Source organism: Chlorocebus sabaeus, chromosome 21 (genome assembly GCF_047675955.1).
Source record: "Chlorocebus sabaeus isolate Y175 chromosome 21, mChlSab1.0.hap1, whole genome shotgun sequence".
Taxonomy (NCBI): Eukaryota; Metazoa; Chordata; class Mammalia; order Primates; family Cercopithecidae; genus Chlorocebus; species Chlorocebus sabaeus.
In genome coordinates, this window is record NC_132924.1 from 35450577 (window position 1) to 35587511 (window position 136935).

A 136935-nucleotide genomic window follows, 5' to 3' on the forward strand; every position below is an offset into this window, starting at 1 on the left:
ACAACTTTAGATCATACAATCACAACCCCTAATCAAAGTTCTAAAAGTTCTTGAAGTTGGATGTGCTTAAGAATCGCCCAGGGTGCCAGGAGCGGTGGCTCACGCCTGTAATCCCAGCACTTTGGGAGGCCAAGGCGGGCGAATCACGAGGTACGAGGTCAGGAGATAGAGACCATCCTGGCTAACATGGTGAAACCCTGTCTCTACTAAAAATACAAAAAATTAGCCGGGCGTAGTGGCAGGCGCCTGTAGTCCCAGCTACTCTCGAGACTGAGGCAGGAGAATGGTGTGAACCGGGAAGGCAGAGCTTGCAGTGAGGTGAGACAGCCCCATTGCACTCCAGCCTGGGCGACAGAGCGAGACTGGGTCTCAAAAAAAAAAATCTCCCAGGGAGGTTTTACTGCTGATTTCAAGGGTAGAAAACTTTGCCTTTAAAATTGAACAAGCATCTTGATGTATCAAGTCTGCTAACCTCACTTTGAAAATTATTGTAGTTAGTATATTCAATCATGGGACATTTAAACGTGCAAAAAAAAGTACACTGGGAGACTATCTCTGAATTTACCAGATACAGAAATACCCAGTGCTTCTGCAATATACCCATGTAGCAAACCTGCACATGTACTCCCTGAATCTAAATTTTAAAAATAAGAAAGAAAGAAATGCCCCGTGCTTCTTAAAGCAGCTACATTGGCCATTGAAGAATGGCTTTCTCTATCTTATAGTTTTGGGGGTCCCTTAAGATCCGATGCTAAAATGTTGATGCCAAATGAAACTTACTGTCTTGAAATTTCGTCCTCAAGATGTCTTACATTTTGTGTTGGGAAAACAATTATTTGATATGACCCTGAACTCTCTGCAGTTCCATGGTATAAAATATGTGGTTGTGTCTTCCCCGGTTAAGTGACTTTTACAGGAACTCAATCTTCTGTGTGCAGTTTTAATTTCATTTGCTGAAGATTCTATGTGTTTTCTAAGGTAGAAAGAAAATCTGATTCTTTCTTGGAAACTTCCTACTTCACTTCAACAATCTGATTTTTTCATAAACTTGGAATGACCTTTGCAAGTGTCTATTGGGCTCTTCTTCTCCCTCTATGTCCACCTCCATGTTAGGAGCTTTACAGGCTTTAAATATTGAGACACTACTACAGTTCATTATGTATATATGTGACATATTCAAAGCTATCGCTTTAGATTCAAAACTTACGATTTCAAGTTAATTGATGATATCTCCAGAATTAAATGCAGTTTACTTTGAGAGATCTTCCTATGACTGTGTTTCTCAAAGGACATGAAAGAATTAGAAATTGATCATTTTTTTCTTTGTTTTCTCTCTTTTTACAACTTCTGGTGACAAGTAGTTAAATCCTATCACCTACATGTTTGGACTTATAATCATTTCTCTCCTTGTTTACAGGCACCATCAAACTAGATAAAAATAATTCTGGAGCCATTTTATTGTTTATATAATATTAGGTCATTCCTTTCTTCCTTCTTCACTCGTTCATTTGATCAGTCCTCATTGAGCATCTGGATATGGTCAGTTACTTTGCAAGATCATAAGCCTAGAAACACTTTTGGAACTCTAATTCTGATTGATTCAATATTTTCCTAAGTTTTTCCAAGAAGGAACCAAACTCCACAACTGCAGCATAGCTCCAGAAATATCAACTAAACAATTACTGTGATATTAGTTTCAATAATCTTGGTAAATGGCCAGGAAAATGTCTCACCAACTGGGGACTATCAACCATCATTACTTCAATTTGGTGCTCATGGATCCACATGGGTACTTTTGGGTCTCCTGGTCTGTACTGACATAGAAATACTTAAGTTTCCTGACACCCAATGACATGTATGACATACTCTGCCAGTAGCTCTCTTGATACTGGTAGAGGGACATGCTCTTTCACAATGACCATTCTTCCAAAACAATCTTTACTCTGGGAGTAATCTGGGAGTGAATCATGGATGAAGAATTCTGCTCTCTGAACAAAGACTGCAGATCCCTAAAATCCTGACAGTAATTTGGGACTGGCACCTGCTCACCTCTCTTGTTATACTATCAGTAACCCTGTGCTGCCCTTGAATTTCAGAGGAAATCAGAAATTTGTTTTCACCAGCCAGTCCTTGCTCCATGCCAATGAAAATATCAAATTGGGTTCCACCAGGAGTCCCCTTGGAGATGTCTGCCATGGCTTCCACATGTAAGGTGATCTCATAGGAAGCTATTTTGGAAATCCCCAATATCAATGTGGGACAGATGGCTTGACTCTGTGAGGTTTTAGCAGAGCCTTAGACCTCTCTCTTTCCTTTGTAAAATCCAAGACTCTAGTGACTGACAGGGTTGGCAAGGTATCCTTCTTCAATAATTCAATAAATTCAGCAAAATCCCTCATCTTAGGTGAGTCACTGGTCATAAAAGATATTATGATGGCACATGTTTGGTCTTATGGGCTATCTGCTTGTGTTTATTTTGTTTGCTTCTAGATAGCCTCAAATACCACTTGGAAAAGGCTGAGTCTAAAAATTGGGGGAACCATGTATAGTTCATCTGAAAGTCAGCACAAACTTTAAACAAGTCCTTCATTCTTTTGGGCAAGGTGGGCTTGGTAATAATTCTCAAAGAGTACTGGTATCAGCTTGAAGGGAGGTCTGTAATCAATAGGTCCCAGGGTTCTCTCTTTAGACACTGCCTCAGTCAGAATGCTTCCCTTTGCCACAGAGGAGGACATGATGGCAAGCTTATCAAGTCCAATAAAATTCATTCAGTGTGTGAATCCCAAGAAAGAGAACACTTGGCATCCAACTCTGCAATGTACTTCAGAGAAACCATTTAAGCAACATCCGTTCAACTTCCAGAGTGGAGATAGGATTCAGCTGCATATAAAGAGTAATTGCCAGAAGATTCCTATGTCCTGCTTTTCACTTTTCTTCATTTTTACTGGTCTCCTCTTCTTTTCCTTTATTTTCTTGCATTTCTTTCTTTTTCTGTTTTGCCAAAAGGTGTATAAAGTATTTGAGGTCACAGTAAGTGCCCCTGGTTGTTAGTTCCAGCAAATTATAAGCAGCCCCTTACTACCATAGTAAAGGAACACTCTTAGGTATCACACAATGCTCCCCAGTATGCAGATTGGAAGATAAAATCCTTTCAGGCAAGTCAAGTCCTGTGGCTCAAAAGCCATAAGATTTTTGAGCTGATAAAAATATTGGAAATGATCTAGCCATTTTACAAATGAGGCACATTAAAGCTATGGGATGTTCATGGCTTACCAGTGCCCCACTACAATTCAGATATAGAGCCTGAATGGGAACACCCACTCCTTCCCTATATCTCTCCCTTACACTCCTGGCACCTTGTAAGTAGGAAGCACATGCCCTTCTGCTCTCCTTTCTCCCTGACACACAAACCCTGTGCCATTCATATGGGCATTCCCACAAAGCTCCACCCCTTTCATCGTGGTTTCCTCTGTCTAAAAGTCCTTCTTTAATCTGGAAATCATTCCCTACTCATCTTCCAAGACCCAGCTCAAATATTGAACTTTGGGGAAATTTATGTACTCCATGCAAGTCACTTGCTCAATGTTTACTTTGCCTGTACTATGTGACTTTTCAGACTGGTTTACATCCCACTGTCTCTCCTACCCGGAGCTCCTGAGACCAAGAATAACATGTCAGCCATCTTGATTCCCTGGCTTTGTACAGAGCCAGGCACATGGTACACAGGAAGTGACCAATTAAGCAAACAAACAACACCAACAATAAAAACAACTCTCGATCTACAATTCTGTGGAGGCCAAAGCTCCTGCTTTCAAGGGGCTTATTCAGTGGAGGAGTTGCTTATAACCTCACAATAAATATTTGCTGAATCATGAATTAATGTGCTCTAATTCTGATTCTCCCAGGTTGATAGGTTATTACCAAAATCCATCTGCTCTCAGTGTGATCTGTGGCTCAACTATTTTTTTTATCTTGACTAATAGGACTTACTACTCTGTAGTCTGGCTTCTGCACTACACTGCATTTATCACCACCCCTAGTACTGGACTCTCACCATAAAGCTATGCAGAGAAATTGGCGGAAAATTCACTGTCCATGATAGTGGACATGATAAAACGTCATGTTAGCCTGGAGTGGGAAACTAAGCACACATACTGTTAGTCGGTGTGTAAGATGATCAGCTTGGCAATATATATCAACATTTTTAATGTACGTCTTTTTAGCTGCATTTCCACTGCTAAAAATTTATTTTATGAACATACTTGCACAAATTTCCAAATGCGAATTATAAGGATATTCATTGAAGTAATAGTTGAAATAGCGTACATCTAAACATTGTTACATCCATACCCTGGAATTCCATGCAGTTATTTAAAAGGATGCCACAGATATAAATGTGCTAAGAAGGAGTGAAGTTCAATAGTCACGCATCACTTGATGGAGATACTTTCTGAGAGAGGTGTTGTTAGGTGATTTCATCATTGTGCAAACATCATAGAGTGTACTTACACAAACCTAGATCATAGAGCTTACTACACACCTAGGCTAGATGGTGTAGCCTATTGCTCCTAGGCTACAGACCTGTACAGCATGGTACTGTACTGAATACTGTAGCAATTGTAATACAATGGTGAGTATTTGTATATCTAAGCATAGGAAATGTACAGTAAAAATACAGTGTAAAAGATAAAAAATGTACTTTGGGAGGCCGAGGCCGGCAGATCACGAGGTCAGGAGATAGAGACCATCCTGGCTAACATGGTAAAATCCCGTTTCTACTAAAAATCCAAAACATTAGCTGGGCGTGGTTGCACGTGCCTGTAGTCCCAGCTACTCAGGAGTCTGAGGCAGGAGAATTGTTTGAACCTGGGAGGCAGAGGTTACACTGAGCTGAGATCGCACCACTGCACTCCAGCCTGGGCGACAGAGTGAGACTCTGTCTCAAAAAAAAAAAGAAAAGAAAAGATACACCTGTATAGCGCACTTAGCATGAATGGAACTTGCATGACTGAAAGTTGCTCTGAGTGAGTCAGTGGATGAGTAGAGAGTGAATGTGAAGACCTAGGACATTACTGTACATTACTACAGACTTTATGAGCCCTATACTCTAGCCAGGCATGGTGATGCACATCTATAATCCCAGCTACTCAAGAGGCTGAGGCAGGAGGATCACTTGAGCCCAGGAGTTCTAATCCAGCCTATGTAACATAGCAAGATCCCATCTCAAAAAATAAAAAGTGAAAATAATAAATAAACTCTGTATACTTAGGCCACACTAAATTAATTATTTTTTTTCTTCTTCAATGATGAATTAAACTTAGCTTACTATAACTTTTTACTTTAAAAACTTTTTAATTTTTAACCTTTTATTTTGTAATAATACTTACCTTAAAACACAGATTGTATAGCTGTACAAAATTATTTAATTTCTTTATATCCTTATTTATAGCAGCTGTTTTCTATGTTTAAAATTTTTATTTTTATTGTTTTTACTTTTTAAGTTTTTTGTTAAAAACTAAGACACAAACAGGTACATTAACCTAGGCCTATACAGGATCAGGATCATCATCACTGTCTTCCACCTTCACATTTTGTCCCATTGTAAGGTCGTCAGTGCATGGAACTGCCATCTCATTCATATATATATATATATATATATATATATATATATATATATATATTTTTTTTTTTTTTTTTTTTGAGACGGAGTTTCGCTCTTGTCACCCAGGCTGGAGTGTGATGGCATGATCTCCTCTCACTGCAACCTCTGCCTTCTGGGTTCAAGTGGTTTTCCTGCCTCAGCCTCCTAAGTAGCTGTGATTACAAGTGCCTGCCACCACACCCAGCTAATTTTTGCATTTTTAGTAGAGATAGAGTTTCACCATGTTGGCCAGGCTGGTCTCGAACTCCTGACCTCAGGTGATCCACCTGCCTCGGCATCCCAAAGCGCTGGGATTACAGGCATGAGCCACTGCGCCCAGCCTCGTCTCCTCTATTAAAATTCCTTCTCCTAGAATCCTTCTGAAGAACCTGCCTGTGGCTGTTTTATAGTTAACTTTTATACATACATATGTGTGTGTGTGTATATATATGTGTGTGTGTATAAATATGTGTGTATGCATGTGTAGAAAGTACAGTCTAAAATAATAATAAATAGTATAGTAAATGCACAAACTAGTAACAGTTGTTTATTGTTATTATCAAGTATTATGTACTTGATAATGTGGCATACTGTGTTATGTGGTACACTTTTAAATGACTGGCAATTCAGTAGGTTTCTTTACACTGACATCACCACAAGCACGCAACTAATGTGTTGCATTAAGATGTTACAATTTTTCAGCTCCATGGTAATCTTAGAGGGCCACTATCATATATGCGGTCCATTGCTGATCAAAACATCATTATGGGGCACATGACTGTATTATTAATTGAAAATATAAGACGTTGAAGAGTAATGTTCAGCATTAACCCATTCGTGTAAACAAAGAGTAGATATACAGTCATGCACCACATCATGACATTTCGGTCAACAATGGACAGAATATACAACAGTGGACCCATAAGATTAACCTGGAGCCTAGTGGCAACATAGCCATCATAATGTTGTAGAGCAATTACCTTTTTAAAAATAAATTTAGTGTAGCCTAAGTGTACGGTGTTTATAAAGCCTACAGTAGTATACAGAATGTCCTAGACCCTCACATTTACTCACCATTCACTCCACTCACCCGAGCAACTTCTAGACCTGCAAACTCCATTCATGGTAAGTACCCTATACAGGTGTGGGTTTTTTAAAAATCATTTATACTGTATTTTTACTGTACTTTTTCTATGTTTAGATACACAAATACTCACCACTGTGTTACAATTGCCTACAGTGTTCTTTTTTGGGGGGGGGAGGGGAATGGCGTTTTGCTGTGTCACCCAGGCTGGAGTGCAATGGCACAATCTCTGCTCATTGCAAACTTCACCTCCCAGATTCAAGTGATTCTCCTACCTCAGCCCCCCGAGTAGCTGGAACTACAGGTGTGTGCCATCAAGCCAAGCTAATTTTGGGGTTTTTAGTAAAAACGGGTTTTCACCATGTTGGCCAGGCTGTTCTTGAAGGCGGGTCTCAGCCTCCCAAAGTGCGGGGATTTACAGGCATGAGCCACCATGCCTGGCCAATTGCCTTCAGTGTTCTGTTACAGTACCATGGTGTACAGGTTTGTAGCCTAGGAGCAATAGGCTATACCATATAGCCTAGGTGTGTAGTAGGCTACACCATCTAGGTTTGTATAACTACACTTTATGATATTCGTGCAATGATGAAATCGCCTAACGATGCATTTCTCAGAACATATTCCCATCATTAAGAGATGCATGACTGTGTATATTTGTATGTGTTTTTAAGTTACTGGAAGAATATACAAAAATATTAATAGTGCTTGTAACAGTGAATGGTATAGGAGGAAGGGAGGAAGGAAGGAAGGAGTAGGAGGATTCTATTTTTTATTTCATACACTTCTGCAGTGTTTGAATTATTTTTATTGAATATATTACTTTCATTATTTTTAAAAACGTCTTCTTCCCACTTTCTTGTCTTGTCTATTTCAGCCTAGCCAACTAGGTTTTCTCAGGACTGAGGTTATTTATTCCATATTAACTCTGTCTCAAGCTCATATGCATCTCCCAAGATTCTTCTTCCCAAACCACTTTAGGTTTAAGAATGACCTTTCCTAGGTCTTTAGCTTATGATTAAACAAATGAAACCATCAATAGATAGACCCCCTAATTCAGGTGTTGAATTACAAAAATGAATGTTCAGGGGGAAAAATGCTAACTCAATTGTATTAGTTAAAATATCAATAAACATTAGCGATGACACAGTGTCATGAAGCAGAAGGTCAAAGACTTACACACCCTTCACTGGGCGCCATGGTGGTACTTAACTGGGGCAGTTCCGGTTCTGCCATTAGGACCATGAGCACTCCAATCTCAATGAAATTGTATAAGACACTGCCATTATCCCTGGATCATTGCCACGATAGACCCAAACAACTCCAGTCTATCGTGTCAATGGGTATTTGGGGAGTCTTTAACACACGGATCATTGGCAAGCTGTGCCATAAAAACCCTGTAGGAGCCGTGACCGTGTGTGGAATCAATGCACACTCAGGGACTCCCCCATGCCCGGATCATTTGCAGCGCATCGTGTCAATGCATACTCCGGGAGCCCTTACTCTGAAGCCTGTGAGTGCTGAGGAACAGTGTACACCAAAAATACTTATGAAATAGTTGTTACAGTGCGTACACAGTATTCACTTTTCTAAATGGCATGTCAGCAAGTTCAGTGTGCCACAAATAACTCCTAAAAGACACAAAACACTCCTAGAGGCCCACCTTCACACATGAACGGTTGGTCCATGGAATTGCGGCATGGCTGTGGGGGAGTGTAAGTTCTTCTTTACAGTAAAAAAGGGAAAAGGAAGAGACATCTCCTACGCAGTGTTGTCAGGGTTTTCAGCATAATCCCAAACACCTCCTAATTTTTTCCTGGGCATGTGATCCCTAAGATACAAGGACCTTCCCTCCATCCCTGCCTTGTTCCAAAGTACCCGGAGAGCAAGGTGAGAGGGCAGAGTTAGAGGATAGGTGGGGTTGGGTCTTAAATGCGGTCCCACAGAAATATAGTGTGAACCACGTGTGTAAATTTAAATGTTCTTTGTAGCCACATTAAAAAAAAAAATTAATTCATGATACTTTATTTCACCCCATATACCCAAAATATTATCATTTCAATATGCAACCAATGTTTTTAAAGGATGAATGAGCCAGTTCACATTCTTTTTTTCATACAGTCTTCTTTACAATGGAGTGTGTATTTCCCACTTGGAGAACATCCTGGTCTGGCCTGGCCACACTGCAAGCACTCAGCAGCCTCTTGTGGTCAGTGGCTGCCCCAGTGAGCAGCACAGGGGCAGTGGCCCAGGAAAACCAACCCCAGGAGCTTGGATGTTCACTGCCTTCCTTCAACCACTCCAGGCAGGTGCGTCCACCTTTCCGCCTCATTTCCTCAGCAGGGCTGCAACTGCGGAACAGCAGCCTTTTCTCGGCAGCCTGACAGAATAGCTGTGTGTTGGGTTTCTGTAATCATAAAAATGACCACAAATACGCATTCGGAAAGAGGGACGAAAACTTCTCTAGGCCCAAATTGTAATGGCAGCACTAGGTCATCTTTCTTGGAGACGGAGGTGAAGGGAGGGCAAGGGGCCCCTGGGGAAGGAAAGAGGGGGTGGGCGTGGCGTCGAGTGCGGGGGCGGCGGCCTGACTGCACCCCCTAACTTCCCCAAACCTGCCACCAGCTCACCTCGCGGCGTGCGGGGACCCTGGCAGTCGGACGCGGCAGGGTGGCTGGTTTCTGGGGCTGAGTCTGGCCGGACACAAAAGAGGAGGGAAAGGAGGAAACGGAGACAAAGGCGCGGGGGAGGACGACGAGGCGCGCGCGGTCGCGGGGCGAAGCGGGGATGCGGGGCGGGCACGCGCAGCCCCGGGCTCCCGGGACTGAAGGGCGGGAGCAGGCGGAGCGGGCAGGGCGATTTGAATATCAGGCTCTGCCACACTTGGGGCGCCGCTGACAACTTCATTACCTCCGCATATAAAAATGACTGCCGGGGAATGCAAATAGCTCGCGAGTCTCAGCCGCCTGCCCCTGTTCCGCCGCCTGCTGTAGGCGGAGGCCCCGGGAGCCACGGCGGCCCGAGGCGCAGACGCGTCCTGTCCAACATAATGAACTGCCCCGCCGCGGCTCCGCCCACGCCCCCGCCCGCTCCCGCGCCCGCGCCGCCGAGCCCGGCCGGGATGGGGAGCCGGCTGGGTGCGGGAGGAGGAAGGGGTGGGCGGTCGGGCCCTGCTCAGAGGCCGCGCGTTGCTAGTCAGTGTCGGCAAATGCCCTGCCTCTTGACTCTGTCGTCCAATTAATGCCGTGAAAATGCCAGGAAAATAAGAGTGCTCGGTGGGTTCCACTAGTGACCGCGAACTCTGACCGAAAAGCGGGACCCCCGGCCTCCGTCCCGTGAGCCCTCGTGGTTAAATTGGACGCCAGCATCCCGGCGCCCGGCTCTTGCCTCTACTGCAAGCCGGCGGCGGGTGTGCTGCACCCTGCTCCCCAGGCCTGCAGCCCCCGCGGCCACCTGGACGAGGCTGCGTCGCAGTGCAGGACCCGCCTCCCGAACCCTGGGCCTTCCTTGCTGGGCTCCCCAGGTGGCCACCGAGGCCAGCCGCGTGCGGGAGGGAACGCAGGCTTCACGGCGTCTCTCTTCTTGCCCTGGCTTGCTCCCTGGCAAGAAGTCATCTCCTTCCTTCTGATAGTTCTCCCTGTCACATTTGGGCCCCTTGTGAACTTCTCGAGGGGAGGAGCTAGGTCACTTTTACTAATAATAGCAACAACGGCAGTAGTAAACATCTACTGAGGATTATTCTATGCAAGGCACTATGCCAACTGCTTTACCTACATTATGTTTATCACAGCGATCTTACTGCTCTCCTGGAAACCAGGCTTAGCAAAGCCTTGCAAGGTGCCCAGCATAAGCCAGCTAGGGTGGAGGGAGCACAGATGAGAACCCAGGCTCCTCTGCACTCTCTATCACTCTGCAGTATTTTCCCCGTCCTTCTTACAGCTCATACAACTGTCCAGCACTCCTTCCTCCCGCGACCGCATCACCCCCAGCCATTTTAGGCCAGGCCAGCCCCCACCACCCCCATCCCCCCACCCCCTCACCCCCTCCCTCTCCTTGGCCCAGAAGTAAATCCTAAGTAGTCTAAATCGGTTATGACCAACCCCTTCCCTTGCCCAGGCATTGGCTTAGGAAAGAGTATGTGACCAGTCCTGGCCAAGGCCAAGCCAGGGGACATCTGCTGGGATTTTCTGGGAAATGCTTCCTTGTTCTAAGAAAAGACACCCGTAGACGCGATTCCAGTTTCTTCTGTTGTATAATGTGTATCTTCACCACCTGGCAACCACCGAGGAGCCAGGGAACAAAGTTAATCTTTGCAGAGATTTACAGGGTTAAGTGAGCTAACTCCAGTGTTAAAGTTTAGGAGAATCATGTTTTAGTCCTCTCTCTACCTGCGATGTAGTCATCGTGTTTATTCAGGGACATATTTAAACTTATCTCCTTTTTGAAACAAGACAAGATACGAAGATGTAAACAAAGGAAAACTCCAGAAATTTCGTCTTGTCTCCATTAAAGAGTGTGTTTCTAGGCACTTCAGTGGAACCTGTCACTTCCAGCTTCTCTTCCTGGGCTCTCACCTCTTAACTCATTCAGCTTTTTCTCCCAACTCCCTTTTCCCTCAAAATAGCTCTTTGCCTACACAGCCAAGGCATCTGTTCCCTCCAGGAACATCAGAACCCCCCTTCTAACCATCCTGCACCCACACACCCAGGCGTCTGAGCTTGACTGCCTTTGAAATGTTTACTGGCCTTCAAGTAGTCTCTGAAGAATTTGCATCTAATTTTGAACTTAGGGAAAATCAGGCATAACCAGTCACTTACTAGTTTCCTTGGCAACTGCTTTAAAACAGAACCTGAATTGGAATGAAAATGGCTTTTTATGGTTTCACTAAAATCATACACACTTTTCATGAAAATATACCGAAAAAGCTATAAAAAATATGTATCTACTATATGCTTTATTAATTTATCTGGAATCAATACACAGTAACTAACTCAAATATCTCTGTTCCCCACTGCTGAGGAAAGGCACCCCACACTCCCTTAGCAAGACATTTAAGATTCTCCACAATCTGCACCTAACCCAGCTCCACTTTGTCTACTACAGTACACCCCCAAATCATGCTATTGCATTTCCTCTCCCATGACATTCTCTAGAATGCCCTTGAACTTCATGTCCAGCTGTTCAAATACCACCGATCCTTCCAAGTCCAGATTAAATATCACCTCTTCCAAGAAGCTTTTCCCGTTCCTTACATATAATGACACAAATTGAGTTACTTAGTGTTTATTTTCAGCAATATTTAGCATATTTTATTTACTGATACCCAGTATTGTTAAAATAATGCACATTTCCTAACAGTTGGGGGGCTTAAATATAACCATGAAACAATTAAAATGAGTAGTAAATATTATCAGCAGAATTAAACTCCCAACTTAAGGCTGAGCTGTTCTCTCAGATGTGATAAAATAAAGCTTCATATGCTGCTTGTTTTTCTTAGGATAACTTTGATTTCAGTAATAGAAAACCTGTCTGTAGTAGCTTTAAAAATGAAAAAAATGTAGTATCTCATGTAGGAAGTCCCAAGGTAGCAGATGCTAAGTTTGGTTAATTTAGTGGGTCAAAACTGTTTAATGTTGCCAAGTTTTTCTCATCTTTCCGAAACTGCCATCCTCAGTTTGCTGACCTTGTCCTTAGCTAGTTCTCCTCAAGGTCTCAAAATGGCTGCCATAGTTCCAGGCATCACTTTAAGACATGGAAAAGCCAGACAAAAAAGTTGACTGTTCTCTTAAATTTTTTAAGAGTGGAGAAATTATACCAAAGATCCCTCAGATCTTTTCTCATTGGCCAGAACCAGGGCACGCGACTATCTCTAAACTACCACTGGCAAGGGAGGCAAGATTATCAGAATTGATGACTAATCAGGATTTAACCTTGAATTACGTTGAGGGTAAGGGGAGCTGTGCAGGAGAGCAGGGAATTGACAGGACAGGCAATGCCAAAACAAAAGCTGAATTTTAGCCAGTTTCCCAGTCATCAATTTCTGCAACCAAACCATCCCAAAGCTTAGTGACTTAGAAAATTTTTTATTTTTTCTCTAGAATCTGGACAGGGCTCCTAAGGAAAAGGAATAAGGGAGGCTGGCTATTAAGTAGGCACTAAAAGTATCAGGAACCTTTTTTTTTTTTTTTTTTTTTTTTGAGATGGAGTCTTATTCTGTTGCCCAGGCCGAGCTGGAGTGCAGTGGCGCGATCTCAGCTCACTGCAACCTCCGCTTGCCTGGTTCAAGGAATTCTCCTGCCTCAGCCTCCCCAGTAGCTGGGATTAAAGGTGCACACCACCACGCCTGGCTAATTTTTGTATTTTTAGTAGAGACGGGGTTTCACCATGTTGGCCAGGCTGTCTCAAATACCCAACCTCAGGTGATCCTCCCACATTGGCCTCCCAAAGTGCTGGGATTACAGGCGTGAGCCACTGCACCTGGCCAGTATCAGCGACTTATGATGGCTTTTTATTTGAAGATCAAAACCAATCACCCTTTGATTATTCTTATATTGGTTCTTTCTACCAAAAAAAAGTGTTTGAAAAAATGGTGTATATTGAATTAGTCGATAGCAAACTGATTGGCTGAATCCAATTGTTAATTTTCTTAAGGTGCAGTAAAATATTTGCTCTTTTGCTTTGCTTTCTCCCCACTAAATAGCCATGTTATGGATCCCACATAGGATTTTGCCTTTAACAATATAAATGCTTGACTGAATTAAGCCATTTTTGCCCTAAGTTCTTTAGTTTGTAGACATCTGAGAATTAAGTCAGGAGAATAGCAAATAATTATTTTGATTTAGCAAATAATTTGATAACTGGATTATTCACCATTAGAATATTTCTCTTTGAAAACATGTAAATCACAGAAATGTTTGAAGATAAAACTATTAGTCAGTCACTTCTCAAAGGCAGATAGGAAAATTGTAACATGTAGTCTTTGTTTTGTAATGTCACTTCGTTATCCTAAATAGGCCTTCTAGTTCTCTTTTAATTTATATCTATATATAAGGTAAGAAAGTTCTTAAGTAGTGGCTAAGTCATGTCATTTGTCTGGAGTCAATATACAGTAACTAATCAGAATGTCTCTGGTCCCTACTGCTGAGGTAAGGCAGCCCACACTCCCTTAGCAAGACATTTTTAGTCCTGTCATTTACTAAAATACCACATGGACTTCCTTTTGTCATCATATCTTCCATCTTCTAATAAATGTGTAAGTGTCTCTAGGACAATACCTGGTTGGATGATGAATGTTCATACCATCATACTCTCCCTTTCTTTTCAAGACACTCATGGAACTGCTTGCACAAAATCTGATTTATTCCAATACCATCTCTGTGAATCATAGACCTTTAAAGCCAGAATGACAGTCCTCTAATTTGACAGGCAAAGAAACTAAGGACCTAGAATTTAGAGAATTTTCTGGAAGTTACCAGACTTGTTAGTGACACAGTGGGATCTCATTATCTTGTTTTCTGGTTGGTTGCCTCTTAGACCATACGTTGGTATTAATGATTAACATGAAATACAGGCCTAACTCTAACCAGGTTATGAGTCAGATTCTTTAATATGGAGTTGGTGGCACTCACTCAACCAGGTCCCTGTAATCTCCACCCCAGCATACCCAGAGATCCCATCAAGTCTCATTCCCAGGTACCTGAGGTCTCCTCAAATCCCTGTTTCATTACCTGTGCCAGCAGCCCAGGCAAACCCGGGGTTCAAGGAAGGTACTTGACAAGATGCTTCTTCCCGTCCCCATTGAGCTGGGGCAGTCAGGGGAAACAGAGGGGACAGCTGGTGATGCATCGCCTCCTGTCTATGCACCTTCACAGTGAATTTAAGGCTGAATCTTCAGATTCACATCTGACAGCTTAATCATAAAAGAAGGTTTTTGCTTCTCAAATGTTAATTGAATTTTCCCCCTTAAACAATTGTTTGGATTTAGATACCCTGAGGCCTGTATTTTTTCAGTGTGGAATTATTCCATTGGCAGCATGCATTCGAATCCACAACTCATGTTTCAAATCATACATTTCTAAAAAGAGAAACCAATGTGCTCCAATTCACTAATACTTTTAAACGATTGAAAGACAACTAAGAAAATGAAACCTAACCATGACTATTTGTACCCTTCTTTTTCTTCAACCAACAATTGCTATAATCCACACTAATGAGGTAGACTGTGTTAAGAATTTTCTTCACTTAACATTTCTCATTATTAATAAATTCTGCGCTGACAACTATAAAGTGAACACTTTGGATTTATGCACCTAACCTAATTACATATGCTGCATGTACGCATTTCATTATTTATTTGACAGATTCATTCCTTGATATAATAAATAATTAAACAAGAATCAAATATTAACAATCAGATACATGTTAATTCTCCTCAAATCTGTAGAAACAAACTATATTTTTATCTTCAGTTCAACAAGCATTGATTAAAATTTCTTCATTAGGCAAATTTCATAAGCAAAGTTCTTGATCTACTTTTCTTACTTTCACTGAAAATTAAACCTGGAACAAATTATTCCAGGATTACTTCATGGAAAAAAATAAATGTAACAGTATTTGTAGCAAGCCATTGGATTTGTAATCTTCCATGAGCACTGCTGTATCTTATACATGAAACATTAATCTAAGTGTTTGTTAGGAATTCTCAAAGATGGTCTTATTATAAACCAGAAGCCAGTATCAAATTGGTTGCTAGTGGTGTATTACCAGAGATGTCTTGTGGGATAATGGTTTTAACCAAACAATTATTTTATAATTTGTTTAAAGAATAATTCCATGACATTATGGACAATGGTAAAACTCAATTTGGGCTGAAAATTTACACTGAGGTCAAAGTATAGCTGTTGCTTTTTGCACTTTAATGAGCTAGCTTTAAATTTTTTTATTCACGTATATCAACATCTTCATTGATCAAACTATTCTCACATTTTATCAAATTTGCTTTGGTAGAGGATACAATACAATTTCATCATTTAAAAAATATTAAAGATTCATAGATAGCCACATTATTCATAATGCAAGATTAATGCCAGGCTGACAGGTTTTTGTAAAGATCTGACTCTTTTTTTCTAAGTGCATATACCATATCTATGTGAAATGTACCTCTGATGTTGCATATTGATTACTCCCTTCTCTTCTCTTCTAATGCTAAAGAGAGAATATTATGAAATGATTGTCAGAGTTAGTGTGTCTCTGACCTACATGTGTACTATTAATAATTTATGAGCTGATTTGAAATACGGCACCAAGAAATCAACTGAGGACCACAGCCGCTCCCAGGATGACATAGACTCTGGGTTGACAGCATGTGTGCCCAGATATTGAGGTTCTATTTGTTAAAATTCATAGAGAGACACAAATTCTTTGAGTGCCAGAGTTAACCGAATGGAAGGAAGCCACGCTTCTTTGTTAGAAATTTCAAGTAGCTACATTTATCTCTTTTCATCCAATCCTTTCTGCGACATGAAATTTCCTTTTTAAATTATTTAATCAGGTTGTCAAGTTAACTCATAGTGTCCATAAACACTGGAGAAGCTAAATTCAAATAATATGGAGGCATATAAAGCAAAAGATCAGGTCTTCCGTCTTATTTCCCCCATGCCTTCACACTCAAAGGTTGTCCAGTGTGTATCCTTCCAGACTGTTTTCTGTGTTCCTACAAAGACAGAGGAGGTGGGGAGAGAGAGTTCCCACTATTCTCAGAAATGGTCTCACACTCTACACACAGTGCTGCAGGCGGCTTTTTCCACTCAACAACATGTCAAAGACACCGCCCACATCAGCACATACATTTGTAGCTCAACTTTTAAACAACAATGTAGTGTTCCATTTTAAAGATGTCCTTTGACTCATTTATCCATTCCCTTATTAATGTATCGGTAAGCGGTCTCAGATGTTTCATGATTTGCAATGCCGCATATACTGAACATATATACTTATGCCCTTGCTCAACTATTTCTCTAAGATAGAGTCCTAGAAGTGGAGTTGCTAGGCCAGTAACTGATTGTTAAATATCCTGAATCCACTAATTAGGGAAGGATAGATAAATATTCTTACTTAGGATTTAAATAATGTAACATTACACTAACATATATGCTCATAATATTTAAGTTCATTTCTTTAAAAAAGTTGGCTGGGCTTGGCAGCTCACGCCTATAATCCCAGCATTTTGGGAGGTTGAGGTGAAAGGATCACTTGAGCCAAGGAGCTCAAGACCAACCTAGGCAACATAGCAAGACCTGCCTCTATCTTAAAAATACAAAAATTAGCCAGGAGTGGTGACATTCGCCTGTAGTTCCAGCTACTTGGGAGGTTGAGGTGGGAGGACTGCTTAAGCCCAGGAGTCTGAGGCTGCAGTGAACTAAGATAGCACCATCACACTCCAGTCTGGGGAAGAGAGTGAGACCCCATCTGTTTAAAAAAAAAAAAAAAGTACATTTTTTAAACTTTAATAAAACTGAGTAATTTTAAAAATTAGTTATATTAATTTCATGTGTGAGTAGCTTTATACAAAGCAAACTAAAGTCTACGTTTTTTTAATGCTTTAGCAATATGTCATCAAGCCACACATCTATATATGTTATTTTCAAATCATTGTCCAAAGCAGCCAGTCTTCATTATAGCAATACTACAAATAACTAGCACTTGAAAAGTGTGTTTATAGAGATTGACAACTGTTAAACTACTGAATGCTTTTCAAAATATATTCAAAAAATTTTATGTGTGAAAACATTTCATGTAAGAAATCTAATTATAAACAATGCTGTTATGTTTATTTCAAACCATCCCAGGCAAGTATATTTGTAAAATTCTCTTCTTTTCACCTAAATTGTTTCAAGCCTTCTACAAAAAGTATAATGGTTACCCAGTGTGTCTGTCAAGTTCTATTATATGAACTAAAATATGCTTTCAGAAAAGATACCTCGCATCCGATGACAGGCACTTCCTATCTGCTAGGATTCATAAAAATTGGAACACTGATCATTTCTTGTAGAGATTTTCTTTAGCAAGAAGATAAAGGGAAACCTTGTTATGCCAAATGACTTACTAGTCAAAAGTAGCCAGGACACTGAAACCTGGAAACTAGTTAATGGTTTGTAACAAGTCAGAAATAAAGATGTTCAACCAAGAAAATGACATTAAGCAGCACTGGCTACAAGAGAAAAGAGCAGCCTGTCAGAATCATGCAAGGGCTGTGGTGACAGGTAGACAATAAAATGGGATGACACGGGTTCCTCTCAGCAGGGGGTTTTAAACAGCTTTCTCTTGGGAGTTTCCATGCACTTCCTTTATAGGAAACCTTCTCTCTAAAAATGGCAACAGGCCCCTTGGAGGTCTTATTAAAATTCTCCCCCTGTGTTATAAAGTGTGTTGGATAAGGCAGATGACAGTACCTGAACAGTTAATTCTTCATTGTATAAAGGAAAGTAGGGACAACAGTCACACCAGGAAGGTAGCGAGGTGGCCGACATAGCCCAGTAATACTGCACAGTAGGCATTGTGGAACAGGAAATGAGTGAGAGGGGAAAATCCATCCACAATCCCACCTAGAATGGCAGACAGCAGGAATCCAAACAGAAGCAATATCATATATATAAATATTTCATATTTAGATTGCTATCCATTATATCTGTAAATGAATTTCATATACTAGTTTAAATCTCCATAGTGGTCAGTCCTATAGCATCATTAGGATGAATATTGTTTTCATTTTTAAGAGAAATTTTCTTTCACTCACTTTCTGCCACTAAACTGCGGCCATTACAGTGTATCTCTAGCTACCTCATTATGGGTCATAAAGGATATGCCAAGAAAGAATGGAAAGAAAGCAAAGAACCCAGTGATTGCCTGATGAGTTCCTTAATATCCGTAATTTCAAGGGCTTGATCTCTACTTTATCCACAGTAATGCTATTTCAGTTTTTTACTTAACCTTGTTTCAACGCAAAGTTATATCATTTCATATATGTTTATTTAAAGAGTTTTAATGCCACTAAACTAATTTCCAATAAAGTAATAACTGTTAGAACAGTCTTTGTTCTTATAAACCATTTCTCTCTTTTTTATTCTATTTGCAACATATTTTAAGCATCTAACAAAATAAGCATTTCATAACCTTTTTCAGCTAAATTTTTTTTTCTACTAATGTCATTTCAACTAGTGGGAGGTCTACATTTTCCACACTGCACTTCTACATTTAAAATTATTTCTGCTATAGATTAGTTGTCCCTTAGTGAGCGATGCAAAAATCCTAGCCTCTTTAAGCCCATCTTGTTTGACAGCATGTGATATTTGCATGAAATAAAAAACAAATATTTGTTCTTTTTATACAAGCTGTCAGCACAAGCTTAAGTTGTTTAGAAACCTATTCTGACAAACAGAATTGGTGTTTTCCACATGATATATGATGAAAGGTCAACAATAGGTAAAATCAAAATTATTTTAAAAGAAGAAAAGAATTGGCATGCTTTTTTTTAGACAAGGTCTTATTACATTGTCCAGGCTGAATTTGAATTCCTGGGCTCAAGCGATCCTCCTACCTCAGCCTCCCAGGTAGCTGAGACTATAGGCATGCACCAGTGCACTCAGCTGATATGCATTTCTTAAACCAAAGGTGATCCTGTTGTGCCATAAAGTACATAGTACAGTGACAATTAAAACTTCTTTGTTTACTTGTTTAAGAAAGCATGGACTTAATTCAAATTGCTCACTTACCAATGTATTAATGTTAGGTCCACCACAGGGATAGGTATAAGAAAATGTTCTATGTTACCTTAAAAAGTTGCCAATTAAAGTTGCATTTCAGCTCTTTTCTCCAGGGAGCTTTCTGATAGCTAATAGGAATATATTCTGAAGTCAGGCAAGCTGAGCATTCCTGATAGCACTGCCACCTAATCAGAGCCACTGAGCTACCACCTCCAGTTGCCCAACAGAGTCACGCTTCTGCTTATGAAACTGATGACTTCTGAATATGCAGGAGCAGTGATTTACCACAGTATGCTTTCAGGGGCAAATGCACTTTCACTCCACCTCTAGAACTTGCACTGTCAAGGCTGCCCTGGGGAATGCCTCAAGCCTGGGGACAAATTTCACCCACCCCTAGATCCACTCTGTCCTGTAGCCACAAGGACAGAACTTGTTCTGCTTCCTGTGGACGGTGTCCCATCTGGTGAACACACATTTTAATACATAAACTCTATTTCCAGGAATAATACCTATTGATATTAACAAGAAAATAGCATTTCTACAAGATTCCGTGAAAAGAAACCCTGTCAGTGCCACTCATTCTACCTTCAAAGACAAGTCCCTGTAATTACTTTCTCCTTATTTCCTTGTCTGGCTAAAGCAACAAGATCAAAAGAACCTATCCATTTTCCCCAGATACCTTCCAAAATGTGCGTTTGCTTTGCAGTCTGGGATCAGAAATTTCATTATCTGTATTTGTATTAGTAATTCACTGCACAAAGAGAACAGAGGGCAGAGAAAGAGAGCACGAGTGGAAGCAAACATCACAGACAATTGTATATATGCAAATGCTTGCAAATTTCTGCCAGCATCTCCCTATCTACAACCAAGCAACATGGAAGTCTATTCATCCCTCCAGCTTCTTTGCTGCCAAATGTGGTTGTGGTTTTGAGGAAAATATTCAGAAAATGTTGAACTTTCAGTCACCAGGACTAAATCTAACTCAAAACCTACAATATAAACGGCGAATGCTAAATAAAATTAGTGATTTTCTAGAAAGACTTGGGATATGCAACATTCTGACTACAAAGGGTAAAAAATAAGATTGGCTTGCGACGGGGGTGGGGGAAGGAAGGGAATGGTTGCATGCAGCTCTCCAACCCAACTGACAGAGAACTGAAATGTTGCCTCTTGTCTGTCTGGGGTTGTGCATTTGCATAAATAGCCTAAGTAAGAAGGGGTATAAAAAAACCGGGAACCGTCCTGATAAAGAAAATGCCCCAAATTCAAACCCATAAATGCAAGTGCTCATTTTCAAATATATATGCGTAGTGTTTGAAAATGACAGCAAGAATCATTATGTATTTTGTTTTGTCTTGAAATCAATTATTCCCAAACAGTAATGATTTATCAAAATTTTTCATGACTTCCTTTATTTGTAGATATTTATTCTACCCACTGCAAATCAGTGATAATGGTAATAATTCACATATATACATGTCATTCACATATAATCATTCAGTGCATCCTTAAAATTATAAAATTATAATGTTGAGGGTCAGCATTATACCCGTTTTACAGGTAAACAGACCAAGGCTCCGAAGTTTAGAGAGTTACTCAAATTTACATAACTAGTAAATTAGTAAATGGCAGGACTGGAATTCAAACCCTCATGCTTGACTCTGAATCCCAAGAGCCTCCAATGATGCTGTGCAACATTACCAAAGATGTAATGGCCTCGGCCATATTTTGCCCCTCAGCAACATTTGCCCCTGCTGGCTGTGCTGCTCTGGAAGCCCTCTGCTTTCCTTATTCTTGGGAATTGCTCTTTGATTTGTCTTCTGCCTCTTAGATTGTCTCAGTCACTTCCAGGGTCTCCTCTTCCCAGGTCTTCTGTCTACCCTCATCTATCTCTGCCGTCAGTGAGCAATCTCACACACTTCCACTCCTTCATTTATTAATTCAACAAATAGACTTTGAGCACCTCCTATGTGCCAGGCACTAGTCTAGGCATGTGGGACACCACCGTGAACAACAGCCTGTCTCCGTCCTCAGATAAAGCTTATATTGTCATGGGGACGCAGAGGACATAGATAAAAACAAATAGATATCTACTTAGATACAGGTGATTGATGCTATGAGAATACAAAGCAGCGAGGAGAGATGGGGAAGGTAAGGAAAAGGGAATTAAGAAGGAGATTGCAATTTGGGAAGGCCTCACTGAGATAACATTTGTGGAAAGATGTCCTTCATCAATTCTCCTCTCAGAAAATTTCTAAATGTTCCTCTCTACCTCTCGCCCTATTCCAACCTCACATTTTCACCTCTGGGCATATCATCTCTTCCTGTACCCACATCCTGGCTGCACCTGAATTCATCCTCCCCTTCTCTTCCTCCTGCACCTCTTCCTGTGCTGCCCACTCTAAGTAACAGCACCACCATTCTTTATGCCATGAATATGCGCCCAGTCAAGAAATACATAAGAGGCCACTTCTAAGTGAATGCACTACTGTATTCTAGGTGCTAAGAGAATACATTAGTTTTATAACAGCTATTTTCTCCTTGAGAAACCATATAGGGTATTAGAAACAGAACTGATTCTGTGTTCAATCCCACCTTTTCCATTAATTAGCAGCAGGTTCATCTATACAATGAGAATAATGGTACCCACTTTCTATTAATGTTGAAGTAGTCCCCCCCATCCAGTGGGGTATATTCAAGACCCTCAGTGGATGCCTGAAACCTCAGATAGGCTGAACCATGTATACACTATGGTTTTTCCTATATGTGCATACCTATAATAACATTTAATTTATAAATTAGGCACGCTAAGAAATTAACAACAACAATAATAAAATTGAGGGGTTATAATGATATACTGTAATAAAAGTTATGTGAATATGGTCTCTTTCTCAAAATATCTTATTGTACTCCACTCACCGATCTTTAGACTGCAGTGGATGGCCAGTAACTGAGACCTCAGAAAGCAATTTGGGGAACTACTATATAGGGATTAAATGCAACTGCGCAGGTAAAGTCAGCAAGTGAGCAAATGAATGAATAAATCAGTGAATGATATGCTTACTGCAGTGCTTGACATGGGAAATATCCAACAGTCTTAAAGGATGTCATCAGGACCCAGTCAATTCATCTCTCAGCTCTATTACCTTTGACGTGGGCTCCATTTTCAGGCAGTGGCAATATGAGCTTCCCAGAGTTCCAGGCTTTCATCCTATCCAGCCATCCCAGAGGAGGAAAGAGTTTCTTTTCTCAACAGTAGCACAAATGTCATTGGTTTTGACTGGGCATGTGACCACTTATGAACCACTCATCAGTTGGGCCAGGAAAATACAATTGCTCTGATTGACTAGACTTGGGTTACAACTCCCTGTGGGGATGAAGGTTGACTCAGCTCCACTCAAACCACAGGGACTGAGAGTGGAGAGGGGTGGTCCCTGAGAAATATCAAGAGTCTTGCAGAAAGAGAATGGATATTGGGCAGGTGAGACTACCCCCAGTTACGGCACCTGATTCATTCTGTCTTACATTGTAGTTAGATGTTTTCATGTGTGTCTGCCCTCAGATTGAGAGCTTCCAAGAACAGGGGTTGAAGGTTTGCTATCATCTATCTGCTGGAGTACCCAGCTCAATCTTCGGAATATAGTACATGCTCAATAAATGCTTTTAGTATGAACTGATTCATTACACTAATGTAAACTATTTCTTCTTTTGCATATTTTAAGTTCTGTGGTGTCTTGTTCTCTTCTTATTACAGGAAAATACATAAAGTCTAAAATACACATACACCTTATAACACTTTAAAAGACAGGTTTCCAACAGCAGAAGCACATAAACCATCTTCAAAATTTAAATATATATTGACTTTCTCTCCTCTAAAATCATTAACTCAGCTAAGTTTACATAGGTGAGAAAAAGAGCAAGAGCGGTAGTGCCTTTCTAAGCCACTTCATCTTGCTATTCTGTTTTTATTTGGCAAATGCTGCATTTGTTGAAAATGTGAGTGCATAAGATTTTCAAGACTTGCACTGCAGCACTCACAAGGTGTCAGTATGCACTGGGCATCAATTGGATTTGACTACAGTGTAGAAATGTCCTTGATCTTCCTCTGAGCCACGTGATTTCAACCTCTACTGCCTTTTTCAAGGCTACCTCCTCAAATCCTGTAATCCCAAGTGTGGCATTCTCTCCTTCTTCCTGGGTACATGGCTGCCCAGCTAGAGATATGTCCCAGCCTTGCTTGTGTCTGGTGTGATCATGTAACTGAGTTCTCACCAAGTGATGTGGTGATGTGTACAACTTCCAGATCATCTTCTTAAAGATGTCTAAGATTTGCTTTTAAATATAATGCAGCAAAGCTGTGGGGAACCTATCTGGGGGATATAAATGATACAAGTTTGACCATACAAAAGTAACTGTTTAAGCTCAGTGACAGGCACATGGGAATCTCTTATACTGCATTATCCCTACATTTGTGTATGTTTGAAAATTTCTATTGAAAAATAAATTATGCTGCTGGGCACGGTGGCTCACGCCTGTAATCCCAGCACTTTGGGAGGCAAAGGTGAGCTGATCACGAGGTCAGGAGATCGAGATCATCCTGGCTAACACAGTGAAACCTTGTCTCTACTTAAAATACAAAAAATTAGCCAAGCGTGGTGGCGGGCACCTGTAGTCCCAGCTACTCGGGAGGCTGAGGCAGGAGAACAGCATGAACCCAGGAGGCAGAGGTTGCAGTGAGCCAAGATGTGCCACTGCACTCCAGCCTGAGCGACAGAGCGAGACTCCGTCTCAAAAAAAAGAAAAAATAAATGATGCCAGGCATGATTGTCCACACCTGTAATTCCAGCACTTTGAGAGGCTAAGGTGGGAGGAAGGATGCTTGAGCCCAGGAGTTTGAGACCACCCTGGGGAACATAGCAAGACCCCCATCTCTACAACAGATAAAATTAGCTAGGGATGGTGATGTGTACCTATAGTCCAAAGTACTCGGGAGGCTAAGGTGGGAGGACTGCTTGAGCCCAAGAGGTTGAGGCTGCAATGAGCTGATACTGCACCACTGCACTCCTAGGTGACAGAGTGAGACTCTGTCTAAAAAAAAAAAAAAAATTAAAAGGTGCTTTCGCCAGTTATGTTCTCTCCTTTCCTAACGTGGTTAGAAAGAGGGCTGACTGGAGCAATCCTGGAAAGAAAAGCACGTATTGAGGATTGCCGAGCCACTCCTCCAGTCCAGGTCCCTGGGCGGCTTCCTGGAGCAGGGCTTGCTTACCTCCTTTGGAGAGTTACTTGAAAGAGAAATTGATTTCTCCCTCATTGGAGCCATTGCCATCTGGGGTGTCTTTGTTACAGCTACAGTGTTGTCCAGGTGACTCTAGCTCCTTATTTATTTCCATTTTATTTCAAACCATCTCCTCTACTCTAACAGACAGTATAATCTTACCTGCCTTCACCAAACCTTTACTTATTTCTGCCTCTCTTATAGGTCAGAACAATGTTAGAGCTCAAAAAATGTTTACTATGTTTACATTTTTTGTTGTTTTGAGGTCAGGCTGAACCACCAACTACAGAAATAACTAGACTCCACTAAGACAACTTCAATTAAACTGCTCACAATACAACTCACTGTCAAAACCTTTACACCAATTTCACATTTGAGTTTGGAGGTCATTATTTAACATAGCTATGAACAAACCTTTGATTCAGAAAAGAACCATAAATTACAGTAAAACTTAGGATGAAATATTAATGTTGAGAACATTTCAACTAGAAAATAAAAGGTTCAGGAAAACTTAATTTTTTTCAAAAAAAATATAAAATACAGTTGTGTTATAAACCCTGCAAGCTGACTCCAACCCACAGACACGTTTTATCTTCCCCTCTCCAAATGCGGCACAGTTCCACACAGCATTTCAGGAGTTTTGAATGTCAGTGCCCTTAGAGGGCACTAGTGCCTCCTCCCTCCCCGGTGGCCTTGCACAAGGGCCTCCTTCCACATTTACCCTGAGGCCTGTGATCTGCCCATAGATTGGGCTTAATGGGGGCATGAGGCATGTAGACAAAATCGTTTTCTAAAAAGAGTGGTTAATCCTCATCGTGGATTGCCAAAGAAGGTCATAGACATGAGAAATATTCTTAGAAATAAGGTTGGTTTTCACACAGTGGTTTTGGGGTGAGGTCCCCTGAAGGTCAGGGGATAAACTTGGTAGGTAGACCAACAAACAGGAAAACAAAAATTGGGTGCAAGCTGGTGTTCATGACTACTAAACAAAATTAGGAGTTTCAGGAAAAACCTTTTACAGGGTTAGACTGCAGGCTTGTCTCTGATCACCACTGTGACAGCCAGTGTGCCCACCTGCTCCCACCCTCCACTCTCCCTCCCCTCCTCCACTCCCCTACCTCTCCCTCCCCCTACCTCCCCTCTCTCTGCCCTCATACCCCCCACCCCAGACTCCTCAGGTGAATCCCATCTTTGTCAGACTAGTTCCTAAGCTATGGCTGCAAAGATTGGAATTAGAGTGGGGAGGAGCCGAGAGGGCCAGGGACTGCTGTGTCATATTTACTCTGAGAGCTACCGGGAGAACAGCGAGGAATAGATCTGGAGGGTTAAAGAAAAGGATGAGAGAGACAAGAGCCAGTGTGGGCTGGGTCTGGATAATCAGAAAGAGGCTAAAGTCAGGAGTTTGAAAAGAAGCCGAAGAGGAATGGGATAGAGATACGTTGTTATGTGCTGCATAGTTAACATCTCAGTCAACAACAGACTGCATGTGCGACTGTTGTCCCATGAGTATCATGGAGCTGCCCTCTACAGGTGTACCATTTTTTATCTTTTATACAGTATTTTAACTGTACCTTTTCTATGTTTAGACCACATATATTCACCATTGTGTTACAGCTGCCTACAGTGTTCAGTACAGTTACCTGCTGTACAGGTTTGCAGCCTAGGAGCACTAGGCTGTGGCCAGAGTGTTTAGTAGGCTATGCCATCTAGGTTTGTGTAAGTAAACTCTGTGATGTTCACACAACAAAATTGCTTAACGACACATTTCTCAGAACGTGTCCCCATTGTTAAGCAATGCATGACTGCATATGGTCCCCAACCTAGGGTGGTTTGACTCACGACTTTTTGACTTACAATGACATGATAGCAATATACATTCAGTAGAAATTGTACTTCAAGTTCACATACAACCATGCTCTTTCTCACTTTCAATATCGTATTCAATAAATTACATGAGGTATTCAACACTAGATTATAAAATAGACTTTGTGTTAGATGTTCTTGCCCAACTGTAGGCTAAAGTAAATGTTCTGAATATGTTTAAGGTAAGTTAAGTTAGGATGTTCAGTAGGTTAGATATATCAAATGCATTTTGATTTACAATATGTTCAACTTACCATAGGTTTACTATTACATGATAGTATGACATACTGTCATAAGTCAAGGAGCATCTGGTGAGGTGAGAAGAGAGACAGAAAGAAACAGAGGCTTTTAAGTTTGAGAGGCCAGGCAAGGTGGCTCACGCCTGTAATCCCAGCATGATCGCCTGAGCTCAGGAGTTTGAGACCAGCCTTGGCAACATGGCAAAACCCTGTCTCTACCAAAAATATTTTCAAAATTAGCCAGGCATGGTGGTGTACACCTGCAGTCCCAGCTACTCGGGAGGCTGAAGTGGGAGGATGGCTTGAGACTGGGAGGTGGAGGCTGCAGTGAACCATGATTGTGCCACCGCACTCCAGCCTGGGCAACAGAGCAAGACCCTGTCTCAAAAATAAACAAACAAACAAACAAACTTAGTACCATACTCCCTGCCTCTCTGTAGAACCTGTTCTCTGAAGGGGAATTGTTCTCATTTAGTGATATCCACATGTTCCTTGCACCCTGGCTTCAAGAACACCTAGGGTGAATGCAAGTGCCCCTTAATCCTTTTCAGAAGGAATCCAAAGTACTATAGATTCAAGGGATCACTGTTCACCCTTTTTTTTTTAAACCAGTTTAGGAAAACTGTGCACAGTACCCCTACACACAGACGCATACACACACACACACACACACACACACAAACGCACACTTAAAAGATTCACAGTGAATTTTTTTTTCTTGAGGGTCTTGCTCTGTTGCCCAGGCGAGTGTGCAGTGCCATAATCACAGCTCATTGCAGCCTTGACCTCCCAGGCTCTGGCGATCCTCCCACCTCAGCCCTCCAAGTAGCTGGGACCATAGGCATGTGCCACCACACCCGGCTAATTTATTTATTTATTTATTTTTTTGTAGAGATGGGTTTTTGCCACCTTACCCAGGCTGGTCTCAAACTCCTAGCCTCCAGTGATCCGCCTGCCTCGGCCTCCCAGAGTGCTAGGATTACAGGTGTGAGCCACTGCCCTGGCCTCACAGTGAATATTACCATATGAAAGTCACTGAGAAGTCCTGCAGAAAAATTAATATTAAACTTTATTTAGCCCAACGTGTCCAAAACGTAACTGGCCATGGAAACCTCCATCCTGCTTTTTTTTTTTTAAACTTATTAGCATTCTTCAGAACTAGCGCTATACGGAACACCTTTAGAAAGTTCTGTATCCAATCTTTTTATTGTACTGAGGAGAAAATTGAGGTCCAGAGAGGTTGGGAACTGCCTTTGGGTATGTGCCAGCCTCAGAGCCAGAACCTGATTCACCAGACATCCTTCCAAATCAACACTCTCTCCGGTAAATCACACTTCAGTATGTCTATTCTATACCTCTAATATATAAACAGTACACACAGCACATGAGTTGATAGCCTTGTAACTGCCAACTTACAAATCACCCTTTAAAAAAATACTAAGAAATCGCTAGGTGAGAGCTGAGATCATGTATACAAACTTGAAGTGTGTTTATATACACTATTAATTGCCCTTGTCATGGTTTATACTAGTTAGCCAAGTCTTGCTGGTATCAATTGTTTATCCTCATTGCCTTCTCACTGAAATACTACTACCAATAACAAATACTGGCTCCCTTTTTGCTCTCAGTGTGAAGTATAGCATTAATATAGTGATGCAAATTTCTAGCATTTATCTTTATGCATTCATTTAAATGGAGCCAAAACTAAAGAAATCACTTGTTAACAAGATAATCAAAAACAAATCCTTATACTGAGCACTTCATTGATAGATCAAATCCCGTTATCACTAACTAAAAGGAAAATTCTTTACTTTGGAATTTGGTTGAAATTAAGACAATTTTCAAAACAGAAAAATAAGAATGAAGAGAGGGGCATGGAAATCTTTGTTTTTGCAAGTTATAACTATTTGTCATATTAAAAAGTAAATTATGTTTGATTGTAAATTTTAAAAGGTAGGTAACATACAAATTTTTTAAAATCATATTTTGAGAGCAGTCAGTACCCAACTTTAAAAAGTATTTATGAATAATAACATATTAGGAAAGATCAATTGAAATTTCTGTCTAAAAAGTTAAATATTCAGTGCCTGTGATCTGTATTTGTTACCGAAGGCTTCTTTATCAGCAGAAAAGGCAAATGATACCCTGCAAATGTTTCCAGCATGCAACTTTGCTTATCTCCCTGTATTAATGAAACTTATGGCAGTTGTTATATTAACCTTATCACATAGTACAGCAGTAAGGGAAGACTATTGTGAAGGAAAAAAAAAAAAACCATTTTGTTTAATCTCTGGGACCTTTTTTGAACCTAGCAATTTTCTGATTGTCAAGGATGGAAAAAAAATGAAAGTTAAACTTTTACTGAGTTTATTTACAATCTCAAAGAAGAAACTGGACATTTCCAAATGAGTGATTCAGTAAACATCATAAAATTTGAAGAGGACACAGATTAAATTATCAACTAAATGCTCATTATATGAGTTCTGGGTTTCATGGGGTCCACTAGGGCGCTCCCACCAGGAGTCAGGAAGTGGCTCCTGAGAAAGGCAGCCTCTCCTTCAGGGCTCTGAACTGCTCATTTGTGAATATGACATTACCAAAAAAACTCCCATTTGCCCCTTGTAAGACTTCTATCTCCTTCTTCATACAGTCTCTATGTGCACACAGATGAAATTCAGAGGCTCTGTCTTTTAATCCCTCTTTAACTTGGATAATATCAAACCTGACCCTGACACCATTCTACCTTCTCTTCTCTCAAGGTATTGAGAAATCACCTAACTCTATGATTGCAATTAATGTTTGGTTTAGCTACAAATGCTTGAGCTCAACCCACATACTAGCAGAATGAACACAAGTCCCTTGCACTCCCCCACCTAGGTAACATGCTTTTTCCTTTTTTTTTTTTTTTTTCTTTCATTATCCCTTTAACACAGAGCAGGGCTACTGATTAGCAAGAGGCAGTTTGACTCCGGCAATAGGTCTTCTTCACTAAGCCTCACTGTCATGGAAATTCCAGCTGCTACAAGAATAAGAGGCTCAATCCATATTTGCCAGCTCTAATATGAAATCTGTCAGAGCCCAAATTAATGAGTTCCAAATTCCTTACATCACGATAACAGGTTAAGACTGGTCAATTAATTACATAAATCCTTCCCGATTCATTGTGCGTTTGCAGCCCAGATTGTGTCTTACATTACTCCATGACACAAGGCCTTTTGGCTCCTGTTGTTCTGCAGAAAGGCCCCATTTAAGTGGAGGCTGCCTGCCACGGCAAAATGTTAAATGTCACACGTTAAATTTGCACTTTTCTGTAATTGCTTTTGTTTAAAAAAAAATTAAACGAAAGCACAGGGCTCCCAGTACACTGCTATGCAGAGAGCTGGGATTGTACTGCACGGATCCCAGGGCAGGTCAGCACCTGTGTTTTACCTCTAATAGCACATGCTCCCAGCACCGGGTCCTCTATAAGCAGTGGAACCCAGAATGTGCATATTTGTGAAAATAAGCCAAGTTTCCCTAAGATCTAAGATTCTTATCTTTATGAAAGGATTAAAATAGGATTTTCTACATAGCCAGCTTCCCTTGTCTACCAGTAAAAATATTGGATATCTTAAACACTGTCGATCTAGTCACCTTTCAGAAGCGTGTGCATATTATATTTGCATAGGCCTTTGCCTCCAAAAAAAAAAAAAAAAAAGATATTCCAGATGGCTTTGCTATTTGGATTTGTCACTGTAACCCACCTACAGAGAGTGGTCTAATTGAGGACCTCATAATCATCCAGGTCAAATCTTTTCCTTTTTATAACATCACAATGTACCTGGAATCACAGCTAGTTAAAACTTGACCTGGATGTGTGACCTCCAGATTCCTAGCGTAGTCCCTCCACCCCACTACATGCCTCTGTGGACTTGTATGCATGTAGTTGCTGGGTACCGAATGGAACCGGTTCTGGTTGCGTTTCCTGAACCACCTTATTGTGGGCTAGGGGTTCTGCGAATACACCAGCGACCAAATGATGCTCTTAAGTACAACCGACACCTACGTAGGGAGCAGGTTCTTTATAGTATACTTGGGAGCCCTAACGCTACTCCACTACGCGGGCAGCTCGCCAGACCCAACCAAGGGTGCATTCTGCAGAGGGCGGCTGCAGACTCCGCACTGGCCCGGTAGCGCCCCCTTCTGTCCTCCGGCGACCTGGCACCTGATGTGTCACAGGCCGCGCGCTTTTTCCGGGGACTAGAACACAGTCCCGCTTACAGGGCCTCAGCCTAAAGCGGGTGGAAAACTTGTGTCACCCCCCAACCCCACCCCACACACACACACACACACAGAGCACCCTGACCCAGGCGCGTTTCTGGACCTGGAGACACGCACTCCTTCCCCAGTAGCCCAGTCTTACCACCAGGCGCGACTGTCCCCTCCCTCTCCAGACGGGAGGGGGCAGGTTAACGCAGCCGCGCGCCCGCCGGGCAGGTTAGGCTTTTGGGGACCTAGAAGGGAAAGGGGTTAACTAATGTGTGCGATGCGTGTGCAGATGACAAAATTTAGGGCGCGTAGAGTTTGCCCGGCGCCACCGCGTCCGCTCACGGGGGCCCTCGGGGGCTGGGCCCCACAGGGCCGGGGCAGCACGGCATCGCCCCTCCTCCAGCTGGGCGCGAGCGTCTGCAGAACAAAGCCTGGGGTCCAGCCCCGGACCCGGCGCGGCCGCCCCTCACCCAGTCCCCGGGCTGCAGGGCCCGCTCCACGCGCGCTCTCCAGCCTGGCGGGGCCCTGGAAGCCAGGACACGCGGAGGCCCGGAGGGTCATCGGCGTTCAAGGCAGCCTCCCACACCAAGCGCACCGCCCGGAGCCCCTCTGCACGAGCGCTTTCTGCTTATTGCTCTTTTCCCCAGAAGCCAGAGTCATCACGGTAGCGCGGGAAGGGGCCTCGCGGGCCGGTCTGCAGCAGGTGCGGTCGGGAGCCGCAGGCCCGCGCGGTAAATCGCTGTCTCTTTGCGGTCGTTGTTCCCATTCACCGCCCGCCGCCCCCCCTCCACCAGGGTTCTTTTTTTTCCTTTCCGCCGCGCAGTTGCCATGGGTTACCAGGGCGGTTGCCATGGGTTACCGGACCGAGGCCGGCTGGCTCGCTACCTGCCGCCAGTCGCCGCCGCCGGCGGAGTGGCCCGGGCGGGAGGTGGCGGGAGCGCGCGTGTGTGGGACGCAGCGCGGGGGATGCGCGCGGGCCGCGGAGGCGCCGCAGCCAACAGGCGGCCGAGGGTGCAGCCGCGGGAGCGCCATCGCCAGTGGGGTGGGGGGCAAAGCTATAAAGAAGGCCCAGAGGTAAGAAACTAGCAAAAACACAACCACAAGTTATGCCCGTGCTGTGCCTCTAGCAGCAAAGACAAGCGGTGTGGGGTTTTGGATGAATCTACACTTCTCGTCGGGGGAGAAAGGGTATTTTCCTCTTTAGCATAAGCCATTTGCATAGTGTCTTTAGACCAGAGTTTAAATTCAGCAGGAAATTGTAGCTTAATGTTTTGGGGTTTTTTTCTCTCTTTTCCTCTATATCTTTTGAAAAGAAGTCTTTGGAATTTTGGAGAAAGAGAAAGGGTCATTAACTACCAGAGTTTGCGCAGCTAAAATAAATTAAGTGTCCAATGCACTGCTCATGATCTAGAAAAGTTTCCAGTTAAGACAGTTAAGAGTGAAGCGCAATTGTGTCTGCTAAAAAGGGACAATGGTGACTCGTTTGTAAGATGCATATGGCAAAGAATAGAACCAAAGTCCTTTGTATATATAGCAAATGTTAAAGAATGTTGCTTATTTACATCCTTCTGAAATTTTTGAACTCCACTCTATTAAAATTAATTTCTTATGACCTTTATTTGCAAAGAAAGTTCTATGCTTTGAATGTCAAATTGCAGTAACTAATTTCCGACAGTATTTTGTATTTGAAAATGTGTTTATATATAATAAACTAAGAAAAGGTCTATATTCCAAACAGAAACACAAAATTGTACTGAAATAAATTGTTTCCTTCATTGAAAAGATGTTGTTTTGTATTCATAGGATACCAGCTAAATAATTTAAATATTAAAAGGAAGACTATTTAGAAACAGAATAAGCTTTGTTATTTTTGTTTTAAAATGTTAAGAGGCTTCCAATGAAAAGGGGTCGTCTTTTATAGCTCAAATACTGAAAACCTTTTTTGTACCACAGTAGCTCAATAATAATGAATCCTTAAGGCATCCAAAAAATACAAACCAAATTCAAAACAGCATCTAGTTTACTGTTGGATATAACGGTGATTGTAGCCAGGCTAAATGAATTTGTTTAACTTCTTAGTTGTCATAAAAGAAATTTTGTTCTTTTACTTTATACTGCATATCACTTGTTTGTATTTAATTATTCAATGAAATGTGGACTAGGTTTGAAAAACTGGCAAGATACTTAACATCTTAAGGAATAGTATCTGCTTAAGAATAAATACTTGTCCCTAGTAATTTTTAAAACTTGAAATTTTAACTAGAATTAAGTAACTTTCTTCTAAGTGAGACTTTATAAGAAGCCTCAGTAACAGGTTGTTGACGTTCACTGTTGACACCTTTGGGTTATATATAAATCCAGTTCTACAACAAAACACGTAAGTTGGCTTTATAGGTGAATAGTTTACCCTTTCAGGATTAGCCAGGGAAAATGCAGTTTTGCTGTATTGTAACCATAAAGAATCCAGGATTAGAATTATTTCTATTTAAGTCACATTAAAAATAGTGTTAAATAAACATCTATTCAAGTTAGTTACATCAGTAATTATTTTCTTTTTCCTAAAGAAAGCTTTATAAAAAATATGCCAGGGAAAAATAAGAGACAAAGCAAGAAAACCACTGGAAACTGAAGTTCATCTAAATATCTCGGCTGCAAGAAATCAGTTTTAAGAAGCCAGTGTGTGGACACTGAAACAACTGAACCAAAGCTAAAAGCCTCAAATATGTACAACTATAGTTAATATTAAACCATGTTTTACCAAATTTCCTCATAAAAAATAAAAAACACTGAGTTTTGGTCTAAGGCAGAATATAGTCTCTTGTATAAAATAAGTGATCCGGCAAAGTTGATTTTTTTTCCCGTTTAATGTAAAAATGATCTCATGACATTTACATACTAAATATTAGGCATTAATATTAATTTTGATGGCTATGTTACATCATCTAAAAATAATATGACAATTGGTGGCATAGTATGTGTTTTTCAAAACCGCTGTAAAACAGAAATAGTGTGAACTCAAATACATATTGCTGAAGGGATGAGGATCGCTCTTAAATGCCTGGATGGCATAAACTTTACATATTAGCATGGTAAGAAATTACTAAATCTTGTGAACATGTACCCTAGAACATAAAGTATAATTTAAAAAAAAAGAAATTACTAAATCTTTTTCTTTTCCTGTATTAAAATAATGAGGATCTAAGACACATTAAATCAAAATATTTACAAAAATTTAATAATGTTTTAGACCAAAGAAAAAAAGGACAAATTAAATCATTCTAAATTTAATTTTTTAAATGTTAGTTCTTAGTTTTGTTAGCTTTTTTTTCTGTTGGTTCTTTGAAACAAGCATTGTAAAGACTTTTTAATAATACAATAGCTTTTAAACTCCTAGTGAAAATGAAAAGGTTGCTTTTTGTAGTAGCTTCTGCCACTCTTCAATTAGGCTGGGTGACAAAGCAACAAGTTATCCTAGTTATCTGAAAATATCTTCCTGTTAGTTTCACAGAAATATTTTGTACCATTCAACATGGAAGAAACTTGGGTAATTATCTCAAGAAAATGTTGCCTCATCTGAAATCTGAAGTTCAAAATAGTTTACCTAAGATATCTTTGGGACACTAAAAAAAAAGACATTTTATGAAAATTATACCAATCTTCAAGTAGATGCTTTAAAAGAAGGTGTTTTTAAAAAATGAATAATTATTTCTGAAATTAGCAAGTTGACATCCTTTTCTAAATTATGGGAATATTTATTGGTAAAATTAAATTTATTTTTATAAAATCCTTCCTCTGATTTAAGTAGTAAGTAACCACCACTGATACTGAAAGTTATCTAGTGATAAGAAATTGCACATTTAGTCAAAAAATAAATCATTAACCTGTAGTTCTAATTATGCAATGATAATGAAAAAAATGATTTGTCTCCAGAAACCATTTGTTGAAGCTGATTTTGGACAATGAAAATGTATTTCTGAATCTATATACTGGAATTATAAGTAATACTACTAGCACTATCTATGTTTTTTCTAAGATGTAAACATTATTTTAATATGCCTCTATTCATAAGATACATTTCCATCTAAGCGTGAAACAGAATACTGGAAAGGTTAGATACTCTTAAAATATTTCAGTCAAACACCCAAAAGCGTATAGTGTTTTGCCAGTGCACAGGAGGTATCCACAAAATATCAGCCACATGTCTGAGAGAGGCAGTCTGGTCTACACTGTTACTCTTCATCGGGGTTAACAACATATACACCGTGTTTACTGTTTACGGTAACACTGCCCCACTGATACAAGAAGGAATGCTCTATCTTGATTTTAAATGCTACTTAGTTGCCTATCTTTTTAAATTCAATAAAACCAACTAGGTTTTTTAAAGCATGTAAGTCATTTCATTTGAGGGCAAGATCTTGTTTACCAATAATGCCTGCCTGTAAAGGATAGTATTGCATTCACAGGATTTTTAGCTTTACACAGAAGCCTACCTAAAATAAGACAACATAAAAATACCACTAATAAACAACCCAACAGCTTTAAGAATTTAAATACCTAACATCATGACAGTGAGCTTTAGGTAAGAATGTATTATGACGAAGCTTTCTTCTCTATGACTGGACATAATTTGCTATTCCTAAGATAGTAACATTAGAATTATTTTTCAGGATTCCTGCGGAGCTGTATTTACTTTACATCCATGTGAACTGCTGTCATCACTACTGTGTCCAAGCCCAGAGGATGAACTGGAAAAGAAGAGAGGGGGAAAATAATAAAAAGAGGAAATTGGTTTTCACAACACACTCAAAGCCTGAGTAACAGAGGAGAACTTTAATTATCTCCAGTCACAAAGAGAGACAGGAAATTTGGACTTTTAATTAGCCATTTGGAGTGCAGTTGGATATTTTTTTAGCTAGATAATTTAAACGCGAATAATTCAAGTCTGACTAAATGAAAGTCACATAATCAGAATGCAAATAATTGAATTTCTACTGCATTCATTAATTCAGTGTGGAGGTGTGTGTGAAGACTACTATGATGAGCTGTCACAGCTCAATAAAATCTCAGTCAATTAATTTTTTCATTATCTTAGTATTACATCAACAAAAAAGTGAAGTGTGTATATATATCTATACACATGCATATGTGCACTATGTGTTACATAAATACATATACATTAAATCAAAATGCAAGGAAATACCTTTCTGAATCATAATCTATATCATTTTCTTTTTTTCCTTCTTCATCTTCTTCAGGGAAACGTCTGTTCATCAAGGCAAACTTGTGAATTGCTTCTTCCACAGAATACTTAGTCTGCCCAGAAACACACGCCTCAATGTCTTCTGAATTCAGATGGCTCTGTAAGAAGAGGTGAAGGCTGCTATCTGAAAGCAAAAGTGCATTCTGTAGGACTCTGTATTAAAATAGAAAAAAAGGAAAAATAATTGGTGAACAGGATGGTCAGTGATAGGGTAGAAGAAAGAAAAACATTAGAAAATGTACCACTGAAGGTAATTTCTCTCCTGTGGTAAACTTTGTATCAATTATGGGCTCTGCCCATTAAGGGGAGGAAAGCATATGTTAACTTTTATTCAATTATTTGGAAATTTAGGTGGGTAAAAACATGAAGCTAATAGTTAAGAACATCTGTTAAAAGAATAACTTCAAGGACATTTCTTCAATTTACCCATCTGTTATTACCATGTGGATTAATTATGGAAATAGTTTGCTTAAATAGTCATAGAAATTTATTCTACTTTAAAAAATTTACTGCCAACAGCATGTCAACTCAGTGATCTTTATGGGATAGGCTGTCATGAAACATCAAAACTTTCAACTACTATTAAAAATTATATGAAGAAGTCGATACAATTCTCAGCATATTTTACATTTTAAAACTTTACAAGTATAGTTATATACTTAAGTGCATGTTTACAACAGCTCATGAGAGAGATGGCTTTTTTTTAATACTTAAGGTTATCTATAAATTTCTCCAAAACCTTTAGGAGCACTGAATCTGTGTGTTGTCAAAATGAGCAACCAAATAAAATTGATCCCAGCCAACTTTACCGTATATATAATTAAAATATGATAATGTTGTGATGAGTACATACTGCTCTTCCCACATTCAAGATCAAAGTTTACAAAGACAGAACAGATTTCAACCAGGGCATCAGAACTACATGGAAGATTTAAAACTATCCTGTAGCAAAATCTATAGATGCACAAATTCATATCAGTGAATGTGTGTTCTCTGAAATGCACATCTTAGAATATGAAATCAAATCAAAGTATACCTTTATATTTAAATAAAAAGTGATTTATCTTTTAGCAAAGATGTTGACATATGATAATTTAGTCTCTACGAATAATAGTTCAATAATTATGTAAGAAGAGACACTAAGACCAGATATAGGGGACAAAACTAAAACACTAAAACCAAGTAGAGTTTTGTTCAACATAAGATATTTCCAGTATAACGAGCTGTGAAAAATAGATCATGTGTTTCAGACCAAATGAACCTTACCTTATATTCTGCTTGTTTAAACAAGTAATAAGGAAAGTAAATCTCTTTTGGCCATTAATATCAGTTTAGTGAAAATCCAAGGCCATTATAATAAGTCCTTTTCTACAAAATAAAACAATTATTTCTCAACAAAGGCAAAAATGCCTAAAAATGCACAGTATTAAAACCAAAATCTAGCTGTCCCCTTTGCTTCAGCAGGTTTACAGTTTGAGAAAATATTCTTTACTGGTCTATTAGAAGGAAAAGTAAAACCTTTGTGCTTTTTAAAAGGCAAAACCTCAAGCAAAACAGCTAAATCCTTCCTTTTCCCTGTGTCCTCAGCCCTGGGTCCTCCCAGAAGATGACCATGTCACAGGATGATGATTAATTCACCAAGTACAAGTAGCTAAGTAGTAAATCCCTCTGTACTCTTTGAGATTTATTTTCTACATTTACAAATGTTTACCATTCTGGTTTTAAATACTTCAGATTAAGAGAAGAGTTATAGACAACAATCCATTAATATGAACTTGGATCGTGGAGTCTGCGAAGTGAGCAGAGTGTTTCCTGTGGCCTCTGTCAGCGGTTTCCTGCCTGCCATCAGTCCAAGGAACTGTTCATGGGATTGTACTCACAGCTTTGTTTCTGTTAGAAATGTGTTTCATTTTCTTTATAAAATAATGGGTAATCTTTAAAATTGATTTTAGATGGTTTGAGGCATTACACCACAAAAGTAATGAGCACTAATGCCAATGATACTGGACACAAATTCATTTTAGCTTTATTTCATGTCTGAAGCAATTCTACTGAGCCTTGAACCGCTCACGTGTTGTTATTAACTTGCTAGTAACTTAACACATGGGTACAGCAAACAAAAGTGATCAGAGTCTAGGTTGATCGGGACCTCAAGGCTACTGTCCTTTTTCTTGAGCTATAATTCAATTTCCAATTTTACTGTACATTAGACTCATTATTTCCCAGTGTTTTCTTTTTCTGCTCAATACTGCCATCTGGAGGACACACAGATGAAAAGAGAAGGAGCCAGGCTCACCCAGCTCACAATTCCAAAGGGAGAAAGATGTGGCTGAGGAGGGGACATCTGAACACTTCCCCAGGCCTAGAGTTCAAACCAGTCAGTCGGCTAGACCGTTTTGGTCTTTGGAATCTCCTCTGTTTCTCTGGCTAAATTCATGCCACCATACTCCATGAGTATGAGTTTTAAATAAGCAAAAATAATTTTAAATAAAAATTAATTTTATTTTATAGTCAGTTCATTCTGAAATTTAAAATGAAAATTTTTGAGAGTGTTTTCCCATCTGGTTAGGTGAGCATAATTAATTTATTCTGAGTACTATTTGGCTTACTATCAGAGAGGGCTGTGACTGCCACCATCATAATATTAAATCATCTTTTTTTCTTAGTCATGTTTGTGCCATATTTTCCACAAACAAATCTAATAGCAGAAAATCAATTTCAAACCTAATATAAAGAGTACTTTGTAAAACAGTCAATAAAATGTCATTTGTAGAAACCTCCATTTAAAAAGTATATGATTTTCAAATCTTTATAAAAGGAATGAAAAATAGCCTCTAGGATTTTAAAATAATTTCTAAAAAGATATTTATAGTGCAAATCAGAATTTATTCCTTTCCCCATAACAATTTTAGACTAAACAAAGAAAAATCTGTTTTTTCCCCTAAATTGGACACAGTTGAAAAGCACAGTTTTCCTCAACATGATTTTATTAGATATATGATGGTTTAGCTAAGAACAATATATAGCTATGCAAAATCATTTCATCCTAACTAAGGATGTCCTGGGTCTACTGAACCCAATACAATGATATATATACACATCTGTATAGTACATGGAAGATTAGCAGTTTGATGTAGGAAAAAAAATTAACTCAGCCTGTTTAGCTCTTACTATAAGAAAAAATAAAACCTACAAATCTTCATTGAAGACATTCATGATCTGTGCTGTGGTGCCCTCTATTGAATACAAAGACATAAAAATCGTGTGCGTGTAAAACTAGCTGTCATGGTTCAACACTAGCCTTTTGTAAAAAAAACTTTAATATTCCTTAATATTTGAAGAAATACAAAACCATGATACTAAAGTCTAAACTGTAGGGTAAATGTAGTTGTATTAATGGGATGAATTCAGTAAAGAAGGAAAGCAGCTCCCACTCATGAATAAATCTGTTCAAACCTAAACTGAAAATCCCATTCAAACCTAAAAATTAGTAGGAATTCCATTTTCCATAGTTGGAGACTTACTGAGTTTATATTTTTTAGCCTATAACTTACTTTTCGTAACTATTAGAAGTTCCTTTACGTTTATAATTACTCAGGGGCAAGAATACAAAAGGGAGATTATATTTAAGACTGAAAAAAATGAGTATATTTGAAAAATCTCACAATCATACCAAATTTAGCCAGCATTTAAGAGTACTGCTAATTTTAAATTTGCCAGGTCCTGGGATTCATATAGTACATCTACCTTTCCTATAATTTCTTTATCTATAAAACTGAGATAATATCCAACTCCTAAGATTTTTGTAAATACTGAGACTAAAACATGTAAAATGCCAAACACATAGAAAGTGTTCAATAAATGGTAGAAATTATTCTTATTTGGCACCTAGTCAAAGAAACAATTTTCTAACTCCTCTACAAAGATCAGTACTTTCTTATTAAATATGTATCATTTCACAAATGACCTTAAAGAAAAATAGGTATATATATACACATATACAAAGACATTGTGGTTTCAAAAGGTTTGAACACATTTAGTGCTTCTGGTTCATAACTTCAAAACTTACATGAAAACCAGGCTTTAAAAATACATGCTAAAAACCTACAATACAAGCATGTTTCCATGTTTTAATGCTGTGGTTTCTAAAATTCCTCTACGAACAAGGTACAGGCTATTGATGGCTGGCCCTACTTAACAGGTAACCAGTGGGGGTTCAGAGGATGTCAGACTGGGGCCAAGACACAGTGCCGAGGTATACATCACATCCAGTTTCCTAAAGTGGACCTGGGTTGGGTGAGGGTAGAACGCACCAGGGGCAAAGACGTCGAGGGTGCTGCCTTACACAACCCAGGCAAGCACAGATCTGAAGGACACAGAAGGGAGGCTGGGGAGGGTCAGCAGGGGCCGCAGAGCTCAGGTCAGGCCTGAAGCCAGCCCTGTGGTATTTGACTCCTCACTTCCTTCAGGTTTAGGCTGTGTAGAAGCACCAGCTTTCATTTTTAAAGTGAAATATTAACTTGTAGGCAAATGTTCACATACCACAGTGGAACAAATGGTATCACAAGAGAACCCCCTGCCAACTCCATGATTTGACAACCCAATCGGATGACAATCCAGATTCAGCATTAATGAATCTAGCCGTAGCCCTGGATATGTACACAGTGCTCCCCACTAGAATGGAGGTGTCAGGAGGACAAGGACTTGTTCATTCTGTGCAGTCCTATGTCCGCAGCACACAGGATTAAGCATTCACTTAATAAACCTCTGTTGAATGAAGGATCGCTGCATGGTGTTTGGAGGTTTTTTCAAGTCCTTTTCATCTGTAGGACACAACCACTCAGTGAGGTTGGCTATGGGTGGGTAATATTACCCCACTCTATAGCAAACAAAGGCTTAAAAGGAATGAAGTGACTGCTCCAAGGCTCATATACAGCTACAAAAAAAACCAGGAATCATGATTATGGGAGACCTAGAACTCAGCTCCTTGAGTTCCTGAACCAGGACACTTTCTACTATGACATCTGCATCAAATACAACCAGCAAACAGTCAAACGATGCACTACACAAAAATAACCTGGCACAAGCATAACCCCACTATGGCTGAATGACACTCACAAGGTCATTAATTTGGGTAGATCAACTGTGGATAGAAAGGTTGTGTTCAAAACAACGAAGTAATTTCTCGTCAAAAACATATACCCTGCACTTAACTAGCTATATAATTCAGAGGCATGTGCTGTCTTCTGACCTGAAATAAGACTTCCCTATAGAAGACAAGCTGCCACAGCTCCCCCAGGACAACATCTACACTAGAGTGACAGGCAACTCTGTAGAATTGTGTGGCGGGGACCACATCTCAAGGGAGAGGCCATCAGCCACCTTGGCCTCATAGAGACAACAATTAAAATCAGAGGCCTCCTCTAGGGGAAAGGGCAGGAAAAACTTGGCCAGGTCTCTGTTCTGCCATGCCTGTGATATCCCCCAAAAATACAATGAAATGTTTTTGGAGGACTTGGCTCTGCTAATCTGTTCTTTTGGTCTCTTGCCATGTTTAATCCTCTGGCTTCTCTTCATTTGCCCACTCTCCCTCAATTTATAATCTTGGATCTTTCTGTATGTCTCTAGGACACCTTCAAAGGAAAGGCACTAAGTCAATCTAATAGAAATAAATATTAATATTAATGTGCATACTTAATATCCAAACCCTTTATGAGAGAGCCAAATGGGGAGGAGGCAATATATTATTTCAGGCTAGCTCTAAGGTCCTATTTAGTGAACCCCAAAGGAGATGACTTCAGATCCTGAAACTACTAGAAAAAGAAACAGTTCAGGAGATTGGGTCCTGTCACTAACTAGCAGTCACATGACTCAGCCTATTTCCTTATCTACAAAATTGGAAATTAAAAAGCACAAGTTGTCTCATGTCTAAGTACATTAAGATACTAACAGCCAACATGAAGACAGCACACACTGCATGCCAGACACTGTCATGAGTGCTTTACAGTCACTAACTCGTCTATCTTCTCAACAACCCTATGAGGTAGGTACTATGATTACCCCATTTTATAGATGGGAAGACAGACACAGGCAGAGAAGGTAAATGATCTGCCCAAGCCCCCAGCTAGTAAGTGGCAGAGTGAGGATCTGAAACCAGGTAACCTGGCCTCGGAGTCTGGGTGTAAATCAGTGTGCTATATGGCCTCTAGCATTCTGGGTATTCCAGAATTCCAAAGAGTAGCCGGGGAGGGGCAGGGGGGAATCACTGGTAGTGTGAACTCAGGCAGCTTTAACTGCAATGCCCACCATCACAGAGTAATCCAGAGTTAATAACTCACTGAGACTGTTCACACGCCACCAAATACTCCTTTATAAACATTCCCTTCAAAGATCGGCATTAAACCATTAGAGGAACCCAGAAGGATATTAGCAGCCCATTACTGAACTGATTTTGGTCTGTAAATTCTAAGCATTATAAACAAAGACAGTTTTTAAGAAGCGCCTTTTGATAAGTAGGCATATTTGTTTCCTGGCAAATTTTTACTTTTGTCAGCTAAACTCCCATGTAATTTGGATCTGCCTGACAGCTAAAAGGACCATGTATTTGTTATCTAATTGAATTCGTTCATTGTTTTCTTCCTGGAAGACTTGGTCCCAAATATGTACCAGATGATGTGAGCCACAAGATGGTGCTCTAATATAGGAAATGGACCAGTGGGTTTCGCTCTAGTGCAGATTATTCGCATTTCAGAAACAGGAACATTCTTCCCCACGCCACCATGCAGCTCTTGCAAAGCGCTTGCTCACACCCCTTGTCTGGCCACAGAAGTGTCTGGACACTCACTTTCTGAGGAAATCTTCCAGACCCTGGCGACGCTGATCCACATGCTGGCGATTGTTCATGTTGAAAAATAGGTTTTTAGATGGAAGTTCTGGAAGTTGTCTTAGTAGAAAGAAAAAAAGAATATTTTTAGATGATTAATTCAAGGTGTTTCTGTTACAGAAATCCCTCAAAGTGAAGGCAAATTATGTATGATGATTATTATCACACAATTATTCTATAATTATGATTACACATTATATAGTTATCTAATAAGGGTATGAGGAAGTTAGCTTAAAGAAAAACCCGTCTTTAAACATTTCTGAGGCCTTTCATGGCCTGTACCTATCAAAGTTGGTAAAATTTAAGTGATAAATTTTAAATTCAGATGCAGTAGCTAAAAAACTAAACCTACCTATTGTAATCAAGGCAAAAGCCTATAAAAATCCTTCATATCTTATATATCTTAATGAACATCGATTTCAAATATTCAATATAATGACAAAGTCTCCCCAGTATACTCTAAATCACTTACACCAGCAACGCATTACTTTGGAGTCTCTGCCTCAGCCACACGAATTCTCTGTATCTTCTTCGTACACAGGATGTTTTCATTGTAAAACACATGCTATTAGTCTGTACAGAAAAAGTAGAAAAATGAGTCTCACCTGAGGAAAAAAAAAATGCATTTCTTGTATCTATAATTCACAATATGATCCCAATATTCATTCTAAATAGGATTTAAACCACCAAACATATATTTATATTTATGCCAGTACTCTGAAATCTTGCACATAACCCAGGAACATAACAGCCCTGAAGACAGCTGGGATGACGGAAATAAGCAGGGTTGCCCCACAAGGCGAGGTATGACCTGGCCACTCCCTGCATCCTGAAGGAGCCTCCTACTCACCTATGAGCACTGCTTTCAAGAATAAATAATAAAACATAAATCCTAACATATAAATGACAGGTAGGAGCTCAGGTTCATCCATTGCATTTTACCACCATCCACGTAAGCTGGAGGAACCTCTGGGGCTTAGAGACACCTCTTCACAACCCTTTATGAGACATTGCAGAAATCTTCATCTCCTTGACATGGCCACCCTGCAGATCACACAAATCACCAGGAATCCTGAAATCACTTTTAAACTAGAGAACAGCCTTCCCTTCTCTACTGTATGTGAGAGACAGTATGTCCATCCAAGCCAGAGAACGGCTGTAGCGCGTGGGGGATAAGCATCTGGCATGGAGGACAGGCCGACCGGATTTCCAGTCCTGGTTCTGCTACAGGGCAAGTCACTCAAACTTCAGTTTCCTGAGTGCTAAAATGGGATGAACTAGTACATATCTAATTCACAGGGTGGTTGTGAGGATTGATAATAAGCACTTGGCCAATATTATCTATTAATATTACCATTAGTTACTAAGTGTTGTTTTCCTTCCAGCTACCCTAAGGCAGACTTGGAAAAAGCCACCGATGGTGTCCCCATGCTAAGCTCAGCCACAATGCTTCTCCTTTGGGTAAACGTAAGACGAGAGTAAATATTCTCCTTTGAGTAAAACCTAGCAAAATATTTGTTTCTCCTGGTTTTTGAAAATATGAGTATCTCTATTCTCTGTATTTCAAAATCCGATTTTCTAATCTAAATGAGAAACATTTTTTTACCCCCAAGATGAGCACTATTTCAAAAATTATTATTCTATCGCTTCATATGCCCAGTGATTGTTTTCTTGGGAAATCTAAGTAATTATGTGCATTAGCTCTTAAACTGTTCTCATGAAACATATGACATGGTTCCTGGTATTCTTACACTTTGTAAAGTTCAGAAAACTTCAGAATGTAGACAGGTTAAGAGGCTCACCTCCAAGGTAGCCACTGGTCTAAATCTCATTATCTTTAACGATATGGCAGCAAAACCCGCTGGAAGGAGTTTGTGGCAAATAACATTCTGTGGGTGGACTTAGAGCACACCAGGGCCTCACTCTAATGTGCTCTTTGGGGACTAGGTCTGCAGACCATGTTATACCAGAACTAGTGCCCTAATGAGGCTTGAGCAGGTATCTTCCCAGTACCCACTCCCTAAAGAATCCCTGACCACTACAGGGATTCCTGACATCTCAGACACAGGCTGGGTCCATTTAAACTCCCTTTAATTTCTCTGCTCACAACCACCATGGCTGTCAATATCTAAAAATCCACCTGGTACCTACACCAGACTGAGGTCCACCCATAAGTCCTTCATTTGCAGGGCAGGTTCAGGGGAGTATTTATGATGGCTACCCAGCTCTAGGGTCTACTAGTTTAAAATTCCAAGTAAACGTTAAGATCCCAGAGTTGCGTGACATCATCTTCCTTGAGGTTAATTTAAACAAGTTGTAAGACCAGCTTCTCTACCTCAACGCTCTATGGGTTAACAACTAAGAGAAGCCAACCAGAACTCCCTAGCTCTGCCATCCACTTTTAATTGTATGACAGGTGGAAGCTTCTTCAAGATTAGAGGATACTGAGATCACTAACTGATTAAGTTCCTCTAAATCTATTTGCTTGTTTTTGCTGTCCACCAAGCCAAGGCTTATCCATTGTCAATTTGTTAGCGTTTCAGAGACGTGCCAGGACACCATCAAATACTATTTGTGGAACCCATCATTTCTGGCTCCAGATGGAGATGTCTGAATTTACATCAGGCTATTTATAGAGCAGAGAAAAATCTATACTTTCATTCACTCCTGGGAATAATTAAATTTCATGCCTATCATGAAGTGTGTGATAAGGACACACAATTTTTTTAGAGAAAGTTAGAAGGCAACTAAAAATATTTCATTTTACTTCAAATGCTTATTCTTATATAGTCATAATTTTCCACACAGAATGCAACTCCAGTGTGAGCTTATGAATAAAACCAAAACAGAATCAAAATCCATGGCATATCCTGGAATGGCTTTACAACACAATAAAAAAAGCAATTCTGGGTTTTTCTTTTATTTTTTGAAGTTGGGGAAACTTCAGAGAAAAAAGGGAAGAAAAGAGAATTTAAAAAAAGAAAAGTTCTATGGCAGGTGTTTGGGTGTCCAATATACCAAGTTAGCTATTTACAATGGGAAGATTAAATAATGGTTACATTTTACTTCACTTGTGCTATGAAGTCACGGATACAATCTGGGTCAGCTTCTGTGCTCCCCAATTGAACTAATTCAGTTGGCATCTGATATGCATCTGATTTAGAGGCAAAAAGTATTATCCTCAAAATTGGGGCCAATAAACTATAGCCTGAGGGCCAAATCTAGTCTGAGACCTGTCTTTGCACATAAAGTTTTATTGGAATACAATTATGCTCATTCATTTATGCACTGTTTGTGGCTGCTTTTCACCTGCAACAGCAGAAATAAGTAGTCTCGGTAGAAACTGTATGGCCCACAAACTGAAGATATTTACTACCTTTACAGAAAAAGTTTGCGTACCCTTATTTAAGATGGTCACAGAAGGCCACACACCACACAACATTGTTCAAGAGATTGTAACACAGTAAGATCCACGCAAGGCACATCATTTCTAGTTGCTTACTCATTACATTAATTACTCAGATTCTTGACAAATTAATCACAGTAATTGCACATATCCATTTCCCACCTTCTGATTCTATGTATAAAACACCACACATCTCTTTTCCAAAGAACTCTATATCCTCTCAAACTTGAAGGTTATCAGGCATTATATGATCCAGAAATATGCTATAGCAAATCATAAGTGCCATTAATGAGCTATAAGTACTCTTTACCCATGCATTTTAGATGCATACGCATCTTCGTATGTGAAGGCAATAAACATTAAAATATTAATATTAACAAAGGAACAATAAGGGATTCAAATAAGTAACTTTAGGAACCATCTTACTAGTTCATGTAAGGTAAAAGCCTTAGATGTAATCATTCAAATTCAGTACTTTGAATCAGAAAAACTTTTATAAGTGTCAACTTTAGCCCATAAAATGTATCCCATAAAAGTCCCTCAAAATTACTATTTCTCCTGACTTCATACTTACATGAATACATATCTCATAGTCAATGTAAGAATGCCAGAAGTCCTCCTTCTGAATCCTAGGATCTCGAACCCAGACACTTACAAATTCCTGTAATGGCATCATAAACAAAGAATTATCCTTCAGAAGTGCAAGTAGGACTGGAAAGAACTGAGCAAATGACTGCACTAAAACAAAACTGAAATGAGCTTTAACCAATGTGATACTTGTAATACTTTAAAAAACAAGAAGTAAAGTTAATGAATCAGGCACCACGAGCAAATCCAGAAAACACTTTTGCCACATAATGGAATTTTTTAAATAATGCAAAACTGAAGTGGGAGCACTTCTGGATAGTTTTACTGGTTATCTGAAGACAAAGTATACTGTAAAACTGACTTTTAATTTTTAATCATAAAAAATTGGTTCAGGTTTTTTTCGAATTTAAAAAGTGATCATTTCTTACTTTCTTCATCTCTCCAAACTGAAACAATGCGCCCTTCTGGGTAAGTTGCTTATTAGGACACAAATAAGAAAGGGCACCAGGCCAAGCATGGTAGCTCACACCTGTAATCCCAGCACTTTGGAAGGATCTCTTGAGCCCAGGAGTTTGAGACCAGCCTGGGCAACATGGCGAAACCCCATCTTTACAAAAAATACAAAATTAGTCAGGCACGCTGGTGCATGCCTGTGGTCCCAGCTACTCAGGAGGCTGAGGAGGGTGGATCACTTGAGCCTAGGAGGTCAAGGCTGCAGTGAGCCTTGATTGTGCCCCTGCACCCCAGTCTGGGCAAAAGAGCAAGACCCTGTCTCAAAAGAAGAAAAAGAAAGGATACCAAAGGTCATGGGAAAAGTAAGCAAAGAGGGTTGAAGTTGACTTTGTGCATACATCCCAGCCACATGAGAATAAGCAATAACAACTTATTAACAGAAAGAGGACATAATACTTTTCTATTTTTAAAATACATTTCCCCTATGTTAAATCATTTCATCTTCATAATCTTTGTGTTATACATAGAAATTAGGGATATTAAAAGTCATATACAGTAGATAATTTTGTTCTTTTGTAAAGATAATAAGAATAGAAAATATAGGGTAAAATTTAAAACAATAGGCCGGGCGAAGTGGCTCACGCCTTTAATCCCAGTACTTTGGGAGGCCAAGGTGGGCAGATCACAAGGTCAAGAGATTGAGATCATCCTGGCCAACATGGTGAAACCTCATCTCTACTAAAACTACTAAAATAAGCTGGGTGTGGTGGCGCGTGCCTGTAGTCCCAGCTACTCATGAGGCTGAGGCAGGAGAATCACTTGAACCCAGGTTGCGGAGGTTGCAGTGAATCGAGATTGCGTCACTGCACTCCAGCCTGGCGACAGAGCAAGACTCCGTCTCAAAAAAAAAAAAAAAAAAAAGAACAAGATAACCCTATAGTGATGCTCTTTGGCCATTATTTCTTTTCTTTTTTCTGATTTTTGAGATAGGGTCTCACTCTGTCACCCAGACTGGAGTGCAGTGGTACGATCTTGGCTCACTGCAGCCTCAAGTTCCAGGGCTAAAATGATCCTCCTACCTTAGCCAATCTCACCCCCAGTAGCTGGACTATAGGCGGGTGCCACTATGCCCAGCTAATTTTTTAATTTTTTGTAGAGACAGGGTCTCGTTATGTTGCCCAGGCTGATTGCAAACTCCTAGGCTCAAGCAACACTCCTGCCTCAGCCTCCCAAAGTGTTGGGATTATAGGTATGAGCCACTGTGCCCTGGCCATTATTTCTTCTTCTCTATTTCTTTATTTTTTTTTTCATGTGCATTAAGAGACAACCATCATTTCTTAAAAGCATATTCTAAATTACAAGAGGGACTAAAAGACCATTTTTAAACCAAAATATCCATAATATTCCCTAATCACAGTGTGATAAAGCAGATTCTGCCCAGGGATGGAAACAGAAGCAAAAATCCAGATACTTTGCTCTTGGTCTATGCTTTTCACCTCCATCTCTTGTCACTGTGTATGCGTGTGTGTCTCTTAAAATTTTAAATGCACACTCAAAATTCATTGCAGCACTAAGACTCCACATATTTTTTCAATCCTGAAAATACTTAACTTGGAGTGCTAAATATCACTATTCTCTTATGGATGGCAAACTTCTTCTCTGCTCCCTGAAATGTTTCTGTGCCTGAGTGCCATCCCAGGCCGTTGTTCTTTGCACACTATTGCAACTCTAGGGTGACCTCATCCAAACACATTCAACCCCCTCGCATGGGCTGATGGTCCCCACCCAAAGCTCCATCCCAGTCCAGGCACCTCTCCCATGGATCCAGCCTCTAGCCTGATCCACCTAGAAGTCCCTTGAGCACGCCATGCCCATACCCTTCCCACATCATCCTGTTCCCCTTCTCAGTGAAGAGCATCTCCCACCAACCCCAGCTAGAAATCCAGTTCTCCCAGACCCCTCTGTTTGACTCATTCCCCAAATCCACACAGACCAAGTCCTTCAGAGTCATTCTCCTTGGAACCACTCACAACTATTCCCTCTGCTACTGCCTTGGTTTAAGGACCTCTAGCCCAACATTAATGCAAGAACTGCTAATTTATATCTGGGCCCGTATCCAGTGCATTCCCCACATGAAGACAAGAATGGCTCCAAAACACGTATCTGATGATGTTGCTTTCCTGCTGAAAATCCTTCAAAGGCTGCCCCATAACCTTCAAGTTCAAACTCCTAAACTAGCACAACACAGCCTTTCATGATTTTCACTCTGCTTATTTTCAAAGGCTAAGCATAGGTCCCCCTAAGCAACACGCCACTTCACACTTTCAGCCTTCGACCAAGCTGTTCTCTCTGCCTGGACTGCTAGGCCACCCTACTGCCCTTTTTTTTTTTTTTTTTTTTTTTTTTTTTTTTTTTTTTTTAATCTTCTCTCTTTTTTTTTAATCTTCTCTTTTCTTCTACTGTTTTTTGCCAACTCCAATTCATTCTTCAAATGCAACTTGGTCCCCACTTTTTCTGGGAACCCTTCTCGGATTCACCCAGTCTGACTTATTTGACCCTCCTCTGAGCCCCTAACGTCTCTGGGATTGCCTTAGGCATAGTCCCTACTCACCATGTCCTACTGTGCTGTATTGTAATTACCTGTAGGCCTCCTCTAGCAGATGCTAAGCTCCTGTAGGGCAGCTTAGGCTGTCTTGTAAGACTTGAATGCCTGATACATCCAATGCATTCCATTAGTATCATTTAATTAATAAATAAATGCCTGCAGGAATAAACAAACTGCCTTCAGGAAAGGAAAATCAAACTTCACTTGAAATTAAAACCTCATCTACTTGGATTCTTGGGCTCCATGAATTAATGGTAAGTTATTTAGCAGCTGGTCTAAAGTTTATTTTATTTAACAAACCCCTTCCTCTAAGGATGTGCCAATTAACAGCATAAGGATACAAGAGCAATGTTTAAGATCTGGTAGAATAAACTGTTTTCTAGCACCCTAAAGAACCCAGAAGCACCTATTTACATAGAAATAATTGAAAATCCTTCTGACAGCTTCAATAACTTAGTCCCCTAAGACTTGTACCAGGCAACAATTTGTTAGCCTAGTTGGAGCTAAAATATGTACTCGAAAGTAATAAAAGTACATTTATTTTAAAATATTCTGTAATTCACATGGGTCTCCTCCTCCCCCACTCTGCAATTAGTAGGAATTAGTGAAGTTTCCCTATACTCTCAGCTACAAATAGCACACCCAGGAAGCCAAGGTTCACCTCTAATCTCTTAATTAGACGCATCCCTCATGACATTGCCCGCCATCCTTCAAAGGAATGTTGACAGGCTGTCAGCCACAGAGGACAGTTCCACAGCCCCTTACCTAGAATCATATGGATTTCCTAGGAAAATTGCTTCAGCAGCTGCAGTTAGTCAATTTAATAACCTTATTAAACACTTTAATGACTTCTTGGGCCTAACGACTATATGTAGTAGGAAAAAGCCAGGCAGAGTGGAATTAAAAATTTAGACTAACTGTCCCTACTGTTCTCCATGTGAAAAGACTTCTAAAGAAAGACAGACTCCTAGACTCTTTGAAGATCTAATTCCTGTGTTATCCTATAATAATCACCCTTTGATTTCCCTGTTTTTCCCCCATCCCCACACCCCAGGTTTGACCATTATCCACTTCTACCCTGTCTTTTTTTTTCCTTAGCCCTTATGTGAGATGAAACTAATAATAACAATAACTGTATTGTATTGTACCAGGGCACTCGACATGTGGCGTGCTTTGTACTGTTTCACAAATGTTTTCTTCAATCTTTACAACAACCCTCAGAGCTCAGTATATTCTCATCCTACTCTACAGATTTTTTAAATGAGGCTTCTAAAGCTTAAGCAACTGGCCCAAAGTCAAATGACCAGTCTGAGCTAAGTTGCAAACTCACATCTGCCTTCTTCCAAAGACTGTACTCTAAAACATGTTCTATCTAGTGATTCTTTTAGTAATAATAAATAGGCCGGGCGCGGTGGCTCAAGCCTGTAATCCCAGCACTTTGGGAGGCCGAGACGGGCGGATCACGAGGTCAGGAGATCGAGACCATCCTGGCTAACCCGGTGAAACCCCGTCTCTACTAAAAAATACAAAAAACTAGCCGGGCGAGGTGGCGGGCGCCTGTAGTCCCAGGTACTCGGGAGGCTGAGGCAGGAGAATGGCGTAAACCCGGGAGGCGGAGCTTGTAGTGAGCCGAGTTCGTGCCACTGCACTCCAGCCTGGGCGACAGAGCAAAGACTCCGTCTCAAAAAAAAAAAAAAAAAAAGTAATAATAAATATTAGGCAATTTCCAATTTCACTGTAATTGTATTGTTTTGGAGGGGGAAGTTTTTTCTACTTTTATTAGCTAAAATACCAGTTCAGACAACATGCTCTTCTCAAACTCTGTCCTTCTGGCTTCTTAAAGCTTTGTATTTCATTTTTGTATTTCTAGCACCAAGCATGGTACTAGCACGTACTAAGTGCATATTAAATGTTTCAGAATTAACCAACTGATTTACAAGTAAGATCTTTTAAAAGGCAGAGGTCCTCTATGCTGAAAATCATAAGATGCTATTGAAAGGAATCAAAGCAGAGACATACTATGTTCACAAATTGGAAGACCCAACATAATTAAGAGATAAATTTGCCCAAAATTGATCTGTAGGTTTAACACAATTCCTATAAAAAATATCAGCAAGATTTTTTTGAAGACATAAATGGGCTTATTCTAAAATTTATATGGAAAGGGAAATGTCTTAGAATAGCCAAGAATTTTTTGAAAAAGAATAAAGTGGGAGGAAGCCTTCTTCCCAATGTTAAGGCTACAGTAGCAAGACAACGGAGTCCTAGAGAGGGACAGACACAGTAGATCAATGAAAGAGAACAGAAAACCCAGAGAGAGACCTACACAAATATGCCCACCTGATTTTTGACAAAGGTGCAAAAACAATTCAAAGGAGAAGGAAAAGCCTCTCAAGAAATGGTTATGGAACAACTGGACATCCATAGGCCAAGAGATGAACCTCAACCTAAAGCTTGCACCTCATACAAAAATCAACACTAACCAAACCACAGATGTAAATGTCAAACATAAAACATCAGAGAAAACTTTTAGAAAAACTTTTAGAAAAAAAAAAAAACATCAGGCCGGGCGCAGTGGCTCACACCTGTAATCCCAGCACTTTGGGAGGCCGAGGCGGGCGGATCATGAGGTCAGGAGATCGAGACCATCCTGGCTAACACAGTGATACCCCATCTCTACTAAAAAATACAAAAAATTAGCCAGGCGTGTAGTCCCAGCTACTCGGGAGGCTGAGGCAGGAGAATGGCGTGAACCTGGGAGGCGGAGCTTGCAGTGAGCCGAAATCACGCCACTGCACTCCAGCCTGGGCAACAGAGCGAGAATCCATCTAAAAAAAAAAAAAAAAAAAATCTTGCAGCCTAGGACCAGGAGAAGAGTTCTTAGACTTGATCTCAAAAGGGCAATTCACATAAGGAAAAAGTGATCAATTAGGCTTCACCAAGCTAAAAATCTTTGCTCTGCAAAAGACACGGTGAAAAACGTTAAAAGAGCAAATTACAGACTGAAGAAATATTTGCAAATTACACATCCCATAAAGGACTTGCATCTAGAATACATTAAAAAAAAAAAAAAAAAACCTCTCAGGCGTGGTGGCTCTCTCCTATAATCCCAGCACTTTGGGAGGCCAAGGTGGGAGGATCACCTGAGCTCAGGAGTTCAAGACCAGCCTGGGCGACATGGTGAAACCCCATCTCTATGAAACATTTAAAAATTATTTAAAAATTAGCTGAGTGTACTGGCTCACACCTGTAGTCCCAGTTACTCAGGAAGCTGAGGTGGGAGGATTGCTTGACCCTGGCAGATGGGTGGGAGGTTGCAGTGAGCTGAGATTGCGCCACTGCACTCCGGCCTCAGCAAGAGAGACCCTGTCTCAAAACACTCATTCACTCACTCTAAAAGCTCAGTATTTAAAAAATAGAATTTAATTAGAAAACAGGCAAAAGACATGAAGAGGCATTTGACCCAAATAGGGCATTCAGATGGCAAACAAGCACGAGGAAAGATGTTCAACATCATTAACCACTAGGGAAATATAGTTAACCCCACAACGATATATCATACATACCTATTACAGTTTCTAGGGGGATTACCACTATTTTTTATTTTAGCCATTGTGATAGGTGTGTTTTTTAAAATTTTCCATCATAGCTTAGTTTGAATCTTTGTAGCACAGTAAAGATGAGTAGGTGTTAACTGTAAAAATATTTACTTAGAGGCCGGGCGCGGTGGCTCAAGCCAGTAATCCCAGCACTTTGGGAGGCCGAGACGGGCAGACAACAAAGTCAGGAGATCGAGACCATCCTGGCTAACATGGTGAAACCCCGTCTCTACTAAAAAATACAAAAAAAAAAAAAACTGGCCGGGCGAGGTGGTGGGCGCCTGTAGTCCCAGCTACTCAGGAGGCTGAGGCAGGAGAATGGCATAAACCTGGGAGGCGGAGCTTGCAGTGAGCTGAGATCTGGCCACTGCAGTCCAGCCTGGGCGACAGAGTGAGACTCCATCTCAAAAAAAAAAAAAAAAAAAAAAAAATTTTTTACTTAGATTACAGAAATATCACATAAGACGAAAGCTAATAAAGCAGAACATCTAGGCATTAAGTGAATATTAATTTTTCATAGCTTTGATGAGAATTTTCTACCATAAAAATGCAAACTTGTCTCAGTTTGTTCTTCCTTCTTAGGACATTTTTTTTCCTATTTCAAAGTAATGTTTTACATGTTCATGTATTTAAACTGGAGACTCATTCATTCATTCACTTACAATACATTGTGTAGCAACAATGCGCTAGGTACTTTTCGATAGAACTAATGGTTATAGAATTTACCAGTGTGGGCTGGGTGTGATGGCTCACGCCTGTAATCCCAGCACTTTGGGAGGCCACGGCAGGTGGATTACCTGAGGTCAGGAGTTTGAGACCAGCCTGGCCAACATGGTGAAACACCGTCTTTACTAAAAATACAAAAATTAGCCAAGTGTGGTGGCACACACCTGTAATCCCAGCTACTTGGGAGACTGAGGCAGGAGAATTGCTTGAGTCTGGGAGGCAGAGGTTGCAGCGAGCCAAGATCGTGCCACGGCACTCCAGCCTGGCCGACAGAGCAAGACTCTGACTCAAAAAAAAAAAAAAAAAAAAAAAAGAATTTACCAGTGTGTTAATCACCGGAGTGCTATTCAGGACCCCTACATAACAATCTCACAACTAAAATCTAGCACATTTCATATACTATATTCTTTACAAATAACAAAATAGAAAGGCAGAAGGAATATATCAAGTAACCTTCCTTTATTTCCTAACAACAGCTGTAACAAATAAGAGACATACGACAAGGGATATTACTCGCCACTCTACAGCATGGAGTATGTTTAAATACCATCCTCTGGTGGTACTGAATGATGATTTTTTGAAAAGCTTTTATTACTTCAGGATAAACAACTGTGGAGAGATTTAGCTAGACCTGCCTTTTACATGACTTATAATAGTTCACAATGTTTCAAGTTTCTTTACACAAGCAGTATCCCAAATCAGTGAGAGTTACCTTTTCATATTCTGTAACACATTAGGAAAAGTGCAGGAAAAAAAACAAAAAACAAAAAACCTCCTCTTCTGCAGTAAGAAATAATTGGCATCCACAAGGATGCAATCAGCAAAATCTAGAATGTGAAAACCTTTACAAGGCAAAAGATGCAATTTCTTCCACAAATAAATTGCAAAAGGGGGAAAAGAGAGAATTAAAGACTTTAAACAATGTATCAACCAAATGCAACGTGTGGTCCTTATCTGAATCCTAATTAAATAGAGAAATAGAATAACCAAGTATATAATTTTTTCAAAATAATCAAGGTAATTTGCACATTGAATATTTGATGATATGAAGGAATTGTTTAATTATTTAACATGTGATAATATGGTTCATTTTTTAAAAAGGTCATTTGTTAGAAATGCATACTGAAATATTTACAGATAAAATTATATAATACCTAGAATTTGTTTCCAAATAATTGACTGTGGTAGCAGGAGGAGATAGGTGGGGTGGGGATACAGCTTGGTTATGAGTTAATAATGAGTTAGTAAACTGTTGAAGCTGGTTGGTAGGTACATACATGGGGGTTCATTATATTATCATCTCTACCTCGTGTATTTTTTTGTTTCGGGGATTTAAGAGGCGAGGTCTCACTCCGTTGCACAGGGTGGAATGCAGTGGCTATTCACGATCGCTCACTGCAGCCTCGAACTCCTGGGCTCAAGTGATCTTCCTGCCTTGGCCAAGTTGCTGGAATTACATGCATGCACCAACACACCAAGCTTTGTGCAATTTTTTAACACAAACGGGAGCGTAACCTACATTTATAAATACTATTTTGTTTATTGGTTTGTTCACTGTACAGTCTTTCAGAAATCTTTTTATGTGAACATATATATGTCAATGATACTTGTTTTAATATAAACCTTTTATTTTAAACAGTTTTAGATATAGAGAAATTATGAAAATAGTACAGAGTGGTCCTATACATCCCACACCCAGCTTCCCCTATTATTAACATTTTATATCAGCATGCTGCATTTGTAACAATTCATTAATCAACATTGACATGTTATTATTAACTGAAGTCCATACTTCATTAAGATTGCTGGTTGGGCACGGTGGCTCACGCCTGTAATCCTAGCACTTTGGGAGGTTGAGGCAGGCAGATTACTCACGAGGTCAGGAGATCATGACCATTCTGGCGAACACAGTGAAACCCCGTCTCTACTAAAAATACAAAAAATTAGCCGGGCATGGTGGCAGGCGCCTGTAGTCCCAGCTACTCAGGAGGCTGAGGCAGGAGAATGGCATGAACCTGGGAGGCAGAGCTTGCAGGGAGCCCAGATTGTGCCACTGCACTCCAGCCTGGGCGACAGGGCAAGCCTCGTTCTCAAAAAAGAAAAAGATTGATTTAATTTTCACCTAATGTCATTTATCTGTTCCAAGATCCCACCTGAGATACATTATATTTAGTCATTATGTTTCCTTGGGCTCCTCTTGGCTGTGACAGTTTCTCAGGCATTCCTTATTTTTCATGACCTTGACAATTTGAGAAGCCCTGGTAGGTATTTTGCAGAATGTCTCTAATTGGGATTTGTCTCATGTTTGTCTCATGATTAGATTGGTGTTACAGGTTTTCAGAAGGAAAGCTACCTATTTCAAAAGGTAAAATGCCATTTTTATCATCTCCAGGGTACATGCTATCAACATAACATCACTGTGAGTGTTAACAGTGATCACCTGGCTGAGGAAGTGTTTGTCCGATTTCTTCACTGTAAAGTTACTCTTTTTTCATTTCTTAACAAATGTGAAGATGAATTTATGTTTACTAATTCTTTCCTTTTCTAAGACACTTCTAATTTAAACAGAGCTGGTGAAGTATTTCTTGAAATGTGTTAGAACACTAAGCTGGAAGAGTGAGATATTAAACTATAAATTCTGTATGATCTCAATTTTCTAAAAATGACATATACATATGTATAGAAAAAGACTAGAAAGAAATAGCTCAAAGTTTTATTTTTTCCTGTATACTTTTCCAAAAATGTTCTGCAGTGAACAATTATTTTAAAATCTGGAAGAAGAGTTAAGACAAAAAAAAAAGGAAGGAAGATCTTTCTCTGGGACAGGCTCAGAAAAAAATACCAGAGTCCTCACAGTAACTATAACACAAATGTAGTGCTCAGAATGGTAGCAGCCTTCTCTGAAACCTGGTGTGTATGTGTGAAGACAATATTCCCAGCTGCTTGTCTTTGCTTACAGAAGACTGTAAATTGCCTCTTATAGAAACCTAACTATTTTTTCAAATAGGAACACTTAATAACTGAGTATAATAGAGACTGAGAAAAATGGAGGCGGGGGATTGGAGGGGAAAAAAGGGAGAAAGAAGAAACGAGGGAGAGAGGAACAACAAATTGAGGTGTTGGGGAGTGGGAAAATGTTCTGTCTTGTTGTTTCCCATCAAAGTATCCAGCATCACAGGATCCTAGATAATATTATTTATTTGTTAATGATATCATCAGTTCCAGCCCAGTCAGTTTCCAGTCAGTTTCCCAATATCAAAAACATGCTTTCCTAGAGCAAGTCCAGAATATGACCATGGGTCAGCATAAGCGTATCTTGGACATATTAATATTAACCTTAGGGGCTGCTCATCCAAAATGGCAACACATCCCTCCCTGCTGGCTCTCCCCATAGTGCCCCATCTCCTCCCTCAGTGGTGGAGTCCTCATGGTTTGTGCAACTCTCCAGGGCCCACTTCGGCCTGCCCTACTCAGGATATTCCCTGCCAAAGAACTGATGGATGTATCATCGCTAAAATGTCAATAACTGGTAGTTGTCTAGAAGCTGCTGTTATACCTAGTATGAAGTATGTGCATTTGGGAAGGGGAAAAGCACTTATCCTAAAGGGATAAATCTCTAAAAGTAGAATGCAGCCATCATGATCCAGGAAAGCAGGGGAGATATGCATGCATGCACACATACATTCAAAAGGGTTGTTTCAGCCCACACTTCAGGTCACATCACACAGGGAGGAACAGTCTAGTTACACCAACTGAGCCCTGTGCCAAGGAAAGAGCCCAGTGCCCTTATGGAGGAGGGAGCAGGTGCTTGGGCAAGAATGTCCGACTCCATGAAAGGGACTGTGTGCAGCTGGATCAAATGCTCACTCATACACCCGACAAGATGAGTTCAGCAAGGCTGAGGCAAGCATCCTGAGTAGTACAGAAAAATCAAACAGCTCACTCTGGACATTCGAATATAAAAAGAACAAAAATGCCTAGCTCCACAAAAGATACTGTCTGAAATGCGTTTCCTGTCACAGCCACCTGCCTTTCCATTTGGAGTCTGGGTTCTGTCTCATTAAACAGAAGAGTTGATTCAGTTGGGTCCATCTAATTATTCTTATTAAAATATGTAACCATAATATTTTAATTGTAAATTAAAGTTGCATGCATGAATGAATCTGAATTCATTTTAATTTCACAATGGCCCAATGCCAAGGCCTTTTTATGGAGAAGATCCATCAGCTCGGATACTGCTCTCCTGGGAATTCAAACCACTGTGCAAATGGAACATGTTTAACTAACAAGGGAGATTCTCACTCCCTTTTCTCCTCTTTCTAGATTTATTACAGTCATAAAGCTGTTTTAACAAGAGAGACTACATTTGATTCCTCACCCCCAAAATGTGTAAAAAAAAAAACAAAACTAAAATTTAAGGTGAGTACTACCACTTAGATAGAACCAAGATGTCACTCCCAGGCTGTATGAATCTTGTTACAAGAATGGTAAATAAATCTCAATTCACATGCCAACCTCATATTAATTAGTAATGTTTGCAGTGGGTGCTGAGAGGAAAGTGCTTCCATTCTCAGGGTACCATTGGTCTAGATTCCAAAACAATCAGTCATACTGCATTTGGTCCTTACATATTCGATTAGGTGGAACCTGAACTACCTTCCACTAAACAACCAGACACTAGGATACTGAAAGGCTTGACCTAAACCTTCTCTATTTCTAACTGGCATTGACTACAGGATACTGGTGGGAGGTGATTAGATAAAAATATCTTTTACAGTTAAAGGTTTAGAAAGCTTCTTCTTGACTTCTAAGCTGATGCCTGAAGGATAAGGAGAAGTCAGCCAGTCAACACAGTATGAAGGCTAGGGGAAAAGATCATTCCAGGCAGTGGAAAAAAACATCTGTAAAAGTCCATGGGGGTCAGAGTGCATGGAACATTCAAGGCTTTAAAATAAGCTCTGAAATAAGGAAGAAGAAGTGCACTGGAGTGGCAGGTGGGGCACAGGAAAGAAGTCTGGAGAAAGGTTTGGATCCTGCAGAGTGCTAGAGACCACATGCAGGCGTTTTGACTTTGTTCTAAGAGCAACGGATTTGAAGCCAGGCGATCATTCTAGCTACACCAAGTGACTCTGCACACTGTCACACATGGGTGCTGGGAGGATAACTCCGCCCGTGACTCCTTCAGGAGGATGACCAGAAGCTCTGCCCTTGGACCCCACCTGACTGCCCGTGCGTCCAGCTCTTGCTTTGGCTGGTTCTCGTTTGTGTTCTTTCTCTATAACAAGCAGCATCTGTGAGGTTAACGGCTCTTGAGTTCTGTGAGTTCTTCTTGTGAATTATTAAACTTGAAGGTGGTTCACGAAAGCCCCAAACTTGCAACTGGTGTTGGAGGCGAGGGCAATCCTGAGGCAAATATGCCCTTAACCTTGCAGTTTCATTAACTTCATGGGCGGGTATTTCCTGGAGTAAGCAGCTTGGTCTCAGTATTACTTAAAATGAGATGGAAAAAAGCATGCCTGGTATAGGTATTGTGTAAGGTCCCTCTAGGGGTGGAAGTGAGGGGGACTGACTGGAAAGGGGCACGGGGTACCTTCTGGGGAGCCAGAAACATCTATACTTTGATCTGAGTGGTAGTTACACAGGTATATAAAAATCCATTTAGGCCATGCTCAGTGGCTCATGCCTGTAATCCCAGCTCTTTGGGAGGCTGAGGCAGGAGGATCACTTAAAGCCAGAAGTTCGAGACCAATCTAGGCAACAAGGAGAGACCCTGTCTCTATTAAAACAAAAAAACAAAAATCCATTGAGCTACATACATAAGATTGGGAGACTTTATGCATTTTACTGTACATATTATAGCCCAGTCTTTTTTCGTTTTTTGTGTGTTTTTTCTGAGACAGAGTCTTGCTTTGTCACCCAGGCTGGAGTGCAGTGGCATGATCTCAGCTCATTGCAACCTCCACCTCCCAGGTTCAAGAGATTCTTGTGCCTCAGCCTCCCAAGTAGCTGGAACTACAGACGCGTGCCACTACGCCCAGCTAATTTTGGTATTTTTAGTAGAGATGGCGTTTCCCCATGTTGGACAGGCTGCCCTCAAACTCCTGACCTCAAGTAATCCAACCACGTCGGCCTCCCGAAGTGCTGGGATTACAGGCGTGAGTCACGGTGCCCAGATAATTATTTTGGTTTTTGTTTTTGGTTTGAGACAGGGTCTTGCTCTGTTGCCGGGGCTGAAGTGCGGAGGCGTGATCTTGGCTCACTGCAACCTCTGGCTCCCAGGCTCAAGGGATCCTCCCACCTCAGCCTCCTGAGTACGTAGGACCACAGGCACAGGCCACCATTCCCGTCTAGCCCAATTTTTAAAAGTTAAAAAACAAACCAAAACACTGCCTTTGAAAACGGGGAAGCCCAGCCTAGAGTTAAGGGATGCAAGCAGGCTGGACTGCTGAGAAGAACCTGAAGCCAAAGATAAGGCTGAAATTAAAGATGCGAGAGCTAGCAAAGGACTTTCTGGAAAGATTCTCTGAAATAAATTGCTTCGTGCTTTCAACTTGGGCACGATGAGCTAGGACCATGTTACTGTGTGAATGTGTGACTCATGTGCAAGTGTGTGCACACTCCCTAGACAGGCCCCTGTGCTGCTTCTCCACTTCATCAGCCTCACCAAGTGATAATGTGCACTGCACCACAGCAGGCAGGGCAACAGGTACTGCCAAAGGAGGGACACTCAGCTGGGGCTGGCATGATGGCTGTCCTACCCTCCTCCCAGTCAGGGAGAGGCTCAGGGGGCTAGCATGGAGGCCTGGGAAGCCAGGCTGCAGGCAGAAGGGCCAGTCTTGCCTGTATTGTATGAAACCAAGCCCAGGCAACAAGTGGGGCAAACCTGAAACTAATGGCAGAAATTCCCCTGGGCTGCTACCTGAAGGGAGGAGAATTCAGGGATGAGTCAATGGAGTAGAAAAGCAGGAAGGCAGACTGGATGGAGACGGCTCCAAGCAAGGGGTGGGAGGCAGAGCCTGGGCGAATTCTGAGTCACGAGCTGTGGGTGGGAATGTGCTCCACAGCTGAGTCACTGGAACCCAAAATGAAGGCCATACAGGCACCAGTGGTGGGAGTGGAGGAGCAGGTACAGGAGGGTGGGCCTTTGTTCTTTCATGAAACCTCCTCTAGCAACCCATGGGTTTATGGTTCGCGAATGAAGAACTAACCCGTGTGAGTCAAAACATGTGGGTTATTTATTTTTGGATTTGTGATGACATACCTCTTTCTGTTGTTCCGGAAACATCTTCAGCACAGGACACAATCAATCTGAAAAATAAGATATCCACAATGGGTGATTTGCAACCTCCAAACTGGAGTGGATCCGCCGCTCATGGCCTCCCACCAAAATCCTCTGACAGAGCCCCCCGCCCCACAGTCCCTGGCACATGAGCCTCTGCTCCTCCCACGCTGCCCTCTCCTGTTGGCAGGACCAAGGTGCACATCAGCCCACACCAGGGATGAGGAGTCTGGACCCCAACAAGTCCAAGGCAGCTGGATGACAACAGACCTTCAAACTGCAAGGCTAGCCAGTCAGGCGGAGGCTGGAGCCTTAGCAAATCGGGAAGGAAGCTAGAGATGCCGGGGAGCAGAAGCCATGCGCAGAGGGATGCTGGCTGGAAAAGACGCCCAGAGAGATCCACCACCAGAGGCAGCCCTGACGCTTTTACTGGAAGCTCAAACCTTCTGGGACCAGACCCTTCCTGTGACATTTAAATTATTCCAGAGGTCACACGAGAGATGGCATGGCCCTCAGCAGGGGAAAGTCAGGACCTTGACTCTGAGCTTCTGAGCAGTGCAGCCAGCCTGTCGTTTGACACCAGGCCCTGCATGTCTCTGGGGTTGTCAATTGTTCTTTAAACCCACTTGGTATGTAAGCTCATTAGATTTAACACCTGCTCCCTGCCAAAAACAAAAGGCAAATTTAAATCCCCTGCCTATATCCACACATATGTATTCTTATAACTGAGGGTGACTATGACTGCAGGTCTACTATTTGTCTTCACTTTGATAATATTAGTATGTGTCTGAACCCACTTTCCGGGTCCATATTATCCCCCACACATATTCCCAGAGTCTCTATACTCATGTTTCTGGCACCTTAGGGAACACAGGGAAGCAAGAACACAAGCTCTGCCTCCAGGGCTCTGTGGAGGTACAGATGAGAGACCCCACAGAGCCTCTGGAAGGGGAGAGTGAGCCACACCCAGGCAGCAGCAGGAAGCTTTGCAAGAACGTCCCTTTCCCCTGGAGCAGTCAGAGGACACAAGAGAGGGAAGGAGAGAGCAGGGGATCTCAGTGTTCAAGGAAGAAAAGCAGGACCTCCAAGGGAGCAACACCACCACCCACAGAGCCTGGTGAAAAGCGTGCCCTATGGTCCAGAGATCGTGACCAGGCCAGATCAGCTGGGGGACAGGGTTCTCAGAGGGTGCAGTCGCGTGGAATCGTGGCTGCCATAAAGATATGTCCATGTCCTGATCCACAGAACCTGTGAATGTGACTTTATTTGAAAAAAGAGTCTTTGCAGATATAATTAAGAATCTCAAGGTAAGATCATCCTGGATGACTGGAGTGAACCCTAAATCTGATGGCAAGTGCCCATATAAGACAAAGAGAGGAGACACACACACAGAAGAACATGCGAAGACAAAGACGGAGGAGGGAGAGGGACGCAGCCCCCAGCCACAGAGCCCCTGGGGCTGGAAGAAGCAAGGCAGGATTCTCCCCTAGGGCCTCTGCAGGGGAGCACGGCTCTGCTGCCACCTGGATTTTGGACTTCCAGCATCCCAAATTGTAAGAGGTTCCAAATATCAAGTTTGTGGTAATTTATTGCCGCAGCTGTAAGAAGCTAGTCAAGAGGGGACTGGTGGAGATTAGGTTGGAAAGACAGACTGGGGTTGGAACTGGAGATTCTGTTTGGTCACTCTTCGTGGAGCTCCTGCTACGTGCCATGAGCTGGGGTGGAAGCGGGACACACGGTAGAGTACACAGCAGGCTTGGAGCTTTTGAGACGACTTCCTAATTATAACGTGGAAATGACAGGAAAGGACGCCGTGTGATAGGAATGGAAAAACACACAACAGGGCTAAACCTGGAGGACATAGGCCAAATGAAATAAGTCAGTCACATAAAGACAGACACCGTATGATTCCACTTGTATGAAGTACCAAGGGCAGTCACATTCAGAGGCGAAGGCCGGGTGCGGTGGCTCACACCTGTAATCCCAGCACTTTGGTCGGCCAAGGCAAGCAGATCGCCTACCTGAGGTCAGGAGTTCAAGACCACCAGCCCGGCCAACAGGGCAAAACCCCATCTCTACCACAAATAAAAACTTATCCGGGTATGGTGGCACGCCTGTGGTCCCAGCTCCTCAGGAGGCTGAGGTAGAAGGATCACTTGAGCCTGGGAGGCAAAAGTTGCAGTTAGCTGAGATTGTGCTACTGTACTCCGGCTTGAGTGACAGACCCTATCTCAAAAAAAAAAAAAAATTCAGAGACAGAAAGTAGAAGGGTGGCTGTCAAGTATGGGAGGGAGAGGGGGTGGGGGGCAGCTGAGTGAGTACAGAGTTTCAGTTGTGCGAGATGAAAAGAGTTCAGGAGATCAACTGCACAATAATGTGAGCATCCTTCACGCCACTGAACTGTGCACCTAGAAATGGACCAGATGGTACATTTTAGGTCGTGTGTTTTTTACAACTTAAAACAAAATTTTAAAGAATGGAGGGACTAAGTGGGGGTGGAGAGGGTTTACTGAGAAAATGGCACTTCCGCTGAGGCCTAAAGGATGGTGTGAGATAGCCAGGAAAGCAAAAGAAAAAGGCCCTCTACACAGAAGGCTTGGGTCGTGCCAAGGGGAGGAGGCCAGGAGGAGGAGTGGCTCAAGTCCGGTTATCATGGGATTCCTGCACCAGAGCCAAGTTAGCTGGTGGGTTCCGCCATCTCAGGATCTGGCCATGCTTCCCACACACATCGCATGCTCCACACAGCTGAACCTCTGCCCTCATACTTTCACCCTTTCCAGCCACCAGCAAACTCCCGCTCCTCTGCCAGGATTCTGCAAGGAAATCACTTCCCAGGCTCTCTGCCCCGTTACACAACCGCGTGCTGTGCAGTCCCCTGGTGCCATTAACCTCGCTTGCATCATGATGTTTAGATACCCTCTGTCTCTCCTATTTGACTGAATTTCTCCAACAGGGTATAGCTGTGTTTCCTTGTGTAATTAAACTCCACAACTGTCCTGTGAGGATTTGAATATCCCCACTTCCCAAGTAAGAAAGCGGAAGGTCAGAGGGGTTAGGGTGCCCAAGGTCACACTATGAAAGAGTGTGAAAGCTCAAGTTCCACTGCAACCAAAGCCAGTCTGCTTCCCTAGGGTGGCCTTCCAATGCCACAAGCTGCCTCCATGACTCTGTAATGTGAACAAATGGTTCAAAGTTGGGGTCTTAATTTTCCCCAAAGGGCTTGAGCTTTTCCCAGCCAGGCAGAACTTTGCACTTCTATCTAATAGGAGTCTGATAATTGGCCACTTTAAGATGCTACAGACCAAGTCCAACTATGAAGTAGGAAACTGGCCCCAGTGGCTCACACCTGTAATCTCAGCACTTTGGGAGGATGAGGTGGGCAGATCGCTTGAGCCCAGGAGTTCAAGACCAGCCTGGATAACATGGCAAAACCCTGTCTCTACAAAAAATACAAAAATTAGCTGGGCATGGTAGCATGCGCCTGTGGTCCCAGCTACTTGGGAGGCTGAGGTGGGAGGGCTGCTTGAGCCCAGGAGGTCAAGGCTGTGGTGAGCCATGATCATGCCTCTGCACTTCAGCCTGGGTGACAGTGAGACTCTGTCTCAAAATATAAAAGTAAAATAAAATAAAAAAGAAAACAGGAAACTTGGGAAAGTTGAAAGCAATGTTAACCAGTTTCAACAAGTTGTTCCAAAACATCACAGTGAACTATCATGGTCAACCTCTAATACTGTAAATCTGTACAGTGAAAATGGTGGTGGGCAGGGGGAGATCATTTCATTTTCTAAGCTCTATACACTTCCATATTGTCTGAATTTTTCTAGTAACACATTAAACTTTTTAAAGTAATAATTATTTTAAATACAGTAAATAGCATAATGCTCTCAGAATAAATAATAATTTTGACATAAATTATTTTTATTTCGGCTGGGCACGGTGGCTCGCACCTGTAATCCCAGCACTTTGGGAGGCCGAGGCGGGCGGATCATGAGGTCAGGAGATCCAGACCATCCTGGCTAACACGGGGAAACCCCATCTCTACTAAAAATACAAAAAATTAGCCGGGTGTGGTGGCGGGCCCCTGTAGTCCCAGCTACTCATAGTCCCAGCTACTGGGGAGGCTGAGCCAGGATAATGGCGTGAACCCAGCAGGCAGAGCTTGCAGTGAGCCGAGACCGCACCACTGCACTCCAGCCTGGGCGACAGAGCCAGACTCTGTCTCAAAACAAAAACAAAAACAAAAAAAAATTATTCTTATTTCATGTAAAATAAATAGCAAATTCAAATGTATTAAGAGATGCTACCTTTATAACACAAGAGAAAGTATCATTTGGTACTAGACTTTGCCATGGCATTTACTGGTGGGGAGAAGGAAATTCAATGATAGCACAATTGTATGGTTTGAGATAAAAGGGCAACTGTCTATAATTTAGCAAACCAAAGCTGCCAATCAGAAATTACTCCCTGAGGCCAGGCGCAGTGGCTCACTCCTGTAATCCCAACACTTTGGGAGGCTGAGGTGGCCAGATCACCTGAAGTCAGGAGTTTGAGACCAGCCCGGCAAACATGGTGAAACCCCGTCTCTACTAAAACTACAAAAATCAGCCAGGTGTGGTGGCGCATGCCTGTAATCCCAGCTACTCAGGAGGCTGAGGCAGGAGAATCACTTGAACTTCGGAGGTGGAGGTTGCAGTGAGCCGAGATCGTGCCATTGCACTCCAGCCTTGGCAACAAGAGCGAGACTGCATCAAAAGGAAGGGAGGGAGGGAGGAAGAAAGAAAAGAAAGAAATTGCTCCCTGACAAAACTATGCCCTTTAGGTGAGTTGGAAAATTTTAGATTTGTATAGATAGATTTCCAAACTCCCCGGACTAGTTTATGCGTCTGTCATAATAATACACATAGAGGGCTGGGTGTGGTGGCTCACGCCTGTATTCCCAGCACTTTGGGAGGCTGAAGTAGGTGGATTATTTGAGGTCAGGAGTTCAAGACCAGCCTGACCAATATGGTGAAACCCTGTTTCTACTGAAAACACAAAAATTAGCCGGACATGGTGGCATACACAGCTACTCAGGAGGCTGAGACAGGAGAACTGCTTGAACCCGGGAAGCCAAGGTTGCAGTAAGCCAAGATTGCGCCACTGCATTCCGACCTGGTCAACAGAGCGAGACTCCATCTCAAAAAACAAGAAAAAATGCACATAGAGAATTCTTGTCTCACTGAAAGACTGTTATGCCAAGTCTGGATATCTGCCTCCCGGTGATAGGCTGTCTCCAGAGTATTCTCTCTCTCCTCCACCAATGAAGAACCCCCATCACACCTAGATGGCCACCCATTCTCCTTCTCTCTTATTTTCATTGTAAGAATTATTATTTTTATTTTATTTCATTTTTTTGGAGACCGGGTCTCATTGTCACCCAGGCTGGTGTGCAGTGGCACAATTACAGCTCACTATTGCCTCAGATTCCTAGGCTCAAGTGATCCTCCCACCTCAGCCTCCCTAGCAGCTGAGACTACAGGAAGAAGCCACCTTGCCTAATTTTTTACATTTTTGTAGAGACAGGATATCCCTGTGTTGCCCAGGCTGGTCTCAAACCCCTGGCCTCAAGCCGTCCTCCTGCCTCAGCCTCCCAAAGTGCTCAATAACAGGTGTGAGTCACCGCACCCAGCCCATTCCAAGAATTATTAAATCTCACTATCAAGCTGGGTGTGGCTTGGTTTCCACATTATTTGAATTTTTCGTTTAAAAACAAAAAATCAGCCAGGGATGGTGGTGCACACCTGTAGTCCTAATGACTCAGGAGGCTGAGGTGGGAGGATCCTTTCAGCCCAGGTTAGGCTGCAGTGAGTTATTTGCACCACTACACTCCAGCCTAGACAACACAGTGAGACTCTGTCTCTAAAATAAACAAATGAAAAAAGATAAAATCTCACAACCATATCAAACAACAGGAATGATTTCTCAAACCTGCTGGCGACATTACAGCTGGATACACACAGGCAGCAGACACATGGGTTATCCCCTTCCTGGGAAACATGGTAGTTCTGAAGACTCATCTAAGAGACTCGGGTGTCTCTTCACAACCCCACTGCCCTGAGAGCACGGTACACAGATCTGCCCAAACCAAAAACTCGAGGAGAAAGCTGCTTCTATTTTCTATCCTAGAATATTTTTTCTATAAAATGCAAAATGTCTATGAAGCAAAGATAAAATTCTATAAAGCACCACTCGGCAATCTTTTTGTGTAGAGGGTCAGACGGTAAATATTTGAGGCTTTGAAAGCCACAGGGTCTCTGCACCTCTGACTCAAGTCTGCAGTGCATAGTGAAAAGGCACTCACAGATGCCTAACTGAATGAACATGGTTGGGTTCCAGTTAAACTTTATCTACAAAAACTGGCGGCAGTAGTTTGCAGACCCCCACTACAGAGCAAGCCATTACTGTGCCTTCAATACTTACATACTATATCTTAATAATACCTTTCTGAGGTCAACAGGCCAAAATATTTGCAATAGTAGGCTTGGTCTATATGCCTATGGGAGATCTCACTGATAAGTAAACTACTGACCAAAAGTTTGTGGACTATCTAGGTGAAGAGAAAGGATCACATATTTTTTCAAATGATGAAATAAGAAATAACAAGTATGGTTTATATCATGATTTAAAATAAAAATGGCAAAGACTTTTTCTAAATCTTTAGATCAGGTGCTCCCTGATTCATGAATCACTAATAAAAGCCAATTTAATTTTTAAACAAAATTTTTTGTAACTTCTTCTTTTGACAGGATCAAAGTCTCAGAACCAACTGTTTATTTTAAAAAAAAAAAAAAAAAAAAAAAAAATTCGGCCAGGTGCAGTGGCTCATGCCTGTAATCCCAGTACTTTGGGAGGCCGAGGCAGGTAGATCACAAGGTCAGGAGTTTGACACCAGCCTGGCCAATATGGTGAAACCCTGCTTCTACTAAAAATACAAAAATTAGCCAGGCATGGTGGTGGGCACCCGTAATCCCAGCTACTCGGGAGGCTGAGGCAGGAGAATCACTTAAAGCTGGGAGGCGGAGGTTGCAGTGAGCTGAGATCGTGCCACTGCACTCCAGACTGAGTGACAGAGTGACACTCCCATCAAAAGAAAAAAAAAAAAAGATCAAGCTCAACAACAACAATGAAAACTACCTGTACCCTAAATGCCTGACTTCACCACTGTGCAACCTGGCATGTAACAAAATTGCACTTGAACCCCATAAATTTGTACAAATAAAAAATCTGATTTAAAAAATATGCAAGACCGGGCACATGCCTGTAATCCCAGCACTTTGGGATGCTGAGGTGGGAGGATCACTTGAGCTCAAAGTTTGAGAGCAATCTGGGCAGCATGGCGAAATCCTGAAACCGACTCTGCAAAATTATAACTGAGGAAATATGGCAGTCAAAGAAATCAGACCTAACTGACTCCATCTTGCTTATAATCCTTAAGATGTCCTTGTTCATTCCTGGGCATAAAGCTGAACTAACTCTGGGAAGGAAATCAATTCATGGTTTGACTCTGAAACAAAATTGATAACAGCCCTTTCCCGAAAAGACCCCTTTCTTGCCTGGGATCCAGTCTGCCTTGGCAGGACTAACAAACTAGCTACAAGATTAGATATTACAATTTAGGGGTCATGTAGTCTCTGGCTCCAAGGGTCTGAACCTTCCCAAATTGCTCCTGGGGATAACACAGTTATTGTAAAACCTAAGATCCGTGCTTTAGATATTTAGCAGACCCTGCAACTGCACTCGAAGGATCAGCTGATACCACCCAGAGTAGTAATCTGGCTCAACCAGTTCTGCCATCCCACCCAGGCACAGAAGACAGCAAGAAAACCTCATTTTGACCCTGCTATGATTTCATCTCCGACCTGACCAATCAGCACTCCCTACTTCCTAAGCTCCTACCCACCAAATTGTCTTTAAAAACTCTGATCCAGCCAGGAGCCGTGGCTCACACCTATAATCCCAGCACTTTGGGAGGCCGAGGCGGGCAGATCACGAGGTCAGAGATCGAGACCATCCTCGCTAATGCGGTGAAACCCCATCCCTACTAAAAATACAAAAAATTAGCCAGGTGTGGTGGTGGGTGCCTGTAGTCCCAGCTACTCGAGAGGCTGAGGCAGGAGAATGGCATGAACCGAGATTGCACCACTGCACTCCAGCCTGGACAACAGAGCGAGACTCAGTCTCAAAAAAAAATAAAATAAAATAAAATAAATAAAAGAACAACTCTGGTCTCCCACACAGCGGGGTCTGTGTAAATTACTCTTTTGCCATTGCAATTCCCGTCTTGATAAATTGGCTCTGTCTAGGCAGCAGGCAAGGTGAACTCATTGGGAGGTTACAATTCCACCTCTACAAAATACACAAAAATTAGCCAGACATGGTAACACGTGCCTGAAGTCCCGGCCACTCCGGACGGAGGCTGGTGTAGGAGAGCTGCTTGGGCCAGGGAGGCAGAGGTTGCAGTGAGCCAAGATCATGCCACTGCACTCCAGCCTGGGTGACAGAGTGAGACTCTGTCTCACCAAAAAAAAAGAAAAAAAGTACAAAGAAACTGATAGACATTTCTCCAAAGATGACATGCAAATGGCCAATAAACATATGAAAACATGCTCAACATCACTAATCCACAATGAGAAATCAACTCACACCCATTAGGATAGCCACATTAGGATACATCCAAGAAACAAACAAAAAAAACAAAAACGCACTGATGAGGATGTGGAGAAATCAGAACGCTTCTGTTAGCAGCAATGTAAAATGGTGCAGCTGCTATGGAAAACAGTATAGCCGTTCCTCAAAAAATTACAAACAGAAAACTACCACATGATCCAGGAATCCCACTTCCAGATAGCCATCCAAAAGAACGGAAAGCAGGCTCTCAAAGAGCTATTTGTGGGTCCACATCCACAGCAGTATTATTTACAATAGCCAAGAGGTGGAAGTAACCTAAGTGTCCATCAATGAAATGTAATGGATGAGCAAAACGTGGTCTCTCCATACAATGGGTCCCATTCAACCTTAAAAAAGAAGGAAATTCTGCCACGTGCTACAAAGGAGGATGAACCTTAAGGACATTATGCTAAATGAAATAATCCAATCATAAAAAGACAAATCCTTTATTATTCCACTTACACGAGGTTTTCAAGGAAATTAAATTCATAGACACAGAAAGTAGAATGGTGGTTGCCAAGGGCTAGAGGAAAGGGGAAATGGAGCATTTAAGGGGGAAATAGAACATTCTTGTGTACTGATACAGAGTTTCAGTTTGTGAATGAAAAACATCTAGAGATCTGTTGTACAACAATGTGAATACGCTTAACGCTGCTGAAGTGTACATTTAAAAACTGGTAAGATCTATACACTAGTACCATGTGAAAAAATAATAAAAATGGGTAAGACTGCAAATTTCATGTGTTTCTTACCACAATTAAAAATGAAGTTTTTGAAAGAAGGCCAATAATCTACTTAAATGTTTAATCTTGCTATTAACAGAAGTGCAAATAAAAACAAGTACTGTATTTTTTTCTTTAAAATTAGAAATTTATTTAATAATATCCACTGCTGGCAAGGATCATGAGAAATGGGAACTAACTACTGTTGGTAGGCATGTGAGCTATTTCAATATTTCTGAAAGATAATTTGGTCATATATTTCAAAAGCAACAATATAAATTGTTTATATTCTTTAACTCAATAATTTGACCTCTGGGAACTCAACCTAAACAAAAATCTCAGTGCTATATGTGCAAAATATTTGTACAGGAAAGAATGTTCAAAATGTAGTTTTTTAAAGAAACAATCAAAGAAAATGGAAACCTAAACATCCATAAGCAGAGTCAAAAAAAATGAATTATGTTCCATCTGCATAACAGACTACCTATAGCCATTATAAATTGTCATAAAAGAATATTAAATGATCGGGGCTGTTCAAACAGTATTGTTGATTTTTTGTTGTTGTTATTTTTTGAGACAGTCTCGCTCTGTCGCCCAGGCTGGAGTGCTGTGGCACAATCTCAGCTCACTGCAACCTCCACCTCGTAGGTTCAAGGGATTTTCTTGCCTCAGCCTCCCCAGTAGGTGGGACTACAGGCGTGCACACCAAGCGTGGCTAATTTTTTTTGTATTTTTAGTAGAGATGGAGTTTCACCATATTGGCCAGGCTGGTCTTGAACTCTTGACCTCAAGTCATCCACCCACTTCAGCCTCTCAAAGTGTTGGGATTAAAGGCGTGAGCCACTATGCCCGGCCTCAAACAGTAATATTAAGTGATTTTTTAAAGTACATGTGTATTTTTCTTATTTATTTAAGAACTGGAGCTTATACACAACAAAGGTAAAAATTAACAGTGGTCATTTCTGGGTGGTAGGATTATGACTGATTTTTACTTCCTTTTCTTTTTTCCTGTATTTCCCCAAAAGATTACAGTGCAGTTGTTACTTTTAAAGTTTAAGAACAAAACAGGTTTTTCAAAAGAAAGTAAAACCTAATGTGCTCTGTTACTTTTATTATTCCCTCCCCACAAAAAACAAACAGCAATCAAGTTAATTTCACTGTGTTTCATTTCCTCCCACATGTTCAGCTATTTTTCTATTCAAATAAAAAAATCACTGACTCCTTACTTTCATCTCTTAAGAATATTCCATCTGTGAGGTTATTTTAAATTCAATGTTATGTGCCAAGTTTTCCCGTATCTGCTCTCAATATTACCTATGCCCTTGGCTCTGCACTGGACACATCTGTGGTGGTGCCAGGGCCCTCCCAGATTTGCTGGGGAAGAGCCTACCCAAGGTCCTGCTCCTAGGGCAGATCTACCGGCAGCCAGCTTTCATGACCCTCCCCAGACACAGTAGGGAGGATCAGGGACGGAATGGATGTCGGACTCGAAAGAAGCCAGTCCACAGGTTAGAGGGTGCCTAGGGCACAGCCTGGCACAAAAAGACAAAAGCGCTGGGCAATGGCTCCCTCCTGGTACTTGAACTAGGAAATATTACTACATTTGGCGGTTCTTTAAGAATGGAGCCTGGAAAGTGATGAAGGAGAAACTGGAGAGATAATGACATCACAGCTGGGGTTCTGAGGGACCAGAGGTTCTTGTGTTATACTCGTATAACACAAGTAAATATGAGCCATGATATAGATAAAAGATACTAAAGGCCACAGAAATTGGCCACCAGGCAAGCTGAATCACAGGAGCCAGCTTCTGTTGCTCAAATCTGCAGGGCTGCCTGGGGCCACTTTCCCAGTGGCTTCAGTGTCCAGCATCTCTGAGGTTCCCTATGCACAGTGTCCTTAGCATAAGCACCCCTTTACTCAAGGTGGCTTGAAGGTGACCCCAGTTTGGGCAATCAAAGGAACTCAAACAAAAAGAAAAAGAAATTAGAGCTGCACCAAAACATGAAAGCTGGGCTGAAGGCAGGCAGGCGTACACTTTCGGGGAGGGCCCACAGAGCGAGCAGAACCATCTGCAAACCAGGCCCAAACTGTCTCCCTCAGTCCCAGATTAGAACTAGAAAAGGCAAACCAAGATGGAAAAACAGCAGAACTCTGATACTCAGTTAAAGTTAGAAACACAAATAAAATTGCATTTAAGTTTTTCCACCATTCATCACAAAAGAAAAAAAAGAGGATATGACAACACGTCTTTTTTTAAAGTTTATTAGCAATCTAAAAAAATACTGGTTCATAGGACATAAATCAAAGAAACCACTAACTTGCTAATCTCTATGACATAGAAATTCCACTTATGGTCATGAACTTGATAGTAGGCCAAATTTAGGGTTTAAAATCCAAGAAACAAACAAACAAACAAAACTGAAGTTTAACCTCACAATTATTTGAATGTCATTTTGGAAAAGTGCTACCTGAGACAGAGATACTGAGAACATACCTGCATATGCATGTTGGCCCTGACCTCCACCTCCCTTTGTACTCACACTAAGAAGTATCCCAGTTACTAAACAGAATAAAAGGAAAGAAGCGGTGAAAAATGACATGAGAGAAGGGAAATGACCACTGGCATAGGTGCTTCCTAACTCATACTGTGACATCCTCTCTTCAAAAACCGCCCTTAAATGTTTGAGGTGATGGATATCCCAGTTACTCTGATCTGATCATTACACATTTTACAGATGTATCAAAATGCCACATGTACCTCAAAAATACATCTAACTATGATATAGCAAGTTTAAAAAGACAAAAACCAAAAAACTGCCTCGACCTCCCAAGCCAAATCCAAAAGCATTTTTCCCACTTCCCACTTTTACCAAGATCTTTTGGAACATCAGATAAATCTCAGAAGCTGGGGGAGTGGTATTAGTGATTTAAATATTAGTGTTAATTAGTCCAATCAGATTGCCTTTCTATTAACCAAGAGCTATCTTCGGTTACTCACTCATCAGTCATCCCTTACCACCACACAGGGTTTTGATTAGGATGGGAAAAGGGGGAAATCATGGGTGCATGGAGTTCTTTGAAAGCTGATGTATTCATTGATGCCTTCCCCCAGGATTGTGAAAAACCTAAGAACACAACCTCCTGAATAACAGCAGAAAATGCCCTGCCCTCTCTCCTGCCAACAAAATGTTTTTTCAATTCTACTCACTCTACCCCTTCACCTGATAAGAGTAAGAAGTACTATCACAACTTCCCATCAAAGTACTACCTAAATATAGCATCAAAAGAATAAAATACCTAGGATTACACTTAACAAAAGAAGTACAAAATATATACTCTGAAAACCACAAAACGTTGGAAAAAATTAAGAGAATTTTTTATGAAATTCTGGAATACAATTTAACATCTTAAAATGGCAGTACTGCCCAAAGTGATCTATGAATTCAAGCACGATCACTATCAGAATCCCAGATGACTTCTTTGTACAAACTGACCAGCTGATTTTAAAATTCACAGGAATTGCAAGAGACTTCAAATAGCCAAAATAATCCTGAAAAAGAAGAATAAAGTAGGAAGACTCCCACTTCCCAATTTCAAGACTTACTACAAAGCAACGGCACTCAAGGCATTGTGGTACTGGCATAAGTATAAACAAACAGATCAAAGGAACAGAACTGAGAGTCCAGAAATAAACCTATGGATAGTCAACTGATTTCCCCAATAAGGGCACCTAAATCACTCAATGGGGAAAGAATCATCCTTTCAACAAATGGTGCTGGGACAAGTAGACAGCCACAGGCAAAAAAAATGAAGTTGAGCTCCTACCTTATACCACATACAAAAATTAACTGAAAATGGATCAAATACCATTTTGTAAGAGCAAAAAACTATAAAACTCATAGAAGAAAACATAGCAGTTAGTCTCCATGGCCTTGGATTTGGCAAAGGATTCTTTGATATAGCACCAAAAGCATGAGCAACAACAAAAAAACAGGTAAATTAGACTTCATAAAAATCTAAAACTTTTGTGTTTCAAATGCCACCATCAGAGACCCACAGAATGAGAAAATATTTGCATATCATATATCTAAGGGACTGTGTCTAAACTATATAAAGAACTCTTACGACTTAATAATAAAAATACAAATTACCCCACTCAATAACAAGCAAAGGATCCTGAACAATTTCTCCAAGGAAGATATACAAATGGTGAAGAAGCAAATGAAAAGATGCTTCATATAATTAGTCACCAGAGAAATTCAAATCTAAACCATGGTAAGATACCACTCTACTCCTACTAGTCTGGTTAGAATTAAAAAGTCAAATAATAAAAAATGCTGGCAAGAAGGTAAAGAAATCAGAACCTTCATACACTACTAGGGGAAATAAAAAATTGTGCAGGCCCTTGGGAAAAGTCTGGCAGTTTCTCAAACAATTAAACATATAGTCACATTATGACTTGGCAATTCTACTCCGAGGCATATATCCAAGAGAAATAAAAACTTGTACATGACTATTCATAGCATATTAATTAATAACAGCGAAAAAGTAGTAACAATCCAAATGCTTATCAACAGGCAAACAAAATGTGGTATATCTACTCAATGGAGTTACTAGTCAACAATATAAGGGAATGAAGTTCTGATACATGTTACAACTTGGATAAACCCTGAAAACATTACAATAAGTGAAAGAAGCCAATCACAACAGTCCACATATCATATGACTCCAATCACATGAAAGTCCAGAACAGAAACTGAAAGAAATCAGGCACATTCCTCAGCCCCGGGCTCAACACAAACAGGCCCAGTACAAACACATCCCACCATATATCTCTCAACACAAACAGGCCCAGTACAAACACATCCCACCATATATCTCTCAACTTCCTGAGCCCAGTACAAACACACATCCCACCATATATCTCTCAACTTCCTGAGCCCAGTACAAACACCACCTGGAAAATCCCCGATAAGGACACAGCCGTTTGTGGTTTTACTGAAAGCGCGGGAACCAATAGAAAAACTACTAAATATGTAACTTAAAATGTAAACCAATTGTAATGCTGTAACCAAAAGAATTCCCTTTTTCCTCTGTAACTTTACGTATCCTATTTACATCGGGTTATAAAAAGCAAGCACTCGCATTGTTCGGGGCCCTCTTGTATGCTGTGGAATGGAGGGACCAAGTTCGAACTTGCAGTAAAAGATCCTTGCCGCTTGGCTTTGACTCTGGACTCTGGTGGTCCTCTTTGGGGAACAAACGGTCTGGGCATAACAAAACTTGTACAGAGATGGAACATAGACTACTGGTTGCTTGCAGTTGGGACTAGGACTGGGACTGGAGGAAGAACTTAGTGGGTAGGGGAGAGACAGCCAAAGGGTACAGAGTTGTTGCTTTTTGAGGTCATGAAAATACTCTAAAAGTGACTGTGGTGATAGGTGCACATATCTGTGAATATACCAAAAACCACTGAGTTATATGCATTTTATTTATATTTTATTTTATTTATTTTTTTGAGACACGGTCTAGCTTTGTCACCCAGGCTGGAGTGCAGTGTCACGAACACAGCTCACAGCAGCCTCAACCTCCCAGGCCCAAGTGATCCTCCTACCACAGTCCCTCAAGTTGGGGGTACTACAGGCATGGGCCACCATGCCTAGCTAATTTTTGTATTTTTTGTAGAGACAGGGTTTCACCATGTTGCCCACACTGGTCTGGAACTCCTGGGCTCAAGTGATGCATCTGCCTTGGCCTCGTGAAGTGCTGAGATTACAGGAGTGAGACACTGCGCCCAGCCTGTATGCACATTTTAAAAGGGTAAATGTACTGTATGTGGATCATATATCAATAAAGCTGTTTTGTAAACATGCTACCTGAAACCCAAAGCCTAACCCATTTCTTTATACTAATAAATCTTTTTCTTTCTTTTTTTTTTTTTTTTTTTAGTTCTCTTTTTTTATTGGAGACAGGTCTCACTCTGCCACACAGGCTTCAGTGCAGTGGTGTGATCACAGCTCACTGCAGCCTCAACCTCCCAGGCTCAAGCAATCCTCCCACCTCAGCCTTCCAAGTAGCTGGGACTACAAGTGCATGCTACCACGACCAGATAATTTTTAAGTTTTTTTGTAGAGATGAGGTTTTGCTCTGTTGTCCAGGCTGGTCTTGAATTTCAGGGCTCAAGTGATCCTCCTGCCTTGACTTACCAAAGTATTGGGATTATAGATGTGAGCCGCCACGCTCAGCTTAGTTCTGTTTTTTAGAGAAAGGTCTTGCTATGTTGCCCAGCCCGGTCTCGAACTCTAGGGCTCAAGCGATTCTCCTGCCTCAGCCTCCCAAGTAGCTGAGACTACAGGTGCATGCCACTATGCCTGGCCTAACCCATTTCATTCACAACCTTCATGCCCAAAACACCCTCCTACTATGAGCCACAATGTCTGCCCAAGCTGAAGGGCCTCCAACAACATCCATCCTCTGGAGTTCTCTCATCTCTACCAGGATCTGACTCTGTCCTTCCTCCACCCCCTCCACCCTCTCCTCTTCCTTTTTTTTTTTTTTTTTTGGTGGGGGGGATGGGGGAGAGCTCTGTCACCCAGGCTGGAGGGCAGTGGCTCAATCTTGGCTCACTGCAAGCTCCGTCTCCCGGGTTCACGCCATTCTCTCCTGCCTCAGCCTCCCAAGTAGCTGGGACTACAGGCGCCCGCCACCACGCCTGGCTAATTTTTTGTATTTTTAGTAGAGACGGGGTTTCACCGTGTTAGCCACAATGGTCTCTATATTAGCCACGATGGTCTCTATATCCTGACCTCGTGATCCGCCCGCCTTGGCCTCCCAAAGTGCTGGGATTACAGGCGTGAGCCACTGTGCCTGGCCCGGCTGGCCCTCTCCTCTTCTAACCCTTCCTTCCACTATGCCTCGGGAACTCAAGTCAGGGCTGCAAATGCCCCAATTCAAACCCATTTCAGCAACTTCATCTTAACTTTACCCTGGCTTCTCCACCTGCTCCTCCCTGATAAACTCTCCTGCTCCCCTCTATCCCAGGACCAGGAGAAAACCAAATTGTCCTGCTCACTATTATCTCCAGACAATAACCTACCAAGAAGTACCTAGAACCTAGGAATGAAACCAACCTCCTCCTCATTTCCTAGCAAGACCTGGTTCTCTCCAGCTTCCTGCTCCTCATGCCTGCGGCTTTGCTGACCCCTCCACACTGACTTCCCCACTTTTTCCTGACCTCCTACAAGGAGGGCCTTGATCATGAGTAAAGCCCTAGCATTCTGGGCTCTTTCCTTAGCCTACCTCCTTCTTTCCTGTTACCTAACCCTCTATTTATCAACCCCCATGTGGCCAAAGCCCTGGCCATGAAATGTAAAGCTAGAAGTTCCCTCTGACCACCAGGGCCTGCCCTTCCTGATCTCACTTCCTCATTCTCACCCAAGCGGCTATTCCACTTGAATGAAACCACTAGAGCCCTCACCCACCCTTCCCATCTCCCTCTGGACCTCCCGTCCTTCCACTGTGTCACATTCCCTCCCTCTGCACCCTCAGCTCCCGGTCCCACTGCCACACCAGCCACTTGTATCTCAGGGCCCTGAACCTGGATCAACCTAACATTTGTCTCCCCCATTTTCTCTCCTGTGCAACCCACCACTGAAGAAAAATCCCACCACTTCTGTGACTGGCTCCATGACCAGGTTACTGTTTGCATCCTCCTCCCTTTGTAATGCTGCGTTTATTGCCTGATGCCTTGTTCCTCAAGCAGGCACCTCAAGCAGGTACAAGGTATCGGGCAACAAACACCACATTACAAAGGGAAGAGGATGCAAACTAAGTAAACTAACACTTGTTGAGTGGGAAACCAGGGTTCAGGAGATAAGATCCCAGCAGACTCATCCCAGCAGCTTCAGACCTTTACTCTGCCCTCCAGCCTCTCACCTCTGCCTACCCCCTACTCTCTATTCCCTCAGTCAGCTGACAACCGTACCTTCCACTTCATCAAAACAGTAAGACCAGGGGGTGTAGTTCTTTATCATGGTCCTCTGCCTCCTCGTAATCCACCCATATATTCACCCACTTTCCCCTAGTCTCAAAGCACCAAACTCCCCCATCTTCAGGATCTTTTCCCCTACCTCTTCCAAGGCCTTGGTCCATCAATTATCCCAGCCCTTAACTCCAACCTCTTCCTTTTCACTAGACCCTTCTTCCTTCCCCAACAAACAAGCTCAGGCTCCTCTGATCTCAGTGCTGATGACAGCCCTGGCGAATTCACACAACCAGTATTTGTTGAGTACCAGTCTTCACTTACATAATAGTGAGAGAACACAAAGTAAACATGTAAGCAAATAAAGGAACAAGATAATGAACAAGCTTAATGAGAAAAACAAAACTGGGTGATGTTTTTGAGAGTGACTACCAGGACTTGGTGAGGACTACTTCATATGTGGGTGGTCAGGGAAGGCTTCTCAGAGGAGGTGACTTTTGAGCTGAAACCTGACAGAAGAAAGGAAACCAGGGACAAAACAGTCTGGGGAAGGAACACTGCAGGAAGAGTGGGCAGCGTGTGCCAAAGCCAAGGCCAAAAGAGCCTGGCATATCTGGAGAACAGAAGGAAGCTAGTGTGCTGGAGTGTGAGGGATGAGGGAGAGGATCTCAGAGAAAGAGATGCGGGCCTGGTCACGCCAGGCCTGTGGACAACAGTGAGGAATCTGGAAGCCACAGGGGCACTTTCAGCAGGTGCGTGACCTAACCTGACTTATGTTTTAACAGGATCCCTCTGGCTGCTGGGTGTGGAATAGACTGTAGGGGGGCCAAAGTAGAAGCAGGGAGACCTGTTTGGAGATGACTAATGGTGCAGGCCAGAGGTGATGGAGGTCCAGACAGAGAAGCAGCAGTGGACATGTGTACAAGGGGAAGGAGGTATTGGCGTGTTTCCTCACTTATGCTTATCCAGTGCAGGGAAGAAAAATGAGGATGGGCAGCTACAAGGAGAGAGGAACCATAGCATGTATTCAAGAAGAATTCTTTGTGAGACGTGTTGCAGGAGAAGGAGACAGACATTCCATGCAGCCTGAGGCCTGCAATGAGGCCCATGATGGGAAAGAAGGCATTCTCCTCACTTCTGTACTGCCTACTCAAGGGCTGGCCTTGACGTGCACAGACAGTGGCATATTCTTGGTGGGGCACATGGGCAGTTTCAGTGGTGAGGCGTCACATGTGGCTTCCCAGCAGAAGCCACAGACTCCCTGTCGCCTTCCACTTTAATCAGGGCACTTCCCCAGTGGGCCACTGGCAGCCCTCTTCCCTTCCACTCTACACTCACTCTCTGGTTTGGCTACTTCCACTCCCATATCATGTGTAAAGCTGTCCAGAATCAGAACTGCCTAGACTAGCCACCTCCTAGTGGTCTCTTCATGCTGACATTCTGCACATAACTCAAACTTACTGTGTCCAAACCAGGCTGGTGGACACATGATACCTTCTCCCTGCCCTTCTACACCCTAGACAATTCTACTATCTTCTATGTTGCCCATTTTCATTAATGAGGTCAGCATCCACATGGTAGCTCAAGCGAGATTCTTGGAAACTGTCATTGATTCCTTTCCAAACCCAACTGGTCAGCCAGCCCTTACAGTCCTCTCTCTAAACACCTCCTAAGTCCATTCCTGTCTCTCAACCTCCAGTGTCACTGGCCTAGTTCAAGCTCTCATCAGTTCTACTCTTGACTCTAGCTGGAAGAAGGGTACATTCTGTTGGTAGGGCCCAACATACTTAGCAAGTGGCTCACCTAAATGATTTTTGAATAAACAAGAAAAAGAATGTGGCCAGACGTGGTGGCTCATGCCTGCAATCCCAGCACTTTGGGAGGCCAAAGTGGGCAGATCACAAGGTCAGGAGATCAAGACCATCCTGGCTAACACGGTGAAACCCCATCTCTACTAAAAATACAAAAAATTAGCCAGGCACGGTGGCAGGCGCCTGCAGTCCTAGCTAATCGGGAGGCTGCGGCGGGAGAATGGTGTGAGCTTGGGAGGCAGAGCTTGCAGTGAGCCGAGATCGTGCCACTGCACTCCAGCCTGGGGGGTACAGTGAGACTCCGTCTCAAAAAAAAAAAAAAAAAAAAAGCATAAATGAATAAAATGAAGAAATGAGTGATGAAATCAATGAATAAACCAAAAAACAAATTTTTATGTGCAGAGACAAAGAAAATTAAAACATATTCAGCCTAATGGAGGAGATGCAACCAAGCAGGTACAAGGCATCAGGCAACAAACATGGTGTTACAAAGGGAGGCAGATGCAAACCAAGGAAACTAACATTTGCTGAGCATCTACCAGTTGTCAAGTACTAAACCAGGCACTTCATAAACAGTGTACTTCTTGCACTCCAGATGAAGACACTAACATTCAAAGAAGTAGAATAACTGTCCCACGTCATCTAACACAAAGTAGCAGGGTTCAGACTCAAACCTCGGTCAGTAGGCCACAAATCCTGTGTTGGCTAGTGGACATTTGCTTACTGGAAGGGTCGTACTTCAAAAGATAATTAACAGGAGCCTGGCGCAGTGATTCACACCCATAATCCCAGCACTTTGGGAGGTCAAGGCAGGTGGATCACCTGAGGTAAGGGGTTCGAGACTAGCCTAGCCAACATGGCAAACCCCATCTCTACTAAAAATACAAAAATTAGCCAGGGATGGTGACGCATACCTGTAATCCCAGCTACTCTGGAGGATGACGCACAAGAACTGCTTGAACCCAGGAGGCGGAGGTTGCAGTGAGCTGAGATCACACGTCTGCACTCCAGCCTGGACAGAGCGAGACTCCATCTCAAAAAAAAAAAAAAAAAAATTAAATTAAAAACAAAAAGGTAACACACAGAAAGTGCTTATAAAGGAAAATCGCTGTTCTAAGCACTTTACATATATCCTTATAAAAATAGTCAGTTCATCTGGGCACAGTAGCTCACGCCTGTAATCCCAGAACTTTGGGAGGCTGAGGCAGGAGGATCATTTAAACCGAGGAGTTCAAGGCCAGCCTGGGTAACACAGCGAGACCTCATCTCTTTCAAAAAATATACACAAATAAAATGAAATTTAAAAAACAAAAACAAAAATGATAGGTACTAATATTATCCCCATTTCACAGTTAAGCAAACAGAGAAATGGAAAAGTTAACAGGTTAATGTGTCAAAGGTCATATAGCTATTAAGTGACAAAATTCGGACTTCAACCCAGGCAGCCTTGCTTTGGTGTCCCAGTTGGCCACCACTAAACCTTTTCATTGCATTAATGAAGGAGGTAATATGGGAGGCATGGGTTCCAGGTGCAGAGTACAATGTGACCCATGTAAGGAGGCAAGAAGGTGCAAGCAATGTGTGGGATCAGGAGGTGATTCACTGGACTGGGATGGGGAGGGTAGAGGAAAATGAGGCTCCAGAGAAACGATGGACTCAGACATGAGAATTCCTGCACCTATTCCAGGGCCACGTGATTGACTTATTTGAGATTTAAAGTGCCTCTATCTTTCACAAGGTAGTTACAAGGAAGTGTTCACTGTTTTCTTAGCCAAGGTATTTAGTTCTCTCCATTTTGAAGGTAGAAAAACTAAAAAAGCAAGAGAAGAACTAATTTGTTCAATGTCTTATCATTAACTAAATGGCATAACCTCCCCCACAGTCCATAGAGATAAATATCGGCACCCTAACCCCTTAGTATTTACTTTTAATACAGTTTTAGTTGTAAAAGACTATTCATAACATATTTTTTAAATCTCCAATTTTGGCCAGGCATGGTGGCTCATGCCTATAATCCCATCACTTTGGGGGGCCAAGGCGGGTGGATCACCTGAGGTCAGGAGTTCAAGACCAGCCTGGCCAACATGGCAAAACCCTGTCTCTACTAAAAATACAAAAATTAGCCGGGTGTGGTGGTGCACACCTGTAGTGCCAGCTACTTGGGAGGCTGAGGCAGGAGAATCGCTGGAACCCAGGAGGCAGAAGTTGCAGTGAGCTGAGATCGCACCATTGCACTCCAGCCTGGGCAATACAGCTAGACTCCATCTAAAAAAAAAAAACAAAAATCTCTAATTTTGTTTCATATACTTCAAACGTGAGCCAATAAAACTGTTACTTGTATGCCCCATTACCATGAAGCTACACACACATCCATCAAATATAAATTTATATTTGATGGCTGGGTGCTGTGGCTCACGCCTATAATCCCAGCACTTTGGGAGGCCGAGGCGGGTGGATCACTTGAAGTCAGGAGTTCAAGACCAGCCTGGCCAACATGGTGAAACCCCGTCTCTACCAAAAATACAAAAAAATCAGCTGCGCATGGTGGTGTGCACCTGTAGTCCCAGCTACTCAGTAGGCTGAGGCAGGAGAATTGCTTGAACCTGGGAGGCGGAGATTGTGGTGGGCCAAGATCGTGCCACTGTACTCCTGCCTGGGCGACAGAGCGAGACTCCATCTCAAATAAAAACAAAAAAAAAATTATATTTGGCGAACTTCAGTAGAAAAAAATTCAAAGCCAGATCCCACAAACTAACCTTTAACTGTAACACTGCTTTGGGAAAGGCAAAGGAGAACAGGCCTGTCAAGTGATCTAAGCAAACCCTTAGGTCATTTTGAACCTACTAGGATCCTAATCTTATTAGTCACAGAAAAAAGTCATCTTGGAGTCTGTAAGTGCTATGCTAGGCCCTACTTTCATGAGAATGACGGAGGGCAGAGGGGCATGATCACAGCTTCAAAGCCTCCCAGCTGGATTATCCCCGTCCTCGGAGACCACCCATTCTCTGAGACTAATGTCTCCACGGTATCCCTACCACTTCAAAAGGCAAGAGACATTTAAATGCTTGGTGAAAGAGCCAAAGAAATGTTCTGTGACCTCTGAAAGCAAATATTCTAAAGCAAGATCATTCTTTTTATGTATTTTTAAATTTAAATTAATGTTTAAATAATATAATTCAGGAAGTTTGAAAAACAGAGAAGTAAAATATTGCCCATAACTAGGGTGACCATATGGCCAGGTTATTCAGGACAGTCTTGGTTTTCTCTTGTCATCACAGTATGTATAATTATTCATAGTACCTTTATTCCCCACTCAGTCATTTGAACTGTGCTCAGAAGTGCTATGATTGAGGCCAGGCGTGGTGGCTCACACCTGTAATCCCAGGATGTTGGGAGGCCGAGGCAGGAGGATCACTTGAGGCCAGGAGTTCAAGACCAGCCTGGGCAACATAGTGAGGCCTCATCTCTACAAAAACAATTTTAAAATTATCCAGGTGTGGTATGTGCACCTATAGTCCCCAGTTACTTGGGAGGCTGAGGTGAGAAGATCATGTGAGACAGAAGGATTGAGGCTACAGTGAGCCATGATCACACCACTGCATTCCAGCCTGGGTGACAGTGTCAGACCCTGCCCCAGAGACAAACAACGTGTCATTATTTGCATAATAAATTGTTCCTGGTCACCTTAACCATAAACCACCACAATAAACAATCATTATCACAATTTTGGTTTACTTCCCTACAGTGTTTTTCTCACACACATATTTTTTATTGATATAATCATAAGTGTTTTCACAAGCCTACATTTTCTCTTCTTCAATCTCATTACAACAAAAATATCCATGTTTCTGGATAAGGCGTTATCTTATTCGACGGAGCGGATGTTACCTTACCTGTATTGTTGAGCATTCAGGTCTGCCATGGTGGGAAGGAGGGTAGTAAGGACTTGGGGAATTTTAAAGAAAGTGTATTTGTGAGGTACCTACAGGACCAGTATATAAACTTCAAGAGAAATTTCAACCTAAGTGAGGGTGTGACAAAAAAATGATTACTATTAGGAGGAAATTTTACAAATTCCTTTCATGAACAGGGCAGTCCTCTGTTACATTCTAGACCAACTGGATTCCCTCATTCAGCCCGTATTTATGGAGCACTCATTCGCTTCACGCACCATGGTAGGTGCTATCTGGAGATACATGTCCTGTCGGCACTACTTCCAAATGTATCCTAAATCTCATCGCCAACTTTATTGCTGAAACCCTACTCCTGGTGACCACCATCCATCAGCCAGACTGCTAAGACAGTCTCCTAATGACTCTGCAGTCTTGCCCCACACAATCCATTCACCATGCACTCAGAGTGATCTTCTCAATGTAAAAATCAGATCAAAACCCCTTCCTACATAAAGTCCTCCAATGGCTTCCCACTGCAAAAGAAATAAACAGTAAATCCCCTGCCATGACTAACAAGGCCCTGCTTCCCCCACCACTCCTGCCGCCTCCTGGGCACCTCCATCCACTCTCCTCCTCTCCTCTAGGTTCTGCTGCCACAGCTTCTCTCTGTCCCTCACACACGCCAAGTGCATCTCATGACAGGGCCTTCGCATCTACCATGCCCTCTTCTTGGAATACTTTTTCCCTAGACTTTTTTCTGGCTGTATCCTCAGCTCATGTTTCCAAAGTCACCTTTGCTGCAATACCATAACTGGTTTTTCCCCTAATTCACTCTCTTTCCAATTACACTATTTTATTTATTTTTATTTTGTGTTGAGACAGGATCTCACTCTATCACCCAGGCTGGAGTGCAGTGGCGTGATCCTGGCTCACTGCAACCTCCACCTCCCAGGCTCAAGTGATCCTCCCACCTCAGCCTCCCAAGTAGCTGGGACTACAGGCTCACACCACCACACTTGGCTAATTTTTGTTATTTTTCGTAGAGATAAGATCTCACTATGTTGCCCAGGCTAGTCTTGAATTCCTGGGCCCAAGTGATCCTTCTGTCTCGAACTCCCAAAGTGCTGAGATTACAGTCATGAGCCACTATGCCCAGTCCGCTATTTTATCTTCTCAACAGCACTTAACACAACCTGAATCTATACTATGTATTTGTTTTTAATTATTTTTCCTGTACTGTGAGCTCCAAGAGGGTAGAGACATTTGCTTTTCACTGCGGTGCCCCAGTGCTCACCACATAATCACAGGTGGGCAATGAATAACTGCAGAATGAATGAGCCAACGCTGGACAAGAGAGTCACTAAGACAACACATCTTTATTCCATCCTCCAAGAATACAAAACCTTTTTTGTTTATTCTGCAAAATGACCATTTTGTACTATTAAGTGGAAATAATAAAATAAAATGTTCATCTGAGTACACATCATCAACACCAATAAGCAGTATCACCTGGATTCAAGGAATTAAATTTTGGCTTTGTAAAGATACAAAGAAAAAAATCTCTGGCAGTCTGAAACTTACGACATGGGTTCCTAAATAGTACTTAGGTCTATAACCAATTGTTTAATAACAAATTAGGAAAAAGAAAGACAAAGCACTGGACTTTTTATGTAGCTAGAATCTCTCAATTTAAAGGACTTCCCTTTATCCTGAGATTATGTCTTTCTTATTTTGGGAGGGTGACAAAATATTTCTTCTTCTATAAAATGGCAGAGAGTAGATCTGACAAGTTTGGGGAGGTGTCAATGCCTTTTATATAAAGAGCAAAAAGCTAGCAATCATGTGCAAGACTCCCAACATTCTTTTTTACATTTTAGTAATCCAAGAATTCCACAAATCTGGGTACCACTCAGCATTCCCCAAAAACCCTCTCAAGTATGAACCCTGGAAGGGTTTTCCCAGGCCCTTAGTTGTACCAACTCCAACCTGGTAGGACAGGCTGCCTGGGGTATCAAGAAAGATCCCAAGGGCTTGTCTGGCTCACTGGATCATGTTCAAAATAACACGATCAATTAGTGATGTCTGCCATGGTGGGAAGGAGGGTAGTAAGGACTTGGGGAATAAAGGCATGGGAGAGTGGCATGAGCAATGCAGCTGACAAAGGTAAGCTGTGGCCTAATATGTATCATAGCCCAATGTTAAAACCATTTGGGAGCCAGGCACAGTGGCATGTGCCTGTAGTTCCAGCTACTCAGAAGGCTGAGACTCAGGAGGATATCTTGAGGCCAGCCTGGGCAACACATCAAGACCCCAACTCTTAAGGAAAAAAAAAAACTGGTAAAGTGAAAAAAATTAATGATTTGCTCAGTCCCTGATGGAGAAGATAATGAAGTAAGGAAGGTGTCCAGCAGTCAGCAGGGGTTCATTCACTCTCTCCTGGTAGGTGATTCATTTCCTGCCTGAACAAAACCTTGGGAAGCTGTCAGTGCTCAAATCATTACATCCAGGGTCTGCAGTGCACCTAACCTGGAAAGGAACACGTGGCCAAGGCAGGCAGGCCAGGAAGGAGCTCAGTGGGAAGGGCTCAACACTGACCAAATTAAACAAAGCCAGCAGGAGTCTTCTTCAAAGAAAGCTAATCTTGTGATCCTGTCGGTAAATCAAAGTCCAAAGACGAACAAAATATCCAGAAGGAAAATGAATGAACTTGGGGAGTGGGAAGGAAAACCAAGACTGGCTTTATTCCAGGAGCAGACTTAACATATTAGAGTTCTCTGTGAGTACATCTGGAATGAAGCAAGATTCAAGAGAAAAAGCTTTTACCTTTATACATTTCAAAAGGATGAAATAGGCAGAAAATGTCATCCCCATCAAATAACTCTGCCTACACATGGGGCTGTGAGTTCCATGCTACTCTGCCTGCCTTGTGGAAACAGAAAATGGCCACAAGAAGAAATGACTCCATCTGAAACAGGCTAGTGTTCACACTTTCACCCTGATCTGAACACAGGGCTACTGACAAGTCCAGAGTTCACATAAACCTTTGGTTCAGCATCCCTACCTCCAGGCAGGTATCCTTCAGAAAGATCAGCACCCAGAGGCAAAGCCACATGTGTCAGCTGCTCACTGAGCCATGTTTATAACTGGAAGAGGCGAGATAACCCAAATGTCCGTTAGTAAGGAAATGATTAAATAAAGTAGGATGTAGTCATGGAATACCTTGTAGTTCAAAGGAAAGAGGTGAATCTGTAAATGCTGAGATAGAGAGATGTCCATGATGCACAAACAGGAAACAGCAAATGGCTGAACAATATGCAGTATGATTCCATTAAGTGTTACACATGTGTATACACGCTTATATGCATAGAAGATGATTTCAGGCTGGGCGCGGTGGTTCACGCCTGTAATCCCAACACTTTGGGAGGCCGAGGCAGGCAGATCACAAGGTCAGGAGTTCAAGACCAGCCTGGCCAATATGGTGAAACCCCCGTCTCTAGTAAAAATAAAAAAATTAGCTAGGCATGGTGGCAGGTGCCTGTAGTCCCAGCTACTCAGGAGGCTGAGGCAGGAGAATCACTTGGACCCGGGAAGCAGAGGTTGCAGTGAGCCAAGATCGTACCACTGCATCCAGCCCGGGCAACAAAGTGAGACTCCATCTCAAAAAATAAAATAAAATAAATTACAAAAAAGAAGACGACTCCAGAAAATATATGCCAAGGTAAACAGAAGTGGGATGGGGGAGGGGGACTTTCATTTTTTTCACTTTGTACATTCCAGGATTAACAACTTTTTTGTATATATTATTTTTGTGATTTAAAAATATAGGCCGGGAGCAGTGGCTCACACCTGTAATCTCAACACTTTGGGAGGGCGAGGCGGGCAGATCACTTGAGGTCAAGGGTTCAGGACCAGCCTGCCAACAAGGTGAAAACCCTGTCTCTACTAAAAATACGAAAACTAGTCGGTTGTGCTGGCCGGCACCTGTAATCCCAGCTACTCGAGAGGCTAAGGCAGGAGAATCACTTGAAGCCGGGAGGTAGAGGTTGCAGTGAGCCAAGACTGCGCCATTGCACTCCAGCCTGGGCAACAGAGCAAGACTCTGTCTCAAAATTAATTAATTAATTAAAAATATAAACAAATATATAAATACAAGTAACATATACATAGAGATATATAAAATAAAGAAGAGCCCCACACTCCTTTCTTCCTCTTTTGCTGAATTAGGAAAAACCAATACTAGAGAAGGAAACGTCCTGGAGAAGTGAACACTTGGCTCCTTCTCTCTGAGGTTTTTGTCATTTCCCCCCGCATTAGCTAGCATATCAGGTTGTATTTTTGTTTAGTTATCATCAGTCAAAATCAACACTTAATTTTTGAAGCAGGGTTTGCATTAGAAGAAAAACAAAATAAGAACTGCAGAGCAAATCCAAATTTTTTTTTTCTTTTTTCCTAGGTTTAGCTCAGCTGAAGATAAGTCCAGATGGTCTAGAAGCAAGCTAAGCCCAGCCCAATATGTTTGTGGTGATATTAGATGCTGACAGACAAAAGCTTTACTGGCCTTCGGTCTCACTGATATGTCTTTCCAACTCCACCCATCTCTGAACATATCATTTATTTATAATGTATCCTCCCCTTGCTTCCAAATGGATTTGAAGCAGCTCCCAGATAGATTTAAGGCAACAAACAGTGGTTGACCTGAAAATGGCAAAGCTGTTAACACAGAAGCTGAGGAAGACAAATGGCATGAATGAGGAAGAAGTAAAAATGCTATTTTAAATATAAACTCCTAACATTTCATAAGCATATTTAATTTTCAGTTGTTATATGCCAGACTTCCTCAAGGAGGAGATAATAGCCTAGAAAGACACTACTAAAATATCTACATCTACTGATTCAGTGAATAAATCTAATCTAAATTCAACAAGCTTCCCAATGCTTTTCAGACATGACATCGTTTATAAGCCACTCTTACGACCACAGAAGTATAATAAATCTCTTGACACAGACTGCCCTTCCTCCACTGACACAGGGGTTTGATCACCTTCAATAACTAGCTTAAAAGGCAGTATCAAAGTGTTTAGAGTTCATTTGGAGTCATTCACATCTGGGTTCAAATCCCCAACTGTGCCACTCATGGCTGTGTGACTTTGAACAAGTTACTTAACCTCTCTGAGACAGCTTCAATTTTCTCGTGGAGATAAAGGGATCTCACGTGGAGAAAAAGTGCCTCTTTCATAGGGCTACTAGAAGGATTAAATCAGATAATGTACTTAAACCACTTAGCAAGTATACAAGAAAAATTAAGTATGGGTTGGGCACAGTGGCTCATGCCTGTAATCCCAGCACTTTGGGAGGCCAAAGCGAACAGATCACTTGAGCTCTGAAGTTCAAAACCAGCCTGGGCAACATGGCAAAACCCCGTATCTACAAAAAACAAAAAAATTAGCCAAGCATTTTTTTGGCAGGCACCTGTAGTCCCAGCTACCTGGGACGCTGAGATGGGAAGACTGCTTAAGCCCAGGAGGCAGAGATTGCAGTGCGCCATGATCTCACCATTGCACTCCAACCTGGGCAACAGAGTGAAACCCTCTCTCAAATAATAATAATAACAACAACAACAACAACAATAAATAAGTATGACCACTGGCTGAATTGTGGTACTTTTTTCTTCAAAATATAAGAACAACAGAAGGTACAAAAAAAAGGTATTATTCCAATAAAAAAGCTGGACTGGATAGCTGCATATACACGTACATCTTCACACACCAGAGAGACAAAAGCAAGACTCGCCTTTCTCAAAGGATGCACAAGGATCCCTGCACACTTAGCTATAAGAAATAACCACATATACCTGCAAACACTGTGGCAAAAAAAAAAAAAAAATCACTGGGCAAGTAGTCTATGGCCTTTGGCACAGGAAATATGCATTAGCCTGGCTATTCAAGATTGACCACCATCAGAAATGTAGGAGATGTGATCTAACACTTGCGTCTTAAAATGCTAGTATATTCCGGACATACTCCAATTGCTTTCAAGTAAGCTCCACTCTGAATGTGTCTTCAAACCAACAGTCCCATAAAGGCCTTTCCCATATCCTAGACAGGACATTTGGCCTATTAGAAGATCACCATGAAAGCCGGGCGTGGTGGCTCATGCCTGTAATCCCAGCACTTTGAGAGGCTGAGGCAGGCAGATCACAAGGTCAGGAGTTTGAGACCAGCCTGGCCAACATGGTGAAACCCTGTCTCTACTAAAAGCACAAAAATTAGCTGGGCGTGGTAGTGTGCACCTTTAATCTCAAAGCTATGCAGGAGGCTGAGGCAGGAGAATCGCTTGAACCCAGGAGACAGAGGTTCCAGTGAGCCGAGATCGTGCCACTGCACTCCAGCCGGGGCAACAGAGCAAGACTCTGTCTAAAAAAAAAAAAAGATCACTATTAAATATTCATTCAGGCTTCCATTTTCCAAGTTAATTATTCCCAGGTATTTAGTGGCCCTTGCTACAGAGTAAGAGACTTAAATAAGTGTCTCTTCTAAGTTCCCAGTAAAATGAACAGAAAATACAAAAACGGTAATAAAAACTAAAATTACTGATGACTACGTGTCGGCCTTGTGCTGAGTATGTTGTATGTTCTTAATTCTCACAATCACCCATTTTACAGATGAAGATACTAAGGCTTAGAGAAGTAAAGTAACCTGTTCAAGGTCATCACCACAAAGTGACCAACGTGCTCAAGGGCAATGCTAGAATTCAAATCCATCTGTCACTAACTAACACTATTCACTTTTCAGATCTTGGTTACAATCTCACTACCCAGGGCACTTGCCCTCACTCCCTCCGACAAGGTCAGGTCTCCCTAGGTAGCTTCCCTTGTACCATCATCTTCCTCTGTAACTCTGATCATAACAATAAAAGATTATTCTGAGAATAAAAATATCATTACCCTTATTTGGGTAAATACTGAATTAATGTCTGTGCCCCATCAAACCGTAAATTACAAATGGCATGGCTCCTCACTATTCTTGTTTATTTAGCATCTCTGGCCTCAATCTTAGTAGTATCAGGCACGAAATGGGTTTTCCATACACATTCGCACAGACAGCATGAATAAATGGAGGAAAAAAGTGCCCAGAAATACTCAGCAGCTTAGGGCACTGCACTGATGAAGCACGGGCTGCCCAGTGTTCATCCACCCTGGGCTCAAATCCGGCTAAGTGACCCTGGTCCACCTGCTTACCCTCTGTGCACCTCGGTATCCTCATCTATAAAACAGTGATCAACAACAGAGCCTAATTCTATATAATTATCACAAGGTACAAAGAAGTTAATATGTATAAAACACCTGGCCTAAAGCCTGGCTCAAAACAAGCACATAGTAATTGCTGCCATTAATTATTATTACTAGGCTTAAAACCAAAAAACAGAACTACGGTTTGCCATTTGTTTTCCCCACTGGCACAAGCCCAGTGAAGATGACTGTTGAAATACCACAAGAGTTAAGGAACAGGTGCTTTCTTTCCCTCTGGTCACTTAATGCAAGGCAAACCCATTACGGTTAAAGGATAATGTAATCACACCAATGATTCATTGTTCCTATCCATAACCCTGGGTTTCTGGAAAATCCTGGGTTGCTTTCAGGTCTGAAATCATGTGATTCTAAGCCAATTTACTAATTAAGCTAGACCAAGAATCCAAAACTGTCATCTGCTGCATTGAAATGAGATCCCTTTTTTTTTACTCTAGGTATAATTTCTTTTTTTTTTTTTTTTGAGATGGAGTCTCACTCTGTCTCCCAGGCTAGAGTGCAGTGGCGCGATCTCAGCTCACTGCAAGCTCCACCTCCCAGGTTCACACCATTCTCCTGCCTCAGCCTCCCAAGTACCTGGGACTACAGGTGCCCGCCACCACACCCGGCTAATTTTTGTATTTTGTTTAGTAGAGACGGGGTGTTAGCCAGGATGGTCTCGATCTCCTAACCTCGTGATCCGCCTGCCTCAGCCTCCCAAAGTGCTGGGATTACAGGCTTGAGCCATCGTACCCAGCCAACTCCACGTATAACTTTAAGCAAATAAGTTGCAAAAGACACCTTCTAAATATAAATTTGATAAAAATATAAAAATCTCAAATGTGTCAGCTTCAATTTTATTTACATAAAAGAATGCACCCCCTTTAAAACTGCTTTTCTAATAGAAAATATAAATTCACTTTATTTTGTATTATATTAACTATTTTGCAGTTTTAAAACATTATCAAGTATTTTGTAATTTTTTTTTTTTTTTTTTTTTAAATGGAGTCTCGCTGTCGCCCAGGCTGGAAGTGCAGTGGCGCAACCTCAGCTCACTGCAACTTCCACCTCCCAGGTTCACATCATTCTCCTGCCTCGGCCTCCCGAGTAGCTGGGATTACAGGCGTGAGCCACCACACTCGGCCATATTTTGTGATTTTTTAAAAAGCTGTAACACTTTTGGGACAAATGGGGATACATTAATGTGACCCTGTTTATTAGATAATGTACTGTATAAAGTTAAATTTCCAGGGTATGATAATGGCATTATAGTTATCTAGAAAAATGCCTTTGTTCCTAGGTTCAACTCTTTTAAACAAATATTCCTATGATCACATCTACTGGGTTTTCTGTGCACCCAAACATACAAATTCATTATTTACTCCTGACCAATCCAATTAATACATTGTTTAAATTGCTTTTCTAATTCATTTTGGTGGACTATTTTCACTACAGATGGCTTCTATTTTTATTCTTTTTCCTGCTATTGTAATCTGCTTTCTAGTCCCTTCCTTGGTTATCTTTTTTTCTTTCTTTTTTTTTTTTTTTTGAGACAGACTCACTTGGTCATTCAGGCTGAAGTGCAGTGGCGCGATCTCAGTTCACTGCAACCTCTGCCTTCCAGGTTCAAGTGATTCTCATGCCTCAATTTCCCAAGTAGCTGGGACTACAGGCATGTGCCACTACACATGGCTAATTTTTGTATTTTCAGTAGAGACAGAGTTTCACCTGTTGGCCAGACTGGTCTCAAACTCTGACCTCAAGTGATCGGCCCACCTCAGCCTCCCAAAGTGCTGGGATTACAGGCATGAGCCACCACGCCCGGCCTGTTCTTTTTTCTTAAAATACTTTAGGCAGAATCCCGACACTCACCTATGAAACTGAAAGCCACTAGAAAAAAAGGGAACTGCATATACTACGGAAATAGTTGCTAAATCTCAGCAAATTCACAAGTCAATATAACAACTAAAAGTCCAAGGGTTTCAGAGCAATGTATTTTAAACAAGCCACACAGGACCCATATTATACTTAGTCATAATATAAAAATATTGCCAGCCTGGCTAACATGGTGAAACCCGGTCTACTAAAAACACAAAAAATTAAGCCAGCCATGGTGGCACATTCCTGTAATCCCAGCTACTCAGGAGGCTGAGGCAGGAGAATCGTTTGAACGAAAGCAGAGGTTGCAGTGAGCTGAGATAACACCACTGCACTCCAGCCTGGGTGACAGAGTAAGACTCCATCTCAAAAAAAAATTGAACAGTAGACTCATTATGTCCTTTACAAGAATGAACTACCCTTTGAAAATACATTGACAGACAAGCCATTTCAGTCTAACAAAATTAAAAAGGAATAACTTTTTAAAAAAGAAAATGGTATTTGTTACCTGTCAAAAATTCAGGTTCTTGGGCCAGGCGTGGCGGCTCACACCTGTAATCCTGGCACTTTGAAAGGAGACCGAGGTGGGAGGATCACCTGAGGTCAGGAGTTTGAGACCAGCCTGGCCAACACGGGGAAACCCCATCTCTACTAAAAATGCAAAAATTAGGTGGGGTGGTGGCATGTGCCTGTAGCCTCCCCAGCTACTTGGGAGGCTGAGACAGGAGAATCGCTTGAACCCAGGAGGCAGAGGCTGCAGTGAGCTGAGATCGCACCTCCACTGCACTCCAGCCTGGCAACACAGTGAGACTCTGCCTCAGAAAAAGAAAAGAAAAGAAAAGAAAAGAAATTCAGATTCTTCATCACTCAGGATTTCATTACCTGTCTGATGACGGCTCAATTTCACTTTGTTTTTTTTTTTTGTTTTTTTTTTGTTTTTTTTTTGTTTTTTAATGCCACAAGGGAACAATGATCCTTAAGAGGAAAGAGAATGTGGGGACAAACAGGAGGTGGGGTTTTGTTACATGAACGTTCAGGAAAAGGACAGACTTTAGCCACACTTGTTTGGCAGGGCCCCCAGTTCATCTAATGCCTAAATTATTTAACCCTTTGTTAACAGGCAGCCTTTAAAGGCATATAATTCCTCTGAATATTCTTTGCATAGAGTCCCAAATATAGTAGGTCCTCCCATGCTGGCAAAACAATCACAAAAAGCTCAGTTAAGCAAACTCAGCCAAGAAAGGTGCATCAGGTGAAGTGAAGCAGTAGCCTTGGGAAGAAAGACTTCAGTTTACAGGTTCTAACGAGATCAGGAGTCCACTAGATAAATTAAGCAGCTCTAAAGATCTGCTGTACAACATTGTACCTATGGCTAACAATACTGTATTATACACTGGAAAGTTTGTTAAGAGGGTAGGTCTCCTGGTGAGTATTCTAATCACAATAAAATGTTCTTTTTTTAAAAGGGGGGGTACAGGTATCTGCTAAATGGTTTTCAGTTAGCTTCGTTCTCTTTTTGTGGCTGTGTACTATTCCACAACATGAATGCAATACACTTCATTTCAACAGCACCCACGGATAAGACATTCTCATGCTATTATGAACAGTACACAGTGAATACCTACCTGCATGAGTACAGCTAAGGATAAATTTCTGTAAGTGGAATTGTTGGATCAAGCAAGATCATCTGAATCATTAAGATATTGGCAAAGCAATGTATTTACAAGTGAGTGGGTTGTTTTCCCGTATCTTCCCTAACATGATCCGTCTGCAAAATGTTTTATCTTTGTCAATCCTAGATAGGCGAAAAATGGTTAATTTCAATGTGATTTAATTAGTATTTTTTTTCAATCATGCATAAGAGCAAGCATTTTCCATGTGTTTGTTTTTTTTTTTTTTTTTTGAGACAGAGTCTCACTCTGTCGCCCAGGCTGGAGTGCAGTGGCACGATCTCGGCTCACTGCAACCTCTGCTTCCCGGGTTCAAGTGATTCTCCTGCCTCAGCCTCTTGAGTAGCTGGGATTATAGGCAAGCACCACCATGCCTGGCTAATTTTTGTATTTTTAGGAGAGACGGGATTTCACCATATTGGCCAGGCTGGTCTTGAATACCTGACCTTGTGATCCACCAGCCTCAGCCTCCCAAAGTGCTGGGATTACAGACTTGAGCCACAGCGCCTGGTGCCACTATTTTCTTTTATACAAATTGTTTATGTCTTTCAATTATTTTCTTACAGAATTCCTGTTCTTTTTCTTATTGGTTCATAGGAGCTCTTTTTGTATTAGGAAAGTTAATCCTTAATATATAACATAAAGTTCAAATATATGTTTCTGGTCTGTAATCTGTTTGTTTTGCTTATGGTGGTTGCTATGCCAATACTTTTTATTAGATAATGAGTTTTATGAAGGTTTTCCTTATGGCTTCTAGGCTTTGCACCATCCTTACAAAGACCACTCCTACTTCAAAGTTATAAAAATACTATCCTTTAGATTTTTCTAGAGACCAGTTGTTGCGGGAAGTCAGGGACCCTGAACGGAGGGACCGGCTGAAGCTGTGGCAGAAGAACATAAATTGTGAAGATTTCATGGACATTTATTAGTTCCCCAAATTAATACTTTTATAATTTCTTATGCCTGTCTTTACTGTAATCTCTGAACATAAATTGTGAAGATTTCATGGACACTTATCACTTCCCCAATCAATACCCTTGTGATTTCCTATGCCTGTCTTTACCTTAATCTCTTAATCCCGTCATCTTCTTCTTAAGCTGAGGAGGATGAATGTCGCCTCAGGACCCTGCGATGATTGTGTCAACTGCACAAATTGTTTGTAGAGCATGTGTGTTTGAACAATATGAAATCTGGATATCTTGAAAAAAGAACAGGATAACAGCGATGTTCAGGGAACAAGGGAGGTAACTTTGAACTGGCCGCCAGTGAGCCGGACGGAACAGAGCCATATTTCTCCTCTTTCAAAAGCAAATAGGAGAAATATCGCTGAATTCTTTTTCTCAGCAAGGAACATCCCTGAGAAAGAGAATGCGCCCCTGAGGGCAGGCCTATGAACGGCTGGTCCCCTGTAGCGCTCCCAGGCTTATTAGGATGAGGGAAATTCCCGCCTAATAAATTTTGATCAGACAGGTTGTCTGCTCTCAAACCCCGTTTCCTGGTAAGATGTTATCAATGACGATGCAAGCTGAAACTTCATTAGCAATTTTAATTTCGCCCCATCCTGTGGTCCTGTGATCTTGCCTTGCCTCCACTTGCTTTGTGGTATTTTATTACCTTGTGAAGTACGTGATCTCTATGACCCACACCTTATTCGTGCACTCTCTCCCCTTTTGAAAATTGCTACTAAAAACTTGCTAGTTTTATGGCTCGGACAACATCATGGATCCTGCCATGTGATGTCTCCCCTGGACACCCAGCTTTCAATTTCTCTCTCTTGTACTCTTTCCATTTATTTCTCAAACCAGTCGAGACACCTAGGAAATAGAAAAGAACCCACGTTAACCATCAGGAGTGGGTTCTCCCGATACCAGTCATCTGTGAACAGTGAAAAGTTCTGTTGTTCCATGGTCATGAATTACATCCTGGCTGTAACGTGCTATGGGCCATAATGTACAGAAACTAAATTTAATTTTTCTGAGGTAACTTTTGTCTTCCGATATTGTGTAATTTATGGCCATAATGTGCTATGGGCCACAATGTACAGAAACTAAATTTAATTTTTTTGAAGTAACTTTTGTCTTCTGATACTGTGTAATTTATAAAGCACTGTTCCATGACAGCTGATGAGGCAGGCAGTGCAAGACTCATTTGTCCTATTTACTACTTGTCCCATTTACCAGAGAAGTTAAATCACTGCCCAAAGCCACAGAGCCTGGTGCAGACACAATGCAATGCCAGCTGTTCTCTTATCCCCTCGACACTGCCTCTCTCAGCAGAAGGGCAACATACATGTGCGTGAAAATCATAAAGGATGTCTCCAAAGTCTTGTTCATACAATTTCAAAATAAAATAACTTTTCTATTCAAAAACAGTATTTAAGTGGGCCACACAGTAATCCAATTAAACAGTGACTCAGCCTCAGAGGTCGGAGCCAAAGTTCTCAACAATTGACAGAATTCCATGTTCCTATAGTGTGCCTCTATAACCCTTCAAAATTTAATTGAAAAGTAAGGATGTAAATGTTCCCAGATGCCCAAGGATTCTGAGTGGGTTTTGAAGAGCTGTGTTTCTCAATTTGAAGAGATGGAACGCAAGGTATGTCCAAATCACCATGGCCTCTTTTCAACCCCACACACCCTGATAATCCCCTCCTCCCAGTGCAACAGCCCCACACTAGAAGAGTATCTTATGCCTTCTCAAGTATGTCAATGATAGAAAAAATTTTAAGCCACTGGCCAGGTGCAGTGGCTCACACCTGTAATCCTAGCACTTTTGGAGGCCGAGGTAGGAGAATCGCTTGAGCCCAGGGGTTCCAGACCAGCCTGGGCAATACAGTGAAACCCCGTCTCCACTAAAAATATAAAGATTAGCCGGGCGTAGTGGCGCATGCCTGTAGTCCCAGCTACTTGGGAGCTGAGGCATGAGAATCCTTGAACCCAAGAGGCGGAGGTTGTACTGAGCCAAGATCGTGCCACTGCATTCCAGTCTGGGCGACAGAACAAGACCCTGTCTCAAAAATAAAAATAAAAATAATTTAATTTAAAAATGTTGAACCACTGTTCCAGATAACAGGGTATGCACTTACACAATCCCTATAAGCCTCGCCCCTTCGGTTCCCCGGTCACCCCCTCAGCCAAGCTCTTCTGCACACTCCAGGTATCTTTTCACTGTGACCAGACTATTAACAGTTCCTCGGCTTGGCAGGGCGCAGTGGCTCACGCCTGTAATCCCAGCACTTTGGGAGGCCAAGGTGGGTGGATCTGGAGGTCCAGAGATCGAGACCATCCTGGCTAATACGGTGAAACCCCGTCTCTACTAAAAATACAAAAAAAAAAAAGCCAGGCATGATGGCAGGCACCTGTAGTCCCAACTACTCGGGAGGTTGGGGCAGCAGAATGGCATGAACCTGGGAAGCTGAGCTTGCAGAGCCAAGATCGCTTTGAGACAGAGCGAGACTCCGTCTCAAAAAAAAAAAAAAAAAAATAGTTCCTCGGCTTCCTCCCTCAGGCCCCTCGTGCTGCTGTTCTCTCCACATTCTCCCCTTTCCACCTCCCCACCCCCAACTCACCAAGGTGGCTCCTTCCCAGCTTCAGATCTTGGTTTAAAGACCACGTCCCCAAAGAGGGTTCCCTGACCACCCATTAACGCAGACTGCCCCAGGAACTCTATCCTTTCATTTTCTCCTTGGACTTTGTCACAGTACATATTAATTTATTATTTATCTATTAATCTATTTTCTTGAGGATTATATGTCCTCTGTAAAGTCCCTTGAGGGCAGGGACCTTGTCCAAATTATTTTGCTTTATAACTTTAGCACTTAGCACAGTGCCTGGCATATTGTCAGTGCCCAGAAAATATGCAGTAAATTAAATTTGACTGAATGAGCTCCAGCTGACTTTCTCCACTTCTGCATCTCCATCAAGTTTCTAAGCAGCCCAACCACCTGGGAAGGGAAGATGGGTACAAGAACGACAGCCCCCGCCTCTCCCGCCAGCTCACTTGTGAGCCCACTCATGGTTAATCATTCATCTTGTGAGGAAAGAAAGCGTTTAGCCAGCAACAACGCAGACTGAAATGGCCTCTGTTTTCTGTCTTTCCTCCTAAACTAACTCCACTGGACTGCGGAGGATGAGACTGGGGAACAATGTTAAAATTATGCCATTAAAAATGCAAAATAGCAGTAAGACCAAAAAAAAATTATTTACTATGTCCCAGACACCATGCAAAGCTTGCAACATGAATTACCTCATCTAATCCTGGTAAGGGCCCCAGAAGCCAGGTATCATCATTACTCCAATTTTGCAAATAAGGCACCTAAGGCTGTGCAGCTGATCAAGTGAACAAGCCAGGATCTGGGTCCAGGTAGCCAGACTCAGAGGAGCCCTCACCCTCACCACAAGGTACCCCTACATCCAACAGGGCATCCAAACATCCCCTTAGAAATAAATGACGAAGAGCCAGCAGTGACTCAAAAATACCAACCATCAACTGAGTTATTAACGGCTCAAATGCTTTAGGGATGAGGGTTGGGGGTAGATTCCTTCCCATACATGAACCTGGGAGAAGCCAACAGCAGGATACCTGAAAAGACGTAATACTTATCTTCCGAAAAGAGGTAATACTGAGAAAAGTGCAGTGCATTCACTCGGCGGAACTGGTTAGGGTCACTAGCTATGAAGGGCCACCTAAGGCTAAGCAGAGCACAGTGGCAAGTCAGTCCAATATATAATCACTGAGAGCCGACTAGGTGGGAGTTCCAGGTTTGGTCCTGGTGAGGGGTTTTTTTTTTTTTTTTTTTTGGATGATTAAGTAACACTCCTTGAGTTCTAATACCTAAAGATGTCAAGACTCAGATATGAAACAGGCCACTTCTAACGCAATGCTCACTGTGATGTGCCAGAAGAAACTGCACTGGTAGCAGGGCTAACGGGAAGAATGGAGGGGGAGGCTTCATGGAGAAGGCAGGGCTTGACTAGGTCTTGATGCTCGCATTAGGACAAGCAGAGAAAACAGAACCAGCCTGCGGTGATTAAGAGGCAGTAATGAGTTGGGGAGAAGTGAGGGGCCCAGTCTCCCATGGAGGGCTGTGCTGGCAGAATATCACAAGGAGGTTTGTCTGAAGAGCTGTCTGAGAAACTCAGACTCAAAGCATTTTTTTTAACTCCCTTACTCAAAGACAATCAATCAATACAGAAGATTTCTGTGACCAAGTGTGTGGGGACTTCTTCCCACCAACAAGCAAGCAATCAATTCTGCAGTAGACACCAGCTGGGTGTCCTCCAACCCATTTCCATTCTGACCCTACCTACCTGGGGACATTATCAGATCCCAGAGGCTGAGGCTCAGACCCAAATGACTGCCTCCACTTAACGTGCCAATTTCAAGCCCCAGGCTGTTTCGCTTGTGCTTCTGACTCACTGGCTATAAACGGGGGATCCCAAGACCTCCTCCTTGGGTTTAATTTGCTAGAGTGGCTCACAAAACTCATTACTGGTTTATTACAAAGGATAGTACAAAGGATACAGATGGAGACACAGAGGGCAAGGTACGGCGAAGGAGTATAGAGCTCCTATGCCTCCCCGGGTGCACCACCCCCAAGGAACCTCCACGTGTTCAGCCTTCCAGAAGCCCTCCAAACCCTGTCCTCTTGGGCCTTTTACAGAGACTTCATTGAACAGGCATGACTGAAGCATGGGCAGCCATGCAGAAACGTGATTGGACAAAAAGGGTGTGACCCTATACTAACAGACTGAGTGGGGAACCCAGAAAGGCCTGTCTGTTCAGATTGTTCTAGGCCTCTTGGTGCAACACTGCTCCCCCAGAGTAAAGGGCAGGACTCCTCCTGAAGAGGGTCTTATGATCTACAATCACACAAGGTAAGTCTGCTAATTTCTTTATGGAAACACAGGGGAAGATTAGCCTTGGGGACAAAAAGGAGCAGGTTGAAGGGAGAACAGGAGAAGGTCAGCAAAAGGTCCTGTTTTCTGAGGCCTAAAACACCCAAACACTGTAACAAGGGCTATGGGATTTACGGGCCAGGAACTGTGGGCAAAACCAACATATATATCACAATATCACAGGCTGTGGTAAGCATTTTAGGATTGGGAAGTCCCTGAAGAACAAGAGGAGGAATTTGGACTTCTATCCTGTTGGAAGGCAGGGATGGAGGAAGTGGAAGCTTGACATGATGGCAGTGATTCATCTGGGATGGGTGTTGGAAGGATTGCCAGGGAAAGAAACTACAAGCCAAGAGCTTCATCAGGAGACTGATGGAATGCGCCAGCCCGAGGAAGAGCTCATGGACTCAGGCGGGCAGGAAAAATGGAGAAGCACACTGAAAAACAACAAGAAGCAGAGCCGAGGTTTTCTGGGCAGTGAAGTAATTCGACGTGATACTACAATGCAGATACATGGCATCGCACATTTGTCAAAACCCATAGAACATACACCAGCAAGAATGAACCCTAAGGTAAACTACAGACGTCCACTTTGGGTGACGACAATGTATCAATGCAGGTTCATCAACTGTTACCAATGTACCCCGCAGTGCTGATGTTGATAATGGGAGAGGTGGGTTATGGGGAGCAGAGAAGCTCTATACTTTCATTTTTGCTGTGAACCTAAAACTGCTCTAAAAAAAGAAAGACTATTAAAAAAAAAAAAAGAATGCCAGCCTGGGCAACATGGCAAAACCCCATCTCTGGAACAAAAACAAAAAAAAAAATGCAAAAATTAGCTGGGTTTCATGGTACGCACCCATAGTCCCAGCTGCTCAGGAGGCTGAGGTTGGAAGATGGCTTGAGCCTGGTAGGTGGAGGTTGCAGTGAGCCGAGATCGCGCCACTGCACTCCAGTCTGGGGGACAGAGTGAGATCCTGTCTCAAAAAATACAAATAAATGAATGAACAACAAGAAAAAACTTGGACACAGGGCATGATGGAGAAAAGGGAGTCAAGGATGACTCACAGGCCGGGTGACTGGAAGAAGACTGGTGTTCCCAGAATGGAGAAGTTGGAAAAGGGGAGCTGTTCTGAGAGGTAAGAAAGAAACCAACTTCAACTAGAACACGTTAGGGTGTTGGGGACGTCCAGACGGGACAGACAGTCTTTAGGCAGCTGGAGAGCAGCTTGCGGCTGAGATAAGGAAAGGACACAGGGATGCAGACGAGAGAAAAAAATTCAACGTTTAATGTTCTGCTTTTAAACAGAGAAAGCAATTCTCTTTTCTAAAGGAAAAGCATTGCAACACACTAGAAATAACCCTCTTTCCTTCACGGTGCCTCTGTCATGAAGACCCACTGCTGAGGAGCAGTTTAGGGGGGAATGCCCCCCTAAAGTGAACAAGAGGGGCACAGTGAGTGATAAAACTAAGCGTGAGACATTTGACTCCAGACCACCTGGTTGTGAATTCACATTCTGCCCTTTGCCAAATTACTTCATCTCTGTGCTTCAGCGTTCTCATCGTAAGAGGAGATAACTGCCTGTTTCATGATCTACTGTAAAGATCGAATGAGCAAGCAAGGAGGCCTGTGCCTGGCTCCGACTGTGCCAGCTGCAGTCACTGTTCATTCTCAGACTTTCCCAGGACCCACAACATGAAAAATGCTGAGGTGCCTTCCTCATGATCACAGAGCATTTGTTCCTTTACAAAAATTTTCTGTCTGGGCACGGTGGCTCATGCCTGTAATCCCAGTGCTTCAGGAAGCTGAGGTTGGTGGATCACTTGAGCCCAGGAGTTCGAGACCTGGGCAACATGACGAAACCCATCTCTACAAAAATACAAAAACATTAGCCAGGTGTGGTGGTGCGTGCCTGTAGTCTCAGTCACTCGGGAGGCTGAGGTAGAAGGATCACCTGACCTCAGGAAGCTGCAGTGAGCCATGATCTTATCACTACACTCCAGCCTGAGTGACAAAACAAGACCCTGTCTCAAAGAAAAAATTCTCTTCAAGCATCTTTTTTGTCAGATGGGATAATAATATTTAGGGAGCAGAATATTTTAAATCTAAATGCTCTGAAACTCAGTCACACTGTGGCCACTCCCTGCAAGAGTTGGATCATTTACTCACGGATGTCCAATGCCTGGCCTTGATCTAAGAAACCTAAGATAAGTAATACAAGAAAGTCCTTTTAAAAAGTTGGTGAGGCCAGGCGCGGTGACTCACGCCTATAATCCTAGCACTTTGGGAGGCCGAGGCGGGCGGATCACGAGGTCAGGAAATCGAGACCATCACGGCTAACACGGTGAAACCCCGTCTCTACTAAAAAAAAAAATACAAAACTTAGCCGGGCATGGTGGCAGACGCCTGTAGTCCTGGCTACTCAGGAGGCTGAGGCGGGAGAATGGCGTGAACCCGGGAGGCAGAGCTTGCAGTGAGCTGACATCGCGCCACTGCACTCCAGTCTGGGCAACAGAACGAGACTCCGACTCAAAAAAAAAAAAAAAAAAAAGTGGGTGAAATGTGGCTGGGTGCAGTGGGTCACATCTAAAATCCCAGCACTTTGGGAGGCCAAGGTGGGCGGATCACTTCAGCCCAGAAGTTCGAGACCAGACTGGCCAACCTGGCGAAACCCTGTCTCTACCAAAAAAAAAATTAGCCAGGTGTGGTGGCTCATGCCTGTAGTCCCAACTACTCGGGAGGCTGAGGCACGAGAATCGTTTAACCCTGGGAGGCAGAGGTTGCAGTGACTCACGATTGCGCCACCGCACTCCAGCCTGGGCGACAGAGACTGTCTAAAATAAATAAATAATTTAAAAAATAATAGAAGTGGGTGAAATGCCAAAGTTATTATTCTTAAACTCTTACCTGCTGGCAATAATGACTGTAATCCAAAGGCATTTGACATGCGTCTGTCTACAGACTCAGTTTGGCAAAGTCCTCAAAATAGACGCCACCGTTTTTCAGTTTCCCAACCACTAGCAAAGCGAGGTGACTAGCAAATCGCAGCATCCGGTCTGCGCCTGGTTGTAAATCTTTAAGCTGATTTCTCAGCATAGGAAGTTTCCTGTGTGTTTAGACAGAAAGAGCTCAGTTTCTCAGGGTCTGATCATCTGCAGACAAACTGATGAAGAGACTCCAAGTTGTTTGCTGTGAGAGTCCAGAACCCAGAGCTACAGTGACGCTGGCTGCCCCCTAACCCAGACAGTGACCTTCGGGGGCAGCAGGAAGAGCACATCTTCTCCCCAGCTCTTCCAAATGCCACTCTACAGTAAGAGCTGCTATATCAGTGAGAAAGGGGAAGATAATTACAGTGTGATAGAAAACTCTTTTGGGTGTGTTTGTATTTATAACCTCTAAGCAGTGCTGGTTCCCTACATATAAAGCCCTTTGTTCTGCCCTGTACTTTGACTTGGGTTTGTAAGTTGAAGAGAGGAACTAGGGAGTATCCAGTTACAGAGGAAGAAGACTAGAGCTCATGGACAAGTGAGGGGGATGGAGTGAGGGGTAGGGATGAGAGGAGGAAAGAGGGACCCAGGAGACTATGCAAGGTCAGGAGCCCCACAGGGTGACTTCTCCACTAACCCAGTAAAATCCACTCAACTAACAAAACACATGGTAGTGGTGGTGGATTTCTCCATCCATGAGGGAAGGGGCTGAGTTTGTGTCGGGGCTAACACCAAGGTAAAAAAGAAAGCACAGGAGGCCTCCCTTAACCACCTCCCCAGGAATTCACAGAAAACGTAGGCAGGGCTTTGGATTTCCCTGGGCCATGGACTTGTGGGTTCTCATCAACCTTAATCAGCTCTCTAAGGAACAGGAATTCAGCGCTAAAAGATGACACTGGGGTTAAAAGAGAATATGTGATTCTTCCCCAAAAGTAATTAAACATAGTTTGATTGCACTATTTAGCATCAAACGCCACAGGAATGCACTGAAAAGCAAAGAATTAGGGAGTACCCATCCCCATTTGTGTTCACAGGCCTTACACAGCTCAGGTTCTTCCAATGAAATGTGGTTAAGTGGGACTGAAACAAACAAGTGTAGCTGATAATTCTTGTATACCTCCCTAGACACACCCCCACTTCTTTCAAGGTTCCGGGACGGTCAAGCTTGTGTGGTGTGATCCCACCTGACCCTCTCTCATCTGCCCACACCCCGGCCCTGCCACCAGGCTCAGCCATTTCTATGGACGCATGGCAGGACTGGAGTGACATGTTCTGATGTACTTTAAAAGACTGCGCTGTCTGCCTCTGGGAAACTGGACTGGAGGGGAGCAAAGTGGAACCAGAAAGACTCAATCAGAAGCTAATAGGAAAGTAATAATGGTATCCTGAGATTTGGGGCAAGGGGGTACTGAATTGGAGAATCAAGCAAGACCTTCAGAGGGCTCGGAATTGGGCTGAAGATGACAAATGGCTCCTAGGTTTCTGGTCTAAACAAACAAATGGAAGGCAAAGGCCTTTATTCAGATGGGGAAGGCTGGAGGAAGCGGTGTTGGGGTGAGTAGGAGAGCAGAGGAGGAATGACCAAAGGCTACAGAAGCCAAGTTTCCAAGCCCTAATCTGCACAGTGCACCACCATGTTCCCACATCTCGTTTTGTATTCTCAATTCTGTGTTCCTTTTCTTACAAAGGACCCCAAACTATGTAAGTGTTAGGCCCTTACAAAACTGGGGAGAGGATCAAGTATTGGGCAAGTTAATTTGAGATGTCTGTGACAAACCCAAGAAGCCACAGTCAAATTCAATGTTAAATATCTAAACCTGGAGCTCTCAAGAGAGCTAGATATCCACACCAGGGAACTGGTAATTTATCAACGACACTTAAAGTCATAGAATGAAACCAGCTTGTCCTGAGTGTGTCACAGCCTCTGGGTCACCCAGGAATAAGATACAAGTTCCTAGGTCTCATCCTAGAACTACTGAATTGGAATACTGAGACCCAGAAATCTGCCTTAACAAGTTTCCCAGATAATTCCTATGCACAAAAATGTTGGAAAACCACAGATCTAGGGAGGAAACATAGAGAAAAGAAGAGGGCTCAGAACAGGCCCCAAGGAGTTGTCAATTGGAGGAATCAGAGAAAGCAGAGGAACAAGCAAGGGAATGGAGCAGAGTGGCCAGATGAGTAGAGGAAAGGTGAGGAGTTCGGCATGATGAAGGCAAAAATGTACTAAGAGGGTCGGAGGAGCCTGAGAGACTGCATCAGAAGGCAGCGAGCCCTTGGATGGGAAGCCACGTGCAGGCAGGGCCAGGCAGGCCACACTGAACCATGTGCAAGTAGAGAAGCCCCAGCCAGAGAAACAGGGAGACGGAGTTAGAGGCCTTGGGCCCTTGCGAGAGGAGTGAAGTGCAACTTCAGTTTTTGACTTTCCAGTTCCAAGCAAGGTGCCTTTGAGTTGTCTGTAGTATCCTTACATTAAGCCCCCAACTCCCAATGCTAACATAGGAAAGTTTCTCTTCTTTAAAACCAGCAACAGCTGAAGTACAAAGGGATGAATTTGCAAGAATATTGTAAATCTTGAAAGAATCACGACAAAGTCTTTCGAAGACTTTAGGGGATCTGCCACCAACAGAGTTGCAGTTAATGCATTCTAATTCTCAGTAGCTGATTTTAGCTGCGGAGGATTCTCAATCCATGTGTTACCTCTGATCTCCCTTCCTTTAGGGTCCTCTCTCTCTCTCTCTCTCTCTCTCATTTCTGAGACTATCAGAAACAGATTTTTTTTTTTTTTTTTTGGGACGGAGTCTCACCCTGTGCCCAGGCTGGAGTGCAGTGTGATTTCGGCTCACTGCAGCCTCTGTCTCCCTCCCGCCATGTTGGCCCTGCTGGTCTCAAACTCCTGGCCTCAAGTGATCCACTCGCCTCGGCCTCCCAAAGTGATAGGATTATAGGCGTGAGCCACCCTACCAGGCCAGAAATATATTTTGTCTAGAGATGGCAAAACTGGGGTCAGGACTCCAAGCCCAGCCTTTGTGAGGATGCAGCAAAAGTGGTCACAGGAACCAGGGAGTAGGGAGGAACAGAAATCGAGGGTGCACCCGGCAGAAAGCAGCCATGCTAGTGAAAGCAAAGGATAAGAGCACACAACACACAAGACGAGTGAGACATTACCCGAGGGTCCTGGGCTATACGTAGGCCAAGTTGAGGTGCACTGTGCTTAAGAGAGAAGCTGTACAAAAATGTGAAAGAGGAGGCTTGCTGCACACAGAGGAAGCCCACGTGAATGGAAACACAGTGCTGAGGTGGGGTTGTCTTGGGGCTGCAGAGGTGGCCCCCATTGTCACTGCTGGTGCCAGGCTGGGTAGCGTCCATCTCCTGCCTGCAAAGGAGTTGGCTCTCAAGGTCACATCAGGGCAAGTGCCCTATAATGATGAGAGTCGTATAAGATTCTGGGCCCACACAGCTTGAGATGGGTCTTTCTGTTTCTCTGATACCCAGAGAACTCTGGCCACATGCTAAAGGGGCCTTTGCAGAATCAACGAAGCATAAAAAGGTACAAAGAAGGAAAATGCACACCTGAGATGGAAAATGGGAAAGGAGGTTGGAAAAGAAAAAGAGATGAAAATAACCTCACACCACTGATATCAAAGTTAAAATGCTCTGAGGTATTTTACAAAACCCTGGTTGTCTATGATATAAGTGAAAAAATGTATGACCCAGTCCCCAAGTTACAGCCTTTTATAATCTACATGGATTATGTGTGAGGATCAGAAGTGGAAACCTCAGAGTCCTATGCCTAATGATGTACCCAGTATGACTTTTAAATGTTTCCCTTAATAAAAAAACTTTCAAATCAGAGAGAGTGCATCTTGGCTCTAAAAGCAAACCCAGTGGTGGGACTCTTAAAATAAAGTACTGAAAAAAAATGGGTATGGGAACAGCTGTTGGTTCAAATCCTGTCTCCTCCACTTGTTCAAGTCATGAAATATCTCTGAATCATCGAAAATGGCTGTAGCAACTCCTATATCACAGGATTAAATGACATAATGTAAACTGAAGTACCCAGGACAGTGTGTGGTACATGTGAGTAGTGAATAGATGTTTCCATCTCTTTCCTAAAACATGCCATGCCAAATAAACACAATATGTTCCTGGAAGCATGTCAGAAAGCCTTGTCACACTTCTTGGACACAGGACTTGTCCTGGGTGAAGTCTGTCTTTGGCCTTTGGTGCCCCCTTTGTTCCCCCTCACCCTCTTTTTTGTTCTCCCATCCCCAGGAATCCAAAGCTTCTTAATGCACAGCACCTTGGAAGCTATTAGGAATTTATTAGGCATTTCCGGCCTGAATCTGAAAAGGGGCTCAAGACTTCCCTTTCAGGGGATTCTGAAATCTTCCTAAGGGACTCAGACCACATGGGGAAAAGAAAAACATCAAGGACATGACATGTGTAGTTCATTGTAAATTCTGCCTTACCAGCCAGCTTTCTTGAGCACAAGAGAATATACACATTTAACTATACAAATGAGTAACATAAGATCTGGCCCTGTTAATGGCAGAAAGCCTGGTTAGACATACACTCTGTGTGTGGTTTTTGGGGGAATTTGGGAAGGCATAGTGATGCTGAGAAAACACCAATGAATACCAATGATGAAGTAACAGAATTACTTTTAAGGTACACCCAGGAAACACAACCAAAACTGCTAATTTTGTTTGTTTGTTTGTTTGTTTTATTGAGACAGAGTATCACTCTGTCACCCAGGCTGGAGTGCAGTGGTCCAATCTCAGCTCACTGCCACCTCCGCCTTCCAGGCTCAAGTGATTCTCCCATCGCAGCCTCCCGAGTAGCTGGGACTATAGGTGCTCGCCACCACACCCGGCTAATTTTTGTTATTTTTAGTAGAGACAGAGTTTCACCATGTTGGCCAGGCTGGTCTCGAATTCCTGAGCTCAAGTGATTCGCCCACCTTAGCCTCCTAAAGTGCTGAGACTACAGTGAGAGACACGGCACTCAGCCTAATTCTTTTGAAGTACTTAAAGACCATGAAATCCAGGGTAATCACCCTTCTGAATTAAGCAATACTCTTGCTGCATACAACTCCTGCCTTCTGAGATGGAGGCTGGGATAAACCTTTTAAAATAAGTAGCAGAAAAGGCAACTGGGAACACTCACCTGGAAATCCAGAGGACCTGGTCTTCCATTCTAGCAGAGACCACCCCCTCCCCAGGCAGTTCAGCTAGAAGGCTCTAGGCAGGAGGGCCCTGTTAATATTTCAAATCATTTTGTTATTTTTTTCCACAGGTTTTAAGTATTATTTTATTTCAGCATAACATACTCATTAGCTTTAAAAATAAAACATTTAGGGCTAGATGTGGTGGCTCATGCCTGTAATCCTAAGCCCTTTGGGAGCCAAGGCAGGAGAATCACTTGAGACCAGGAGTTTGAGACCAGCCTGGGCAACATAGCAAGACATGGTCTCTAATCCCCTGAGCCAAAAAAAAAAGTTTATTATTTTGGCACTTTATTTTATTTTATTTGTATTTATTTATTTACTTTTTTGAAACGGACTCTCGCTCTGTTGCCCAGGCTGGAGTGCAGTGGCATAATCTCTGCTCACTGCAACCTCCGCCTCCCGGGTTTAAGCAATTCTCCTGCCTCAGCCTCCCCAGTGGCTGGGATTACAGGCATGCACCACCATGCCCGGCTAATTTTTGCATTTTTAGTAAAGATAGGGTTTCGCTATGTTGGCCAGCCTGGTCTTGAACTCCTGACCTCAGGAGATTCACCCACCTCGGCCTCCCAAAGTGGTGGAATTACAGACTGAGCCACCATGCCCAGCTTTTCCGCTCTTTTTAAAAGTTTTTTTGAAAATAGAGACAGGGTCTCACTATGTTGCCCAGGCTGATCTCAAATTCCTGGGCTCAAGCAATCCTCCCACCTCAGCCTCCGAAAGGGCTGGGATTACAGGTGTGAGCCACTACACCCAGCCTGCACTTTTTATAAGTTTAAAATTATTTCAAAGTTTGGGTTAAAAAAAAAGAAATATAGGCCATACGCGGTGGCTCACACCTGTAATCCCAGCACTTTGGGAGGCCAAGGTGGGCAGATCACGAGGTCAGGAGTTCGAGACCAGCCTGGCCAATACGGTGAAACCCTGTCTCTACTAAAAATACAAAAACGATCTGGGTATGGTGGTGCCCACCTGTAATCCCAGTACTGGGGAGGCTAAGGCAGAAGAACTGCTTGAACTCAGGAGGCCGAGGTTGCAGTGAGCTGGAAAAAAAAAAAAAATTGGAGGCCAGGCGCGGTGGCTCACGCCTGTAATCCCAGCACTTTGGGAGGCCAAGGCGGATGGATCACAAGGTCAGGAGTTCAAGACCAGCCTGCCCAACATGGTGAAACCCTGTCTCTACTAAAAATACAAAAATTAGCCAAGCATGGGAGGGTGAGGCAGAAGAATCGCTTGAACCCAGGAGGCAGAAGTTGCAGTGAGTCAAGATCACACCACTGCACTCCAGCCTGGGCAACAGAGCGAGACTCCATCTCAAAAAAAAAAAAAAAAAAAAAATTGGAATATACTGCTGAAATCCTCCATAATGCCATTCCCTTTCCCTTTCTAATCTCACCCTCCATAGGTAATGACTGTCTACAATTAGGGGCATATCATCCTTCCAGATTTTTTTCAAAAAATGAGATTGTATTTATCCCCCTGTTCTTGCACTTTGCTTTCATTACTTAATATACAGTACAGGTTGAATTGTGTCCTGCCAAAATTCATATAGTAAAGCCCTAGCCCCCAGTGTGTTGGTATTTGGAAACAGGGGCTCTGAGGGATGATTAGGTTTAGATGAGGTTAAAAGGGTGGGGCCCTCGCAATGGGACTGGTGAGACACCAAGCAGAGACACCAACAGCTTGTTCTCTTTCTCTCCTTTTCCACCATGTAAGGACACAGCAGGAAGGCGGCTGTCTACAAGCCAGGGAGAGAACTCTCACTAGGAACCAAATCAGCCTGCATTTCCCAGCCTCCAAAACCCTAAGAAATAAAATTCTGTTGTTTAAGCCACCCAGTCTATGGCATTTTGTTATGGCAGCCCAAACTGATTAATATAATGCAAAATGAACATTTTCCATTTTGGCTCATTCAGAGCAACTTCCTTTTTTTAAGTAGGCAAGTATTTCAGAGGGATAAGGTTCTAGAAATGGAAGTACTAATCAGAAAGTATGCAAACTTTAAAATGTTATAAACACTGCTGACATGCCTTTCCAAGAGATGGTACCAATTTACACTCTCTGCCATATTTAGTGACAATCTATTTTCCCACACCTTCATCAACACTGGATATTACAAACCTAAGCAAAAATGGTTTCATGGTTTTTAATCCACACGTATGATTATTAATGAGATTAAGCATTTATATATATATATATATATGAATTACCTATTAATAGTCTTTGCCCATATTCCTACTGGATTATTTTTCCTATTGATTTCTTTTTTTTTTTTTTTTTCTTTTTGAGACAGAGTCTCGCTCTGTCACCCAGGCTGGAGTGCAGTGGCCGGATCTCAGCTCACTGCAAGCTCCGCCTCCCGGGTTTATGCCATTCTCTGCCTTAGCCTCCCGAGTAGCTGGGACTACAGGCGCCCGCCACCTCACCCGGCTAGTTTTTTGTATTTTTCAGTAGAGACGGGGTTTCACCGTGTTAGCCAGGATGGTCTTGACCTCCTGACCTCGTGATCCACCCGTCTCGGCCTCCCAAAGTGCTGGGATTACAGGCTTGAGCCACCGCACCGCACCCAGCCTTTCCTATTGATTTCTAAGAGTTCATGCATGTTATAGATATTGCAACTATTTGCTTTACTCCTTTGTCATCTGCCTTTTTTTTTTTTTTTTTTTTGAGACTGAGTCTTACTCTGTCGCCCAAACTGGAGTGCAATGGCATGATCTCGGCTCACTGCAACCTCCACCTCCCAAGTTCAAGTGATTCTCCTGCCTCAGTAACTCACCACGCCTGGCTAATTTTTGCATTTTTAGTAGAGATAGGGTTTCACCATGTTAGCTAGGCTGGTCTGGAACTCCTGACCTCAAGTGGTCTGCCCTCCTTGGCCTCCCAAAGTGCTGGAATTACAGGCATGAGCCACCGTGCCCAGCCCTGTCATCTGCCTTTTAACTTTGTTTATGGTATTAATATATTCTTCCTTTTTAAAAAATGTGTTACATATATATCTATAATATGTATAATCTCCTTAAACATATACTAAGGCATGTAAAGCAACATTTAGAGCCAGCTTTATGAAATAAGAGGTGACAGAGAGGTGGCAGAGGTGCAGCCATTATTTCTTGAAATTTTACATGTATTTCTAAAAATATTACTTATAACAAAGGAGAGACAAAGAAAGTGGCAGGTATGGAAGGCCCTGAAAAATCTGTTTCCTGCAGAGCAAGAAAGATGTGAGGAAAGAATGAAGGAGGGTGACCTGGGGGGAATCCCATCTACCAGTCTGCAGTGGGGAAGGACAGATTTGGGGTGCCTGAGCTGTGAAGATAGGAAATGTAGCCAAAGGTCATGTTCAAATAAACTACTAGACATGAAGTATAATCATTCATGAAATTAGGTCTATCAATATTTTCCTTTATGGTTTCTGAGTTTTATTAAACTTGAGGTCTTTCCTACGCCAAAGTTATTTCTAAAAACCATCTTCTGGCTAGCCGCGGTGCCTCATGCCTTTAATCCCATCACTTTGGGAGGCCGAGATGGGTGGATCATGAGGTCAGGAGTTCAACACCAGCCTGGCCAAGATGGTGAAACCCTGTATCTACTAAAAGTAAAAAAATTAGCCAGGCGTGGTGGTGGGCATCTATAACCCCAGCTACTCGGGAGGCTGATGCAGAGAACTTCTTGAACCCAGTAGGCAGAGGTTGCAGTGAGCTGAGATCGTGCCACTGCACTCCAGCTTGGGCGACAGAGTGAGACTCCGTCTCAAAACAACAACAACAAAAAACTATTTAAAACCATCTTCCATATTTACATATATTTTAATATTTATAATTTTGGTTTTGACATTTAATCTTTAAATGGAATTTACTTTTGTGAATGGTATGAGGCAGGGATCTAATCTCTTCCAAATCGAGAGGCAATTTTCCCAACAGACTTAATAACAGTCCATTCTATCATACCCTCAATTGCTGTCTTTACAGTGGAACTATTTGTTGACTTTCTATTCCTAGTCCCAGATGATATATATTTTTAAAAATTTGTTTTAGACATGGGGTCTATGTTGCCCAGGCTTGTCTTGAACTCTTGGCCTCAAGCAATCCTCCACTTCGGCCTCCCAAAGCACTAAGATTACACATGTGAGCCACCGTGTCCTACCTCCAGGTGATATATTTTGATAGCTGGCTGAACAAGCCTCTCCTCAATATTCTTTCCAAAAATGTATTGCCTGCTAGTATGAATCTATTTTCCAGGTAAGCTTTACTATTATCAGTTTGTAAAATGTACGTCGTGTTAAAAGGCTGGCCTAAACTATTAAAGGTCTCATGACTTCTTAGGTTTTTCTTATTTTTTTTATTATTATTTCTTTTTAGAGTTGGGGTCTCACTCTGTCACCCAGGCTGGAGTATAGTAGTGACATCATGGCTCACTGCAGCCTCCAGCTCCTAGGCCCAAGTGATCCTCCTACCTCAAACTCTCAAGAAACTAGGACTAAAAGTGTGTGCCACCACACCCAGCTTTTGGCCAAGCTGGTCTCGAAGTCCTGACCTCAAGCAATCCTCCCACCTCAGCATCCTCAGTCACTGAGATTACAGGTGTGAGCCACCATACCCCAACTCTTTTAGTCTTCTTTTGTCATTGGAGCATCAACCTTTAGCCAGGAGATGGCTTACTTCCCAGTGAGCCACATACTATGCAGAAATCTCAGACTTCAGGGAATTTGGGGTTTATTTGTATTTATTTATTTATTTATGAGACAGAGCCTAATTCTGTTGTGCAGGCTGCAGTACAATGGTGCAATCACAGCTCACTGCAGCCTCAACCTCCTGAGCTCAAGTGATCCTCCCACCTCAGCCTCTTGAGTAGCTGGGACTATAGGCATGCGCCACCACACCCGGCCCAGGGAATTTTGTTTGAATTTCTACATCTCTTAGCAAAAACTTTCCAACACAACAATTCTACCAAGAGGTCTGAAAGGCTGCCTGTGCCTCAACCAATGCATGTCTGCAACATTCGTCCTCTTCTCCCCAAACAGCTTTTCTTTTCCTGGCTCACATCTCTCCGAGTTGTAGATTCCCATACCAAATCAGAGTAAAGTGGTTCAGCTAACAGGATCACCTGCCAAACGATGTGGTATTTTGACAGGCACTTCCAGGCAGCTTTGCTGGCCTCATGCATTGGACAGTCTGGTGAGAGAGCTGGGGGTCTCTGGCAATTTATAATTTATTGATCTGGCACCCCTTAATCCACAGGGAACTATCAGGCTATAATGGAAAGAATATGAGACTGGAAGTTCAGGGAGCTGAGTTTGAGTCCCCTTTTTACCTCTAATTAGCTGTGTAGTTCAGATTAAGTTATTCTGCCTCTCCATTGGGCCTTGGTAGCCTCATTGGTAAAATGAGATTATTAGAATACAACGGTGAGTTATGACTTTCTTTCCACCATGGGTGACCACTAAGAATCTGAAGAAAGGTACAGATTCTCTCCCCCGGAATAATGCACTTTTGCAAATGAATATGAAATCAGGCTGGCCGCAGTAGCTCACACCTGTAATCCCAGCACTTTGGGAGGCTGAGGTGGGTGGATTGCTTGAGCTCAGGAGTTCAAAACCAGCCTGGGCAATATGGCAAAACCCCATCTCTACAAAAGTATCAAAAAAAAAAAGTAAAAATGAAATCATATATTTGAAAGGGGTTCACAGATCCGATAAAGACTATTTCCCTATCCCCAGGGGCAAAATCACTGAGGCCTAGCACAAGCTTTTAAAAATAACAGAGACTACAACAGAAATACATACAGAACCACAAAGCCTTGAGTAAAGTTGAATCACTTATAGAACTAAAAGCATCTCTTCTGCAGAAACTGGGGGCAAGGAGTAGTTACTTAGGGAAAAATATATGTAAGTATCAACAGAAGTTGCCCTTGATTGAAGCTTGGCTAAGCCCTTTACATTCGCAGGTGGGTGGCTGAGAGTTACTACTGATTCCAGGCCCAGGCTCCTAGTTCAAATTTTGGCTCTAGCATTACTAGTTGTTTGACCTGGGGCTTTGTGCCTCAGTTTCCACATCTGTAAAAAGAAATAAGAAGGGGAGAAAAACAATACCTATCTCAAGGGTTGTTAACGTACTTAGGACACTTGTAACAGGGCCTGCCACACAGTAAGCCCTAGATAACTATTAGCTTATAATAGAAATCTGACACACATTTGTTGGGTAGTTAAAACTGTAAGCTGAGGAGTTTAGAGAAATCATAAATACTTTGATGCCTTAGTTTCCCCAGACGTAAACCGAAGACAATAAAAGAATCTGCTTCATAAGTCTGTTGTGATGCTTAATGAGACTGACACATAAAAACTCTTCCACAATGCCTGGCCCATAAGTGCTCAATAATGTGACAATGCCTGGAATATAGTAAGTGCTCGATAAATGTCAGCTGTTGTATTAACCGTTCTGGGAGGCAAAGATTACCATCGCCCTTTTTTAATTCTGAATAATAGACAACTCAGAGAGTCTTAAGTGCCCTGCCAACAAAACTATACTCAGAAAAATATTATACCAAGATTTCAACTCAGATAGGTCTGGAATAAGATAGGTTCTAACCACTATACTGTATACCTTAGAACCTCAGATAGGTTCTAACCACTATACTGTATACCTTCCTCTTTGAACAGGACTTAGAGAACAGAAGAGCTAATTCATACCTACTAGTTTACTAAGAGAAAGATGTTTGGAGATAACAATGCTAAATTTGGTGGATTCCCCACAGAGTCAACCACGAGCTTGGCCAAAAACCCTTCTCCGCCATGCTGGGAAATGAAAATCTGCATAGACTGAACCCTGTTCTCAACCAGTTGTCTGCCTTTCGCCAAGTGGTTGTGAAACCACAGCCCTGTCACCAAAAATGGAAAAAAGAAGTCATTTTCCCCAGTAGCTTAACGAGCAAAATGAAGACTTAAAGTAGTGATCCTAGGGCTGAGAAAAGATATCCATTGCTCCAAAGCCAAGCAGAATTGCTGTAAAACACTAACGTTACTCTTTGATTAACATACTTTTATTTATTTATTTTTTAATGAACGTGCTTATTTCTATTATTTTAGGTTACCTAACTCAGGGGTACTTCCCATTAGTAAAATAAGAGGAAGTGTGTACCAGCCTGTAGGGGAGACTCCCTGGTGGGGCACAGTGTCAGACTGAGCAAGTCCCACTGTCAACACTGATGTCCTCCCCAGTTAAATGGTAATGAAAAGTGAAAATGAAATGGACTGGCAGAAGAAACAGGACGACTGGTCGAGTCCATGCTAATCACTGATATTTCACATCTTTTCAGTTTCTTCTACATGTATTTTATTTTTGTATTTTTATTAAAAACTGCCCTATCAGTCAATCTCAAGTCTACCCTTCCTTTAAAAAACAGTAATAAAAAATCCCTGTAATCCTAGGCAGGTGGATTGCTTGAGCTCAGGAGTTCCAGACCTGCCTGGGGCAACATGGCAAAACCCTGTCTCTACAAAAAAATACAAAAGTTAGCTAGGGTTGTGGTGGCCCGCACCCGTGGTCCCAGCTACTCGGGAGGCTGAAGTGGGAGGATCACTTAAATCAGGGAGGCGGAGCTTGCAGTGAGCCAAGATCGCACCTCTGCAATCCAGCCTGGGTGACAGAGTAAGACCTTGTCTCAAAAGAAAAGCAAAAAAAGTAAATAATATTAAGAATAATGAAGGTCCAGCTATGTACCTACCTTAGGAACAGGCATCACTGCGAAGTGATGGCAGAGGCAAGGCAGGAGTCCCTGACCTCACCTCCATTCTCTCACTGAGAAGCCCCTGCAGAAGCTAGTCAACTATCAAAGCAGTCCCTGCTTCTTCCCGGTGAAGGCCTCAGCCTCCAGCCCAGCCCCCTCCCGGGAGAGGAGGGGGAGTTTATGCAATCCAAAACCAGTTCCCAGGCCCCAGAGGTGGACGTCTCCGGGGTGGAAGTCAGAAGGCCGCCAGGTGGTAGGCCTGGTTCTGCTCCCATCTGGCTGAATGATCCTGGTCACAACACTCGGCCTCCCTCGGCCTTAGCCTCCCTGTCTGTAAAATGAAAGGTTTGATGGAGATCATGTGCAAGCCTCCTCCCCGTTCTAATTTTCTGATACCATCATTTTTAACGTGTCTTGCAGAGATAGAAGCCCTTCCTTTCAGCAAGACATGTTGCTCCCCATTTCATGACGATCCCCCTCAATAATCCGTGTAATTTGAGAAAAGAATGATGCATCGGAACTGAAAAACAGGCTGTAGCTTTCCTGGTCACCAAATCTGATAATCAGTCAATAATATGGGTTTTCCCTCGGGCCTTCTCCCTCAATCCCACAATCCCACGAATAAACCTGCCTACCCCTCCCAATTCCTCAACTCAAAGCTACCCGTTCATGAATTAAAAAAAAAAAAAAAAAAAAAAAAACACCTCCCCACCCCCTTCTACCCGGCCTAGTGTAAGGTGCCACAGCACTTCTTCCGTAATCTAGAATCCACCTCTGCCCCACCCTCTCCCCGGGGTGTCTTTTTAGCCAGGAATCCCTGGATCCACACTCTCCATCTCCCCGCTCTACCAAGCCAGTTGATCATTTCTCCCTGCCCGGCACCCGGCACACCTCGGCAGAAAAGGAGGCGGCGCCTCCACTCCAAGCCCAAGGGACCCAAACCTCTTTCCAACCCGCAAGGGTGCGGGCACCTGGGCGCAGCGGGAAGGGCCCGCGCCTCTGGAAAGAAGGGCCGCCGTCCCCACAAGGGCGGTGCAGGGGAGGCCCGTCAGCGGGTCTCTTGTCACTTACGGGCGGCTCCTCCGGGCAGAGCAGACCAGGGCCGGGCCGGGCTCGCGGGCAGCGGAGTTTGCTGACTCAAAGGCGCGCGGCGGCAGCAGCGGCGGCGAGCGCCCAGGAGCGCACACGAGCGCAGCCCCGCGCTCCCCGCGCACGTAGCGGCCCCGCGCCCGCGCTCGGCGCCAGCAGTCCGCCTGTGGCCGCCGCGCCTAGTGCTTCCGCCGCCCCAGCGCAGCCCAGCCCAGGTGCGCCCCCGCCCTGTCGAGCTAGCCTCCTGCTTCCTGATATTGAGTTAGGGAGGAAATGCCCCCATTAGCCGGGAAGCTGAGGCTGAAGGTGATCCAGCAGCACCCTTCGGAATTCGCCGCCTGAGTCACCTTAAGCTTCCTAATCCCGACCCCACAGTTATGGGGAGGATTGCCGATGTTGAGGGGAACGGATAAATAACGTAATAAACAAGAATGGCAGAATGTTCGTAGCATCGAGGTGGTGGGCTTATGGGTGTTTATATAAAATTACTTCAATTTTTGTCTGTTTGAAATGTCTCTTAATAAAACATTTGGGGGGAAAGCTAATGAGATCTGCCAAGGGACCTGACTGAGGAAAGCATTTCCCAAATGGCACCTGAGGCTGGGTCCCCACACCTGTTTGCATGGGAAACCGCAGCCATCACTTAAACTGCTAATAAGTGACTGAATGACACAGAATAATAAATGTAGCCTAATATTTCATTTTCCAAGCATGAATTTTCCCATTAGACACAGTTTGTCGCTGATCATCCTCCAGGGACCATTCCAGGCCCACCTGAAAATGCATCTGTTCACCACACCTACGTTAACTCCCTAACAAAATGTATAAATATGCAATGTTGTGTCTTAACATCTTGGACCTTGAAGCTGTATTGCTGAACCCTCAGTCATTGGTATTTAATTTCCTAAAATTGCACCCAAGTGATGACACACAAGTGAATGCAACCATGATCACTTTTGAAAATCAAATTAGGCCGGTGCGGTGGCTCACACCTGTAACCCCAGCACTCTGGGAGGCCAAGGCGGGTGGATAACAAGGTCAGGAGATCGAGACTATCCTGGCTAACATGGTGAAACCCCATCTCTACTAAAAATAGAAAAACCCAGCTGGGCGTGGTAGCACGCGCCTGTAATCCCAGCTACTCGGGAGGCTGAGGCAGGAGAATCGCTTGAACCCGGGAGGCGGAGGTTGCAGTGAGCGGAGATCATGCCATTGCACTTCAGCCTGGGCGACAGAGTGAGATTCTGTCTCAAAAAAAAAGAAAGAAAATCAAATTAAAGTGTATTTTTTATATTCTTGTCCCTATGCTCCACAAAGAAAAACATTGAGTAGAAAACAAAATACAGCATGTATCTAAGATCCTAAGAGATTCTGTAAAATTAAAATATTTCTGAACTTATTGTCAAGAGCATGACTTTACAGCTGTAGACAAAGCAGCAACGAACCCTTGGAGAGTCTACTGACAGTCATTTGAATATCTGTTAGAATTATGACCCTATTAAGAATGGTAAATTGCAACCTGAATCCAGGAAACTTAAGTGATGGTCACCTTTTTTAGGTTGTGGCATTTTTGTTATACCATCAGTGAGGTTGGGTAAAAACTGAGATTCTACAGTGGTTAAGAAAGCTTGCTGGCCGGATGCCGTGGCTCGTGCCTGTACTCCCGGCACTTTAGGAGGCCAAGGCGGGCGGATCACGAGGTCAAGAGATCGAGACCATCCCAGCTAACACGGTGAAACCCCGTCTCTACTAAGAATACAAAAAAAATTAGCCGGGAGTGGTGGCGGGCACCTGTAGTCCCAGTTACTCAGGAGGCTGAGGCAGGAGAATGGCGTGAACCCAGGTGGTGGAGCTTGCAGTGAGCCCAGATCGCGCCACTGCACTCCAGCCTGGGCGACAGAGCGAGACTCCGTCTCAAAAAAAAAAAAAAAAGAAAAAAGAAAAAAAGAAAGAAACCTTGCCTGCTGGCCAGGCGTGGTGGCTCACGCCTTTAATCCCAGCACTTTGGGAGGCCAAGGCAGGTGGATCATGAGGAGCTTGAGACCAGCCCAGCCAACATGGTGAAACCCCCATCTCTACTAAAATACAAAAATTAGCCACGCATGGTGGTGCATGTCTGTAATCCCAGCTTCTTGGGAGGCTGATAGAGGAGAATTCCTTACACCAGGAGGCGGAGATTGCCGTGAGCCAGGATCGTGCTACTGCACTCCAGCCTGGGTGACAGAGTGAGATTCTCAAAAAAAAAAAAAGGAAAGAAAGAAAGAGGGAGGGAGGGAGGGAGGGAGGGAGGGAGGAAGGAAGGAAGGAAGGAAGGAAGGAAGGAAGGAAGGAAGGAAGGAAGGAAGGAAGGAAGGAAGGAAGTCCACCTACTGAAAAGATCACCATAAACATTGCTTTTAAAAACAAACATCAAAATTCTTAATAGATGAGCATTTTAACCCTCGGAAAACTGAAAATTGAGTATGAGACGTGTAAAAGATTCAAGCCTGTAATATTAATGTTTTGTTTTAAGGAATCTGGGCATATTTGGAATTCTATGTACATGTTAATGTGTAAGAGAACTTGGCCTACTGAAGTAACCATTTGCCTTGTACGTTAAGTTTTAAAATGTGTAATTTAATAGCTGGATACAAATGAGTTGAAGATGGTCTTATTAACTTAATAAACAGTATTGGAACACTCACTACAATTTAAGATTTACCACATTTATAAATTTAATTTATTAGATGTTGAGTTACTTGTTAATCATACAATTAAAGACCTTTACAAGGGAAACAAATATATTAAATTCACGAATGAAGTTTAAAATATTTAGAGGTAATTAAGTTAATGGGATCAAACATTAATCAAATGCCTTTTTGGTTGTTAAAGTTTGCTAGAGTTATAAATGGAATAAGATTAAGTGTGATATTATAAAATATATATTTGGCCATCATCCTCATTTCCTAGTATAAAACTCTTAAAATCCTTAGAATCTCCAAAGTGATTTTTTTTGTATGCTAGTGAGTTGACTGATGGCTGGCAGCCCCTAAGTAGCTTCAGGAAGGGGCTGGTCACTGGAAAGACCACACCCGGATTAGAGGATCGGTACTTCCAGCCCCATTCCCCAATTTCTGTGGGGTGGGGAACAGCTTAACATTGAGTTGATCACCAATGAGCAATGGTTTAATCAATCATGCCTACAAAATGAAGCCTCCATAAACACTCAAGAGGACAGGGCTCAGAGAGCTTCGGGATAGCTGAACATGTGCAGGTGTATGGAGGGTGGTCCACCTGAGAAGGGCGTGGAAGCTCCATGCCCCTTCCCCCATGCCTCGCTCTATGCATCAGTTCATCTGTATCCTTCGTACCATCTTTCTGATAAATGTATGTGTTTCCCACAGTTCTGCGAGCCACTCTAGTAAATTATTTGAACTGAAGGAGGGGGTCATGGGATCCCCAATTTATAGCCGATCAGTCAGAAACACAGGTAAAACAGCCTGGGCGGAGCTTGCAATTGTCATCAGAAGTGGGAGGAGGCAATCTTGTGGGACTGAGCCCTCAACCTGTTGGATCTGACACTGTCTCCAGGTAGGTGGTGTCAGAATTGAACTGGGGCGGGGCGCTGTGGCTCATGCTTGTGATCCGGGCACTTTGGGAGGCCGAGGTGGTTGGATCACTTGAGGTCAGTAGTTCGAGACTAATCTGGCCAACATGGTGAAACCCCATCTCTACTGAAAATATAAAACTTAGCTGGGCGTGGTGGCTCATGCCTGTAATCCCAGCTACTCGGGAGGTGGAGGTGGCAGTGAGCCAAGATTGTGCCACTGCACTCCAGCCTGGGCGACAGTGAGACTCCATCTCAAAAAAAAAAAAAAAGGAATTGAACTGTAGTAGAGAACACACAGCTGGTGACAGCTGCAGAATTAACTGGTTGCTTGGTGTGTGGGGAGAAACCTCCACACCTTTGGTCACAAAAGCCTTCCATGTTGACTGTGGAGTGAGAGCAGAGGAAAAGCTTTTTCCACACAGTTAGGAAAACTTTAAAAACTAAGGAATAATTATACTCTTTTTTTTTTTTTTGAGGCGGAGTCTCGCTCTGTTGCCCAGGCTGGAGTGCAGTGGCCAGATCTCGGCTCACTGCAAGCTCCGCCTCCCGGGTTTACGCCATTCTCCTGCCTCAGCCTCCTGAGTAGCTGGGACTACAGGCGCCCGCCACCTCGCCCGGCTAGTTTTTTGTATTTTTTAGTAGAGATGGGGTTTCACTGTGTTAGCCAGGATGGTCTCGATCTCCTGACCTCGTGATCCGCCCGTCTCGGCCTCCCAAAGTGCTGGGATTACAGGCTTGAGCCACCGCGCCCGGCCTAATTATACTCTTAAACATGTAACTTTAACAAATCAAATATTCTAAAAATAGCATCAAAACAATATTTTCTGTGCACAAGAACTACTCTTGGAGGCACACACACACACACACACACACACAAAACACATAAACAATTATGACCAGGCCAGGCATGGTGGCTCACGCCTGTAATCCCAGCACTTTGGGAGGCCAAGGCGGACAGATCACCTGAGGTCAGGAGTTCCGAGACCAACCTGGCCAACATGGTGAAAACCCATCACTACTAAAAATACAAAAAATTAGCCAGGCGTGGTGGCACATACCTGTAATCCCAGCTGCTTGGGAGGCTGAGGCAGGAAAATTGCTTGAACATAGAGGGGGAAGTTTTCAATGAGCCGAGATCATACCACTGCACTCCAGCCTGGGCAACAGAGTGAGACTCCATCTCAAAAACAAAAACAAAAAAAACAATTATAACCATTTCTGCCTCTCTTGGTATAATGTCCTTATGCTGGGGATAAGGACATGGAATATCTTCTCAGTTCTTTGAATTTAGGACTGTAATGGGAGCATTTGGGAAACTTTACTTTCTTGTATCTGTGGTAGATGTACTACTACACCAGCTTCATAGGGCTGTTGTGGAGTTTAAATGAAATAACCCAGGTAAAGCTCTTGTGCCGGGTAAACAGTAAGTGTTCAGTAAATTTTAACTGTTATTATAACTTGGTCCTCCTCTCCAATCTCTCCTGTCTCCAAGCTAAGTGCACTTAGTTACATACAGTAAGGAAAGCCACCTCCACCCCGTCCTTCCACCATCTCTTAGGAAAATTGCAAAATCCACAGAGTGAAAATGGAAGTTGCCTGGACTTGAGGTTAAGAAATTATAATTAACTGATAATATACATAACATTGTATTCAAAAACACTTTACATTTACATGAATGGTTCTGCCTTCTTGGGAAACACTGCCACAGGAAATATTTGCGATGTAGGGAAGATGGTTTTTATCTTTCATCAAACAACTAATAATGGGATATAAGAAAATATTTAAGGCCGGGGACGGTGGCTCAAGCCTGTAATCCCAGCACTTTGGGAGGCCGAGATGGGCGGATCACGAGGTTAGGAGATCGAGACCATCCTGGCTAACACGGTGAAACCCCGTCTCTACTAAAAAATACAAAAAACTAGCCAGGCGTGGTGGCGGGCGCCTGTAGTCCCAGCTACTCGGGAGGCTGAGGCAGGAGAATGGCGTAAACCCGGAAGACGGAGCTTGCCTTGAGCTGAGATCTGGCCACTGTACTCCAGCCTGGGAGACAGAGCGAGACTCCGTCTCAAAAAAAAAAAAAAAAGAAAAAGTAAAAAAAAAAGAAAAAATTTAAACAAATGACAATTTGGATTTTTTTTCTGATATTGTGATTATAATTAGTTTTTCAAAACAATGAAATATAGAATAATGGTGAATAACATAACCACTCTTAAATATCAATCTTATACAGTTTTTCAAAATATTTAACCTATGCACGCCTCTCCAAAAAAGACTAGAAAAACGTTTTGAGCGACCTTACTTGTTTGTAAGACGAAGGAGTTTAACATCTCATCCATCCACCCACCTCCTTATTCTTGTTAGTGGACTACTCTTCTCCCAGTTAACACCCCAAACATGCTAACTTTGGCACTTCCTTTGACCCAATCCCTTCCTTTGATCTACTCAGGTCCAAGATCCATACATTTCATCTTGGCCAGATCGTGGTGGAACTCACCTTCTGTGTTCTACTCTCTCAACTCTCAGAATCCTACAGTAGCCTCTCTACAGCAATCCAGTTTACTGGTTTATCAAACGCCTTTAGCAATGGAACCCTTTTTTCAAATGAACTCCATTTATAAAACAAAGAAAACACGATTCCATTACTATACATTTATTTGATGAATTCAATTTTGTAGCATTTGCTAATTATAGAGAAATCAATGACCATCCGAAGCTGTTTTGTTGAACACCAAGATTTGAAATTAGGGATTTGTGAAAGATCGTTAGAATCTCCTATCAGTGTCAACATCCCATTTTTCCCCTCTATTTGATTGCTCAATATTAACAAGATTCCAATCTACTCAGAAAAATATTTGCAAATGGAAACAATTCAGACATTTGAAAAAGGAGTAGTTGAAATTTTTGTTTCAAAGTTGAAGTACTAAGGGCATCTCACATCTTCACATTTTATCACTTACAGAAGTTGCAAGTAAGAAGACCAATCCTTACTGTAAATGCTAAAGTGTCTATAATGGGAATTATCACCACATGACTTGCTATATGTTCATATGGCTTTACATAACTGACAGGAGCACACACCTAAGCAGAGGTAGGCACCTTGCCCAGTATTCCCCAGAACCACCAAGGGATGCTCTGCAGTGATGTCTTGCTCATTCTGCTCTACCAAAGTAACTTCATTCCTGGAAAAGAGAAAACAAAAACAAAAAAGCTCTTGCATTATCAAAAGCTACATTTTAAGGCCTGACACGGTGGCTCATGCCCATAATCCCAGCACTTTGGGAGGCTGAGGTGGGCAGATCACTTGAGGTCAGGAGTTCAAGACCAGCCTGGCCAACATGGTGAAACCCCATCTTTACTAAAAAATACAAAAATTAGCCAGGTGTGGTGGTGCACACCTGTAGTCCCTGCTACTGGGGCAGCTGAGGCAAGAGACTCACTTGAACCCGCGAGGCAGAGGTTGCAGTGAGCTGAGATCAGTCACTGCATTCCAGCCTGGATGACAGAGTGTGACTCAAAAAAAAAAAAAAAAGAAAGAAAGAAAGAAAAAGAAAAGAAAAAAAAAGCTGCATTTTAAAAGCATTCGTTTCAATGGTGAATTTTATTTTATTATTATAAACTAAAAATAAATTGGTTGATTAAAACTGACAAAAACGAAACAAACCTTTAGCTATTACTGAGCATATCAAACATAAACCCATTCCCAATCATCCAATTTCTAAGCCTTTGATATAAATGGCAGTATGGTATAATTGGCACCAACCCTCAATCAAAGAACAAGAAACCAGTAGAGAAGCCATCTTCTTGCATGGAGGAGCTGGGGTTTTTTGTTTTGGGCGGGTTTGGTTTTCTTTAGTGCTCTGCATGTGCTATGTAGCCTTTAGTACCTGTACACGTGGTACTAGTTCTGGATACTGGGGGCATTATAGTCTGTAACCATGTGGAGGTAGTAGAGTACAGTGGTTAAGGCTCAGGCTCCAGCACCGAAAAGCTTTCTTCTAATCCCCAAATTCTTTAGGCAAGTTACTTCATGTCTCTAAGCCTCAGTTTTCTCATCTGTGAAATAGTACCTATCCAACAGGGTTATCATTAGGAAATAATAGATATAAATTACTAATATAAATTACTAAGTCCAGGACTGCAACAGAGTAGGAAAGAGCTTCATAAACATGATTTTGATGTTGTTGGTTTTAGTGCACATCTCATCTTTCCTAAATAAATAGTCACATAATATCCAAATCTCATTATGACAACTTTTGCAGAAGAAAGTATGCTTATACTCGTTTATACAATTTTCTGTGAATGGACAGAGACAGGACTAAATTTTTTCTAACAACCAACCTATGTATATGTATGAAATTCCTCTGAAAGGATAAACTTTGGTGAGGAGAAATAACGAGGTGGGGGCAAACATGAGAGGAAGATTGCTTTTTAATCTATATCCTTTTGAACCATTCGAATATTATGTAGAGTGCATTCAACAGTATATAAACAGGCCAGGCGTGGTGGCTCATGCCTGTAATCCCAGCACTTTGGGAGGCCAAGGCCAGAGGCCTGAACCCAGGAATTCAAGACTAGCTTGAGCAACATAGTAAGATCTTATCTCTGCAAAAAATAAATTAAAAAAAAAATAGCCAAGCACAGTGGTGCACACCTGTGGTCCTAGCTTCTCAGGAGGCTGAGTTGAGAGGATTGCTTGAACCCAGGAGGCAGAGGCTGCAGTAAGCTGTGATCATGCCACTGCACTCCAGCCTGGGTGACAGAGTAAAACCCTGTCAAAAAAAAAATATATATATACACACACACACACAAAACTATATATATATATTTATATATACTATATATATTTCTCTATATATGCTATATATAAATATGTTTTGTATATATTTATAAGATATACAAATATATTTATAAGATATGTATTTTTCTATATATTTATATAGAAAATAGAGTATAGTGAATAAATATTTATAAATATTTTTATTTATATACATAAATATATATATCTACATACACAAAGAGACAAGCACTGAAAGTATTGTAGGGGCAGCAAAACTCCACCTCTGTCCTCTTTTAGCCTGGGCTGGAGCATTAAATTCACATAAGACAGATTAACAGGAGAAAAGCATGCAAGTTTATTTAATACAAGTTTTAAATGGTGTGGGAGCCCCCATAGGGAAATGAAGACCCAGAAGCATTTAGAGTTATTTTAACAAGGTCTGTACAGAAGTTTCTCAGTCTCAACTTTCTATCCTTGATTAGAATGCTGTGGGCGTGGCCGGGCACAGTGGCTCACGCCTGTGGTCCCAGCACTTTGGGAGGCCGAAATGGGCGGATCACGAGGTCAGGAGATCAAGACCATCCTGGCTAACATGGTGAAACCCCGTCTCTACTAAAAATACAAACAAATTAGCCGGGTGTGGTGGCGGGTGCCTGCAGACTCAGATACTTGAGAGGCTGAGGCAGGAGAATGGTGTGAACCCAGGATGCAGAGCTTGCAATGAGCCAAGATCGCACCACTGCACTCCAGCCTGGGTGACAGAGGAAGACTCTGTCTCAAAAAACAAACAAAAAAAAAGAATGTTGTGGGGGTTTTGGGGGGGTTTGTTTGGTTGTTTGTTTGTTTGTTTGTTTAGAGACAAGATCTTGCTATGTTCCCCACGCTGGACTCAAACGATCCTCCCACCTCAGCCTCCCAAAAAAATACTGCATCTTTCACATGAGAATTTCATCTCCTGCTTTTAAGAAACAGAATGAAGGTCACATTCTTTTTTCTTTCTTTTTTTTTTCTTTTTCTTTGAGACAGGGTCTTTTTCTCTGTCACTCAGATTAGAGTGCAGTGGCACAATGATGGCTCACTGCAACCTTGACCTCCCCAGCTCAAGTGATCCTCCCACCTTAGCCTCCCAAGTTGCTGGGACTACAGGCACAAACCACCATGCCCGGATAATTTTGTTTTGTTTTGTTTTGAGACAGAATCTTGATCTGTTGCCCAGGCTGGAGTGCAATGGCGCAATCTCAGCTCACTGCAACCTCTGCCTCCCAGGTTCAAGCAATTCTCCTGCCTCAGCCTCCTGAGTAGCTGGGCTAATTTTTGTATTTTTAGTAGAGACAGGGTTTCACCATGTTGGCCAGGCTAGTCTTGAACTCCTGATCTCCAGTGATCGTCCTGACTCAGCCTCCCAAAGTGCTGGGATTAAAGGCGTGAGCCTTTTTTTTTTTTTTTTTTTTTTTTTGTAGAGATAAGGTCTTGCCATGTGTTGCCCTGGCTGGTCTTGAACTCCTGAGTTCAAATGATCCTCCAACCTCGACCTCCCAAAGTGCTTGGATTAATTACAGCCATGAGCCACCACACCCAACCAGGGGTGCCATATTCTTAACCCCTTCAATATAAATAGACAACTCACAAAAGACAAAATACCAATAACTAATAAACATAAAAGGAGAATCCATTTCTCAACAGTTTAGTTAAAAAAAAAAAAAAAAAAAAAAAATTTGAGACAGGGTCTCACTCTGTCTCTGTTGCCCAGGCTGTAGTGCAGTGGTGTGATGATGGCTCACTGCAACCTCAGCCTCCCAGGTTCAGGTGACTCTCCCATGTGTCTCCTGGGTAGCTGGAACTACAGATGCACCCACCACACCTGGCTAATTTTTTGGATTTTTCATAGAGATGGGGTTTTACCATGTTGCCCAGGCTAATCTCAAACTCCTGGGCTCAAGCAGTCTGCTCACTTCAGCCTCAAAATGCCAAGATTACAGTGTGAGCCACTGACTCCAGCCCAAAAAATTTGTTTTACCTTTTATTTTTTATATTTTTATAGAGATAGAGTCTCACTATGTTGCCCAGGCTGGTCTCGAACCCCTGGCTTCAAGCAATCTTTCCACTTCAGCCTCCCAAAGCACTGGCATTACAGACATGAGCCACCACACCCAGCCAAGTCAAAAACTTTTTGCATTGAGAATATCACATATTGACAACAGACAGTTTCATGCTTTGCTCATGAGAGTATAAATTGGAAAAGCAATTTTTAAAATTTATTTATTATTATTATATTTTTGAGACAAAGTCTCACTCTGTCACCCAGGCTGGAGTGCAATGGCGTGATCTCGGCTCACTGCAACCTCCACCTTGCAGGTTCAAGCGATTCTCCTGCCTTAGCCGCCCAAGTAGCTGGGATTACAGGCATGGGCCACCACGCCCAGTTAATTTTTGTATTTTTAGCAGAGACAGGGATTCGTCATGTAGGCCAGGCTGGTCTTGAACACCTGACCTTAGGTGATCTGCCTGCCTCAGCCTCCAGAAGTGCTGGGATTACAGATGTGAGGCACTGCACCCAGCCTGGAAAAGCAATTTTAGAGAGCAATTTAGCAATGTCCTACTGAAAGGACAGGCAAGCCCCAAAATTGGGGCTTAGCCTGGTAGAGTACTTGGCTTCACCCAGGAAAGAATTGAAGGATGAGCTGGTGGTGTTAAACAGCAACTTTTATTGAAGCAGCAGTGTACAGCAGCAGCGTACAGCAGCAGCAGAGGTACTGCAGTTGTGGAGCAGGGCTACCCCATAGGCAGTGTGCCCAGAATAGCAGTTCAGAGGTAGTTCATCAGTCACAGTTACACCCACTTTTAATTACATGCAAATTAAGGGGGAGTTGGTGCAGAAATTTCTAGGAAAAGCATGGTAACTTCCAGGTCATTGAGTCATTGCTATGGAAAGGGATGGTAACTTCTGAGTATTGCCATGGCAATGGTAAACTGACATGGCACACTGGTGGGCATATCTTATGGAAAGCTGCTTCCACTCTGGCCCTGTTTAAGCTAGTCCTCAATTTGGTCTGGTATCCAAGCCCTTCCTCCAGAGTTGAGTCCCACCTCCTACCTCACTATCACAACTAAACTCCTATGTGCCTTATGGCCCAGCAATACTACCTCAGTATCTCTCCTACAGAAACCCTCACACATGTGCCTGAGACGATAGGTACAAGGGTGGACACTGCAGCATAGTTGGTAACAGCAAAAAACTGGAAGCAAGTTAAATGTTCACCAATACGGAAATGTTTAAATAATCCATAGTATATTCATAGTGTGGAATATTATACATCAGATTTTAAAATTAGCAAGTGCTAGCTGTTCAACACACATAGAAGCCGATATGACATTGACTTTTGAGAAAAGAACTTGACGGGCAAGGAGACAGTAGTCAATTCTCAAATCTCTCTCTCAAGCTGGGGTCTGGGGCAGGTTTTATGGGCAAAGGGGAACAATGGAGGATATAGGAAGATGAAATAAGGTGTGACCTGACTGGGTTCATGCAAAGAAGCAGTAGTCTGATGAGATCATGCAATGAGGTGATGTTGGGTCCTCGGCTTTTAGAAAAGTCCATACTCCAACCAAACAGGGCAACCCTTGCTTTTTAATCTGGTCTCTGTTGCTTGGTCCATGCACTTAGATTCTGCCTGTGGTTGGCTTTTTCATTCCAGCTGGTTCTGAGGTCAGGACCTGGGCCTGCTTGATTCTTCTGGCCATACTCAGGTTAGGTGACTTGCAACCTGGGGGTCCTTAGGAGCTGAAAAACAACTCATCATTTTGTTACATTTATTGTTGACAAAGTTGAACCAGATTGTATAGTTCCAGGGTTACATATGGTTACATTGAAAGATCTTTAAGGCATACTGAGAAAGGCGAGATAGAAAATATAGTGTGCTACTTGTTGAGGGTGCAGGGTCTTTACTGCAAATTGTCAGGTTCTTGGCATTTTCAACAGAGAATTGGACAAAATGCACAGCAAAGCAAGAAAAGAATTAAGCAACAAAAGCAGAGATTTATTGGAAATGAAAGTACACTTCACAGGGTAGGAGTAGCTGGAGCAGTGACTCAAGGGCCCTGATTGCAGGATCTTCTGGGGTCCAAATACCCTCCAGAGGTTTTCCATAGGCCATTTGGTGGATACCTCATGCAAATAAAGTAGTGGCCAACGATCAGTCTGATTGGTTGCAAAAAGCAACCAATCAAAGGCTAAAGTGAAATTACAAAGTTACACTCCTATGCAAACATCTGATTGGTTGCACAAAGCAACCAATCAGAGGTACTTTCCATTTTCCATCTGCCAGGCCGAAAGTGGGGGGCAGGGGTGGTTTGCAAAGGGTTTGCCTTTGGTCCTTTTGATACTTAGGTGTTGAAAGTTGGGGTTTTCCTTTTTAGTTCTAGGAAGTCAGCATGAATTGGCCTTAGGTTCCCTGCCTCCAGACCCTATTTTGCCCCACTACTGTTTATATATTTAAAGCTTTTTTTTTTTCATTTATATATTTACCTATTATTTTATTTTGTTTCTTTTTTTTTTTTTTTTTTTTTTTTTTTTTTGTAGAGATGGTGGCATCTCACTACATTGCCCTGCTGGTCTCGAACTCCTGGCCTCGTGATCTTCCTGCCTTGGCCTCTCTAAAGTTTTAAAATAATAAAACTTCTATTTTTCTATGTACATATATTTATGTTATGTGAATATATGGTCTAGAAGGACAACTTCAAACTTTTATAAGAGATTACCTCTGGGGAGAGGAATGATCCAACATAGCTGGTAGCCTATATAATACCTTTGTGAGAACTTTTTAACGGTTACCTTTCTTCCAGACAATTTACTGCCATCTGCTGGAAAATTATCATTTAAAAATGTCAAATGTACTACCCTGTGAATAGTGACCCCTAGGGTTGCTCATGGCACAACTTGCACATAGTCTGTGGCCTTAGAGGATGTTCCTTGAGACTGAGATCAAGTTTTATTCTGAGGTCTATACAAAATAAGTTAATTTGACCACATGGATAAACACTAGCTTTTAATGTGTTAAAATTTATTTTGTAACATTTCTATGTACAAAAGCAGCTAAGTTTTGGAGAGGTGAGTATCGTGGGTTAAATTGTGGGTTATGTCACTGGCAAAATCAGAGACTCACTACTTCCAAGTGCAGGGAGGACTGAGCAGCAGCAACTGGGTACTAAACAAGACAAGTTACCTCTCAAGTCCTTCCTTTCGAATAGCAAGAATGCAGTATATTCTTGCATAATAAAGTATTTCTCAGTACCGGGTGTCCGTTTTCTTCCCTTCATGTTTCAAATCATGTTTTGGAGGGAGGAAGAATTGGTAAAGTAGTTGCAGCAATTGCTTCTGGCAGTTTACAATATTTTTGAAATATTAAGCAATTCAAATTACCATTCAATTTCTATATATGTGAGTTTAGACATAACACCAGTGAAGTATGATACTGATTTTTATATTGTTAAAGCAAAGTAAACATGGCCTGAGAAGGACTCTGTACTTCTTTTTTTCTTTTTTTTTTGAGACAGAGTTTTGCTCTTCTCACCCAGGCTGGAGTGCAGTGGTGAGATCTCAGCTCACTACAACCTCCAACTCCCCGGTTCAAGCAATTTTCCTGCCTCAGCCTCCCGAGTAGCTGGGATTATAGGCACCTGCCACCACACCTGGCTAATTTTTGTATTTTTAGTAAAGACAGGTTTCACCATGTTGGCCAGGCTGGTCTCTAACTCCTGACCTCAGGTGATCTACTCACCTCGGCCTCCCAAAGTGCTGGGATTACAGGCATGAGCCACCATGCTTGGCCAGGACTCTACTTCTATATTTGAGTCCTTATGGACACACCATAACCTACCTTAATAGGTAGACAAGATTGAAAACCTAACTTAGCAGTATGCACCTGCAACGATATAGCTGAGTCTTGGCCAATCCCAGCACCTGTACTTTACTCATCGCTGTTGAGTGTTCAAACTATGTTTAAATAAGGCAAATGCCAAGCTGTAACCAATTCAGCTGCTTCTGTACCTCACCTCCAATTTGTGTACATCACTTTCCTTTTTTGTCTATAAATTTGCTCTGACCACAAGGCATCCCTGGAGTCTCTGAATCTGCTGTGATTCTGGGGGCTGCCCAATTCGCAAATCATTCATTGCTCAATTAAACTCCTTTAAATTTAATTCAGCTGAAGTTTTTCTTTTAACAATGTTCAAATTGTGAATAATTTTATTGTATGAAAATATAAGGGCAAAAGGAAAACTTCCTCTTCATCCTTAGAAAGTTCACTGAAAAATCAACTCACAAAAAACAAATTAAGCCAGGTGTGGTGGCTCACACCTATCATGCTAGTACTTCGGGAGGCTGAGGTGGGAGGATCCCTTCAGGCCAGGAGTTCAAGGCCAGCTTGGGCAACACAGTGAGACCTCGTCTCTACAAGAAGTTTTTAAAAATTTTCCAGGCTTGGTGGCACATGCCTTTGTCCCAGCTACTCAGGAGGCTGAAGCAGAAGAGCCCAGGAGTTTGAGGTTACAGTGAGCTATGACCATACCACTGCACGCCAGCTTGGGCAACAAAGTGAAATCCCATCTCTTTTTTTATTATTGTTATTTTTCTTTTTTCAGACCCCAGTGTGTCCAGAGTTGGTTCTTTCCAGTGGGTTCATGGTCTCGCTGACTTCAAGAATGAAGCCAGAGGCCGGGCACAGGGGCTCATGCCTGTAATCTCTGCACTTGGGGAGGCCGAGGCCGGCGGATCACATGAGGTGGGGAGTTCGAGACCAGCCTGACCAATATGGAGAAACCCCGTCTCTACTAAAAATAAAAAATTAGCCAGGTGTGGTGCTGCATGCCTGTAATCCCAACTACTCGGGAAGGTGAGGCAGGATAATTGCATGAACCCAGGAGGCGGAAGTTGCGGTGAGCCGAGATCGTGCCATTGCACTCCAGTCTGGGTAACAAGAGTGAAACTCTGTCTCAAAAAACAAAAAAAAGAATGAAGCCGCGGACCTTCATGATGAGTGTTACAGCTCTTAAAAATGGCACGGACCCAAAGAATGAGCCATAGCCAGGCTTATTAGGAAGAGGGAAAGTACAAAGCTTCTACAGCACAAAAGAGGACCCAAGCAGGTTGCCACTGCTGGCTTGGGGGTGGGGAGTGGCCAGGTTTTGTTCTCTTATTGGCCCTGCCCATGTTCCATTTCTGTCCTATCAGAGTGCCCTTTTTTCAATCCTCCCCGTGATTGGCTACTTTTAGAATCCTGCTGATTGGTGCATTTTACAGAGTGCTGATTGGTGCATTTTACAGAGTGCTGATTGGTGTGTTTTACAGCGCACTGATTGGTGCATTTTACAATCCTCTTGCTAGATACAGAGCACTGATTGGTGTGTTTTCTGATTGGTGCATTTTACAGTCTCTCTTGCTAGATACAGAGCACTGATTGGTGTGTTTTACAATCCTCTTGTAAGACAGAAAAGTTCCCCAAGTTCCCACTAGACCCAGGAAGTCCAACTGTCTTCACCTCTCACCAGCTCTTAAAAAAAAAAAAAAAAAAAAGGGCAGAAATTGGAGTAAAGGCATACAAATGTATTATTGTATATACAGGTGAGAATCACAAAGTGATTGCCCAGTATCCCAATGGGGCCCAAATACTTACATAGCTTTTTTTTTTTCTTCTTCTTCTTCTTCTTTTTTTTTTTTTTTTTTTTTGAGACAGTGTCTGGCTGTGTCACCCAGGCTGGAGGGCAGTGGCGTGATATCCGCAACCTCCATCTCCTGGGTTCAAACAATTATCCCTGGCTCAGCCTCCCAAGTAGCTGGGATTGCAGGTGCCCACCACCACACTGGGCTAATTTTTGTATTTTTAGTAGAGACGGGTTTTGCCATATTGGTCAGGCTGCTCTCAAACTTCTGACCTCAGGTGATCCACCCGCCTGAGCATCCCAAAGTGCTGGTATTACAGGCATGAGCCACCTCACCCAGCCTTATATAGCCTTATTTTTAGAAGGGAATGAGGAGATGGAAAAGTGTGGGCTATTTTAGGGGGCTAGTAAATGATTTTTAGGAACACTCAATGGGCATGAAGAACATACAATGGCCTAGGACAAAGTCTGTTGGGTCCACAGGGCAAAAAATGGTTTGTGACAAAAATCTGTCTGGGTTTGTTGAGAGACTTTAGTATTTCTTCCTGTGATAAGAGTTCAGTTAATGAAAAATCAGGGACGGACCAGAGGTCATTGTTTTCTTCTTTGGCAGATCTGAACTCTAGTCAGACAAAGGAATTTTAGAGAACAACTTCGTCCTGCCTTTGGAAGGGATAGAGGATTGAGAGACTGTGGCAGGGGGAGGAAGCAGTGGGGGTGGGGAACAATTGTTCTCCTTGGTTGGTCCTTCAGATCTTCATGTAGATAGGGGAAAAGTCTCTTCTAGCATCTGTTGATCTCTACAGGACTTTAATTCAAAATATTCATTATACCAGGGAGCCACATTTGGAGGTGAAGTTTCCTGTGCACTCAAAAATATTAAGTAACCAGGCCTGGTGGCTCACACCTGTAATCCCAGCACTTTGGAAGGCCAGTGCAGGAAGATCACTTGAGCCCAGATGTTCGAGATCAACCTGAGCAACATAGTAAGACTCCATCTCTACAAAAATTAAAAACATTAGCTGCGCATGCTGGCATATGCCTGCAGTCCCAGCTACTTGGGAGGCTGAGGTGGGAGGCTCACTAGAGCCCAGGAGGTTGAGGCTGCAGTGAGTTGTGATTGTGCCACTGCACTCCAACCCAGGTGACAGAACAAGACTGCTCAAAAAATTAAAAAATAATATTTCATTAAGTTTTTAAAACATCAGCCAGGCGTGGTGGCTCAAGCCTATAATCCCAGCACTTTGTTGCCCTCCAGCCTGGGCGACAGAGTGAGACTCTGTCTCAAAAAATAATAATAATAATAACAAATAAATAAATAAATAATTTCTTTGCTTTTATTTTTTCTTTCTTTTTTTGAGATAGAGTTTCACTCTTGTTACCGAGGCTGGAGTGCAATGGCGCCATCTTGGCTCACTGTAACCTCCGCCTGTGGGTTCAAGCGATTCTCCCACCTCAGCCTCCCGAGTGGCTGGGATTACAGGTGCCCGCCACCATGCCTGGCTGATTTTTTGTATTTTTAGTAAAGGCAGTGTTTCACCATGTTGGCCAGTCTGGTCTCGAAATACTGACCTCAGGTGATCCTCCTGCCTTGGCCTTCCAAAGTGCTGGGATTACAGACATGAGCCACTGTGCCTGTCCCTAAATAATTTATTTTCAATATTTTATGTTTAGGCTGGGCACGGTGGCTCGTGCCTGTAATCCCAGCACTCTGGGAGGCCGAGGTGGGCGGACCGCCTGAAGTCAGGAGTTTGAGACCGGCCTGGCCAACATGATGAAACCCCATCTCTACTAAAAATACAAAAAAATTAGCCGGGTTGGTGGCACGCGCCTGTAGTTCCAGCTACTCAGGAGGCTGAGACAGGAGAATCGCTTGAACCTGAGAGGCGGAGGTTGCAATGAGCCAGGATCTCACCACTGCACTCCAACCTGCAACCTGGGCTACAAGAGCAAAACTTCGTCTCAAAAAAAAAAAAAGAAGAAAGAAAAAAGAAAAGAAAAAAGAAATCTGGTGGGGCGTGGTGGCTCACTCCTGTAATCCTAGCACTTTGGGAGACCGAGGCTGGTGGATCACCTGAGGTAAGGAGTTCAAGACCAGCCTGGCTAACATGATGAAACCCTGTCTCTACAAAAATAC

General features: G+C 42.5%; 2 protein-coding genes and 1 long non-coding RNA gene across 7 annotated transcripts; 1 reads left to right on the forward strand and 2 right to left on the reverse strand.

The window, feature by feature from the left end:
* Window positions 1–8731: 8731 nt before the first annotated feature.
* On the reverse strand, window positions 8732–10336 carry LOC103226341 (uncharacterized). The gene is made up of 3 exons (XM_007981826.3): window positions 10143–10336; window positions 9353–10048; window positions 8732–9129 (listed from the first exon to the last, which is right to left on the reverse strand). Exons 1-3 carry the CDS (start codon window positions 10334–10336, stop codon window positions 9051–9053), a joined length of 969 nt encoding a protein of 322 aa, XP_007980017.2. The 3' UTR covers window positions 8732–9050.
* Window positions 10337–32194: 21858 nt separating this feature from the next.
* LOC119626277 (uncharacterized) lies at window positions 32195–36323 on the forward strand. Its single transcript, XR_005242467.2, has 2 exons — window positions 32195–32296; window positions 35776–36323. It is a non-coding gene; the product is annotated as an uncharacterized lncRNA (long non-coding RNA).
* SNX10 (sorting nexin 10) lies at window positions 33954–118933 on the reverse strand. 5 transcript variants are annotated; one of them, XM_073009029.1, is made up of 8 exons: window positions 118759–118912; window positions 91310–91433; window positions 61890–61936; window positions 47232–47318; window positions 43724–43824; window positions 43213–43311; window positions 36309–36521; window positions 33954–35853 (listed from the first exon to the last, which is right to left on the reverse strand). In XM_073009029.1, the coding sequence occupies exons 3-8, from the start codon at window positions 61911–61913 to the stop codon at window positions 35772–35774; spliced, it is 606 nt and encodes a 201-aa protein (XP_072865130.1). In that variant the 5' UTR covers window positions 61914–61936; window positions 91310–91433; window positions 118759–118912; the 3' UTR covers window positions 33954–35771. The 5 variants fall into 5 exon arrangements, with proteins under 5 accessions (XP_072865130.1, XP_037860688.1, XP_072865129.1 ...); XM_038004760.2 differs by lacking the exon at window positions 91310–91433 and adding an exon at window positions 109908–109996; XM_073009028.1 differs by lacking the exon at window positions 91310–91433 and adding an exon at window positions 82042–82160 and having other exon boundaries at window positions 118759–118911.
* Between the last annotated feature and the right edge of the window lie 18002 nt (window positions 118934–136935).

What these genes read in the sequence shown, in the direction of transcription:
- LOC103226341 (XM_007981826.3), bottom strand. Translation starts at nt 10,336, where the DNA reads ATGACTTCTTGCCAGGGAGCAAGCCAGGGCAAGAAGAGAGACGCCGTG. An exon ending in CTGCAGGCCTGGGGAGCAGG is followed by an intron (nt 10,049 to 10,142) that starts GTGCAGCACACC and finishes CACGGGACGGAG; the next exon opens with GCCGGGGGTCCCGCTTTTCG. An exon ending in GGGTCCCCGCACGCCGCGAG is followed by an intron (nt 9,130 to 9,352) that starts GTGAGCTGGTGG and finishes TTATGATTACAG; the next exon opens with AAACCCAACACACAGCTATT.
- SNX10 (XM_007981825.2), bottom strand. Translation starts at nt 50,440, where the DNA reads ATGATACTAATGGAATGCATTGGATGTATCAGGCATTCAAGTCTTACA. An exon ending in ACTATGAGATATGTATTCAT is followed by an intron (nt 43,825 to 47,231) that starts GTAAGTATGAAG and finishes TTTTCTGTACAG; the next exon opens with ACTAATAGCATGTGTTTTAC. An exon ending in CTGGAAGATTTCCTCAGAAA is followed by an intron (nt 36,522 to 43,212) that starts GTGAGTGTCCAG and finishes ATTTTAATACAG; the next exon opens with AGTCCTACAGAATGCACTTT.